The 114,926-nt window shown below is 39.8% G+C and overlaps 2 protein-coding genes across 8 annotated transcripts; one reads left to right on the forward strand and one right to left on the reverse strand.

Moving 5' to 3' along the window:
• Window positions 1–16,938: 16,938 nt before the first annotated feature.
• Window positions 16,939–99,019, forward strand: MEF2A (myocyte enhancer factor 2A). Of its 5 annotated transcripts, none has more exons than XM_030457058.1 (11): window positions 16,939–17,353; window positions 49,582–49,794; window positions 55,156–55,359; window positions 72,794–72,925; window positions 76,315–76,534; window positions 76,723–76,782; window positions 84,474–84,664; window positions 86,297–86,320; window positions 89,964–90,090; window positions 94,289–94,415; window positions 94,917–99,019. In XM_030457058.1, exons 2-11 carry the CDS (start codon window positions 49,741–49,743, stop codon window positions 95,305–95,307), a joined length of 1,530 nt encoding a protein of 509 aa, XP_030312918.1. In that variant the 5' UTR covers window positions 16,939–17,353; window positions 49,582–49,740; the 3' UTR covers window positions 95,308–99,019. The 5 variants fall into 5 exon arrangements, with proteins under 5 accessions (XP_030312918.1, XP_030312917.1, XP_030312920.1 ...); XM_030457057.1 differs by lacking the exon at window positions 72,794–72,925 and adding an exon at window positions 72,991–73,128 and having other exon boundaries at window positions 16,951–17,353; XM_030457060.1 differs by lacking the exon at window positions 86,297–86,320 and adding an exon at window positions 72,991–73,128 and having other exon boundaries at window positions 16,992–17,353.
• Window positions 98,888–109,311, reverse strand: LYSMD4 (LysM domain containing 4). Of its 3 annotated transcripts, none has more exons than XM_030457062.1 (3): window positions 109,243–109,311; window positions 105,236–105,532; window positions 98,888–101,804 (listed from the first exon to the last, which is right to left on the reverse strand). In XM_030457062.1, the coding sequence occupies exons 2-3, from the start codon at window positions 105,515–105,517 to the stop codon at window positions 101,256–101,258; spliced, it is 831 nt and encodes a 276-aa protein (XP_030312922.1). In that variant the 5' UTR covers window positions 105,518–105,532; window positions 109,243–109,311; the 3' UTR covers window positions 98,888–101,255. The 3 variants fall into 3 exon arrangements, with proteins under 3 accessions (XP_030312922.1, XP_030312921.1, XP_030312923.1); XM_030457061.1 differs by lacking the exon at window positions 109,243–109,311 and adding an exon at window positions 106,978–107,035; XM_030457063.1 differs by lacking the exon at window positions 109,243–109,311 and adding an exon at window positions 106,592–106,665.
• Between the last annotated feature and the right edge of the window lie 5,615 nt (window positions 109,312–114,926).

Genomic DNA, 114,926 nt, shown 5'->3' on the forward strand with positions numbered 1-114,926 from the left:
TGCCATCAGCAAACCTGGGGTCTGTAAGCAGTTGTTGTCAGCAGTGTGTGGGGTGAAGCCATCCAGTATGATCGTGTTAGTGCTAGCATGGAGCATGAACTCCTGAGAGGGGACTTGGCACTGGCTTATGCTCAAGGGCAATTGCTGGAGCAGCTTGTGAACAGGCAGCTTGCCAGCTAGATGGGCAGAGCTGTGGACAGCTAATAGACTGTGTGTGTGTGTGCAGGGAAGGCAGGATGCACAGCTGGGAAATGGGAGAGAGATTGCTTTAAACTTCTGCTTTGAGGGGTAAAAGTACGTTCAGGCGATGCCAGTCCATGGAGGAGTAAAGAAATGATTTCTGGCAGCTAAGACAGGTTCTTGGTCTGGCTGAATCTGACAGAATGCTGTGGGGAAGAACTGGAGATGTCATGGTTAATGAGTATGGAAATTATATCAGTAGCTTGACCATCTAGGTTTTAAGTGTTGTCAATCTATAGCATGCAATACTTCAGTCTAACATTTTCTGGCAGCCTAGTTTAAGGCATAAAAGCAAGCAGCCTCTCTGGAATGAGTCAGTATCTATAGACAGCAAGCTGTTGATAACAAGACAGAAGTCTTGGCTTCTCATCTCAGTGAGATTAATAAAAAAAGATGGTGGGCAAAAGAGGAAGAGGGGTTGTTTTCTTTTGTTTTCATATCTTTGGCTCACCTAACAAACTGAATCCCCTATGATTTTTCTGTCTTCCTGCTAGGCTCGTGGGAGAATTGTCTTAATTCTCAGCTGTGTGTACTCCAGCTCAGGAGCAATGCAGTGACCCTCTTACTCATCTCATCTTTGCATCCTGGAGTGTCTTTAGAATCTGTGCCACTAGTGCTGTGATAAGGCAAAACCTATTTACTGTAAAGATACTGCCAGCTGGGACGTTAGTCCACCAAAGGATAATTCCCGGAATTCCAAGGCAAAGGTGTGTATTTTTTAACTGATATATGGAGAGGATCCTCTTCAAGTCTAATGATTCTGTGGCTGTTGCAGACATCCAAGTGGGCCTTGCTGTCTCCAGAAGAGACAGAAAGTGACTCTGGGAAGGCAGAGTGTGGAATCTGACACTGCTGTGTAATTGAGGAAAAAGAGGCCATATGCATTATTTATGAGCAGAAGGCTGGGCTTAATGTTAACAAGTGAGAAGAAAGTGGCTTCAAAGCACTGGCTTTCTGCTCTTCCTCCTCAGAAAGACTTCTGGTTTAAATTGCTTGCATTTTAGGGCAGGAGGGAGACAGAGCTGTTATTTATACCCTGCTTTATTCCGTGTGTGTGGTGGTGCAGGGGATCGAGGGAGAGGCAGGGACTGCCCCAAGGAATGCCCTCTGCTCACTCAGGCTGGGGCAAAGATATGTCATGCAGGATGCCCTGTAAGGAGCTCATCCCAATCAGCTCCAGGCAGAAGAGTTCATTGCAGGAGAAACTGGAGCAGAGTTGCTCCCAGTCTGGCATTTTCATCGGGCAGGGACAGTTTTAAAAAGCTGAGGCATTTTCTCTGAATCACTCTACCCACCAGATGCTTTGGCCGTGCCCTCTCCTTGTAACCACTGCCCATCTTTGGGCTTGGATGAGCTGATCTTGTGGCTTTTCTCCTCTGATGGGTCCCCCACCAACAGGGTCTGTGTTGGGGGTGGCACTGGAACTGCCATGAGCAGCACAGCTCCGGCAGTCACAAAAACCTCACTGCAAACTCACCCAAAACACGCTGTGGTTTTGGTTTTTCGCTGTTTTCTAATGACCTTCTAGAGAAACATGGCCTGGCTGGCTAATGGCTAGTTTTACTCTTGATGGCAGCGTGTGATTTTGCCAGCAAAAGACATTTTGTTCTGAAGAGCACTGGATGCTGAGCTGCCTCTTTTCCTCGGAAAACACAGCGTGGGCTGAGGCAGGGCAAGTCCCTCCCTGTGGGGAGATCACCTTCCTTGCTGAGCAGATGTTGCATTTACTGCCTGCTTGGCAGTCACACCTAGAGACCCAGGCAGAGCTTGAATTCTGGCTGGGTCTCTTTCCAGATAATCACAGCCAGTAAAGACCCCACCATGCAGGGGCTAGGGCTCTTCTGACCACTCCACCCAAACGATGGGAACAGCTCTTGCTGCTGGCCATAGCCCTGGCTTGGGTTTTGGAGTCTGGGATCAGCAAGTTTGTGTTGCAAATCTGGCACCCAGCACTAATTCATGAGCTTGTGTTTCCAAAAATTGTATCCTGTTATTTTCTGCAGGTTCCCAAAGGTAAAAAAAAAAGAGCCCTACTTTCTTCCCTGTGGAAAGGCCACTGTCTTCTCCTGTCACCATTTCTGCATTGCAGTTGATTGTCCTTCCTATGGCATGAAATCCAAGTGCTTTTTTGTTTCCTGACTGCTTCCCTGAGTGATCCCAAGCAGCCAGTTCTTTGTTTTTGTAAAGAAAATTAGCCCAGTGGGGTAAGGTGTGAATAACCAGGCCCCTGTAAAAGTCAGGAAGCAAAAAGTGAGCAGCACTGCACTGGAACTGATGGGGGGGGAAAGTACTCTGTTCCTTGGTTTCTAACACTGGCTCATTGATTCTTCTCCTAGTTCAATCAGCAGTTACTGCTTCTCCTTAATCTGTGTTCATAACAATTTACTGGAGTGGGTTTGTAACAGATATACCCCTGAGAAATGGTAACAGCAGGGTGGGGAGAAGGGGGCTGGAGAACACTGAGATGTTCCCTGTGGCCCAGAGTGAATGTTTTGGAGCAGAGAATTGCTGTTTCTAATTGGTCTCATTGGAAAGTCACTTGGGTTTGTGGCTGCACAGCTTGTGTGTGTGTCCAGGGGGGCTGGAAGACCTATACCTGAGTGATGAAAATGAGTATTTTCTAATAGCAAAATGGGAGTCCTGTGAAGTTTTCCCTGTCTCCGAGCGTATTATAGGAAGGAAGGCAACAGTGGGAAGGACTAAGGAATAAGGATCGATTTTGTAAAGGTGGGATGGGAACAGGAGGGGCTGGAGGAGAGGCAGAGAGGTGGGGGAGGGAGGCAGCCATGAGTCATGCATCCTCCAGCAAGCAGCACTGACTCACAGGGGAGATGATCACTCTGCTGTTCCCTTTCTGCTAAGCCTGAGGAATAGGCAATTGATACTCAGCTTTACTCTGCAAGCTCCCCGGTTTGAGAGAGTGAGATGTCCCAGGGAAGAGGTGCTCTCAGCACTGCTGCTCCCAACTGGGAAACTCCTTGGGGCCAGATTTCATAGCATGCCAGCTTGGACAGGTGCCACCCACCTCTGCTGTGGATTGAAGCAGAGTGCAATCAATGGGGAGTGTGGTTCTGATGCTTGTTATCTCCTGTCCAGCTCTTGACATCTTAATAGATCAGGAAGGCCATCACTTAGTCTGCAGGATCCATAGATTTCTAAAAGAAAATTATTTTTTTTATTACAGAGATGAGTAATACTGCATGGCTGAGGAAAGGGACCAGAGGGCCACGTGGTTTCTTCCTCCTCTGAGAAAGGACGAAAGAAAATGTCTAAAAAGAATCCAAAATTACCCTGAGAGCTGATTTGCACTCAGATTGTTACATCTTGAAAGAGATTTGTTATGAGCCAAGTGTAAAGAGCCCTAATACACAATGTGGTGGTGTAATTATTTTCAAAGCAGGGGATGGCTCTGAGTGTATTTGTGCAGCCAGCGTTGAGGGCAGGGGCTGGAACTGCAGAGTACAGCCAGTCCCTGACTCTGGGATCAGAGAATGTGATAGCTATTGCAAGTCAGAGCTGCAATTTTCTCTAGTTTTTCCAAGTTTTATGTGGGTAACGTGAAGTAATTAATGAACCAGAGCAGTGCTGCAGAGCGGGGATAATTTTAATGCTCTTTTTAAAGATGCTACTAAATCAACGGGGCAGTTTAAAAAGGAATGATAGCCTGGAGATTAGGAAACTTAATAGGAGAAATTAGGCAGGGTTTTGAGAATGACTGAATCTCAAGTAGGCAGGTACATTGTGATCCTCTGCGTGGGCATTTGTGTGTTTGGCATACACTGGCAAAGGCAGAACTTGATGACTTCTGGGCCTAGCAAGTCAGACTCTGCAACCTTGCTCAGAAGTGGAGATCTCCAGGAGCTGGAAAAGGCACCAAGAGATTGTATAGCACAAGCTCTGCTCCTGCTTTCCACTTTGCAGGAGCAGTATTTTTCCACTCCTGTCATAGGTCTTCTGACTACCAGCTACATAAGCAATGTCTACAGGGTCTTTTGAAGGCAGATAGGAGCTTACTCTGGCTGCTCTCCAAGAGAACCAGAAGCCATGTAGCTGCAGCTAATGTGCTACATGCCCACATTGCTGTGGCCTGCTGAGAGGCAGGATATTAGCTTGGGCTCAGGGCTCTGGCCAGCTCAGACCATAAGTAAAGAAAGGTTTCATCTGCATGCAGGAAAGCATGTAGGCAAGGACAGTCAACTTGCAGAGGATTTGCAAAGCCATTTTTATTATTGCTTAGGGCAAGTTAGCTGAGCCCATGGAGATGGGGCAGACACAACTTACTGTGCATCCTGCCCCAAGCACAAAGAGCAACACCACATGGTTGGCCTCAGAGCCAGCCAGCTCCTCAGTGGCCAAAGAAAACTGCTTTTGTGGGCTTGGTCCAAATTCTGGGGGCCTCCAGTTGGCTATCCCTGGTGTAGGCTTACCCAGAGTTTCTCTTCTGTTTTGGATGGCAGAGACTCGTTCTGGGCAGCAAAGGGTTTGGAGTCTTCACTGGTTCTGTGGATTTCTGCAGGAGCTGAATAATGTGACATCTGGTTGTCCTCATTGAATTCTGAGCCATGAATATGAGCGTGCACATGTAGTCTGCTTGTGCAGTCCAACTCTTTAACTAAGAAGAAAGGCTGTCTCCCTTTTGCATGGATATCTTTGTGGGGTTCTTATTCCTAAAATTTTATCTTGTCTTAATTTTGAAGACTGTTTCACCTAAGAAATGTCACCATGTGTTACTGGTTAATGTTAACAAAGGAAGCATGGTCTAAGTACCTCTACATGCCCATGCCCTGGATAATATAAGAAACCAGGTATGTTGATCTCTTAAGTACATACACAAAATTCAGTCTTGCTTATCTTGGAATTGAGGATACTGAGGATCTATAACACCAACTAAGAATGTAGAATACTGTGTACTAGGCAGCATGCACCATGGTGCAGTGAATCAGGGACATCTTTTTTCCTTTCACTCAAAACACATAGCCCTCCTCTCCAGCTCTTATGTTTCCCCATCTGCAACATTTCTGGAACATTTAAAGCATTTTAAAAGCAGGAATTTGAGTATCTGTCTCAGTCACTGAGGATAAAGCCACAATTTGAACAGGAAGAAGCTTTAATTAAAATGGACCCATCAGGTGAAATCCTGGCCCTGTTAGGTCAACAGCACAACTCTCACTGATCCTCCATGTGGTCAGGATTTTGCTCATATCTTCTGACACTTATCTTTTCTGAATCTGAGGCATTAGTCCTATAATGGAATAGATAAGCTAAAAATAGAAGACATTCTGACCTAAAATAGTCTGACATCCATATCATGGTGCTTATTGTCTGAGACTACATCTAAATGATATCTTGATTAATCCTGAATGGAGGAAAATGTGATTCATTGTGAAAAACTGGGATTGTACCAATAATTCAGTACCAGAAACTACACACTCATGGACTTGGTGTCTCTTGTTTCCAGTAAAACTTTATTTGCAATCTGTCAGATTCATCTGCCATTTTCCCAGCTACATCGGTTCACTTCTGAGCAACCTGGATGGAATATTCCAATCCAGTTCATGCAGGCTATCAGCTCCTTTACTAAAGCAACTTTTTTCTCTGCCTTTTACTGAAAACAAAACAGTCACATCAAGTCAGGTTGCTGTGAGCAGGTTTTAAGAGAGATGTTGGTTGCACTTAATGCACAGCTGGGGCCAAAGTGAAGCTGTGTGAGTGCCTGAGCTATTCAGCTGGAAATTACATCTTGTGCAGGAACCTAAATGTCAAGTTCTCCAGTCCCCTTCACAGCCACAATTCCAACTCCCCTTTTCCCATGCCTCCTCTTCACTTTCCTGCAGATGTAACTGTGCTTTCCTTCAGATACAATAAATCATATATGGGAATGTCACAATTTCAAGCAAAGAGAGCTGTCACCCAGGCCTTCAGATGACACTTAACCACATTAACGAGTCAACAGAGCCCAGAGGAAAGATGCCTTTTGAGATGCACTGTTTGTGTCAGCAGTGCTAAAACTAAGGAACCAAAACAGTGAGGGGAAAAAAGGGAATCATCAGTTGAAGCTAAAGCTATGGGCTATAAAGTCAGATTGGTCGAGGAAAGCTCCAATACGAGCAAATCTTTGGGACAGTACATAAATTATATTTTCCATAAGCAGTGAAACTGCCTATAGTCCCAGCTTTGTGATGAGAGGAAAGCACTAAAAGAAAAGCTAAATGTAACCATGTGAAGAGAAAGGAGCAGGAATGAATGTGTTTCTTATTTTGGAACCTTCTCATGGCAAACAAGCAAGACTTGAGCCAAAATTTTCAGGACACAGAAGGAAGTTGGAAGCATTACACCACCGCATGGCTCACGAACAAGCTGGCATGAAGAAAGAGATCAGCTATACATTGTTTAGAAGGAGTCACATAGAGCATGAAGCATAGGATGAATCCCCAGGGCATATAGAGGCAGTGGCTGTCAACAGTCAGTGGAACTGGTCCAGTTTTACAGCAGTGGTACCTGAACAATAATTTCACCTTTCACGATAGAGGAACAAAAACATGCACTAGAGAAAAAGAGAATAACTGGTGGTGCTGGGGTTTACTTGCTATTGCTAGTTCCCTTGGTTTTGGCTCTTGGTCTAGTTCATCTTCCATTGAAGCACTCCTTAAATAATAATTCTCTGAAGGAACCTTTCAGATTACTAACATGATGAGAGGAAAACAGTATTAGCTACAGTTCTTGTGGTCGTGGTTACTTCGTGTTGATACAAACAAAAGTGCTTGGTCTTGAATTAACAATAGCTGTGGTTTAGGTTTTCTTCTTTCAGTGCTCCTCAGATAATGCTTGCATGCATAATTTGGTACTAGAGGCAGAATAAACCTCAACTGTAATAGCTGAATTTTCAAGGTTAATATTAAGGCTAAGTACGTAACATTTATTTTCTTCTGAAGAAAGCACAGATACCCTGGTTGAGGGGAAGATGAAAACCATGTCTGTGGGAGCAGTGGCTGATGGCTTAGTTCTGCATGGTAAAATAAATAACTTCGATTAACTTCAAGCTCCAGTACCTCAGATGTTTGTTGTCACAGAGCAGCAGCTTGGCTGATTGGCAGCTCTGGTTTAGCCGACATGTGCTAACAGGAATTGCTCAATTTACATGGAGTACTTCAATCTGCTGCTTTAGAAGTTTCTGTTCCACATAGACCAGGGATTTAGCTTTTCAATAAATGGAAGACTTGTAAGGGTCTCTATAGAGAAGTTTGAGGACCATTTTAGAGTCTAATGTAAAGATGAACTTGCATCTTTCTTCAAGAAATTGCTAAAGCTTCTGCAAACGCTGTCAGCCAGATTGCTGAGGGAGATGCATAGCATGCACGTGTCACTGCAGATACTTCTCAGATAATGGTACTGATTGAGATTTTAATCTGGACAAAGTGCTGAAGGCAACTTTCTTTCCAACACTCAATTATCCTGATAGTTAATATCCTTTTTATTTTTTTTTTCTTTCTTGTGTTCAGAATGTGTGGTCTGCTGCAACTGTGCAGTGTGCACACAGCGCTGTTTGGAGTGAGGAGGGGTGGAAAAAAAAAAAACAATGAACAAAATGAGTGCTGTGGCAAGGGGCTCTTACAGGACAAGCCCCACATCATGGAGGATGAGATGTCTTTACCTTGGATGGATAAGCAAAGTAACTACCATGAGAAAAGGCTGCATTTCTTCCCACAGGCTGCAGGAAGACTCCTTACTGATTCTCAGCAGCCACGTAGGAATAAATTGGAAGCATGGCTTGCTGCTAGGACTATGTAGTATGTTGTAGGCAGAAAACTGTAATTTTATTGTGTGTATTCATCTTGCCTCCTCCCTAGTGGGATGCTGCTCCATAAGAGTCTTCTAAAAATCTCATACAACACAAAGAATTTGGAGTAGTTTCCCACGGACATTCTCCATGAAAGAATTTCTTAGAAGAGATAACTAAGCCAGGAAATGGGAACTAGGGGGACAAATTCCTTCATTGAAGTCCATCTCCCATTGGTAAAAGATTTAAAAAATTGTCCCTGTATGACTAATCCCAACTATGCTTCCCTAATTTCAGTAACAGTTTCTAGGGATGAAGAGTGAAGCCATCTGAGAAAATCAAGCCTTATTTGTTTTTTATTCATTAGGGATTATTCTGCTAGATTGAATTACAAAAAACTTCATTTATTGAAATTTACAAAACCTAGATTTACTTTTCAGTACTGAGATCATCTTCTGACCCTTAATACTTCTCAGCAAGCTGAAAGCATTAAAACAAACTCAGCTGTTCCACGTTTTTTCACAACTGACTTTTACCAGGATCATGTTAGCATTGTTGCATATTTGTTATTAAATGGTGGCAGAGTGCACCTTTCTGAGACACTGAAGCATACCCATTCTTACCTTCAGCAGTTTACAACTGGAAATCACACCAGGTACCCAGTCTGCTAGGAGAGCCAGAGAAGGCATTGCTGCTTTCACAGTTCCCTCTGTCCCTCTCCCTCTGTTGTCTGCAGAGGTAGCTGTGAATTTGGCTCACTTTCTTTGTTTATGTGTCCAGTTGTATTTGTTGCTTGAACTGAATGTACATGCCCTAGGCGATGCACATAAGATTTTGGGGGTTTTATGTCTAGCTGAAAATCTTTCCATTTCTGTTAGATTAATCTGTATTGGATTTAGTTAAGCTAGTGCTGGCTAGCCACTTTTATTCTGGACTAAAGAGTGATTTGTGTCAATTTACCTTAAATCCATTCCTAATTGACTTGCACTGAACTGAACTAACACCTGATTTATGCTCTCAATTATCCCATTTTAACCAACAGCTCAGGCATGCTGTCCAGTTCCAGCAACTTAGCAAGTTCCCACTCAGCAGGAGCAGGAGCAGGGTGACTGCAGCGTGCCGCTCTTTAGCCTGCAGCCACCATGAGGTTCCATGTGTCAGCCTAACCCCAGGGCCAAGAAAAATCCAAGTCTGAACTGGTTTCTTCCACCCGAGGTGGCCACGGGCTACAAACAAACACACATGGTCAATTACTGCGGCTCAGCTGATGTGTGGTAAGTTGTCAAGCGTGTCAGGACGTGCAGGAGATCACTCATTCATGTATTCAGACCCTGAAAGTATCATTTTTAAACTGGTGTTATATAAACAAGTGTAACTGGGGGTATGGACACGTGGACAAATTAGCTTGGGGATAACAGGTCTTTATGTGTTAGCTTTTTCCCTCTGCATACCTGCATGAAATGTGAGGTGATTGGAGGTAGCTTCCTCCTCTTTTCCCCAGGGGATAGGTGAAGCTAAGGCATGGTGAATTCAGTCTGGCTTCCAATGCAGTAACAGTTTTAACCTAGTTGGGAATGGTTCAGCTTGGCTAAGGTGTAATAAAACCAATTCAAACCACTTCTCCACTAGTTGAACCATTGCTATTGCATATTTACTCTTTGCTTAGGTGGTGCAGTTTTCTTGCTCAACTCTTTGAATTATCTGAAGACTATTTTAGAGGCTAATTTAAAGATGAACTTGTATCTTTCTTAGAAAACAAAAGCAAAACCAAACCAAAACTGGAAACACAAACCCCAAGACCAACAATAAATAAATCCAAGAATCCCAAAGTTTAAGTTTTCCTCCCAAGTAACACTAGTTTTCTGACTCCACCCTGTGGGAGAGCTAAGAAGAAATTTGCTTCCTTTCAACCAGGGATACAACAGGATTTGCTAAATGGAACCAAGAGATACAAAAGTTCCAAACCCAGGATCAATCTGGTCCATTTCAAGCTATGACCGGGGCCAAGTAAACACAGGATCAAACACAACAACTTTGGATGTTTTTCCTATTTATTCAATTCCTTCAACTCAATCTCAGGTAATCTTTCTCTGCTTCCATCTAATGCAAGATATTTGAACTGATTCAACACATGGCTGGAGGAGCAGGCATTATTATCTCGGATAACATGGACACATTTTGAACACTGTTCCTCACTCTGCTATCAGCCACCACCACCTCTGCAGTAATGTGACAGCAAGAGAAAAAAAAAGATGGGAAGGCGATAAAGTTTGCCCACGCAAGTAGAAAAGAACTTTCTGTCCAAAGCCAGCTGGCTTGGCTTGAAAATGAAATGGCATTTTAGCACAAGGTGACCTGTTTACATGTACACCTGAGCTCTATCTCAAAACACTTGTCCTAGATGAAACAGCAAGGCCTGTGATGGAGTTTATAATCAAGTAACCATAGGAAACAGGTGAGCTGTCTCAGTGCCAGTTTGTCTTCTAAACTGTTTGACAGATAAGAAACCATCCTCAGAGACTGCAACAAATGTGCTGCCGCATTTCATGGTTATAACGGAGCATATTTTTAGTAAAGGGTTGAGAAAGTATGCAATAATCTTAAATCACAGCCAAGAAAACCAGAAACCCCTTAGCAAATGCCTGTTCAGATAGAGAACTTGGAAATGTGTACCAGTTCGTCCACACTGCTGCTCTGGTTAATTTTTTAAGGCTTGTTTTCCATGCTGAAACAAACCTCCAACAGAGGATCAGTGGTGTTTTTACCTTTATAGGGTTTGCTGATGCCTGCAATTTATCCTGTGGGACACAACCCAATCATCCTGGGTGTTTCTCTGAAGAAATCGAGGGGAAATACATCAAGGATGTATTTGTTCTGAGAAATCTGGGCACCGTTTTAAAAGACCCAAAATGCACCTTGTAAACCAGCCGAGTGTAAGAAGTAAAAATTCATTCATATTTTCATTCCTTACAAGTGTCTTTGTCATGCCTTGTATGTTATAACAGGTCATGCAGAGGCATTTTGGGCTCTGTCTGTGAAGCTTATATGACCAGGGCAAGAAAATGTGCAGTTTGGTCAGTGGAGTTTACAGTGAAGCAGATAAAATGCAGGGAAAATATATGTAAGCTTAAAGTTACATTTTAAGAGCAGTGCTTGCTGATTACAGTGGGAGCTGAGAGTGCTCTGCACAAATTGGGAGCAACTTACCTGTTTTTTAAGAGGTCCACAAGTCTTTTGTCACTTGAAGAGGCCCCATCAACTTCAAATCTACTTTAAAAAGTAGTTCAAAGACTTTTCAGGTATTAAAGTCTTCTATATCTATTTCTGTCCCTTTTGTTTCCTCCCAGCATGGGATACTGACCACACATGCTGCTGTCAAATATAGAAATTAAACTTAGAGGAAAAAAAGGAGACATTTTCTCTTTAATCTCTTGGAGAATGTTCCAGAATAAAGCATAGTTCTTAAATTGATAATATACCTTTAAGAATTTATTTTCCAGGTAATGGTAAAAGAAAAAAGACTTTTAAGGCCAGTTTGAACATTAAAAAAAAGACCCCCTTTAAAATAAATTTCAGCTCTGTATTAGAGATAATGGCAGGCAGTGTTTGAACAGATCTCCAAATGTATTCAACACCTTAAAAATGCAGATAACTTTAAAATCCTTTTAAGTGATTTCTAGCACATTGGAAAAAGGACAAGAACCATCTTAAGAAGTACTTTCTTGCATAAAACCAGGAAAAATAGTTTAGTGTTGTGAGAGATGACAGTCATAATATGTACAAAGCTACAGAATTATTAACAGATGAAGTTCTGCAGTTTTTGAATAATGTAGGAAATACGATTGGTTTTGTAGAGGAGTGAAATAATACAATACCATGCAGAAGGAGAAGTACATTTTAATAACAAAAATATTGAACATAACTATTTTTCTGCTAAGCAGTCTGTGTGTTCTCTATAAGATGTCAAACTATACCGTGCATATGTACACTTTGCTCTCTCTATAAATATACATGTGCATGACACATTTCTAAAAGCAGTAAATGTTTGCTGGGGAAATACAGAAACAATGAAGTTCCTAAGAGAGGCTTATTTTTTCAAGTTATTAAAAGAAGGTGGCAAGCATTCATGAGGATATGAAAACTTCAAGCCGTCTGCAGGAAACTCTGAAAACCTCTGGTTAAGGCTGCTGCCAAAAAATCTCAGCTATGTTATGTCAGAATATTTAATTGCAAGCTGCATTTTTAATGAATGGAAAGATATGGCAAAAGCAGGAAGTTTTTGAAGCAACATAGAGCAACCATGAAAATAAAATACCAGAGGCTGCAATCTTGAATGTTCTTGGAAGCAGGAATTTCCATCCAGGCTCTGACTTCTTTTCCTACTGTGCAGAATTTGCCAGCTGTCTGGCCAAGGAGAGGTAAGCTCTTCTGGATATCATCTCCTGGGCTCAAGGCAGCACTTGCTATGTCTACGTGAAGAAGTCAACTTCTTTGCCTTTGTCATTATGGGTGTTTACAGAAATGCAGCTTAGGAATAAAGGGAGGAAAGGCAAATGTCAGAGTGCATTAAATAATGGATTTTCTTTACTTTCCAAGAAGCTTGCTCGCAGCATGATGTTACTATTTATATCAGATCTCTTAAACCCAGCTGTTGGTTCATGTTAACATGCAGAATGGTGAGAAAATCCCAGCAGAAGAGCTCGAATCCCAGAGTGACTTGTGTTCTGTCTTTGTGAGGACTTCTAAAATATCACAAGTTTTGCTGAGGAATGGATCAGTTGTGCAGCCAGTGAGGTATGCAGTACAAATATTTCCCGTGTTGATCCTCCAGCATTTGAAGTCCAAGAGCAAAGCAAAACAAAAAGTGCCAAATGCTGCAAGAGACAACTTCAGATAACTTAGTTTGAACCCGTGGCTGGAAAAGTTTGAAAGAGAACTTTTACCTGTAACTCAAAACTAGCAAATACACCGTACACCCACATTACGGCATTCTTAGACAAGCTGTGTCTGATCTAATCTTATGTACCTTGGCCACAGGTTCTGGAAAAACAAATATTCCCAAGGCAATCAGATTACTGAATGTACCATATAACGATGTGGAAATATTAGTGGTTTACAGAGGGCAGTTTATAAAATAGATTGAGTGAATTTAATTCCCTCATTGTCGGGCAATTTGGACTTGACAAAAATACGGAAATCTTTACTTGATTATGTTTGTCTTTAGTGGGACATCAGGGCCAAATAGTAGTGTAACAGCAACCCTTCCAACCCCAGGCAGGGAGGTTGGGGGAGTTTGTTCCAAGCCAGCTTTCTGAGAGCCAAAGTCTGAGTCTGTGCTGAAGTGGTCATGAGGGGGTTAACCTGGTCACCCAAAGTGTTAAGGGAAAGGAACCATTATCTGCTCCTCTCTGGTTTCCTGCTCCCTAGGTGGGAGTCCCCCCTATTCCTATCCTTTGTTTCTCCTACAAGTTCCCATCCTGAAAAGCTGTGAGTACAATTTGGGTTTGTTGCAATAAGTAGTCTTTTACAAATTCTTCATTCACAGAGTATTTCCACCATTGTAAGAGAAACAATGTTAGGAATTAATCTGGCCTGGGATGTTAAGAAACCTTGTTCTTAAAAGCTTGTTCTTAGACTCTCCTTCCCTATGAAGGATAACTTAATTGTTTGGCAACTATGCAAAAGCTTCATAACATCCCCTGCTCCTCTCACCTATAATTTTAAAAGTCCTGCAGTTTGTTTTGATATAAAGTTCATCTTTAGAAGCTTGCAGCTAAGAATTTTTCTCCTGGACACAAGATGAAAAAGCAGATTTCTGGAATATAAGGAACATTTGAAAGAAGGTTTGAGAAACAGCCACGGTACATTAATAGGCTGTTATCTAAGAAAGTCCTAAAATGTAAGTTAAAAGTTAGTGGTGATATGATTTTGGTGAACTCCAAAATACCTAGAATGGGTGGGTGGAAATGCACTGGCACAGAGATTCAAGGGAAAGCTTTATTGCCATAACAACTGCTGGATGATGACTATTGAACTGTGAGGCCATTTCGTGAAAATTAAGAATACTGGTGTCTCTTTTCTATGTAGTTTTCCTTTTATTTGCTATTTCTCTGGTTTTATTTCTCCTTGGTTATCATGAAAACTACATTGTCTTGCTGGTGGGCCAAGGGAAGAGATTTCAGGTGGTTGTGTTCAGTTGTACATAAGATGGGCAGAAATGCATTCAGTGGTTGTTCTCTTATATCTCAAGAGCCATCCTAGCAGATGCTTGTGATAATTTTTCACTTGTCATATTGACACTCAAGTGTGATGTTCTCTGTGGCTTTGTCATGTTGCTGCCTCTGTGCTCTCATAGAGATCATAATTTTTTTTTTTCTCTGCAGTGTGGATTTTTCTTAATCACTTACAGCCTGGCATGCTCGGGATTGTCCAGGTGCCTTTTGCCTTCTCCTGGAAATCAAACCTGGTGCAGAATGTGGTCATCAAGTCATGTAGTGATTGTAGGCATTTTTGATATGCTAATTCTTCTGTGATTTTATTCACATCACCCCAAGGGGTGGTATTTTTCATTTAGGCTATTGTGACATGTGAGAACATCTGTGACCTCCCTGCCACCCATTCTTTCTCATCAGGCAGTCCCAAGAGGGGCCTGCAGAAGCAGATGTCACAGCCCATCATCGTGTATGGAAAACAACATCTGTAATTTCAATTGGATGCCATATTTTGCACTTCCTTTCCTCAATTGTTACACAGGGCAGTGTTTCAATTGAGGGAGGAATGCACTGCAGTGGGAAAGACTCTGCTCTGTGCCCCTTAGCCATTGTTTGCAAAGCATATATAGAAATCCTCGAGCAACACATGCTATGCTTATTCTTGTAGTGCCACTGAAAAGGACAAATTAGAGCCAATTATTAATCTCTCTGGCTTCCTGCTCTATTTTTTTGCCAGCTTTGAATAATATGATTATGTACTGAAAATAACGAGTATATTTGGAAGTCCTTGGTCAGGCCTTGCTTTGGTGTCTTACTGAAGATTCCCACTGACTTTTATAACTTACATAAAAAAGTCAGGATTTTATCTAACATCTTCTCAGCATATTTTTGTCATGAGAGGATTTCATGGAATTAATCATTAGATTCTACTAATAGACCTTACACATATGGATGATATAGTGAAGAAGAGAATAAACCTTACTTGTATAAAAATCAGTGACATTTGGACTGCTCATGTTGAGAATTGTAAGAAAACTTTTATGTATTTAAATCCCTTCCTGATTATTTTAGGTCAGTAACTATCAGCTTAGAAATGTGATACTATTTTTGTTGTTTCTTTGTCTTTCACACCTCTTACTATCTTCTTCCAAGATCTGTAGAAGTGCATGATCTTGCACTTCTGTTTTGAATGGATGTTTCAGATGTTGTTCAACTTATTTACTGCCCATACACTAAACCCTGAATAAACCCTTATGTTACAAATCCTGAATTTCAAATATTTATGTAAGCTGTGAGCTAAATGTTTGGAAAAACACATTTTTGGGGAAGAACCCTGGAGGATCCTTTTTCCTCCCAATGATGTGGTTATCACACTGCGAGCTGGATGTTTCACCATTTCTTGCATCCTGTTTTACAACCATTTGTGGAGCTACTTTTCTGTACTAAGTTATTGATATAATTTTCTAAATACAAAGATCACTCTCTGATTTTTGCTTTCCAGCAAAGTGATCTTTGATTCTTGTCTCCTGAAGAAGAAATGTGCTCTCTGCATCAGTAACTGAGTGCTTTGAAATGGCTCCCATCCTTCCACTCCCAGGCTGTGGGTATCTCACAGGATAAATCTGGAGAAGCTGTAGAGCTCAGATGATTTTTGGCAAGTATCTTTTCATCATAAAAATTTTATTTTTGGGTCATTCTTCAGCTGCTGCCTTCTGTGAAGGATAAAGATGCCAATTTTATGTCTTTTATTATGTATTCTCCAGTAGTCTTTTCTACTTAGAGCAGAATTAATGGGAACTCTGACAAAAGATAATGTGAGGTGGAGACAGATGGAGGAGGAACCAAGGTGGACTGTGACCTTAGGCTGAAAGACAGAGCTCAGCTTTTTGTAGAGTGGTAATTTTGATGGGAAGAGAAAAAAATTGAAAAGTAATAGAGATGGTGGGGAAGTGGTTGGGGGGTCTGTGAGGGTGATGGGGGAAGCTGGGGTTGTAACCAGTGTTGGTCTGCTGTCTCCAGTGATCAGGTCTCGCAAGAGGGGTGAAGGGAGAGACTTGTTTTAATTAATTAATTCAAGGACACAGTTTTGGACGCCAAGCACAAAGCTTTGCCTTGCTGGCGAGATGAGAGCGGGGCAGGCGGTGGGTGAAATGGCAGCACGGTAGAAGCGGGGCTCTTCCCCCACGGTTTCCTCCTTCTGAGGAGGCAGGCGGGGTGTGGTAGGGGATCTGCTGGACCGGAGAGGGAGGGCGGGTACCGGAGGTATCGGGGAGGCAGCCCTGGACCCGCAGGCCCCGGGCCTCCCCGCAGGCCCCGCCGCAGCCGTTGCCCCGGGCAACCGCTCCGCGCAGCCCCGCCCCCTCCCCCCTCGGGGCCGTGACGTTGGCGCAGGCGCAGGGGGGAGGCCTGGGGGCGGGGCTGAGCGCGTGCGTCAGCGGGTGCGGAGCGAGGGGCGGGGCCGCTTTGCGCATGCGCGAGCGCCAAGGTTGGGGAGAAAGGAAGGGGGGGCCAAGGCTGAGGGGTTCCCTTCGCACGCTAGGCTCCGATTGGCTGGCGCTTCCCCCGTCGGCTTTCTGATTGGGCAAGCTTCCCGTCACTCAAGGCTTCCACGTTTCCTGGCGCCCCGCCCACCAACTGCTCTCCGTCAGCGGGCGCTCTGATTGGCGCTGCCGCCCCTTGGCTCCGTCGCGCTGTCCAATCGGCTCGCGGCGCCGCAGGATCGGGTCGGCGGTGAAGAATGTAGACCCGGCCGCTCCCCATGGTAAAACAAAGTAATCCGGAGATGCTGGGTGTTCAAACCGGGCTGTTCCCAGCCCTGCCACCGGACGTAGCTTCACCTCGTGTTTCCCGACCCGTTCCCCCTCATGCCGGCCCCGCCTGGCTCGGCTGAGCTCCCTCAGCGACGCCCGAGTTGCCAGGAGAAAAGAGCGGAAGGATATAGTTGAGGGGAGAGCGCTGCGTTGCTTGAGGAGAGAGTGTGACAGGAGAAGTAGTTCCGGCCCCGATTGGGCCTTGTTTCCCAAAAATAGCGCCCAGCGGGTATCCGTGCGCCGGTGTCAGTGTCTCCTCAGGAGCCTCAGCGGGGAGGAGGCAGGAGCGGCGGCGAGAGAGGGGACGCGGGCGGGTGAGTGAGCGAGCGAGGGGGGTCCCCGGTTTTGGGGGCGAGCGGGAGGGTGGAGGAACGTTCCCTGGTCACGTCGGCTCCGGCGGGTGGCGAGAGTCGGAGGCGAGGAGCGAAGGGAGGCGAACGAGGAGGGTCGGAGGCAGGGGCAGCGGGTGACGGGCGGGGGCAGCCGTTGTGGGGGGGGCGGCTCGAGGTGAGGGAAATGTGGGAGAAGGAAGGTTCCTCCCGCTATCCCCTTCCCGTTCTGCCGTGCCGACGGCGGCGGAGCGGAGCTGGGGGTGCTGGCGGGGAAGTTGGTGCGGGGGGCGGGCGGGGGAGGGGCGCGGGGGCGGCGGGCGCGGGGTCCGGCGGGTGGGCGAGTTCCCCGGGCCCGGGGCCTCTCTCGAACTTCCTGCACCGCTCGCTGGAGGAGAGGATGGACATTTATGGACCAGGCCAGCGCAGTGTGCCCGGGGGCTGGTGCACCAGGGAGAGAGGGTGGGGTACGAGGCCCTGGCGTTCGGGCAACACTGAGGTAAGATCGTCTTCGCCTGGGTGGCCAAGTTCTGTGCTCGGGGTGTGTGTGTGTGTGCGCCTGGAAAGGCGGGGAGGAAAAGTACCTTTTGTCCTGGCTTCTCGGCAGCCACGTTGGGTGAGCAACATTACGTTTAAAAACAAAACAAAACAAAACGCAAAAAAATCCCTCCTCCTAGGAGCCTGCCCGTGGTGTAACGCTAGCGAAAAGGGTCGGGGGTCGGAGAGGGAGGAAGGAGGAGGTTGGAGATAGGAATTGTTGGAGTACTTGTCCACCGCAGAAAGGTGTGTTGCGAATGGGAGGAGAAACTGTTCGCTAATGTGTAAACTAGAGGATGTTTTGGCCAGAGGAGGAATAGATTGAAGGTTCAGCTGTGTTGAGCTGCAAGGAGGATTTTGCGTTCGGCAGCTCAGCTCTATGCAGAAGTCGTGACGATAAGAGAGAAAACTGTTCTATTTCTGACGGGCAAGGCAGTAAATTCTTTTGAATTTTTAGAGATTTGTTTTCCAGTAAATTTTCACCTGCTTTTTGAGATGAAAGGTGATGAAGAGGTAGAATTGCTTACAGAAGCTAAACCATAGCGATTGGCTAAAAAGTGATTAATTTCAGAGTTGAGAAACTGGAGTTCTGTAGGGAAAGCAGACAATTTAAGAAGTGCAATTTTTTAGTGTTTAGTCTAAAACTGTTGTATCCCATAGTCATACAAAGACTAAATTTATTATGAACAGTGGGGGAAAGGGGTTGAGAAGCACGAAGGAGCGACAAAAAGGAATAATTTTTCAACAATAGTAGGGGAAAAGGTGCTTTGGGGAATTGGAAATAATGACAAGTATTTTAAATGTTTTTACACTCTGAATTTTTACATAGCATAAGGAAGGATATAAGATTTCAGAGCTTATTTTGTTAACTGTCTACATATAATTGCTCCTTTTTTCATTTTTAGGAATCGGGTATCTGTATTTTGACAGATATTTCTGTTGTCATGTTATTGCTAGCTAGTGTTTAAATAACCTGCACAAAAGGTGTCAGAGCAACATTCCTATAATCTATTCAGTCTGGTTTTAAAATTATTTGAAATGCTTATCTCCACCTTTTGGATGTAGGAATGTAATCTTTGTTTTTTTCCATCTCTGTAACAACTGACTTGTGTTTGGGGGAGAAGTGTGAAGTTCCTCTTTTAAACTTAATTTTTTCGTGTAGGATATGTGTGAGATGACATCCCTTTCAATTATGTAATTTAGAAGAATTGTAATAAAGGATGTAATGTTAACACTTTTGGTCACTTAAGGGCATAATTATAAAATGATATCTTAAAATTCTGTACTTTTTTAGCTAGCAAAATAAATTCAGAAAATGGATCAATTTGTCATTGTATTAAGCCATTCTAATAGTGCTGGGCAGTTGGAGATTGAGGGTGTTCAGTTTGGAATTTAGAAAGGAAAATAACCCAGTGCCCCTGTTAGTTATTTATCTCCTCCATAATTTTTTCTAAATCTGTGGCTGACGTAGTCCACCAGTAGTAGTAGAGGAGTATTACCAGTAAATGAGAAGACGCCTTCAGTGGGAGACTGTATCTACCTCAGAACCATTTCAGTGTAGATGGCAGTCTTCCTATGCCAGTGAAGTTCATCTTAACCAGTTTTAATATTTTAGTATCTCAAATGATTTATTTGTGAGAAGACATTTACAGATTGTAAACTCTTGTAGAAATATATTGGCCTTTAGCCTGTGTGCTTGCTTGTTCAGCTTCGTTTTTTGAGTGTGTATTTAAACCATTGTGGTTACACCTCACCTCTTAAATGAGTCTGCCCATAAAATGCTTTGCATATGCATAGGTATCTTTATTTGGAATCCTGTAATTTCACATAACATTACTTTCTCTGTGAAACAGGAGGTGAAGAAACAAGTGACAATTGGATTTTATGGAGCTATATAAACTGATCTGCAGAACTGAATCATGTTGGACTAGTAAGAGAAGGACTTGGCCGAATTAAAACTTGAAATAATTCTGGAGAATTAAATGGCTTATTATGGAATAAGACTTCTTCTATTTAGAAGCCTGATTCAAGCTGAATTAGATGTCCTTTACCTGAAACTGGTTAATGTGGGCAGCAAAGCTTTTAAGTTTTAGAATTTTAGCCAAGTTTGTCAAATAACTTGTTGATGTCATTCTGCATTCTCTGTATTCTGAGCCTAAGTGCTGTTTCAGAGTCTAGCAGCACCATGCAAATTTTTGAGCAGTGCCATGCTACTGTGCCTGCTCTCATAGCAAAACACAGCTGATTAATTCTCTAATAGTAGTAAAAGTAGTGTAGTATAATGCTGTGTATTTTGTGAATCTGTTTTTTCCAAATATTTTGTGTAAATAAAACATCCCTTGCATTTGTGATAACTGTAGTTTGTTAGGCCATGCATGAGAGGTGTCTATGTTTCAGCTCAATTGAAAGAATATTTTTTCTTAGGATTTACATTAGCACATATTGTTCACCTCACAGAAGTCTTAATTTTTACTTTTAAAGTCTGCAGGATTAAATACTCTGTGTAGACCTTAGACTTTGCACCTATTCAGAAGGACAGCAGACTGATAATACAGAACACTGGGAAATATTTTTCCTTTTCATGGAAACAAAACAGTTTCAGTTAAATTTGCCCATCATGTTGTGACGTATAAGCTATGTAACTTCTTAATGCTTAAAGTGGCTTTATTTAAGATTGGGATTTTTTTGTTTTTGGAAGGTACTGTTTCACATTTGTAACAACATTGTCCAGTTCTTCAAATGGAAGAAAAGTAAAAATCTTGGTCTGTGATTAGTATGGGTGAATTTTGGAGCATGTTGTTTAGTGTTCAGGTTTCATTCCTACAGATCTAGTAGTGTAAGCAGGGAAAATAAGTGTGCTGTTCCTCTCTTTTAATGCAGTAATTATTTGGAGGGACAAGCCAATGTGGTACTGAATGTGGGTTTAGTTTAACTCTTTATCCTGTCTTGTGAAATGAATAAAGTCTCCGAAGGTGCAGTCAAATCCTGATCCTGAAATAGCTAAATAGAGTTGATGTTTTCCCTGAATGTTTACAAGGTGGTTTTTGTGTCTTATGAAGGTTATAAGACTACAGCAAGACTTTTTTTTTTTCTTCCCCCCAAGTTAATTTTGTTGACCTTACAGTAAGAAGACTGTAGGAACCTTTTAGACAGCTAATGAAAATACATTTTAGGTTATTGAATGAACTAAATAGTATTACTAAGAATTAAAAACATACTTCAGCTGTGTAGTGTGACAGTTACCCAGCATGTGTTCTGTGGTAGAGTACCAGCTAATAAATAATGCCATGGAGGGTTAAGTTTGTAGCCTGCAGTAGTGTAGTTTGCTTTGTTTATTTTAAAGTAATCATCTGATCTAGATTTTTAGTTCTTACCACCCCCCTCATGTGTTGCATTCTCATTTTAACACGAGAACTTTCAAGTTACTGCTTATGGAACTGAAAGGAAGGTTGTTGTTTTTTTTCATCTATATTAAGGGACTCCTTATTTATGTTTATCAATTTTTTAGTTCAGACTTATGTTTAATGGTTCTGATTTCTTTATCCTTAGCTCCAATATGTTTTCCTTTAGGACCATAAACTTGTACTGTGTACTTTTATTTCCGTTTGGCACTAAAAAGGAATTTATACCTTGCAAGGCAATTTTTTGTGAGATTTCAATTCCATCCTGACAAAACAGTCACCAAGTTGGAATATTTTAAATGGAATGTGTGGTAATCTTCCTTACTCCTTTTCTACTTAATCTGAGGCTGCAGTGAAGAATTAGGCAGATATGACTGTCAGCTAAATTTTGTGGCTGGTCGTCTTCCCACATTTTCATGAAGAGAAATATAGAACCTTTTATACAGAAAGTACTATGGTTTTTGTACCCCACATGTTGTACAGCTGTGCCTGTATGAGAAGAAAATACATCCATCTTAATAAGAGTGTGATTAATTGAATTATTTTTCAGGGAATTAACTACTTTATATTCAAAACCTTAGTGATGATTAATTAGGTAGGTCTCCCAGTAATATTTGTCTCTGTCTCTGAAGAGCTGTTGAATTCTGCTGACATCCTTGTGGGCCAGCTTACAGACTTAAAAGTGCATTTTCTATTGCTTTGTGCTTAGCTGGATTTCACTAGTAGTTACTAAGGATTGTTACATACCTGTCTTAAGTATACTAGTATAAAATGTGTTAAGGAATCATCAGCCAAGCATAGCTGTGGAAAGGTGCTTTTGTGTTCCAGGCATTGATGAGAACAAATCTTTCTTTTTTTTCTTTCTCTTTTTTTTTTAATGTTTTTTTTTTTTTTAATACTATTTTTTTTTAAGCAAAGAGCTAAATAACTAGGAGAAATATGTTTGCCTTCACTATGATGGTAATAGATCACCTAAAAGGGTGGGATGTAGAATGGATGTGTTTGTGCTCATCTTACTTTTATGATGATAACAGAGAGAGAAGGATTTTTTCCATTTACTTGACAAATCCCTTCAAGTATTTTTGAAACTCAGCTTCATGCTTCTAACATTGTAATTTAGGATTGGATGGATTCAACTAATGTTATTTTTATTGTTTGAAAGCTAACCGTAGACCTGTGAGGATGCTTAAAGCAGATAGGTCATTTTGATACCTGCACTAGTACTTGGAGGCTGTGGTCAGTGTCAGTATTGAGTGCTGTAGCAGTATACACAGGCCTGATCTTACATTTCTCTGTGATCACTTATAATGTTTTGAAGTTCAAGAGGATAAATTATTAATCTTTTAGAGATATAATTATGTGAGCACTTTTATCACTGAGCTATGCCGTTAAGCATTTCTTTATTGAAAATACTGGTACATAGCTTTGAGAGATCATTTTGGTATCCCTTATGATGCATAAAGTTATTGTGAATGTAAAGAGATGAGATGTTGAAGAATTACAGACAGTTGTAAGAGAGTGAGTAGTTAACATTGAGAGACTCAAAAATACACCACACACATACAAAAAAATGAAGGGTCTTAAACTGCAGAACAGACTTACCTTGGCAGTGTGTATTAAAGAAGTCATTGAAAGGTGACTTTTCCACCCTCTATCAGCTAAGTCTGTAATACTTCAGTCCAGGAGACTGAGGAAGATGTTATAATTTTTATCAGATGTTAAAAAAAACCAAAGTGAGTAATATTAAGGAAGCACCTTTCTCCAGTTGTTTTGAGTTGTATTTAAGTGGCCACCTTACTGTTGTGGAAAACTTGTATAGTATTGCTCAGACACATTGTATGAGGTTATCAACATTAAGGACATCTTGTTTGTGGTATCATTCTTTCACAGCAACTGCCCTCTTCCTGATATGACTGCATGCATCCTGTTTTAAAGTAAGCTGACAAGAATGACTGCTAATAAGTTGGTGGATATAGCTGTTCAAAATTGTGGCTTTTTTCAGTGTGAGCATTTAAAGCACTGTGTCTTCTGAGGATATTTGAGAAACTAAGATGTTCCTTCATCACTGTGCTTGTATTGTGTTGTCATGCAGCAAGGGTAATAAATTTTTCAGTTTCTAAATGTTTTTTTTTTCCTTGAAGCTGTTAAAATTATTGTGTAATGATAGGAGCTTTTATTTGCAATCAATGTCAGAAATTTCTGCTCAGAAGCTTGTTGGTGTCAAGGTAAAAGAGGGCAAAGTAAAAGGTGTGGCAAGAGATACAGTGTTCCCTTTCCTCTAGAATTTTTGTGCTTATAGTTTGGATTTGGTAATAAACATACAAACTTAGCTAGTTGGCTTTTGGGATTTGAAGCTTTTGAGTGCAGAAGGAGGATTTCCTCTGAGAGACTTCCTTAATATCCTCCTGTTTTTCTCTTGGAGTGTTAGGGTGTAGTTCTTTTCTGTTTTGTCATCTTGTACTTGCCTTTGTAATATTAAAAATAATGGTGTCTTACCCTCTTGTCACTGAAATGTATATGAAGATCTTTGCTTTGAGAGGTGTTAGGCTCGATTATGAAAAAAATACCAGCAGTAAAAATATTAATAGCTTCCATTAGGAAACATTCCATCCTCCTTCAAGGGAAGGAGACTAAATCCTTTGTGGCTGAAGAGAGGTGTGATCAGTAGGTGGAGGCAGGTATTCACTGCATTTTATGTTTGTAGAAGTTCTAGAGACTGACACAAATACTCCAAAAATTCACCAGGAGGACATAGAAACTCTATCAAAGAGTAATTCTCAGTTTTGAGTATCTATTGTTTGTTGCAAATATGAAATCTGCTAACTTGAATAGCCACTGAAAAAATAATGGGAAACTTACCAGTTGAATTAACTGAAATTAAAAGAATATTTTGCCAAATCTATATTACAAAATTAGAAGTACAGAGCTCCTGTTCTCAGTGAAGGACACACAGAAATGAAAAATTCCCTCAGACTTTGACATGGGTTTAATATGAACTGAAATTTGAGAGGGGGGGAACAAAAAGAGATAGGAGATAATGTTTTTTTTTCCTTTAAAGAAAACAAGGTATCAATCAATGTTTTCTGTTATCCCTGTTAATTCATTAGCTTCAAGGAATTAGTAAAATGTAGGGTTGAAATGATCAGAGGTTCTGGATTTTGAAACTGAAGCAATCAATATTCCTGGATGCTGGAGTCAGATGATTCCTGCAGAATAGGAGGAAAGTACTTTTAAAGAAAAATTACTTGTTTAGGAGTTGAAATAGAGCTATGGGAGAGCTGAAAATTTCAGAAACTATTACTGTCATAGCATTCTGAAGGGTGCTCATGGTGACTCCTGGTTGAAATTTTTGATTTAACAGGCTTATCTACATAGGCTTGGACTCGAAGCAAGATGAAATGTAATTGGATAACTCACAGTTACTCCCTGCATTTCAGTAAATCTTCTGCAGATACTTTTATAATGCCTTATATATGAGACTTCTCAAGTTCAGTGGTTTGCAGTCTTTTTTTCTCTATTTGTAGACAGACTCCCTATATGTTTTTGCTGAGGAGATGGACTCCTCTACTGTCAAGTTAAGCCAAGTGGTGGCATGCTTGTTTTCATAATTACCTTTTGAGGATGTCCTAGGATTACTTCATGAACTCTGTTGTTGTCAAGGACGTATCAATTTATGAGGAATAGTGTGTTAGCACAAGGTACTTATAAAACTTGCACCAGATTCTATCAGAAAATAATGGAGTCCTTCATTTCAGAAGATGTGATTGCAGAAGGGATTGGAATGCAGTGACTTCAAGGAGACCCAAGTAAATCCCTCTTTTTTTTTTAAAGATAAACTATGGAAAGGACTTGCCCCATGTTAGAAGGTTATGATCTAAGCCCAAATCTACTGTGTGGTCATGTTATGAGCCCCTGTAGCACCCTCTGGTGATCCAGGCATGCTTGTGCAGCAGTCGGGGTCCTGGTTGAGCTTCTGAGTCAGCATAACCCATCAGGTCTGCCTTGCTACAGGACTGAAGAAATAGTTTAGAACAAGCCTAGGCTAACACTGAGTTTGTGTTTCTAATGGGTGCTATTGGGTTTTCTGCCATTTTTATATATTTTTTTTTCTTTTCAGCTTTTAATTTCCGTCTAAGAGCAGACGGAAGTCATTAAAGTCATCTGTAGTCTGTCCTGCTAATATTGGCTCTAGGCAAGCATAACCAGTGGGATTGCATGAGATAAAAGGATTCCAGCTTTATGGCTGTGCTGCTCAGGAGCAAATGGAGCATGGTATGGGGAAGAAGGAAGAACAAAGACAAAGGGTATATGAAAATTTTTACTCTTTGTACTACAGCCCATTTTATGATATTAAAATATGGCTTAGAGAAATGGTGCAAGTAGATTTTAAAATACTCTGAACAGTAATAGTGAAGTAGTGGTTTTGCAAGTCATAAAACTTACAGAACTTCAATTTCCCTTATTTTTTGACTTTTCCGTTAATCCCTTATCTTTGAGATTATCCCCTCTATACTGTGTATTTCTTTTAAGTTCTTTAAATCTGTAAAAGGCCTTCTGGCTGTGGCTGGTCTGAGTGCAAGTGCCTGCTGACTGCCTGAGAGATCCAACAGAACCTGCTGCCTGCAGGCCAAGTGCTTTGCCTGAGAGCTGTGTGCAACCACCAGGTCAAACATTCTGCAGCACTCCTTAAACTCTTAAAAATAATTGGTATTTTCACAGTTGCACTTCGCTGAAACCAGCCAATTAGAACAGAAGCTGTTAATGAGGGAGAATAGAACTGTGATCATGTAAACCTCATTGGAAAAGCAGGTTTAGAAAGCTGTGCATAATAAGTAATAGCAGTTCCATCTTCAGCATTTTAGTTTCATCGTTGGTAATGACCTAATCTTATATTAGTAAACAGTGTTATTTTCTTAAGTGTTTTTCTTTAATTTTATGAAAATAATCTTGTAAAGGTAGGCTGATTTAAAATTTTGCATTTGGTTTCTTTATTTGCTTTCCTTTTAATGTGTTTGATTTGATCTAAATGTCACATTAGGCTGTGATTCATTCATTCAGCAGAATAAAGTTAAATAGCTATCTTCATTTTGATAATGCTTCTTAGTACATGGGAAGCTGGTGCTGTGGAACATCTGGGATTTCTTCTGATCTAGGGAGTCTGGTCAGGGTGCTGTTTGCACAATTCTGGAACGATGCAGGAATTTTGTGCAGGGTTTTGACTATGCAGCATTTGTACTCAAGATCTGATTCCTGTGATCCAGACTAGGTACTTGAGAGGTTGTGATTGCAGTTGCCTGTCCTTTCCTCATCCCTTGCCAGACTTAGGACTGTAACTGGATATAGCTTCAGAAAGCAGTTTGCTTCTCTTATGTATGTGTTCTGGAGGTGGGGAACAGAAGCTTATTTGCATCAAAGAAAGTGAGAAGACCTGTTTGTTTAGAAACCATCTAGATTTTCCTGGTTTAACACCTTGTGTTATATCTTGGTTTTATTGAAGAATTTCTAGATTATATTTTTAAACATGAGAGTTTTAAGGCTGAATTGTTCAGCTATAAACTTAGCACAGTATTCCTGAAGATAATGGCTTACTAGTTCTCAAAAGGGGTTTCAAGCTGCTTTTTTAAAAAATCATGCAATCCTTTAATGAAATGGTAATGAGAAGATGATCTGATTAAACTTTCTGAAAACTTTCTGTGCAAGAAACTAAAATATAATCTGAGGATTTTTCTTCAGATCTATTTCTTTTAAGACATCTATGTTTGTTTTTGTAGTTGTTTGTCATGCATGCATGTAGATAATGCCTGCAAGCAAGCCACAAAGATTTTTGTGTGTTGTTCTTCTAAGACTTGAATGACTGTTTTTTCTGAAGGTGTAAGGAACAACAGCCCTTCATGTGATGCTTCTTTGGTGCTTTTTACAACTGTTGGAAGTATGAGAAAGTGCAGACTAAAATTCAGAGTTGCAGTATGACAAGGGATCCTGCAGGCTTCTTATCTTGAATAGCTGAGATCACAGTTCTTGCTTCTGCCTTATCTCTGCTTCACTGCTTTTAATTCTTCATGGTCTCTTCTGCTTAATCTAAATGGCTTATAAGATACTTCACTGGCATAATTAGCTTATCTTAAAATAGTTTGATCTCTTAGCAATATTGGAAAAGCAAAGGGACAGCTAGCCCAACAGTCTCTGTAGTGATGTCATGTAGTGCTTCCTGAGAGATGGATGATTCTTGTGATACTATTTATTCTGTATGTTCTGGAAGACATCTTTTAATTAGGATTTCTGCAGAAGAGCACCCTCTCTTTCTGAAGTTTGGAAGAAAACAAAATTATGTGCCTGCATGCCATGCTTTTTGTTAAAAAAATATACTCTCAGCATTTAGTGTGATATACTACCTACTTGGTCAAATCCTCAGTAGCTGATGCAAATACTGGCTGCACTTGACTAAGCAGAAGATAAAGTTCCATTACTTCAACATGTAAAATGCTTTTTAGGAAAAGCTTGTTCTGTTATGAATTGATAACTTTTTATTTCGGAGTCAGGACCCTTCTACCTTTTAATTTTTAGGTCTTGTTTTTTGATCTCAAGCTCTGCAAAAAACCTCCTCAAGTTTATAAGAAATGGTTTTATTATGTAGTGTTTGTGCAGACTGAAAGACTAAAGACTAATTTGGACTCTGTTAAGAGTTAAAAGCAGGTAAATCTGATAATATTTGAGTTCTGCTTCCAGGTGAATTATGCATACTACCTCCATGCAGGAAGTGAGAAGAGTAGTTTTAGCTGTATGTTAATGTCTTGCATATGCTGCAAGATTTCTTGAGCTTTTCTTGTAAATGACAGTAACTTGGCAAGGCCTATGTGTAGTTTAATGTTTAAACTAACTCTAGTTTTATTTTGCTGGTATTGCTCGTGCTCTTATGGATACAGATAGAGATGCAATATAACTGAAGATTGGGAGATTGGCTTCTCTCCCTGTTAAAACTGTGAATCCCAAAGCTTGGTATAGGCATCATTATCATATGGCTCAGTCTGTTAAAAAAAAAATGTTCTGGTGAAACTTCCAGACCAGATAAGATGAAGTCAACTTTCTGCTGAATTTGGTATATTTCTTGTAATGCTTGTTTGTTTGTGTTCCTTGTTTCTTTCCTATTAACTTGTTACTCCCACATTCATTAGCTGTGTTTACAATAAGTTTTCAGTGAATTATTTTCAATATTCCAGCTAAATCCTTGGCTATAGTGGTGACAGTATTAGTAGAGAGATTATTAGTAGAGAAAGTCTAGCACAGAAAAGCTTCCTGTGGACTACTTGAAATATTGGTGAATTTTGACAATGTTCCCATGGTAGTGAATGTGTTTTCTTTAATACAGGTTACTCAGGTCTTGCTGTTGTCTTTATAAAGCAGCACATTGGCTGTATTGTAGTCAATATGCAAATTGCCTTAGCAAAACTTTCTAAATCACTATTGTAAAAAAGACATAAAACAATGTTTGGCAAAAAACACTAGCCAGTTGTAATGGCTCCTGAGTGTGTAGGGCACAGTCTTTTACTCTTTTTTGGCATTCTCATAAGCTTTTAAATCCAAGTATTTATCTTTTTTTCCTCTGCTGTATTCTGGTACTAAATGGAATTATATAACTTCTATTTTAGCAATAGGAGATAATTTGGGGCTAATTAAAGTACTATATCTGTCTAAAAGGGTGATACCTAATTGGATTATCATTGTTTAGAGAACACATCTGCAGTCATTCACTGCAGAAGTATACACTTCTGTTTGAGAACTACAGTAAATATCGAAGTCTCACTGTTCAGTCTAGTGAATGTAGCTCTAGATCTGCACTTCAATTGCCACTCGTCATCTTCAAAATGCATCAGTGGGTTGGGATGCTTTTCTGGAATTCCAGGACTTCCTTGAAGGTGAAGAAAGCTGTAGTGGAGTGGCAGAGAAAGGCACATAGAGCTTTCTTGCCCAGCCCAGTCGGGATGTGGCCATCCCTTTTCTCCTGCTGTGTCTACTGTAGGGGTTTTCAGCCCTCTTAGTGCCCAGGGTTCATATTCTGCCCACAGGAAGATACACTGGATCTAGAGGTGCTCAGAGTCATTTGGATAATGAAGCAAGATACTGCCCCTGTTTTTTCCATAATGTCTCTTGAAAAGTTCCCTCTGGGGTATAGTGTTCTTTTGTTAGGCTCAGACAAACAATGTTAGAAATGTCCTAAAACCAGAATATTCTTCTCCCAGACCTTAGACTTGTGCATCTAATAGGTTTGTGCAGTGTGCTTAGATATGTTACAAGCTTACAGGCCTTTCCTGCATTCCCTATGCAGCAACCTTCTTTGTTTATCTTAATGCTTGCATTTGAAAGACTTGCTGAGGTACCATGCTAAGCAACAAATGTTGGGAAAAATATAAGTAATTGGATTTGTCTTCCAGGTTAGAGACCAAATTCAAGATAATAGCCTTTTAGTCTGTGTAGCTAGAATTCCTCAGCCTTTTAGAACAAAGGTAAAACTAGACTGTCATAGGTATGTTTTGATAGATGTGTGCAGGCTACCTTTTCACTGGTCTTATGTAGCTGTTTTAATGGCATGTTGGACTACCCACATGGTGAAATAATTTATTTTTTTATCCCTACAGTTTGAAAATCCCTAGTGTCACAAAATGCCCTTCAGTTGTAGGGTAAACCTGTTTAATGAAGAACACTTCTTAATAGATGACAAATACATCTCTTAAGTCCTTGAGAAAGTGAGTAGTATGTTCAGTTATGACTATTTGCTAGCAAGATGAGGATGGCAATGCACCTGCATTTTGAGGTGGGTATGTCTTAGCACCCTGTCTCGTGTGGTTTGTAGCTGTGAATTCCTGTTTCAGCTTTTATTCATATTTTTAGCAGAAAAGTACTGAAACAATTTGATATGTTCCAGTAAAACAAATGATAGTTAGCACCCACCATGTTTTATTTTTTCCATTTGTTTCTCTATTAAATGTGGTTTAGTCATTTTTATGTCTTGTGGCAACAAATTAATATTTGGTTTAGCAAGCCTTGCTGCTTGAAATGCCTTCAAAAGTAGGCTTGAAATTCCTCATAATTGTTGTGTGACAAATTTAAATGTCTTCCTTTAAAAAGTAGAAACCATGTTATTTTAGCTTACATATTTCATTTAGATGATTAGACTACAATGAATTTGTGGCTTTCAGTAGTTTGTAGTTCCCACATTTTTCTGTGGTCTAGATTGATGCCTGTGTTTTAAGAAGGAAGTTTTGGCTAAGATGGCCTTTGGGGAAAAAAAAAAAAAAAAAAATCAGAGAAACTAGAGAGGTAAAAATTTTGTTGCATTTTGATTGGCTTATATGACAGAAGTTTCTGAAGTGTCCAGCATAGAGATCTTGTGGTGGTGGTAGTTTCTAGTATGTTGTAATTCCACCTCAATGGACCAAATGGATGTCTGACTCTGAGAAGCTTTAACTAAGGACTTGATTCTGCCAAAATACAACTTCCATCATCTCTTTCTGCTTACAAATACAGAAGCTAAAAATTAGGAATTAATTTGTAGTTAGGTTGTTTTGTTTTCATTTTTCCAGATGATATCTGTAGGTTAAATTACAAGTTGTGATCTTGAGGACTTCTGTTCCTCAAAGTTCATCTACTAATCTGTTGCTTTAGCAGCAAAAGTTACTTCTCTTGGCAAACCTTGCCCAATTTTGAGTATTCTGCCATTGAGGAAATTTGAGATGGATGCCTTGCCTCCCCTTTGAAACTGCTTGATTTCATTTTGCCCCTTGTGCAAACACCTTATGTCTCTCTGCTTAGGTGCAATTTAACAATCTTTTGTCCTGTCCTTTGTCAGTGTGACAGGGCAGAGCAGCATTCTGAAGAGGCATGCCATGGGACTTGGCTAAAATGGAGCGATGTAAACAATTGAAGCTATGTTCAATATGATTTTTAGTGTGAGAATCTGATGTTAGACTCCAGCTGTTTGTTCTTTATAATTTTTTTTTGATAGTTGTGACTAAGCCAGAAGTATTTTTGCCCTCCTTCCCCTTTCTGTCTTTATGTTCTATTTTTTTGAAATTTTAGTCATTTTACTTCCATGGGATTGTTGATGACTTCTCTTTCAGATTTATCTATTAAAGTGCTAGGGTTTTTCTCCTGAGAAAAAAGAGACTTGTGAATTATTTTCTCAGTAAGTATCTAGTTCTTACTTCCCTTAACATCCTCCCTTCCATTTCTGGTTTGTCTTCTAGTGCTATCATGAATAAAGTTCCAGATCAGTCATCTGGGTGTGGTACAGGAGCAGATTTTTGTTTCCTTTTTCCACCTGGGGACTTGAAAAGTAGATGATCCAAAACTGACCTATTATGTACCCACACTTCTGGAGAAACAAAACAATTTACTATCTGAACTTAAAATCAGAGCATCTGCATGGCTTTGCATTGTTCAAGCTATGCTTCTATTGGTAATCATGTTAGGTAGGTTTAGTTTTGTTCAGATTTTTGTTTCCTTCTGAGGAAGAGTCACCTATAATGCATCAAAGAGTTGTAGATAATTTAATTCCAACTCAAGGTCAGTGTTTTTTCTAAATGCTTTGTTTAATATTGAGCACTTACTGTTCTTAGTCAAAAGGTGTTTTGTATGATCTGTAAGACTAACTTTTCTCTAGGACCCTTGATATTATTTGCTTGCAGTAGAAAGAGTGGGTTTTTTGGGTTTGGTTTTTTTTTGCTTTTTTTTTTTTAAAGGTTTTACTATATTAATGAAATTTGGAAGCTATATTTTTAGTGGCACTCAAACCGATTAATTAGAAGGATTAAAAGCATGTCTTTTGTAGACAAATTGTATTTGTTGATCCCATTTCCTAGTTTTTTTGTTCATATTTACTGATTCAGTTATTTTATTATCTTACTGTGGTTTTATCAGTGAAGCTGTTGTTTTTAGCTATGTGGTTTTTCTTTGTGAGGGGAGTCTGCTCTAAGTGTTTGGACTGTTGTACCCTTATATGCTGGTAGTTTTAGTTTTGTGTGTGATGTTCTTCTATGCTGTGACTGCTCATAGCAGGGCAGAGTGATATGTAACTCCTAACTAACCAAGATGGAAAATTTTTTTCAAATAAGATGTACTGAAAAAATGGGCTCAAGTCTGATGCAAAAAAGGAAGTGATGGCTTAAATACTTCAAGGAGTAGGAAGTCAAATTCAAAGTTTAGCAGAAGTAAACAATTGGAACATTGTAACTCAGCTAGGTTCAGATTTTTGACAGTTTTGTAGAAGTGAAAAGTGGTTCATAAGGAGGTTTGTTTTGTTTGTGCTGATGTCAGAATGAAACCTGGTCAATGTGTTAGGACCATACTATAGATAGACTTCATATAACTTGGTGCTTAACCTTTGAGTGACTGAAATTGCAGGGGTTATAATGATTTTCTTCTGTAAAAATGTGGTATTCTCTATCTTTCTGTGATTGTACTATTTGATAAATGCTAGCGTGCTCTGCAGACTAATTAAGGAATAGCTCTAAATAATGAGCTATCTTAAAGTATCATTTACTCATAATCCAACCATTTAGGACAGTGTATCTGTACCTTTGCCTGTCTTCCTTCTCTTCATTTGCCCATAGACAGAATATCTTTCTTGTGGGAACTTTGTTACCTGTTCATAGTTCTGTCTGGTTTCAAGGTGTTGCCTGTCCAGTGGATAGGGAAGACTAGTGATGTATGAACAGTCTCATAAAGTTTCTAATTAAGAGGAACAGTGTCAGGGTGTGCTTATAATATATAGCAAACGATCATTTGCAGCTTAATTAGGTATATGAGGTAACTTTAAACTAGCCACTGTGGATATGGTATCACTAGAGCACCAACACTCTGAGATTTTTATGTAGGCTAGCTGCCTAAATATTTACCAAAGGTCTGTATGATTCCTCCTGCCTCCAAGCTTCAGTGCTGAAGCTTACTGTGATTGTACTCTTACTGGTATTTGAGTTAGGCTTTCTTCTATGCTTATGAAAAGGATTAATGTTTATTCTTCCAGCAGAATACAGATACTTTCTAATCTGTCTTGACCCCTGTGATCATCCGTTCCTCTTTTATTTTCTCATTCTCCAAGGCAGCAGTCTCCAGCCATGAAATACATTGTCTGAAATGTCCCCCTGTGTCAGTAAATAAGCAGATTTTAGAAGAGATTGTCTTGGTTTCCCTGTTGGGCTGGCATTCTCTGTAGTGGTAGCCTGTTTTGTAGTATGACATGGGAAAGCATTGTGACAGAGGTTCATAAAATATTTCTAGTGTGTGCTGCTTTAATTTTGACACCTCAGATTTGTTTGTGCTTTTTATATGCCAGTGTGTGTATTTCTGTATATGTCAATATATGTAGAGACAATGTGTGTCTTTTTTTATGTCTGTATTTTTTATAGAGAACATCTGCTATGAAATTGTTAGAACAGTGTGCAGTGATACTTCTTTTGTGTTCTAGTAGCTCCTATATACCCAGTTGGTTTAATAAATCAGGAAAATATTTCAAATGTAGTTAAGTATCCTACGCAGTCAATAATTGTTTTACTTTTCATCAGTCTTACACATTGCATATTGAAGACTATAATTTTTTGACCTTTCCTGTAAATTTTCCCAGCAAGAGACAAACCAATTGGCTTTGGAGTTCTGAATCTTAAAAATTCATAATATAGATAACAGAAATGCTGTGCTTACATATGTGATTCTAAAATAGTAAATGGGTTAAAGTAGCACTGGCATACTTAGTACTCTATCGGCATAGTTTTTCCCTTTAGATGATGGTTTGGAATGTGAAGCCTCTTCCTATATTTGCTGTAGCAGAGCTAAACTCTAATGTCACTTATAGGAGAAATTTAATACAAGCAGCTTGTACAGAACTGACCTGCTGCCATGCTAGCAAGTAATATATTTAGCATCCATGTGTCTGTTAACCATGGGATCTTATGCAAGTGAATAAAATAGTCAAACTCTTACAGTTTCTCTTACTGTGTTCAGATAAAATGTTATCAAGCTATTTGAAGAGACTGACTTTGTAACTGAGATGTAACAAGCTTTGGAATGTTGTCTGTATATCGCTGTTAGGGAGGACTGAGAATTCAAAAGTAGCTATATTTTCTAATTCACTGTAATTTTTGAAGTATTCTCTTTTTTGCTTGTTTTTTGTTTGCTGTTGTGATTTTGTTTTCTGCTGTCATGATGGCTAAATTTTTAAATGAAGTCTAAAAAGGGCAGTCTGATCCTCAGGTACTTAATCTTTAAGAAAAGCTAGGAATGTAAATTCTGGCAGTGCTGTGATATTTGCAGACTTTCTTGGTCTTATCTGTGCTTAAAAGCTAATGTTTCAGTTACATGCCTTCTGCAGATTTAACAAGTCACCATTTGGGAGATGATAACCAGGAAGAGTGACATATGCAAGTACTCTATCGAGACAACTTTATAGGGTGGATAATCTCTTTCATGGAATATAATCTCTCATTAAAATTCCTAATGAAGTTTAATACCATTTTCTCTGGTGGCAAGGTGCTGAAAATGTGATGTAGGTGTTGGTTTACTGTTGAAGGTTTTTGGTATCTTGTGCTGAGCAGAAAGAATGAGATGGCTTGCTCTTGTCTCCTGTTTGTTGCATGATACCATTTAGCATTTGGTAGCAGGATTCTTCTTTCACTGCAGCTATGGACCCAGATGAGTAAAAATATCCTAGGTTGGACCTGCCAGAGTGCAGCTTTAGTACTGAATATAGAACAGTGTATATCTAACGACCCATTGCTAAGGGATTTACTTAGTCTCAGACTGGCATGATTGCATTTCTTAAGCTTGAAGATTCAAGTGGGTTCTGAATGCATTGGGAGTTCCTTTTTTCTGCAGGTCCAGTGGTCACACGTCATGCCATTGAGGCTTGGCTAAAAGCAGAGGAACAAAGTGTTCTACCTTCTGTAGCTGTAATTTAACTGGTACTTCTTCCAACTGGTCACTTTTTCCACCTCTTCCTGTTGAGGAGACTAGGTGGGCACTTTCTTCCAGCTAATGGACAGTTTTTTGATGGTATTTCTATAGACTCACTGTAATTATGGACTAGTAATCTTCTTCAAAGGTTGAAGCTATTTTCTGTTGAATTCTCTAGTTGTGGTAGATACTCCATTTGCCAAGAAATTACAAGAAAATATTTTTTTTTTGAGTACTTTGAGGGAACATGTAGACAAGCAGGATTAAATTGTCTTAAACATAATAGAGAACTGAAATTGTTCCTTAAACAATAAGGATATTGTGTGCTCAGAGTACCTTAGCATACAGTTTCCTAGCCCTGCAGAATATAATTGTGTTGGAAGCTGTGGTTGGTCTTAAGTGTTTCAAAATGTCAGTAATCTCTCCCAAGCTCCTGAATTAATAGCACATGAAAACAACAAAGTCCCTTTAGAGTTCCTATTTTCTTTTTCCATAGCAGCCTGGACCTGGGACTGCAGAACTACCAGTGAGAACTCAGAGCTGTAGCACAAGCTGGCCCTTTAATGTGGTGGATTTGTCAGTGCTGTTGTCAAATACTTATTAATTTCAGTTTCATTATTTAGCTTGCTATTTTCACTGGCTCTTCTAAAGAAATTTTTGTTATGAAGACTGAGTCTTGTGCTTAATTGATTTTCTTTTTCCTTTCAGAAGGCCAAAGAATACTAAATGCATCCTTGAAAGACCTTCCTTAAAGGCCTTAGATTAGAAATTGGTTCTCATTCACTTTTGAGTCCACTAAATTTAAAAAGCCATGTCTGTGTATTTGTTCTATGCTTTGTGGCATCAGATTGGATAAAAAGCCAAAGATAGAGCTCTCCCTACAGATAAACTTACTGATGATATTTTTTGCTGCTGTCCTCCACAATTATTTTTCCTCTTCCTCATTTTGGGGATTTCCCCTTCTCTTCAGTGCCTTTTTTCCAGCTGTGTGGGGTGAGTGTCTTCACTGAAGCAAACCTGGACTCACTCCAGAAAAGGACAGTAAGGCTTGAGAGCTCTCTCGCCTCCATATGGGAAGACTGTAGGGAATACTACCACCCTCTTCAGGAACATTTTGGCTTCATTTCCACCTACTGAAAGAATTAGGCATGGGCACCCATTTGAATAAAATGATTTTGATTTTGAGGATTCTGTAGGTGTACACTAGATAAGTAGTACTTCCTGTCCATGTCCACACTGACACCTTGCAAACAGTGGAAATGGTCTGACTTGACAGCATTAAAACATTAGAGCAGAAATCTTAGTTGCTCTGTTTAAACTGAAGCTCAGTGAATTGCTGCTTTCTCCATGGTGTACATCTGGGCAATAGACTTCTGTGTTACTCATCTGTGCTTCTGTGGTGGTCTGAAGATGATTCACTTGTAGACAAAGAGGAATGAAAATCTGCAAGAAGCTAGAAGGAACAATCTCTGCTCCTCTTGGTTTCTGTAACACGTTAAGAGTAGTGCATGGCAGAAGTACAGGGTAAGCTTGTTTTGATTCATATCTTCCTTTTGAAAGCAGGCAAATGTTTATAGTGTAGAGGATGTCTCCACCCCTCCCCCCTGTGAAGCTGTGTGCGGGAGAGAGTGATGACACACGGTTTGTTGGTGAATTCTTACAAATCTAAACATGGACCATAATCATAGGTGTGTCTGTGTGGGGGTAAAAGTCTATTAGCTCTGCATGAAATCATAAGCTGAAGTTTTGAGGACTAGGTCCAACTTGGTGCTCAAAATTTTGGATAATACCAAGAAGTCTGCACTTCAGATCTTAGTTAAAAAAGATCTTTTTAGCTTGGGAGCAGGATGAAATCTGCTAATAAGCAGCTATCAGCCTGCAGTTTGAACAGAAAAATGAATTTCTGGAAAGATAAATACCAGTTCTTCCAGTGGAAGACAGGTAGAATTTTGTAGTCTTTGTGATTTGTTTTTATTTACTTTAAGCAAGTGTGAATGCATTTCCTTATGGCTTCTGTAGTTCTGCCTCAAAACAGAGATATGAGAATTGAGAGAATAGTAGTAGTAGAACTCAGTCACCAATACTGTTTCTTAATTAAAATCCACTTAACTAATTCTTTCTTCCACTTCTTATGTGCTATCAGGACTATTTCATATTTTAAGATACAGCTTTTCCTGTGTTTGCTCTAGGCTGACTGTTGAGTGTTTAAGTGCTTTGTGGCTTCATATAAAACTTGCATAGCACCAGGTATGGGGGAGAAGGCACTGAGCTAGGGTGGAAGTTTCTTACAGTCCAATTTGTAGCCAGTTAGAAGCTTGTTACTATTTATCTGTATGTTGCAGTGAATTTTTATAGGTAATTGAAGGTTTTTATTTTTCTTTGAGTGGTGTATGAAAATAGGTATGTTCAAAGATACACAACTATTGAGGGGAAAACATTGGTTTCAGTACAGGCAAAAGCAGCAGTAATACAGATGAACATATTAGGGCCTGGTTACACTGTCCCTTCCAGGCTCTGTCTTTGCTGATGCAGGTGAAATTGGAGCCTAAGAGCACTGATATCTCTGCTGTTGGCCAGCTAGCTGTCAATATTTATTGCTTCAGCTGCTGCAAGGCTTCCACTCAGCATGTAAAAGAAAGATGGTTTTAGTGTCCTCAAGGCCCAGAGTACTCAACAATAACTTTTTTCAAGAGGAGTTAAGATTTCTTGCAAGTGCAAGAATGCTTTTAAGCAGATTCTTGAAAGTTGTGTATAAACTGCATGCCACTTCATCATGGTTTGATTTTTTTCTTTATATAACTCCATATGATCACGGCTTACTTACATAAAATGAATAAAATGAGATGCTGTAAAATGCTTGAGCTAGCATCTCAGTCTAGAATGTAGAATCCACTGTCATGAATACATTTAGTATGTGAGGTTGTTCTTTTAGTTTTGCTGAGGTGGTAGGTATATAGTTTGGAAACAAAATGCATTAATGTCATACTGGAAAGGAATGGAAGAGATTGCAAATTCTTGCTCATGTACTCTAGTGATACAAATAGAATAATAATCAAAATTTACATGTCCGAAGAGGTTTATCTCTTGACACGCAGGAATTAAACACTGGCTTTAAGCACCTGCTTCTCCAAGCTCAAAGATTGCCTGAGGAGTCTGAACTTGTACATAGCACACTTTAATTTACCCGGGCTATAGGCAGTATCAGAGTTTTATGGTGGGATCCAACTGTTCCTAGAAATAAGAACAGTTGCTCTAACATTAACTCCAGTTCCTAGAGCCAATACTCTAAAGAAGTCATTCAAGTCCAACTGCTGCCTGTTTGCTTTAGAATTGAAATATACTCCCTAGGTATCTTAGCTAGGTTTTTGCCAGAGATGAACAAGAAAACAGCATGGATGGAAGGGATCCAGCAGTGTGTGTGAAATAGCACTGTTTTCTGTAATTTTCTTAGCAGGTTTTAGTAATTGATGTAATAATTCAATGCTGAGATGTCCAGTTTGACATCTAAGAGTGCAAGAGACTGAAGCTGGTTATGCAGTCTTTGCTTTTGAAGTGGTTTCAGGGCTGCTTCTTGATATTTCTGGTAGTTTCTTTGATAGTGAGGTTAACTTTTTTTTCCATTTCAAGAAGCAGGATAGTAAGATCTGTGTTGCAGATGTTTTCTGGGGGTTGTGGTTTTTTTTTTTTTATTTTGTGGTTTTTTGTTTTGTTTCTTTGGGCTTCTTAAAAATTATTATTTTTAATGCATAATTGCAGGTCTGGATGGCCAGCTATATTTAGGGTTTCTGATTCCTGACCACTGCTGTTTATTGTCAGGTATAGGCAGTCATTGCATCAGGTAGTACTTGGCTAAGTAGTGAAGACAGATGTCTAGCTTAGAGTTTCAAAAAGCTTGCATTTGCAATTTGCATTTAGACTTCATGTCAAAGTTAAATGAATGTACTTGTTTAAATGGAAGAGGTTTTCAGTATGGAAAGTCTACAATAATCTGAACCTGTCTGGCCTTCTGCTTCAGATTCCTGGCTACTTAATGTAATTGCAGATAGGCCAGCTGCCTTTCAAATACATTGTGATCCAGCTTTTGCTGTATCTTGCTTTTCTCAATATTACTTTTGCTTGTTTACCTGTTCAGTGATGTAGCTTATTCCTGTAGTAGTTGATCAGAAGATTCTTGCTTGGGACCTCAGTTAAATTTTTCTAAGTCTTCACTTAAACTTCTCTCAGAAGCTTATGTATCTTCTTGTTCAGACCTTTTCAGTGGCTCCGTTCATGTAAGATGTTTGTCAGGGTTTGTTGACTGAAAGATACATTGATGTATTTTTGAAGTGTTCGAGATTTTTGCTTTTAATACAATAATGGCAACACAAGGGTCAGACTGTGTTCTTTTAGTTACAGTAAGTGAATATTCCAGAAATGACTATTTTAATACATCCTGTGCTACTTGAATCATGTGGCTTTGCTGCGAAGCAGTAATGTTAGTTAGGGTTAAATAACTTTTATTTAACAGCAGCAATCTACAAGAAAGGTGAAATAATTAGATTTTATGATTTGCTCTGCCTTGCAGGTAGAGCAAGTAACAGAGTTCCTGTAGCACCATGACTTTCCACTTAGCAACTAAACCATATTAGCTGACTATATATACTGGTTTGTTACCCTTGCTAAGAGAAAAATACTTTCAAAGTTACTAGTTTTAGAATTAGATTCCTATTCAGAGAAAGTTCCTATCAGTAGATTCAATGTACTGTAATCTGTGTAGCTTAATAACATTTTTGCAAGTGAATCCAAGTGGCTTTTGGTTTTATCTCTCTGAAGTGCAGTCTGTTTTTATAGAAAAAGATTATTATTTAGGAGTTTGAAATTGTAGTGTATGTGAATTTTAAAAGAAGTGACTGAGTTTGTAAAAAGGCTACGGCAGCCACAGAAAAAGAATCTTACCAGTAACCTTTGTTAGAAACATGTTGGTGTCTTCATGATTTACTGAATGCCTTACATGCAGGCTGTTTGAAGCATTATGTTGTCGTGTCTGGTTTGTAATTGTTGCACTTCAACAATATGACTACCTGCTGTCATTTAATCAGACATGGAATAAATTATCAAGAAAGCTTTATAGATAATTATTCAGTGACTTAAAGCTTCTTATAAATTCTTTGAAGTGTGGTATGTATTCTATTGGTTCTCAGTTCTCCAGTCCCATTCCCTTTAAAAGCGGGGGTGCCTGTATTATGTGGCAGCCTCTGGAAGATTGGAAGTGTGTATTGAGTAGGAAAAAGAAGAGTATGCTCAGGAGGGAAATGGCTGTGGAGAGTGTCATAGGTAAAAAGACCAACAACAACAAAACACAAACCAAAACAAACAAAAATCCCCAAAACAAAACAGGAAAAAAGAGGAAGAAAAGAGATGGGAGAAGATGAGAGGTGAGCAAGAAGCTTAGAGCCTGCAGCTCCTCATATGGAGTATGAAGAACAGCTGATATATAGGATCAGGAAGAAGTGGATAGTTAAGAATGAGTTAAATCTTGGGAAGAAGTCTCCCAAGTACAGAGTGGGAGCACACACAAAGCCACTGTTGACTGAAGCCAGGCTTGAAAATGAAGACCCATCTGACAAGGGGCCAATGTCCAAGGAAGAAGCTTGTTTGTAATCTTTCTGTGTTTCCATTCCATTACCTCCTCACACTTTTCCCTTGCTAAGAACTTAATAAAATCTGGCATTTTTTAGTTTGGAGTCTGGTTTAAGGAAACTCTTTGTAGGAGAAGGTATTAGCAGAGCCATGTGGGAAGGTATGGCTGCCTTTGTGGATCCCATTACATTCCTGAAATCAGCTGTAAATGTTTTTGATTGCTGTAATATTTGCTCACTAACATGTTGAAGCTGCTGTCATGTGGCTGTTTGTTGCATTACCTCAGCAGTCTGGAGGCAGAATGAACAGTTTTCCTCCTCTTTGAGAAAGGTAAAAAATAATTACTGGGAGGCAAGTTACTGGTAAGTGAGCAGAACTCCACAGAGTCTTACCAAACTAGTACAGTTTTCTACATCAGGTAAAACTAGTGTTAAATACTTAATCTCATGATTAAAGTACCTCAATTTTTGTTCTCTGCTTTTTCCAATAGCAGAAACTAGAAACCTGAGGCAATCAAATGACTTGTATGTACATCCTTCCTAAGGAAAAATCAGCTATGGTTTTTAGTTTTGCCTTGGGAAACTGCCAGTTACACACCAGTCAGTTTTAATATACTGAGAACAAACACTGTTTTACTTAACAGAAGATTGCTTATTTGGCATTTGCTTCAAGGAGGTGCAGCCTGCAAGATTTAAATACAATTTTTAAGAATATTTGAAGGATAAAAGTAATAAATCTCATAACGTTGCCCTGCAGTATTTGCTGAGTTCTGAATATTTTTGTCTGCTTGCCTTGATTTCTGTAAATTTTACATTTGTATCAGGGTGCTCTTTGAGATAGTTCAGTTGGTACCTTGTTTAATTTCAAACTATTTGTAAAAGCAGTAAGTTGTATTAATCTTTTTGTGATGTTGCTTTGCTATGTGTTTTTGCCATATAATGTGGCTGGGAGAGGTGGTTATGATACATGAGAACTAGTACAGAGGGATGTTTTTTAGTCCTTGGTTTATGAATGTTCAGTTTTTGTATACAGGTTATTTCTTGAGCTTCTAAATGATAGTAAAATTATCAAAAAAACACCCCAAGTACTCCCTAAAAAGTAGTCACTTATCAGAAAAGGTGATCTTTCTTCTCCAGGGCAAAAAGAACAGTGATACTCCATGTGGAGTAACTGGGAAACCATCTTCTGTCCACTTCCAGTCCCCAGTCTGATTCATTGTAATGAATAAGATTTGCTCAGATTTGCTCTACTGATTTGTGTAGAGATAAATATAGATGTGACAGTGGGGGAGAGGCATTGTGAGATCTTGGAGTCAGGGAGCTATACCTTTGCCAAATAAGATTATCAATAAATCAGAAGAGTACTGGTAAACTTCAGTTGAGATGGGAGAAGAAATGAGCCAAGATAGCATTAATTAAAGCTTGAGTATCACTGTGGTAACTGAAATATGAAGAATTCTGGAAAAAGATTTCCCAATGATAATTCTTTTTATTAAAGCTGTGCCTTAGCAGTGTAGCACAGCTAAATGTTACCCAGAGATGCAGCAATGAGGCTGAAGGAGATTGATGAAGTATTAAGATGTTGCAAAACCAGAAGAAATTTCAATTCTGGTTGGTGAATATATTAACTGGAAATTGAACAGTCCTTTGTATTTATTTTATTGTCTGTTATTGTAAGATTAAGAAAAACATTAAAACAATCCTTTTAATTGAGCACATTGTTAAATATTTGTTATTTAGAATTACCAGTGCTTGTGAAGGTGCCTTTTTGGCTGATTTTTACTGAATCATTACGATACCTTTTAAGAAAGGAAATTATTATCCCAGCTGAGAATAGCAGCTTGATTTCAGTTGTCTGGCAACAGGATTCTTGTGATTACTTAATATTTAAAGTTCTGCTTCTATCTAAATTGAATTTTAATCCAGTTTTAAAAGTACCGAAATCCACTGGTAGCTCATCTATGCCCAGAACATATTTTCCAACTGTGTTCTAATGTACTTTTGAGAATGTAAAGATCAATTATGGAAAACAACAAGATGAAATTTATGGATGGGAATATTAAAATAGAAATTAGTGTCTCTTAGCTCTATAATGGCAGTTTTGCTTCTAGACAGTATAAATGCTCAGAATAAGATAAGTATTTTTTGACTTAAACAGCAGGCCAAAGAAAAATGTTGATAGTGATGTACAAGTGTGAAAAATATTAGGGTATTGAGTTAAATTGAAATGTAAACCTATTATAACTAGAGCAGAATTCCTGGCTATCCCTGTTCCTGGACAAGGCCACATTTGTCCTAATATTTAGGAGTGCATGTTACTGTCTCAGTGATGATAGCTCTCAAAATATTTGGTCAATATTTTCCCAGTCAGCTGGGAAAAATAATCTTTTTTTTTTTAAAAAAAGTGCATTCTAGGAATAATAAAACTTGTGAAATCAGGTAATTGAATATCTATTCCGTTTTACATGCAGCTTAGATTTCTGTAGTTTTGTTTGCAAGAAAATACACTAAACTTCATTTTAGACAGAAAATGCCATTTTGATGGTTGTATGCAGGAGTTGCAGTTATTTAGTAAGACCATATTTTTTGAAAGTAGTTTGAAATTTTTTTTGATGGACCTTCAAAGTTTGAAAAGCTGTATAACTTAAAAATTAGAAGCTGAAAAATAGACTTTATTTTAATATTGAAACCGAGAGTCATATTTAGTTATAAAACTCCACAAATCCACTTTAAGTACAGTTTAGTCCACTATCAAAAATGTGTGTTGTTCTTCACTGCTGAAAGAAATGTTTGATGATGCATTAAGAAAAATACCCATAAAGAATAGTTTATGGCTTCCTGTTTTTTATGGTTTTTTTTTTTAAAAAAAAGTTATTTTGGCTAAGGGTTGTATTATTGTTTTATAACAATGCTTGTGTGTCTCTTGCTAGCTTGAGAACTTTGGAGCTCTGGGGCCCATCTCATTTACTGTAAGGCTCTGCTTCGTTGTAGAAGAATGGATTCTAAACTGAGGATGGAAAAAAGATAGATTTCCTAATATTGTGGTACAGGAGAAGTGTGAGATAAATGACAATATGTAGTCTTGTTTTGAAGGAAGAGGCTGTGCTATTGTTCTACACTTTTATTTTACCTTGCTCGCAGCAATGCGTGATGACAGCGCTATAGAAATGTGGCTGTGGGAAACATTTTTGTCACTGTTATTGCACACCTCTGCAGAAACCCCGTGAAGAACCTGAGTGTCATCTCTGCTAAGTGCTAGCAGATGGAGTCCTTTTGCTTCAGATCTTCATTTTGAAATCTAGCTTTGAAATTATAGCAATGAATTTTGGAGCAGGGCTGGTAGAATGCCCAGAGCACAGTAACAACGTCCCGTGGTATAAACATGTTTTACTGCAGATCCAAATCTGAGTAAATGTATTATGTGTAATTAGTTTGGGATTTATTTAAAAAAAAAAGTGTAAAAAGCTGTATACTTCCTGCATATGGAATTGCATTCTCTTTGAGGTTATGAAGAAGAAAATGTCCTTTTACTTCTGGACAGTGAAATGGAGAGAGAGAACCTTTTTATTAATTATTTTGGTAAAGACATGATTTGACTTGGTTTTTTTCCCAAGCTTTTCCCACTTAGAGTTATGGGGCATGGAGGGAGGATTCGTGTTTACCAGTACCATGGAAAAATGAGATATTGTGTTATCTGCCTTGTTAGTGTAGAGCAGTCAATAATACCTGGTGATGGGCCTCGTCTCCATCTGGGGATATATGGGAATATTTATATTCTGGTCACATCCTTGGTAAGCATGCAAAGTGTTAGTTAAAATTACCCTTGAATGTGCAGTTCAGCCACAATTTGATTGTGCAGTCTGTGCCTATCTGTTCATGCTTAGGAGCTAAATCTACACAAATATCTATACAGGCACTAGAAAAAAAACCTATTAACCTTGAATTAGTCAAAATTATTGGCTGCTACTTAGTAATCTTTATCTAGCTTACCTGTTAAGATACATCTCTCCACATCTGTGTTTTCATGCAGCTGTGGCTTTTGAGAGTTATCATATCAAATGATCTGACGTCAGGACGCTCATTTCTTTGTGAGCATTGCAGTAAATGAGCTGTGATGAGATGGGTACTGTCAGGTGTAACCTGTAACCATGATGGGGAAATAGAAGTTCCAAGAAAACAAAGAAAGGCAGAGAGAAGTAAAAGGGAAATAAATGGAAGGAGTGTAATTCTGACACAGTTTTTCCTAACCTGTCCTGCCAGAAGGCTTCAAGACCTTGTGGAGTTCTGCACAAATATAATTTGTTGCCAGTGAACCCTTGAAAGAATCTTAGTAAATAGGTCAAATATAGTTTCTTTGCTTTAAAGTTGTGTATTTTGCTGCTTCTGAAAGCAACCTTGACAACATACCAACTGATCTGAGTTGCTGAGAATACACAGCCATGAGGGTATATTATTATATTATTATTATTATATTATTGCACATGTCTCTGTCTTTCAGTATTTAGTGTGCAGTTTTCCCATGTGTTGGTGAAAGGAATAAATTTAGAAAATTTGGATTCAAGTTCACTTCTGTAAAATAGTGGAGGCTTTTCCTTGGACAGCTATAAATACAATTTTTCTTCGTATTATTGCAAGCTGAGTTTCTGTTTGAAACTCATCATTACTCTTACTGTTTTGTTTAATACATTTCTGAAATACTTGTGGTGTGTTGGTTTTGTTTGTTTGTTTTAAAAAGTACTGTGCTCCTGTGTGCCCATGCAGGTAATGTAAATCAGGCTTTGGTGGATGTAATTTGATTCTGTCACTTAAGGAAGTAGAACTTTTCCTTTGTCAAGGTTACTACACATTAGAGTTGTGCTTACTTTCAGCAATAAATGTGCATTGATCTTCATATCCATCTGCCCGTTTTCCTTTATTTGGGCAAAAGCTTGTGGATAATCTAGATGAAAAGGCTTTGTGACTTCAGAATTTTACCCAAGTATGTTTGCAACGCAATGAGGATTTAGCAAAATTAGAACTTTGTGAATTACTAGCTATATATTGGGCACAGGGTTGTATCTTATATAGTTTTGTTGCTAGATAGAAGGGAAACTATGCAGAAAATTGCAACTCTGATGTGATCAAGGATTAGAAAAAGGCTAAATCATTGCTCCCGTGAGAAATCTAATGTGTGTTTGTCATTGGTGGTAACTTCCCATTTGAATGTTCAGAGCACACATGAAAGGTGTCTTTTTCCTGCGTGATTTACTCAGGTTTTACGCTTAGTGTCAAGATCCTGAGCTCATGGCAAACTTGTGTTTAGCTTTGAAAATCATCTTGTATGTTTCTTGAAATGAAAGGGATGCTGTATTGCAGAGCTGGGTTGCCTCTGGCAAATGCGTTTCAAAGCCTGGTTTCTGGTGTCCATGGCAACCTGTGGAAAGGGAAGAGAGGCTGTCGCTGGGTGGACCTAGCTGGGAACAGACATGCAAACGGGAATTTGGAATTTGTGAAGTGAGAGAAGTGCTTGAGGTTGAAGAAAAGGGGAGACCTGAAACGAGAGGCAAGAGTGGGTTGATTAAAGAGGGTGAAGCAGAGGTCATAAATGGGAAGTGGGTTGATGCATTTATGCCTAATAGAGCATGCTAACTTTAAAATACCTGAAAACAATGCCCAAAACTATAACGATGTTGGTGAAAATTGCTGTATTTTTTCCCAGTTCCCTTTGTGTGATGATGCATGGAGCAGATAATAGTGTTTCTCTGCTGCTGTTTCTTCCATTAGCTCATGGAAAACATTGTGAATTTCTCTCACCTTGTATCCTTATACATATATTGCATAACCCCACATCATGTTCTCATCTATGAGCTCCTTATTCAAGTCACTGCACAGGCTTGCTCTTGAATATCTGTTTCATAAGGTTTAAGAACTGAGTGAATGAGATAGGACTGTAGGAAGTGAGCGTGTTGTCTCATATAGAAGCTTAAAAAATGTGTGCTGGAGCAAAACTGTCTTAGGAAAATTTTGAGAACGTTAAATTTGCCTGGGTGTTTGTCTAATGCAGTAGAATATACTGTGTTGTTATGCTTCTGCATAAATTTATACAAGATTATAATAAAAAATATATTTATCATATTATGTGTACAGTACACACTGGGTGTCCCTGTTTCAGGAAGAACAGTGTGTCACTGGATAGAGTAGAAGAGGACAGGATGGCTGGCCAGGGAATGGCTGAAAGCAGTGGTTGATAGGAATAGGCTTAAGTTTTGATTAACATTATCTGAAAGAAAATAGAATGAAGGCATAACAGTTGGGGCTAACATGAAGGGTAAAGATGACTTTGTCTACTGTCTCACATAATTAAATGTCTGTAGATACTAAGTGTATGTGCAGAGCCTGTTTTAAATAAAAGGATGCATCTTCTACTCTGAGTATGTAACTAAGTTGTGGAACTCCTCAATTCTAGGTGCTAAAGCTTACATAGATTCAGAAGTAATATTCATGGAATATGATTTTATAAACATCTTTAAATCCACATTGGTTCCCAGTGTAAAAATCAGGGAACATGGGGAGAAGATGCTTTACAAATACTGCTTTTAAGTGATGAATGCGTATTCTATTCCTGTGTCTCCTTTACCCATCCCAGTGATACTTGCTGGTAGCTGCAGATAAAATGTTGGACCACATGGATCTTGGGTCTCACATGTGGTGGCTATTTGTATGCACTAGCTAGGATGGTGAGTGCTTTTAAAAAGCAGAGGAAGGAATCTGGTAATTCTAGATGCAGAGAACTATTTCAATAATGTATGGTATATTTTAAATGAAGCCACACATGAAGAAGAAAACAAATTTAAAGTGCTGCTTATAGAGACCCTTTTATTAGGTGTGTTCCAGGAATGCAAGAGAATTTTTGCAGAATGAAATTTAATGTGGTGATAGCATGAGCTGAGGTTTGGAGGGTTTTTTTCTGTTTTGTTTGAGAGTGGTGCAGCTGACTTAAGACTGAATGTTTTATGAACTGAAGCTTAGAAGTCAGTGAATATTATTGGTGGATGGCTTTTTTTTGTTTTTTCAGGTTTTTTGGTTTTTAACAAAAAGGTATAAATTGCTTTCAACATAAAATAGTTGCTCTATGATGTTGGCTGTGTAGAGGCTTTTTCATCTGGCCATAGCTAGCTGTTAATACCTTTTTAGCAGCTCTTTGGAAGATCTTTTTTTTCTTGAAGAAAATCAAAGCAATGCACTACTGAAGGTTTTTAAGTATTTTGATGTGTAAACCACGTCTAGTGCATATCCTTTTGACCACTGTCAAAATATTATGTCTTACATAATCTTATGGTTGATTTGATCTTCAGTTCCATGGCATGGTATTCCTAAATGCTGTTGGACATTTTATGATGTTTTACCAAAGCAGTCTTTTGTTGATATCAGGTAAACAAAAAATGACATTCCTTCATTTTGCAATGTTCTTCCATCCCTTTTTTTAAATTCTTTTCTCCCAAGCTGCATCAGAATGTCATGGTTGTTTCCTCAGTGTAAATTGAATGTATTGTGAAGTGTAGCCTGTGACTAATTGCCTCTTGGTGTCTCTGTGTATTAGCTGCCTGATGGTGATGTGGCTGCACCACTTTCTACATATTGCCTCAAGGATATGGCATTGTGACACCCATCTTAAAATACTCAAGGCTTGATTTCAAAAGACATTTCAGGTTGGAAAGTTTGCAAGGTTGTGAGATAATGTTGTGGGCGGTTTTACCCCTTTTATTTTAACGAATATTAGGTGGTAATAGACTAAGGTGCACTTCCGTTCTGTACAGTCTGTCATCCAGTTGCTGCTCCAGAGGCTATTTGTTTTCAGTTCTGTTCTCCAGTTCTGTTGAATTAATGTCATCCTACAATTCAAGCAGTTTGTTTGGAATATAGCCTAGCATTTTTATTTTTTTTTTTTTAACTAAAAGTGCATTTACAGTGTTTTTTACAAGTCATTTTGGTACATTAAGACCAGATTAGAATATTAGGAAGGCACACTGGCTTTTCAGGTTGCATGCACCCTTTTCTTTCTTAACAATTTACTAAGACAAAACAAGTGCTAGACTGGTAATAGCTCACTGGTTCTTGGTGAGTGTGTAACATGCAGGTTATAGTACAGAGACTGTGAATGTCTTAAGTATTCATTGGTGTCTTGGTAGCTGTGAAATAGTTCTGTTGGAAAAATACTTTCTGTGGTCTTTGCCCCTTTTAATTAAAGATATTCCCTCTTTTCCTTCTCCCTACTGCTTCCCAGTGAAGCTCCAGATACTGTCTTGGAAAATGAGTTGTAATTCATTTTAGGAACAAAGACTTGATAGTCTCATGGCTTTGTTTCATTATGTGATGATAATTTCACACAACTAAGGGGAAACACAATGTTGTTTCTCTATAAGGTTTCCTAAAACAATTAATGGAGTTTACCAAAATTTTGTGGGTAAACTTTTGAAACCTCAGATAACTCAAGGACTAAAGCTTAGGGTGGTAAGCACCACCCACTTTCACAACTGTAAATTCTTAAGGCATCTAGTTTAAAGTATAGAAAATATTGGTCATAGTAGCTACAAACTACAGATTTAGAACTTGGCAAACCGGTTGGAGTTTGTTTAATTAAAACAATATATGTAGTATAATGCTTCACTAATGAAAAGAGGTGGTTCTTCACCAAAATTAATTTGTAAATTAATTTTTTCAAAATTTTATTTTTTAGGGGTTTATACGAAGAAGCAGGAACCTGTTCTCAAGCTGAAGACAAAGTAGACAAAAGAAGACGAAAGAAAACTGTATCATGTGTTAGAATACTGAAGAGTGAAATTTCTTGGATTAGTACATTTCTGGATTGCAAAGCAAAAGAAAGAAGAGGCTGAAAATGGGGAGAAAGAAAATACAGATCACAAGAATAATGGATGAACGGAACAGGCAGGTGAGAAACAAAGAGAAAAGAAACAAGCTGATCAATAATCACAAATGTCAGTGCAACCTTTGAATACATTCATCTTAATTCACTCTTCTAAAGCCAGGCTTTGTGTTCATGTATCTATAGATGCCATTACCAGAATAAAAATAAGGAGCATTTTTCACTGGTTTTACTACTGTTAGAGGGAAAAGTGTTATTTGGTATAATCAATTACTGCTTTTAATCAAATTCACTATAAAACTGCTATTTCTGTTTAAGGAGTACCTTAGTCTGTATTTCTGGAGAATTGTGTTGAAATGGACATCTTACTTGATCTTATAGCCACTAGGAACACTTAGCAATAAAGTATATTCCTTGTTAGAGCTGTTTAATTCACCAGTCTTGAAAACCTGTCAGTCAAAAGGAAAGAGCACTCAAAGTGCACAGCTTTATGGAAAGCTGCTTACGTGGTTGCTTTGGCCCTAGTAAAGAGGTGTCCTGTGAGCTTGAAAGGCACCAAAAGACACTCAGATCAGAAGCAGTGTTTCCTCTTAATATCTAAATTGCTGCAGGAGATAGAAAATAAGATTTTAATTGGATATTGAATTTTCTAATGAGGTATCTTGAAGGAAAAGTTATGTAGGAATGAGTTAGGATCTTAGAGAAAAGTCATAGTAGGTCAAATGAAAGATGCCACTAGCCCAGTGTTCTTTGTCCAATGATGGTCATAAACAAGTAAGTGTAGGCTAGAGATGCAGATGTTACACTGCTCTTCCAGCTTTTGACTATTCTTAGCTCAGGGATTTCCTGAGCTGGATGTGGTTTCCGTAGATTTAGTAACCATTAATGGATTTTTTTATTGTTGTTGTTTTCCCTTCCCCCCACCAGTGAACTTGTTCACTTATCCTTTGAGCTGTTATTAAGTTGCAGCATTTACAACACTTTTTGACTGTGATTTCCTATAGATCTGTTACCTGTTGTTTCAAGAACACCTCTTCATTTATGCTTAGTCATGGTTCTGCTGGTTGTTAAGCTCTTGTATGAAGGAGGCAGCAGCCATTCCCTATCTAAGCTGTCCATCTTGTGAACCTCTGCCTTGTTTTCTTTTCCCCTAAAGTAACTTTTTCAGCCTGAAGCACTCTATCTCACTTAGATTTTAAGCTGTACTAAAACCTTTTATTTATTTATTCCACCCCTTTGTGTCCATTGTCATTGATTTTCCCTAAACTTTGAGTATTGCTACATTGCTTTTAGTGGCAAAGGGACCCAGAATTGCACAAGCTTCAAGATGCACGCAAAACATGGACTTATATAGTGGTGTATTAATGTTTGTTCTCTGTTCCCTTCCTAGTATTTGATTTTCTTTTTTAACTTTTGAGCTGCCAACATGCTGTTGGGGTAGTGTCAGAATTCCATGAGACTGTCTTGCTGCTGACACATCAGCTCAGAGCCCATTGTTCTGTTTGTGAAATCAGGATTGTTTTTCTCCCTGTATCCCTTTAAAGCAGTGTAAACTCTGAGAAGACTATATATAGCAAGAAAAGTATTATTGGAGCTTGGGAGAAAGCCAAGTATTGTGTTTGAACAGCTTTAATCACACACTGACTGTATGTTGGATCTAGATAAATGTCTCAAGTACATGTAGTAAAAGTAGATGAATTAATAACTTCAGTTCTTTCAGATTTTGCTCTGGATCTTCAGGCAGTTTGAAGAGATGGATATTGATCTCCCTCTCCCCTTTTTAAACTTATTTGCAGTAAGATGAACAAGTGTGGGTTTATTCTTCTTGAAATACAAACGTAGTTACACCCTTAACTTTGGCAGGTTTTTACTTGTTTTCAGATGGAGTTGGCATTTTTTGTTTGTTTGTTTGTTTCTGGCTGTTTTTTGGCTAACAGTTTTTTTTGGACTTTCAGTGTCCAGGAAGTGGCTTTAAGCTCCAAGCTCTACTTTAAAAATTGAATTAGGGTTGCCATATCCTCTTCTGTAAACTTGGAGATGGTAACACACAGCATATTGGTTGTAAAAGGCTTTAAAGAGGTAAACCAGCTCTTCTTAGTTAAGCCAAATTTTGTATATTCAGAGGTATAGATGGTCTTTAACTCCACTGGTGCCCTTTGTTTTTGGTAGGTAGTTGTAGCTTTTTAATATACTACAATTCCCTAATAGACATGATGTATGTTAGGTATTTGAGTTTTGAGACTTTTTTTTTCATTGACCCAGATAAGGAAGGCATTTAGGGGTTGTTTTGCTGAACAGAAAGTACAGTTCAGTTTATTCTGTCAGTTTTTCTACAGCATACATGACCTGGTTAGTAGGTCAATCATAAACATGCATGTGATGTCCTGTTTAGATGTTTAGTATGATGTTTACATTTTGTTTTTTATTTATTTATTTTTATTTTGAAAATAAGTGTAGAATGGTGTAGAGGTTTGCATGCAGAGCAAGTTGATACAGCTTCTAGGGGAAGAAATTATTATTATTATTTCTGATGGGACTGTATGTGAGCTCAAAACAGAATATATAGACCATTACTCTGGGGGATTGCAGTTATCATGAGACTGTCATTGTATTATTAATTAAGCAGTCTTATCTGCTTGCATGAGCTGTAGGACATTTATCTTCATTAAGCTGAAGAGAATAAAGTACAGTAAATTAGGTATCACAGGAGCTCAGTATTGCTGCCTTTGCTCTCCTTTTTTGCTAAGAAATATTAGAATAGTGCTAAGGAAATCTTTAGCCTGCAAGAAAGATAGATATTTTTGGTTTTAGTGTGGTCCTAAATGGCAAGCAAAACAGAGAAATTTGGACGGATGATATTGGCTTTCTAATTTATGAAATCATAGGCTGTGTGCTTGGACTCCCATGGGAGTGAGGTTTCTGCTAAGCACTGTCCAAACACAAAGTGAGAAATCTCTGTTAGCAAAGAATCTCGCAAGTCAAACAGCTTGATGAAAGGTCAGAAAGATAACATTTCAGTAGAGAAGTTAAGATCCCTTGCCCAGGATTCTTAGTGGACCTAAACCTGCAGTCTTTTCATTTAATGACTTCTCAAAGTAATGTAGCACACACACATCTTGTTTGTGATGTGTTTTTCCTGAAAAAAAACTGAACAGAAGTATATGTCTGTACCTCCTCATATTTGGGTAATAATCTCTTGAGTGTCATATAATGGGAGTATCTAGAACAAAATCACAATTTTCGGGGTTGGAGAGGACCTTTGAGATCATCTAGTTCCAATAACAACAGCTGCTTAAAAGAAAAAAACAACCCACCATTTCCCCAAATCACCAGAAGGACCCAGACAAAGTAATTCTTAATGTCCTACCCCAGATCTGATAATTACCAAGTGCTCTGAAAGAAGGTATGTGCCAAGTCACAGAATTACTAGGAGACATGCACAAGATCTGTTTTTAAGAAGTGGCAGTATTATATGTGGACAGTGTAATTTCTACTTGCATTTCAGAAAAGTACAGCCCAGTAAAACCAACATTTGTGCTTGGTTTACTTGCTGGATTGATAACTGAAATAAAAATACCAACAGAAGATGCATTAAGGTAGTCTTGTCAGGTTTTTTTGTATCTTATCTCACTAGTGTATTGGAATTGTTAAACAGTAAGTAGATAAAAAGGTCCGCTTACCCTAGTTAAACCTTGAGTATGTTACAGTGCCCTTACATGAAGTGGTTTCAGAGATAGTGCTGTATCTTAATGGAGCTTCTCACCAAATACGTTTTTAAAGGGTTAATACATCTGACATTCCTTATTTTTGTTTTTTCTGGGTCTTCTGTTTGTGACCTCCATTCCTACTTTGACTAAGTATTAGTGACTCATATTTTCCAAAATCATAGGTACACTGCATTTTTAGTTAAAACAGATTTTTTAAAAAATATATTTTTGTATGGATATGGATACTGTTTTGTAGCTGGAGAGCAGTCCCCACTGTCCCTTTGCAAACATTTGTGGTGCTGTGTACATAATTTGTTAGTATATCTGTCTGCATCCCTCTGAGACCATTGTATGTGGTATAAAGGGTAGTATGTATTTTGTATTATGGATGGCATTAAAAAGTAGTATGTGTGAGATGCTTATTTCAGGAAAGATGCTTTAAGGTTTCTATACACAGAATTTTCCCATCCATCTTCCAAAAACTTGATGTACATTTATGCAATTAACACGTTAGACTGTAGAAACTCATAAAAGAGATTTTATTTGTTTCTTGTGCTTTACATCATTCCTAGCTTGCAAAAGACTTCTCACTTGTCTGTTAAACATGTAGGGCATGTAGGTCACCTGCCTGTCAGTGAGCCATGTACTTTGAATTGTAATATGGGGGTGTGAATATGGCCATAGGCAGAGGTGTTCCATTCAACACTGAGGCTCAGATTGAAAGGCTAGCTCCCAAAATAGAATCTTTGTTTAAACGGTCTCAGCACACTGACTTCCTACTAGTAGAATGAGTGCCTTTTTGAGACACTTAAGAGGGTGTAAGTTAAAAATACTGTCTGTTAAGAAAAATTGCCTTTAGCATCAGACAAGTGTTGAATTCAGCTTGAAGTCAGATATGTTGATGCTCTTAGTTTACTCACAGAAATCTGGTAGAATTAATAATTTTTCAAAACTTTTTTGTAATGTGTGGCAATTTTTATTACTGTCTCTTCCCCTTCCCCAGCAGGCAGATGGCACCTTTGTGGTGTTCTGTAATGTATTTCCTGACAGCAGTTCTAATTGGACAACATGATTCTTTGGTGATGCTCCCAAGTGGCTAAAAGCAAAAGTATAAGAGAATCTGATCAGGTGGCTTAATAGCAAAAAAACCCCAACAAACCCCAAACCCCCAAAATAAACCAAAACCTCCCCCCCCCAAAAGAGTATATTTCTTAACTTAGCATAATTAGAAATCATATTGTATAGTAACAGTGTTGCTTCCATTACTGTTGTTGTCTTTGATTTTATTAGAATTAAGGTTGTAAGTAACTTGAGTAAACCAGGTACAGAAAAACTAACCAGCACAGAAGAATATATTGTGATACCCGGTAGGTCAGTGTTAGCTGAACAGAAGGAAAGGCACTTATTAGAGGATTCTGCAAACTTTTAACTCATCTTGGTAGCAGTGCACCCTCCTCTTGGTTGTCATGTTATCAGTGGAACAGCTGAAGGGGATGTACTTGTTTAGTTTAATCTAATACAGAGCACTGGCCCTGAAAGTGGCACCCAGATATTACAAGCAGTTCTTTTCTGAAGCTCATACATGTATTCAGTTATGTCACTTGTTAGTGTTAGGAATAAATAGTGTAGGCTCAATTGGTATATTCTTTGAATGCTTGATTATAGTCCTTCAAACCCTTGGCATATGTTTAAAAAATTATTATTGTTCTTTCTTCTCTAGGTCACCTTTACAAAGAGGAAGTTTGGATTAATGAAGAAGGCATATGAGTTGAGTGTACTCTGTGACTGTGAAATTGCACTCATCATTTTTAACAGCTCTAACAAACTCTTTCAGTATGCCAGCACTGATATGGACAAAGTTCTTCTTAAATACACAGAATACAACGAACCCCATGAAAGCAGAACCAACTCAGATATTGTTGAGGTAACAATTTGAAAAGATACATCAGTTTTCTTATCTCTGTAATATTTCAAATATAGAGTATTTAAAGATATTTTAAACAAATATATTTAATAACTTGAAAAGCATGTCATAAAATATGAAGTACTGCTTTTAGTCTGGTGTACCTAATGCAAGAAGCTGTCTTTATAGCCATGTTGTTTACCCATCTGCCCCCCACCCCCTGCCAGTTTCTGGGAAACATGTTTGAGTTCAACCACATATGGCAATGGACATCAAGGTGTGAAAGATGGTTGTTTGTTTTTCTGTGGGAAGGAGGGGAGAAGCATTCACAGTTTTCATGGAAATAAATCAATTGGATGGAGAATAAGGTCCAAAGAATGTCCTCAGGCTAAAATACAGTTATGTTTGTCCCTTTTCTCTTCTGCTGAGGAAGTAGCTGCTTTACTAGTCAAATGTTGCATACAGCCCAAATCAGCCTGTGCTTGCCCCTTGTTCAGCAAAAAAAAAACACAATTACAAAAAGTTAATCTGTGGAGCAAATGAACGTAATTAAATTTGTTGTCCAGTCACTCTGTATGTCAGTTAAAGCATAGCAGTAGAATGACTGCAATTTCTGCAGTAATAGAATGGCACTGATATATTTACTTGGAGGTATTGGTTTCATCTGCTTTTATTATGCTTGTGCTTTAAATAGAATCTTTTTCCAGTACATAATTTCTAAATTAGGTGCAGTCGAAATCAAGGATTTTCTTGGCAATTGGAGCCTTTCTGTACTGTAACTGCATTTCAGATAAGTCATGTCTCCTGTAGTCCTGTAAATAGACCAAAACAGGTGGCTCACTTAAGTGCTTAATTTAAATTCTGAAGTTGTCTTCTGAACAAATGCCTTGCTTTTTAGGAATGATTTAGGAATAGTGATGAGCCTTGTATAGCTGAAGAGTCTATTGCCAAGGGGATCACAAGGTACAGGGAGGACACTGGCAGATCTTTTAAAGAAGTTTTCAAGCAAAAAACCAGACTGACAAAATTCAGGGACAAATGCCTCTTATTTCCCTCAGAGAAGATTCTGTGCTAATTTGTCAACTGCCTTTTATGACCTGAAAGAAAACCTCCCCAACTTCTGTCTTCAGTGTTGAGTACTAATGAGAGGGATAATACAAGCTTTGAAGAGTTGAAAGAGTATTACTTAGTCACTGGATTACTCTAAATAAAGAAGAGCCACTGTAGAGGAAGGGAAAACTTAATTCTTTCAAGATGAGGTTTTGGTTGTCACATGTGAATCTGAGATAGGGATACAAGCAGGGCAGCCACGCTGAGTTTTCTTTTGCATCTAAGGCCTCTTTGTGTTATGACATGTGGTAATAGTGCATTTTCTCATGTGGAAGAAGAACCTCTTCCAAAATACTGTACAAGGCTTCTGGGTTTTTTTTCTTTATTGGTGGTGTTGGGTTATTTTATCAGTGTCAAGCATTTGACCCCTGGGAACTACATTAAAATAGTGCAGTTAGTATCCAAGTGCATGTGTGGTTTCTATTCTGGGGGAACATGCAAGGACTCATCTGCAGAATCTTTTTAATTTTCTTCTGTAGGTCTATTGTAGTGTGGGATTTGGGACTTCAGCTCTCATTTTTCATACATAGTATAATTTACGACTGTATCTTCCAGTCTCTTCAGATTAGCCCTGTGTGCTCTTTAGTCTGCTTGAAATGGTTTTTTTCTTAATAAAAACTTAGAGAGGGGAGTGAATACCTTTTTACAGGGAATATACATTCTTTACTTTTATGGCTGTCTTCTAAATAGGGAAGTTAAATTGATGGAGGAGATACATACAGTCTCAATATATGTAAGGTAGAGTGATGTTTTCTCTCTGGATTCCAGGAAAAAAAGTGTACAATATTTCAGAGAGACATGGCAGTTTCTTTTTTTTTTTTTCAACTGATGGCATTTAAGACTTGCCCTGCCTTTGTGGTAACTTTGTTGCCTATTAATTATTATTCAGGCAATTAAGAGATCCATTCATGGTTGGGTTTGGATTGTTTGCTTCCCACTGTAAGTAAATAATGTCTTTAATTTAGAAAAGCATTAATTTTCAGTGGAAAAGTCTGTGGAGAATTATGGGCTTCTTTTGCTTTGCAACAGATGTGACTTGATTCAGTGGGGAACAGGATGTGCTATGGAGCAAATGCAGTGTCAGGTAGAGATGGGGGAAGAGTAAGACTCCTGTATTTAAGCAGAAACAAGTTCCCAAAAGCCCACTGCTGATTTCACCAGTGACGGATGCTTGTGGCATGATGGAGGAGAAGTTACAGCACCAGCTTTTTGGAAATGTTCTGAAAGAACAACATAGAATAATTTCTCATTATTTGGCCTCTGTAGAATACAATTTTAACAAGGAAAAACTTATGAAAAAAACCCTAAAAATCTGTCAAATATATGGAGACCGATTTAGAATGAATAAATCAGTTTGATGGAGATAGAGCTGCTGTATATACCTTAGTTAACATTTTAGTAATTCCCTTGACTCCTTGAATATGACAGATGATATTTATTTTGATGTAGGCTCACTGTGAAACTAGTCTTGACCCACTGTGTTCCTGAGCTGCATGACAGGAGGGATTTTTTTGCTGTGCTAGGAGGGAAGCTAATTCTACAGAGCTCAGAAGCTGTACAAGGGAAGAAACAAATCCACTCTAAACTTATTTTCAGTACTGGGTAGATGGCAATGTTGTACATGATTAAGTGAAATTGATGAGCCATCTTCCCCTTATAGTTGCCTCCTGTTCAATTTTGGCATAAGAATTGCTTTCATATGCCCACAGCTTGGTATCTTCTGTTGCTGCTGGAACGTTTGCATGAAAACATAGTAGGAGGGAGAGCACTGTCATCTTAAATGAATACTGGATTATTTTTTATACATGCCCTTATGTCTTTGACTGTACATGTTACTGTAGATGAGGATGCTCTGTTGCTGTCCTGTACCTACTCTTCTCTAATGTTTTAGTTTCTTCTGTATATTTTCATTAGTCCCAGTTTCCTTTTCAATTTCTGTTAATATTTGCTTGTCCCTACCCCCTCTTTTTTAGCTCGAGAGGCTAAGTGTAATTTTTCCTTTAAACTTAATGGAAGAAAAAAATGTATCTTCTGTTGAAATTCCAAAATAACCTTTTCATATTATTTCAGAAATATAAATTAGAATTTTAAAAAATTTGGATGTTTCTTGCTCTTGAAGTATGTGGTCCTTTTGACATCAAATGGGAGAGGTTTTGTTCTGTTGTACAGTAAGCTTTCACTTCTCTTATTTTTTTCATCGTCACTTGAGTGAAGGCTCTTGCACAGGTTAGATCCATCCCATGGGAATACTGAAAAAAGTTGAGTTTCCCTCCATTGTGAGCTTTGAATTCTTGAAATATTAGAATCATGTATTTAGTTTTACAAAGCTGTAATGGCACAGTTATAGATTGTTACACCAAAGCACTGCTTATGATTTGGAGGCCTTGGTCTAGGTGTTGGAGCTTTGATGCATGAATGTTCATGAGCTTTTTTTTCTGTAGCACATTTTGGCAAGTAGTTTTTTCTTGTGAAGAAATAAGCAGAGCAGTTCTGCAGAGTAAAATGGGGAGAATTTCAGTTTGTGTCAGGTTTCTGTGTCCATATGGCCAACAGAATGTTTTAATGTATGAAAGACAATTTGAAACTTTGAGCTTTCAGCCTTTTGTGATCTGAAGGAAAAGGGAAATGAATTAGGCACTCATGTTCAATCTTCTTTGGTGTAGGGGTTGTTAAGATTATTAGAGATTATATACAAGGTCACGCTTCCATATTGGGACCTTCTGTCCCTCAAGAGGGCCTCAGAAAGCAGCAGTTGTTCCTTTTCTTCCAGTCTCACTCTTTCTGGGAGTCAAGGGCTGAAGACAAACTCTCTTTGCCAGTTTAGCTCAGCTCTTGATCTCTTTTCCCCTTTTTGATGTTTCTTGAGTCATACAGCAAAACAGGGCTTATTTTACCCACATGTGGCAATGTGTGGGTTGTGCATGTTCATCATATCACCTCATCACACTGCAGTGATTGGATTTTTAGGAGCTTGTCTAAAATGTGACCTACTTTGCTGGTTGCCATCTTTACCCATGAGAATTTCAGATAGGTGTCAGTTAATGAGCCTCCTCTGTGCTGTTTAATGGTGTTTTCATTTAAGTATAGTGTGCTGTGTAAGGCTTAATTTGTATCCCAAATATTGACACCTGTCTTTGAAATATGCAATAAGTTGTAATAAAAATTTTAACTAACAAGTACTTAAAGATTACCCTGAACTCCAAACATCCTTGTGAAAAGGTTGCTCTGTTGGAATAATCAGAATTGCTTCTTGGTGTAAGGTACAGGAAGTGATTTGGATATTTGTATTTAATTTCTTAACCTGGGAAAATCTGGCTGTATTAAGAAGTAATGTTTGTGTGCCTTGGTGTGGCAGTGACCATGTCACCCTTTTGACAGAAAGAAGACAGAAAGCAGGTAAATGGACCTGCTGGTGCTTACAGCAATCTAAGTAAGCCAGTGTAAGTGACAGAAGCCCTACTCAATGCATCAGCTCGTGTTAACATCCCAAGCAGGCACTGTTTCTTGCCTTTTCACAAAATTTTAATGAAGAGCTGCTAGAAGAGCAATGTGTGTTCTTTAGTCACAGGCGTGTGTCGTATCAAATACGTGGCTGTCAGCTCCTTGCTTTGAGTAAGCTCGTAGAGCTCATCTGCACGTGGAGAGCCAGCAGCATAAAGAAGCAGATGCATCTCCACAGCCAGATGGAGCATATGCCAAGAGACAAGTGTAACAGTGTGAGGAAGATAAACAGAAAAGTTGGTGTTGAAACACTGTGTTTATAAACCAAAAGCATTGTGGTTTTGTTTTTTATCTAGTTTTCTCCTCATCCCCAGCATGGCTTCTTTGCCAGGCTGTGGATTACCAACATGTCTTTTGAACGGCTGTTGATGCGCAGGGGGTTTGGAACTGGATGATCTTTAAGGTCCCTTCCAACCCAAGTCATTCTGTGATGCACTACATACAGTATTTTGTTGACCAGAGGATGTTAGGGTATTTTGGTAGCACTTGAATTGGCTCATAGCTTCCTTTTTAAAAAAAAATAGGGTGAAATTCATATGAAATTAAAGGACTGAAATTGTATCTCAGGATCCATGGATGCACACATAAAATTGCATGTGAAAGATATTAATTTAATTGATTCTGTTTCCTTCTTGGTGAATATCTGGTGTGTCCAATCTAGATGTGCACTACAGAGGGGAAAGAAAGAAAAAATGAAAAAGCTTTGGGCTGACAGAAGAATACATAAGAACAGTGTCATGTTTGGACCTTTTGCTTTTGTTTCCAAACAGCAGGGGCCACACTGGAAATAAGTGATATGCACGTGTGGAAAAAGCTTAACATTTATTTCAGGGAAGTAAGGAAATGACTTTGTAATCTGCTCATGATGCTGGGAAAATGTAGGCATTATTGGACTTGATTTGCTAAATGATTATGTAAATGTAATTATACTGCATATAACATTTCAAATAATTTGAGGCTGCATACAAATGCCTTTGAGACACTTTATGGAGATGATTGAGGAGGATTTATGTATGGTTAAGGACTAAAATCACTTTTAGCCTACCTTAAAAAGAGATAAAATGGATAAAAACTGAAAGTGGTCTAGAATGTGAGTAATCAGAAATTGAGATGTATGAAAAATACACATATATATGTATACATAAAAAATGCATGTATGTGTGTAGCTTGATTTTTTTTTTTCCTAGTATGAGTATTTTCTGCAAAACGGTCTTTCAAACTAGTTACTCTTTGGGATTTTATTTCCCATTGAGGTTTCAGAAAAAAATAACTGCTTGAAAAGTTTAAAATGTGGTCAAGGTAGCAAATATTTATTTAAAATACAGCATCAGAAGACAGCACTCTATTGTACTGACCAGAACAGTTACCACTTATTGTGGTATCTGGATCTGTCTCTTGGTGACTCAAATTAAAAAAAATTATTTTTTTTTACATCTTTGTCTAGAATGCATCTTTATATCTAGTGTTTGAAATGTCTTGCTGCTGCTTAGCTAATATATTACCACAGGTCATTTTATGTAGTTCCAACTTGGATTTCTCTCTGTCCTGTGACAGTTACAGTGGTGAGATAATCTTAAATCTCTGAAACATTTGCTGTGGTGTTCTCCTTATTGCTTTTTAAGAGACTAACAGAAAAAGCTAATTACTTCATTGGTGAATGACAGTTTACTTGGTTGTGTGTCAGTAGAATCTCAAATCAAATCAGGTGGCTCTTCAGAAAGCTGTGCTGCTGGGAGGACACAGTTGTGAATCTGGGTCAGATACTAGGAGAGGATCTTTCTGTGTGACACCCGTGTATTGAAAACTTTGCAGAAGCAGCTCTGCTGATAGGTGATGTGGATGCATTTTGAAACACACTGAGAGCTTGAGTTAGTCATAATAGTAGGCTTTTTCTTTGAGAATGTTTTTTCCCTATTTATGTTTATCTCCACTTTAAAGTGGGATTACTCAGAGAGTTTTGAGAAATTCTTCAAGGCACCATCTTGCATCTGAGATTGCTTGGCCCGTGAGGGTTTGTTGGAGCAGTTCCTGTATCCTGTTCCTCTTATTTGGCATCTGCCTTTAGAAGCAAAGTGTGATTAAGGCTCCATGTTTATTTGTTTGTAGTACAGACTTGGATAACACATTCCAAAACATTAAAACTTATGAAAACAGCTATATTTTTTTAATATTGCATATAGCTTCTGTCTTTGGTAAATAACACACCTTTCATTATCTTTGAAGTCCGTTTGTTAGTATTTATTTAAAGAGGTGCTGCTGATCAGCTACATAAAAACAAAGATTCTCCTTTGTTACAAATGCCTGTATTTATTTCCCAGCTGTGCAAGTGATGTTTCTCCAACTGATTCTGCAGTGTGTTTGGAGAATGTTTTTATTTTTTGACTTTATAGGGCAGACACAGAAACTTCAGTTCTCACACCCACGGCTTGGGAAATGCATAGCAAAGATCTGGTTCTGGATTTAGCTCCTTGGGAGATGTTGTGTTAAGTAGGATGGAAGATTGACTCCAAGAAAATCTGTAGCAGCTCACTTTTAATGCTGGATTTCATGCAGGCAGGCACAGAAAGAACTTGTTGATAAAAGTTCCTCAAGCTGTGCTGGTCTCGTATTCTGCAGTCCTTGTGTTGCTGCAGAATTTGGTGCTTTTCTGTCAGAATTTTGAAATTCTGACAGTTTGAAGAGTGTATTTTTACTTTATAGTTTCAAAGTGAGGACCATGGCATCTGTTAGTCAGGAGTGAGTGACTTTACACAAGCTGTGCATGGAAGGAACAGACCCCTGAAAAATATATTTCCTGGAACTACAGTAAAATAAATAACTTATTTCTGGGGATAGTCCTGATTTTGACTTTCAAGTTCATGGGTTTGGTAGTGTCTTCAGCTGACAACCCTGCCAATCTGCCAGTGTTTAACCACCTTGCAGAAGTGCTGGCTTCCTGATCATTGCTGTTCATCACCCATTATTTTAGCATAAACTGTCAAAAGGAAGGATAGCATCAACTATAGGATGCTTCACTCCTAGGTGCCTTTAGAACCTGAGCACATTTACATGCTGTGTTGTTTGAGAAGTCTCTAATACTTCAATAATTGTTATGTTGGAGCCTTAAATTAATGGTGCTACTGCAGGAGAGGGCTGGGGGAGTCTCTAGCCTCAGAAAAATTAACCTAGATCTTCATGCTGTCATAAAAACCTCCCAGTCATGTAACTGACATTTGGGTGTGATGGGACATAAAATCATTTGCTGGAGGTTGTGATTTGCTCATTGCCAGTGTTGTACTGGAAGTAGTGTGGCCCATCTAGGCTGTAATACTCTCAAGGCTCACCTGAACAAAGGACTTCATGGTGGTCCTTTCACCTGGTGTGTTTTGCATAGTAATTGTTCCTGAATAAAGAAAGTATTTATGGCAGTAGCTCTTGTGGTACAGACCTATAAATCTCCTAACAGCCCTTATTATATCATATAATTCTTCATAATACTTACAATCTGTACACGTGCAGTGTTAATGTCTTTGTGACTTACCAGGGATAGTTATTTCATCTTGTTAATGTCCTATCAGTGATGTAGCAGTTCACGTGGGAGCAGACGTGCCCATGTGCCTGTCATTTATGGCATAGACTGTGATGCTAGTTCAGTTAGTTAAATTGGCAATAGTGTGGATTGTAATACTTAAATAATGTTTTACTGGAATAATTTATCAGTTTTATCAGGCATGCTGGAGTCAATCTTTATCCAGGTCTAGGACGAATCATCTCTGTCTTGCTTTATCCAGTACTGACATGAATTACAAGTGACAGAGTAAATGTCACTCCTGTTTCACTGTCATACCGTCTCTCTATAGGTACCACCTTTGATTGCCTCCCTACCCCAACCTTCCTGGCCCCTCTGCCTTTGATTTCCTGTCCTCATTTCAGGTTAGGTAAGGGCAGTGTTCAAAGAGGAGCTCTGGCTTTTGAGGAATTCACTTTAAGTGAAGGTTATGCAAGGAAAAACTTAAGTATTTTTCTTTGACGCCTAGCTGGGAAGTTCAGTATTCAAAACATGAGTTGTGACATAATTATGTCTTTGTGTCTTGAAGTCCTACATTCTAATTATTTTAATTCAGTAAAAAGAGATGTATCAGCTTGTATCCTACTTCCTCATTTCTGGGGAGAGTTGCTACTTCCTATTGTATGTACTTCTGCCTCAGCTGGCATTTTCATGTACCTGCTTTCAGTTGTCCCGGGAAATTTGCTTATTTTGGCTTTGTTTGGTTTTCAGTTTTGTTTTTTGTGTTGTTTTTTGGGGGTTTTTTGTGGGGTAAATATTATGCAGAAACGTTATGAACTGGAAACATAATTGCACACGCACCACAGCTGTTTGGAGGGCACACTGGGGCCCAGGCATACTTCTAGCTTTTTTTCTACACAGTTAGACACTTTTTCAGGTGAAACAAAATGGCAGTCCCACACCAAAATAAAAGTTAACTGAAGCTTGTTCTGATTAGGCATTTGTATAGCCACTTCCCATTATTTTATACATTAATCATATTTTTTTAATTTTATAGAACCCTAGAATCCACTGAATGTTTTCTTTAGGAGTAGTTGCTATTTGTGTTGTAATTACTGTCTTGATAATACAAAGTTATCTTGAGTACCAAGACTTGGAAATAGTTTCTGTTATCCTTTCCAATTTTCAAACTGTAAGGTGATGTTCAGGATGAGAAATGTTTGAGGTGGCAATACTACATAGGCAGGTAAACCAAAAGAAACCCATTCTTTTTAGATCACTGAATTGTAATCAGAGTTTAGAAAATTGTCCTTGGCCAACTGTGAGTAGGAGATAATATTTTTACCAAAGAACTTCTAAAAGATACTGAAGGATACTGTGCAGATGGGTTGCAACACTTGGAAACTTTTAATGTTCCATATGGCTTATCTGCAATATACTGTTGCTGAGAGGAGACATTCAGTCAGCTGCTGCTGTTGCTGATCTTGTATTTTAACTATTGCAGGTATGTGAAGAGGTGTATGTCAGAGGATGTGAGTGTACATATTTGTTGTCACTTGAGTAAGGATTGAAAAAAAGCATTTATTTACCACAAAATAGCTTTTCAAACATTCCAACATGGAACTGTGTTTTCCTTGGTTTTGCCATTCGTTTTCTCTGTTGCAGATTAGATTCTGTGAAAGGACTGTAAAGTGTATTTAATTTATATGCTAAAGTAACCAGTATAGAATATTTTTTCCTTTTTGGAGATGAACATTGTTCTACTTTGTTGTTAGTTTTTAATAAGAAGTTTGAATAAGATTGACTTAGAATGCCAGTTTAGCCCTTTTTAATGGGAAAATCTAGTTGATGGCACTTTCTATAAAAAAGATAAAATGAAAGTCTGCTCAGTGGTATAAAATTTAATAATTAGTATATTGCATAGAAAGTGAAGCAGAGACATGCATCAAAGATCAGACATGGAGAGCTTGGCTTGGACTTCACTGTGGAAACAGTATTCTAAGTGGTAATGGATTCCTGATCATTCTGAGTCTTCAGAAGTTCATTTAGGAATGAGCATTTTGTCTTGTTTGTAGGTCAACAACTGCATTATAAAGTCCACAGTTTACAGATAGTTTTTTTCAAAAATCACAAATAAAAGTGAGGAGCTTTCCTTCCTACATCTTCTAGTTCATTGTATAATACTGTGAGGGTAAAAAGAGAGGGCTTTATAGCCCATAAAATTGTTGTTCTGTAATAATTGCTTGTGGTTTAGTCAAAATAATGTTTCACAGCAAAGATATTTAAAGCTCAACTTGAAGCTTCATACCATATCACATCTAAAAAACCCCTCGTGTGTGTGGTTTTTATTGTTGTTGTTGGTGGTTTTTTTTTTTAATATAAAGGAGAGTTTGAATCCTGAGTGCCATCTTTATCATATCTTGGAGGAATTTGACAGCTAGCTTTCATGTTTGGCAAGCTAGGGATAAATGTTAAAATTTGCCAGATACTGGAAGTGCTCCAGCATTTGAAACAAGACTGTGCCTTTTCTTGGAGTGGTATGTAGCAGGGACACAGATAAAATTTCAAGCCATGAACATTTTTTATCTGTAAATGACAAAGACCTTTGTCTAAAACTTAACATGGCAGAGCATTGCCTGAGGGGATTTTACTTGTATTTTATGGCCTACTGCTGAGAAGACTTGTAATTGTTTTGTTTGGAAAGCTCTGGTAATTAATCCTAAACCTCCTTATTTTCCTAGTATACTATCAAATTTGGCCAATTGATATAATCATTGTAGAGAACTTTTTTAAAGTAGTGGGTTCAATTTTTGTTGTCTATATATTTTTGTGTAATATAATTTCCATGTTGAAATACTACTACTAATTGAGCACAAGTATGGGAAATATTATTTAAGTAAGCTAAAGGAATAGACTATGCCAGTTTTTCTGATTTGACTTTATGTTCATGGTTTTTGTTAGCCTACCAGAGAGATAAGGCATTGTTTTTAAAGAAGTTAAACTCCCCAGGTTGCTTAGCTCATGGAAATGTCTGCCATAATCTTGTTTGACCTCCTGTGCACAACACTGAAGTTTTGAAAGCTGCTTTACTGTGCTGCTTTGGGATGTTTGTATTTATCACCATAACTAGAATGTGGAATTCCAGCTGACAGCCTAGCAAAATGTAGTTTAAAGTTTATTGGGTGTACTAAGAGGAATAATATTAGGGCTAAACCTAAGTAGCATATAATCAAAAGAATGGAAAACAGCTTCCTAATTAAATCTGCAGATGCTTCAGTGGTTAAAGTAGAAAATAATATGTGGCTGAGAAAATTCTGTAAAAATTGTCAAGTTTACATAAAATAATCTGATGCGTCCAGTACTGAGAACAAAGAAATTCAAGCCTACAGAAGTAGTTTTGTTGAACTCAACACACTGTTACTGAGTTGAATTATGTGGTTTTTCTCTGGCTGTTCACTTTTGACATATACACTGCACTTGAGATTCACTCCCACTTGTAGTGCAGACAGTGATAAAATTTGTATACCCAGCACTGAGGCTGCAAGCTCCAACTTTGCAGAACCATGTTGTTAATGTAGAGAAAAGAAATAGAAATGATGATAGGTCTAAAGCCAGACAGACCTGCAGGAAGTTTAAAAAATATAAATCACTTTCAGTGATGAAGAATATTCCTCAGATACTTGAATATGCTTTATACAAAAAAGGAGAGAAATTGCCATATGTAAAGGATAAGACACTGTAGCATTTTTTTAGGGAAGTGAAATGTTTTGCTATTAAAGAAGAAAAATCTGGTTTTAGCTTCAGCTTCTTGGCAGTAGCATGGAACAGGAAGGAAATAATGGAACAGTTGTCATGCTTTCAGCAGGACTTCTTGCTGTGTGTAAAGTCTGTGGTGGGACGTGTAGTTCTTGCCAGCTGAAATCCCTCTCCATTGTGTGAAGGGAACTGAACTGTATTAAAGGAGTGTGCCCTGCTTTCTCTCACTGAAGTATCACATAGTAAAAATGAAAAGTGGGTGGCAGTCTGGTGCTGTGACTTCTGTTTGTCCTTCATTTTGTGAATATCTCAGAAAAAAGGTGTGGCTTTTTAAGGGGAGTGTGGTAGCTGAGGTGGTGGTGGCCATCAGTGGTGGCCAAGGCAATGGTTTGCTGCTGAGGGAAAGGCCAGGCCATTCCTTCTGCCTGAGATGGTCCTCAGGCTGTTGGAAAACCACCTTATTCCTGCTACAGTTGCAAACAAACCCAGCAAAAAATACCTTAAATATAGAATGGCCAACAAAAATTTTCTGTCATTTTAGTGAGGAAAAATGACATCTTGCAGGCTTGAGCTCACATCAGATTTGGCATAGGGGTGGTCTCTAGGATGCTGCACTTTCTGTGGCAGTAGATGGTTACTGTCAGTCAGGTTGTCAAACTGCTCCCACAGAGATTTCAGCAGTTCCATTAAAGCATGGATCTCTGTAATCATCTGCACAGTGACTGTGAGGCTGATCCTGGAGGCTGTGGGATGGCTAAGTAACTCTTGGTTATCCTTGGGTCTCTATTTTAGGAATTATTCTCCTTTGTTCCTGAACACTGATAGGAAAAGCACTGCTGCAGCCCGGGCTGATGGAACTGGCTTTTGCATTTTATTGGTGTGAGTGCAAGTTCACAATCTTTTGCCTCAATAATCTTGCAGTTATTCCCATCAGAGATGACAGAGTGATGCTCAGTCCTGTCCTTCCTGCACAGAGCTGTGGGGGTGCTTGGTGACTGCATTTGTGGGTGAGGAGCCTTCAAAATCTGGTGCAAGTGGCAGCATTGTCCTCTCTGTCTCCAGGTGCATGGCAGTTCTCTAGAGCATCAGGAAAGTGTGTAATTGGTTATCATTTTGATAACCATGGTGTACGTGCCTACCAGAGCAGCAGTAATATCAGGCAGTACATGTGGAGCCTTTCCATTACTTTTTGCCTGAGGAATACTTACACTTCTTTAAATTACAATTTTTTTCAAGTCTTTTCTCCAAAGTTGTGCTTTTTCACAGCTTTCCTGTCCTCTGACTGCAACAGCAGAAGCAGAAGTAACCACAGTGGAAGATCCACCTTTTCCAGGAGAAATAACATCTCACTTCAACCGTAACCAAATTCTGAAAATGTTTTTTCCTCATCATTTGAGATGAAACACCAACAAAAATCCTGTTTGGCCAGCTCAGGTAGCAAGTTCAAAAATAGAGCTGTTAACATGATACATAGTAGTATTGATAGCAACAACCATTTCCTTTTTGTGTAATATTACAAGAAACCTGACACCGAAAATGTTCTGAATGAACTGAAGGGTTTTTTGCACTTCATAATGCTTTTTACATGGAGGTCATCCTGCTTCTTTGGTTTAAGGCAGAAAAATATTATTTCCTGAGGTGACAGTGAACATAATCAAGTTCTCTACAGTTTTGCCAGGGCTGGTAAGGAGCCCAGATTACTAATATCAGGAGTCTTGGCTTTTTAACCACCCTCACTGAATCAGAGTTCAAAACAATGCTGTTTGTGCTCTTTTTAACTATTAACAACATGTCCTATGTCCTTTCAGAGTCAGATGTAAAAAACAGGATCTTTCACGGGGAGGAGGACAGCTGGGGGTTGTCACTTCATCTCTGGGAGCACTAATGTGTGTTTATTAGTTGAGTTGCTGCTTTCCAGAGCTGCTGTTGATCAGTGTATTGAGCCAGTGTAAGTTTTTGTGAGAAAAGCTGCACGCAGCTGGGCTGGAACAAGCCTTGGAGAAGGTGGTGACTTGATTTCATGCTGTGGAGACTCAGCAGGCTTAAAGCCTCCAGCATTTTGTGTTTCTGGGGTTTAGTGGAAGGAAGCTTATGCTAGGATAATTACACTGATGATTGAATATCATCTTTGCTTCCTTATGGATCATACAATAAATAATCTTACTGTATTTTTGTGCTCTTTGGTGTCTGCACTACTGGTTTCAGTATTACTGGTTTCAATAGAATTCATCTTGAATTGTAGAGAGGAGCTCATTATTTTTTCTTGTTTCTTGGAGAAGGCATTATTGTGTTCCTTAGATGCTTCTTGCCATGCTATGATTCTGTTCTTAAATTAGCAAAATGCATTGCAATTAAAAAGTACTTTGCATATGTGTGGAGAAGTTCAGTAAAATATGGGGCTTTTGTGCCATGTGCTTGAATGTAATCTTTAAACCTGTCATAGCTCGTACACTTGGTCTCATACAAGATTTTCTAAGCTCTGCCATTAAAGAAAAAAAAAAGTACTTTATCTCCTCATTTGGTCAATCCAATCTCGTATTAAGCTTTACAGTCTCAGATACCAAAGGCACAATACAGTATATTGACAAACATATGGGAACAATTTCCAGTAATTTATTGAAATATTAGAGGAAGTAGAAAAACTAAAAATAATTCTAGTCTCTTATTATAGTAAGAAAAATCATCATCTGTATTTATTAGCCTCAACTGCAATGTTCTGATTTTATTCTAAACAAGCTTGTGTGTTGCAGCAGAGGAAAAACCTGCCTTCATGTTAGACAAATATTCTTTAGTCTCACCAGTTGGTGTTTTTTTTCTCTACCCCCCATATCCTCAGAGTTAATAAAATTTCAGTCTCCGTGAAGCAGCTGAGGGAGGGCGAGCTATTTACTGCAAAGGAGAGAAACATCAAATTTTAGGTATGGAGAATCTGGAGGGTGGAGTCAGCACTTGTTTATGGAGTTTGGCTTTCCTGGGTCCCTGCAGAGAGCTTCCCAGTGCCCTTTGTGTTTCCCAGGCAGGGCTCTGTTATCTCTCCCCACTCCACGGGCTGTGAGAAAGCTGAGGCCGCGCTGTCTCGCGTAGGCTTCACCTGACCCTGTCAACAGATGACAACATTCCAGCCGTGAGGACGAGCCACCCAGCAGAAATGTTTTACTATTATGTTACTGGGCAATGATAACGTTGGCAGTCTTTTTATGGTTAGGTCCTCAAAGTGGCAGTTCACTTCAGTGATAAGGAGACAGAGCTTTGGATATCAGACCCAGACTTATTATCTGTAACACTGAACTGTGGCTTAAATCCTTCTACAATGACAGGAACCCCATCTGGAGTGAAGGTTTCCAGAATCTTAAACGGGAGATACTGAGGCATTTTCCTTCCTCATGAGTCAAAGCAGACTTAACCCCATTGTTATCAAAAATAAAAATAACTGGTCACCAAGAGGAAGGATGCATTTTTATATTTAACTAAATTGCTTTGTTTGTATTAGAACAAGTTGGAGTATGATTTTCAGGCAGATCTGGGAGAATGAATTGCCAGCATTATGCTGAAAAGCTTTCACTTGATTGTTTTAGAAAATTGAAAAGAGCAGTAATGGAGGTTCTGTACTGCAGTACCTAAAATTGCTGTAGTGTTTTTCTCAAAGGATGTGAACCAGACAGTGTGTGTACTTCTTGCAAGATGTTTCTTTAAAGCATCTAAATACAGCTGCGGTCACGTCCTGGGCACTGCACATGCACGTTGACTCTGCACACCCTGTAATGACATTTGCATTCTATTTACAGAATTCAGTAGGGTTGCAAGGGTTAAGTGTAATCCAGATTACGCAGTGTTAACATTTTCCCTCCTGATATCAAAGTGTAGAAGACTGGCAGGCTGACTTGTTAGGAAGGGCTGGGAGGGGGATAACAGGCTCCGACCTTGAGAGGCCCAGCAGCCAGTCCTTGTATGGCCAAGTCCATATAAGTGTCCAGCTGATTGGTTAGAGGAGCAGGATCCATGCTGTGACAGGTGTTGGGGAGAGCTACACCTGTTTCCCCATATGCTGATTTAGGGATTACATTTTTGTGGGGGTTCCAGATACTGTGTGGGATACTCAGAGCAAGCCAAGAAACTTGAGAGGGAATTACAGCTTCTGGTCACCAGTGGTATTAAAGAATTTCAGACAGTGTAATTGAATTTTCAAGTACTCTTTAAAGCTGAAGTAGAAATAGTCAATATTTTGCTTCTATATGAACAGTAGAGAAAGTCTTGTGTGCTTTTTATTGTACTAAAAATCAGTTGATAGCACTCTTAAGAAAAAATGCTGATGAATTATATAGTCCAAACTAAAACACAGTGTGGTTTTTTGATGGGTTTTTGTTTGTTTGTTTGTTTGGGGTTTTTTGGTTGCTTTTTTTTTTTTTAATTAGAAATCCAATATGTTGTGGAAACTTCTTAGCATCTATAGGCAAACAAATGCAATTTCTTTGTGGTGCTGAAAATGGCAGCCCACAGGCTTCAGATCTTCTGGGTTTTTAGTGTAAAATTAATAGAATATAAATAATTTCACACAAAAAGAAGCACACAGCCCTCCTTAATGCCTGTGTAGTCCTACTGCTGTCTTATGCACTGCTAATGTGTATCTGTTTAAAAATTTATATTGCTTTCCTTTTGAAACTTTTAAAAATGTTAAAGATTTTTCCATAGCTAGCATTTTAAATCTTGGTTTGTTATAAACGAGAACTTGCAAAGAAAGATTTCTGGCTGTGTAATAGGTGAAAAAGAACAAGGAATACAAATATTTCTTAAAACTACAAGCCCAGTAGTTTCACATCCTTTCTTTTCGTAGCTCATTTGCAATGTGTAGATTGGAGACAAGTTTGTTTTTTTTTCCAGGGGATGTTGATGTGATTTCTCCATCAGAAAACAGGAAGTAGCCCAAGAAAGCAGTTGCATTGAGTTAGTCTAAAGGAAATCTGAAAAAGCTTATATTTAGCAAACTAAGTCATTTTAGAGAGAGATTATGTAATTTCTTTTTATATTTTTTTGCAGTTCTTGTTATCATGCAGGATGACAGAAGTGGAGGAAAATCCTGCCTTTATAATCTGCTGAGACCAAGTGTTACATATGTTTATCAACTGCATATGTTACATATGTTAATCAACTGAAAATTGAAGCCACTGTGTTTGTCAGAGTTTTAACTATATACTCTTTAGAATGTACAATTGGGATGCTAAAATCAGTTTATTAAAGATCCAGTAAACTGGCTTTTAATGATCAGTGATGACATACAGACTTGAATGTTCCTCATATGTCAGGCAACTTCACTCCTTCAGCTCATATCTAAAAACAGTTTTGCCTGGAAGCCTGGAGAGATGAAGTGGGTGTAGGTTCAAGTTCCCCATGAGATGGCACCTGAGAGGGTCTGTGCCTCGGGATGAACCTTTTCTGTCTGTGTACTCTGCCACCATTTTGTAAGACTTAAACCTGTCTGTTAAACAGTGAGTTTTGTCTGTGAAAGTTTCATGTAGTTCCAGTGGCTCTGCTTGATTCAGTAGTATACAAAACTTCTTGGCAAGTTAGTATGATTTGTATGTGAATTTTCCAATTGTATTTCAGACTTTAAGAAAGAAAGGCCTTAATGGTTGTGAGAGCCCTGATGCTGACGATTACTTTGAGCACAGTCCACTATCGGAGGACAGATTCAGCAAACTAAATGAAGATAGTGATTTTATTTTCAAGCGAGGCCCTGTAAGTACTTTTATTTTATCTCTACTTTTTATTTGTTGATCCTTTTTATTAACTTCATTATTTAGGCTCTGAACAAGAAGGAACACAGAGGGTGCGACAGCCCGGACCCTGACACTTCATATGTGCTCACGCCACATACAGAAGAAAAATATAAAAAAATTAATGAAGAGTTTGATAATATGATGAGGAATCATAAAATCGCAGTGAGTACTAAAGTATGGTTTGTGCTTCTATTATGTGCATGAGAGTTTTCAGTGTTTGCTTACCACGGAAAACCCCTGCAAAGACAAGAAGATGTCATGGGTTGAGAAGAGAACGTACATTTTTCAGGGAAGATGAGATGCTGATGCTTTATCTTGTTAAGATACATTTTATTGTAAAGAATAAGGAGATTTATCTCTAGTTTCTCTTCTGCTCTCACAGTTTTTCATACCTTGTGAACACGAACATTTCCAAATTTCAGGAACCCAGCTGCATTTTCTAATTCTACCTACATTTTATTATAAAGATAGATTTTGTTGTGGGATGTAGGGCAGTTTATTTACATCCCGTAGCTCCTTATCTCTTTGATCAATAATTTACAATATATTACACACAGGCAAATAAAATTAATTTTGTCATCAAATCAGTGGAATTTTATTTTGCTGAAAAACTGGATGTAGGCAAGTATTAAGATGTTTAAAAATGAAGACTGGTGCACAAGGGGAACCTCAAAAGATTGGTGTCTTACTGCTTTTGAAAGTCTAACAGATGCCTCAGTGGACACTTTGGAAGGTCTTTGAAAATTTTGTCCCACTTGCAGCTCTTAAGTCTCCTGATCTATCCCCTAGTGTGATCAAAGGACCATTTTTCATTTTAGTGTTATCTAATTGAAAAATGAAATTGTCATGGTCTGAACCCCATATATCTGAACCCAGATATTTACTGGGCAGATAATTCATGTTTTCCCTAGTTTGATATATCCACTTTAATTTGGGGGTATAAGTCAAAAAGGGATTTAGTGGTGAAGGACTCGTGGAAGAGAATTGGGGTTCAAGAACTCCCGAAGTTTGGGGGTAAGAGGACTGTACATTTTGCATGGTTTTTGTGGAGGTGCACACGATGATGTCCAATTTCCATGTACAAACCCAATTAGTGCTGAGTATTGTAAGAGAAGCATTTTCTGACAAAACTAATACAGGGTTCTGCCACAGCCTTTGAATTTTTAACATTGCAAATCTTGTAGCAATTAAAGTAAATGGACTGACTAGGTTAATCAGCACAGACCCTGGGGTAATTGAGTAGTGTGTCCCCAAGTGACTTGCTGATACTTGAAATTATTTCATTGTTCAGAGCAATGAGGCCATCTCTGCAGTCTTAACAGCAAACTGACAGTCATGACACCCAGCATCACTTCTTTTAGCCAGTTCTTTATACTTCAGTGAAGCCAAATGAAGCCAATATCTTTTGTTCCTGCATTTTTTTGAAGCTTTTGATATCCAGCCTTTTTGTGTTGAGACATCTTCAGGCCTCATCTGTAAAGTAATGCAGCTAAATTGCTCTCTCTTGGTGTTCTGTGGTCTTCATGAACAACCTGAATTGTCTGTGTGGGCATGAGTGTAAATAAAAAGGCCAACATTATTTTTTAGCTCTATAGTTTTGTATTTTATAGCTTAAAAATTTGTTTTGGTTCTGTTTCCAGTACTTACAAGTCTGTGTAAGGACATGGCTTCCTTTTGTTCTAATGCACTTGTTAGTGTCAAAGGATAGGAATGAGGCAAAGTGTGAAGAGTTCAGTCATAACCAAATGAGTCCCCTAGATGGGCAGAGGCAGATTTTACTACAAGGTGTGGGGGGGAAGCTGTCATTTATTAATTCTGTATTGAGAAACCTGCAGACAAAAAATGTTCCAATTCCTCCTAGCATTGTTTTAATCATACTTCAGGTATTTCAAGGGTAGTTTGACTTCCTTGGGAGCTTGCTGTTTAAAAACAGCCTTTTTTGTAGATATTAAATAATTTCTTGAAGTAGTTTCTCGTGAAAACAAATGCCAGAACAGCTTGTCATTAGTTAGATACTGTGAATGATTTGCTAGCATTATGTTGCTGTGCTTCATTACTTTTTCCTTCCTCTGTGCCAAAAATTGATAATTATTCTTAGGAATGCTTCAGTAGTGAGAGTGTCTTTGGCTCTCACTAGGAAGAGATTTTGTTTCTTGTGGAACATGTATTATGCTCTTTTAATTGATATAGGTGTTGTATTTCTACTACCATCAAAATTGCCATACAGAAGCATCATTCTAAATAAATTTTAAGCTGCACATGACAAAAATGGGTCCTTGCACATGACAAAAATGAGTCTTTTTAAGCATCCTTGCTCTAGGTCATGAGTGTTTGTCATCTGCATTTCACTTCAAAAGAAAAGCTATTGTCTCTATTCTGTCAAATGATACTGAATTTTTACCCTTAAATTGTACCTGTCATTGTTTTGTTTCCAGTAATTATGAGAGTTGTGAAAGAAAACAGTTGCTTTTGTTCCAGAAATTAATCACTGTCAAAGGACAGGAATGAGACAAAGGCCAAAGAAGTTAGTCATGACCAAATGAGTACCATAGATGGGCAGGCATCTAAGCTTTTGATTCAAAGAGCTGTTGAATAACAAACATACATACATCAGAAAAAGAGTTGCCTTTTAAACAATGCTGTAAAAGATGCAATTAAAAACACCTGAGATTTGCAAAAAAGCAAATGAATTGGTTATTCCAGCAGAGTTTTGTGGGACACAGGGCAGAATAATGGCAATTTAAATGTTTATGTTCAAGCTACTGAATTAAGTGAATTTCCAAATATCTGTTTACTTTTTTTAGTCTATTGACAACTTTGTAGAGATGAGTGGCAATATTTTGGTGAGGTTATTGATAGAAATGTTATCACTAACTTTCTTTTTTTATGTAATTACTGACTATTGATTTTAAAATGTGCATGTTTATGCTTTCATTTTGAAGGTGTAACTGGTTATTGATTTGTAGACATGTTTAGCTTGTCATTGCTTTGTAATAACCCAAATTAACTGACAAATTTGTTGTATTTTTTGAGTTTGCAGATTCTTATGAGTATTTTCAATTTTTTGTATTTGAACTTCCATTATTTTAGAAGTTTATGATTAATTCTTTTGGAACTGTATTTATATGATGTATAAGAGTTTAACACCGTACTCTACAACAAATGGATGTTTTATAATTGTATGCTTAATATTAAAAACTAACAATTAACTTTTTTTTAAAAAAAAACAAAAAACTGCCTGAGTAATTCTTGGCAAACATGAATGTATATTTTTATAACATGCTATTTCTGCAAACACTTCATGCTAACGTTGTTGTCTTGTATGTGTTCTTCTCATCTCCCCTGCAGCCTGGCTTGCCTGCTCAGAACTTCTCCATGTCGGTCACAGTTCCAGTGTCCAATCCCAACACTTTAACCTACAGTAACCCAGGGAGTTCCCTGGTGTCCCCCTCCCTGGCAGCCACCTCCTCCTTGACGGACACCACCATGCTCTCCCCCCCTCAGACCACCCTGCACCGGAACGTCTCACCTGGGGCTCCTCAGAGACCACCGAGTACTGGCAATGCAGGTAAGATTTCACCCTCTTTAAAGTGTTGTTAATAACCTCCCTGCCCCAACAAACGACCCAAAAGAGTAGCAAGTTCTTAAATAGTTTGGGTGCAGTTTCTTTTTTTGAACTTGCTCAAGTTTTGTAGGATGAAATGTGATACTGTGATGACAGGGAGTTAGTTTAATGCTCTGCTTTATCTGTATTAGGTGGAATGCTGGGGACAAGTGACCTCACAGTGCCAAATGGAGCTGGTACCAGTCCAGTTGGTAAGTGTTGTGTCATGGCTTTGAAAAATAGTACTGTGGCTTTTGTTTCACAGTTACTTAAAAGCAATTTTTTATTTTGACTCTGCAGAAAAAGTGGCTGTGGCAAAGCAAAGGTTGTCTTGTCTTTTTACTGGGTTGCACTGGAATTGTCAAGTCATGTGAATTCTTACCAGGAATTTAACATTTTGCTGCCATGCTCTTTCCACTGCAGTAATATTTGCATTTTTAATTTTAAAAATGTTTAAAAATGTGGCTTTCAGTAGTACCATGCTGCTCTTGCTTTTGTGTTGCCCTACAGGTGTAATTACAGCACTCTGAAGATACCTTATGTTCACCAAATCTCTTACTTCACAGAAAATTCACTGTGCTCTCTAAACTACTACACTAAGCACAACTCAGCTGTGTTCTCAGCTTTAGTATTCCAAAGACCTGGATGTTTGATACTGGATGTGTTGCCAATCAAAATGAAGAAAATACAGACTGTTTGTATTGCCATGTGTATCTTGTTAATTATTTTCTAGCAATTAGATGAAGAAAACAGTAAATCTTGGAAGGTGATAGCTACGTTCTGTCCTAATATTGGAAGAGGATAAGAGTTTATTTAAAAAACAATTACAGATCCTGCCAAAAAAAAAAATTCACTGTACTTTCTGCTCTTCAGTAAAAAGAAATAATAGCATTTCTTAATTAAAAAAAAAAAAAAAATTGTCTCCTGTAAGCAAAATTTAGTGCTGTGATTGAGGGTAAGCAGCCACTGAAGTTTATCATGTCACAAAAAGACAAAATAAGTAAGAATTCACCCAGCCCCTTCATATTCCTTCCATTCCTTGAGATTCCTTGGTAGCTGAAGGTCAGTTTGGGAACTATACATAACTCTCCTTGGAATGTCTTCATAGTGAGGAATTAGAGAGGCAACTGTTGACCTTTCAGTATTTGCCCACTGGCTACTTAATGTAGCAACTGGGAAAAAGTCCCTTGAAGATAAATAAGCAGTTGAATTTATGAATAAAAAGATGCTGCATGTACAAGGCTGAAAGCACAGGACAGACACTTTGCATTCTTCATCCATTCTTCAGCTATGTGCAGCAAAGATATGAAATATTGAAGTGGGGATTCTATCAGGTAAGCAAGATTTTAAGAGGAGGAAACTTGGTCACTTGAAAAATGCCATTTTTAGAAACCGTGGAGGTCAGATGTTGATTTCCAGAGAATTCCTCAAGTCAGGCTTAATAAGTTTATTATCAAGCTGTTTCAGGCCTCTTTTCCAAAACAAGACTTGAGTAACAGCAGCCTCAGATGTAAGATTTTCAATAAGCAAGCAAAGCAGTTATTTACAGCACTTGCTACAGAATATTAAACTGTAGAAACACTCAGTTACAGCAGTTTGGTGAATGTATTTAGTGCTGTAAAAAGTTTTCCTTCTTGCATTTAGTAATGGTTTATGTGAAGAGCCAAAATGGCATCACTTCTCTTACTTTCCAGAGCATCCAGAACGTTGTACAGACACCCACTCATTTCTAGAAAGATTTTTTTGTACAAGTAGGAATTGTGGCTGTACAAGAGCAAGGGAAAATGTGGAAGAAGTCCCCCTAGCAAAGCAAGCAATTAACACCAGAATGCTAAACCACAGATGACTCTGGACTGTCAGAACTCCACCTTCTACCAGGAGGAGGTGTGGCTTCTTTTAACTACTGTCAGGTATTTAGGAAACCACACATAACCCGATGGAGTAAATCTGCTCACTTGTCAGTTTGAGCTTGACAGCTGAGTTTGAAGTGTGTGCATCAAGTTAATTATGTCTGCAGGGAACAATGGGTTTAGTTTCTTGCTACGTTTATTGTAGAATTAACTTCTAAAACAACATAGGTTTTCTTCTTTTAGCTTTCAAGGTTTACTTTTAAACTTCTCAGGAACACAGAAATTTTCTATTATTGTAGTTGTGAAAGGTCATGTGTCAAATTTGCAGCTGAATTTATAGGAGAGATGTCAAAGACTGAGTGAGCACTGGTGTACCCGTATTTCCAGACAAAGAAAAAACCCAAACCTTACTTGGCATTATGAAGTTTTGAGCATTTGAGATTTTATTCTCATTTCACTGAAATATGAACTTTTCTCTCTGAGTAAAAAAGCAAGTAAAGGTTATCTTGCATAGGTGGGACCCAGTTCAAACAAAGAAGTTGCATACAAAGTCTCATGAGTCTTTTTCTGAAGTCCTGCTCAGTTCCAACTGAGCAGTTTAGTTCAGTTTAGTTCCAACTCAGATGGAATAGGTGTGAGTTGCTTTAGCAGTCAATTGCCAACTTTACTCTTTGGGTTGGTTTTTTTTTTTTTTGTGGAAAATAACTTCAAGTAGGATAGCTGTGTTTTGTAGCCAAGACTGGTAGGTGGGTTTTCTATGTCTAGAAAAAGAAACTGATAATGTTGTAATACTGAGGGCTTATTTCATCTGCAGTTCTCGTAACTCAAAGAAGCATTTTTATTCTATATTATTCTTAAAATTTTACCCATCACATAAGCAATTGCAGAAAAGGGTCAGTCAAAGGTATTAGTTTTGGGAGGGGGGAAAAATGTCTGGTGGTCCAGCTTTTTTTAAAGCTAATTAATTTTTCCTATTAATAAGATCCAGTGCTTCAGTGATTCAGATTATTTTCATGGTTCTGTTGCCCATGGTCAGTGTTAAACCCTGTTCCATTTGGGCTGCAGCATTGCAGTGTATCTGTTTCTGTGAAGTCTCAGCATTTGTGTCACCTTGCCCAGGATACAGCACCCAATATCCTCAGGTGCTGGAATCATATCCCTTCTATTGTCCATTCTTCTTAGTGGTTTTGTGTAAATACAGGAAAATCAACGAGTTCAGAAAGTAGAACTGATTTCAGTCCCTGTGAACTGTTCAGTTGACAGAAGAGCTGAGAGGTACCCGATTGCCACTGCTGAGGTTTCACACAAAGGTGCAAAAGCACTTGTGCCTCTGCTTTAGGTTTGCTGTTGCATTCTGAGTAATGACTCTGTCTTGAAGGCCCATTTAAACTCTAGATATCTTTCAAAATGGTCTCTTATGTAGCTGAGGGAAAAAAAAAAAAATCCAGCAATATGGAAAATGAGCATTTTTTTGGTTGTTTTATAATATGAGTAATCACTGCCTTGACACTTAGTCATGTGGATTTCTTCTTGCTGCATTTTAAAACCTGAAGTACTGCCTTAAAATATAGATCTTGCATATTAGAAACCTTACATTACTCTCAAAGGTATATTTTAATTCTCATCATAATATTATCTGAAGTATTGCTTTGTAAAGATCACTGGAAACATATTTATTGCAGTTTCCTTGGTGTTATAGTAAAATCTTTCCAAAGCTAGCAGAGAACTTAAGCTTTTTTAAATGATGGTAGAATCAGCAGTGAGTTCTGTGCCAAGCTGAACACACAGTATTAACAGCAAATGCTATTTTGTTTTCTTTTTTTAAAATTTCCATTTAAAACTGTCATACTCAGAAAAAAAAAGGCAAAATTGAATAATTTGTGCAACCAATGCACACAGAAATGCTGTTGTTGTATTTATTTGCATTATCTTTCCCCCTTCTCTCCCCTGAGGATGTACATGTAGATGTTTTTCTTCAGTAGATTTTATCTGATCTTCTCAGTGCTTAGGGAATCAGTGACTTACTGCAAACACAATTTTCTGCTTCTAATTGTGTGACATTTCTTGGGTTGTATGATGTCATTTGAGGCATAAATATTTGTTCACTACCATTCTTATTTTTGCTTCATCTTCTATTGCTTAGCTGCTTGCCCACATTTATTTTCCAAAACTCTGTGTAACTGTTCAGTTTCTCTAAAGGTGAACCACACAAAAAAAAAGATTAATGACATCCATGACTATAATTTATTCCTTTGAGTAGTAATAAGTACATGGAGTACTTTCCAGCCACATGTGTTCATTGTTCCAGCTGATGTGATTTATGTAGTGAAATATGAGTCTGGCTCATGTAATTGAATGCTGGGTCTTGGGCTGCAGGACAATAAATGAGATTAAGCTATATTACATTTCTGAAGGCAGAATATACAGCTGTTAAAAGGGGTGGATTTTACCATTTAGCTTCAGAAAAGAGGTTGGTTTCTGACTAAACAAGAAGTAGGCTAATGTACATGAACAATGTTTGCTATCATCAAACCTAACTAAATTTTAATTTTAACCCTTTTAAAAAATTATTCATGTAATTGAGAGTTTATCATCTTTGCATTGGTGTGTCTGTGTTTGCCAAGTCGTGTTTCAAAAATGCTTTCATAGTCTGTTTTAAGGAATGAGAATGAAATATAACTCTTGCAGTACAAGTAAACACAGCAGTCTTCTTTTACACATACACTGGATTCTGGATTCTGGTTCCATTTTTCAATCTGATGGTATTTTTAAACAGAAAATAATTGTTTCTGGGGAAGATCTATAGTGGGTGGGGTAGGTACAATTTCTGTATTATACAAAAGAGTAAGAATATATGGAGTTATTAAAGCCTCACTTTGGCAAACTGCCCTATGGTTGCATCATCCTGTAATCATTATCTTTTTCTGGCTCCTGACCTTACTCTAAGAAATACCAAGCTTTTAGTGATCCTTTCACTCTTGTAATTTGATTTTCTTATTAGATTATTAACAGGAAAAAAGGCTAAATTTGATATTAAAAATGAATATTCTGCAGTCTTACTGCAGCCCTAACACACAATTCTTCAGAGAATTCATAGATCTGCTTCTCTGTTTGCTAAGTGTCCAGTGCCTGTTATTTATGGCAAAGGGCTGTTACTGGATTAATACCCCTGGCACTGCACACTTTGGACATTATTTATTTCTCCCATTCTTAATGTGCTTTTTCTAAATACTCCCTTTGAGAAATGCTCAGAACCAGTGCTCTGACTCTGCCCTGCAGCTGACTGATACTGCCCAGAGAAGGTAATGGCAAGAACTTTGTTGTTTTTGACAGCACCACCAAAAGCATGAAATGTCTGAAGGACTGGCAGAGCCTTTTTAATAAGGGCTGCAGGAAATGACTGTATTGGGTGTGGAAGAAAGAGACTGTCCAGATTTAACACATGAGCTACTGAAATACTCAAAAACAGAGGAGAGGAAATGGTATCATAGGATAGACTGAAATGCTGTGCAGAACTCATTGTTTGTACACACTGCTATTGTTCTGGAGTTCAGATTCAACTCAGGACACTGCAGCTTTAGCACACAGAAGGTAACCCTGACAGCCTCGTGAGTAATAAATGTTATTTATTACTTCATTAAAGCTCAGGCTTTCCTTTCTTTGCAACAGTAGGTTCTTTAAATATTCTGATATTTTTGATATAAACAGAAGCTACCATAACAATTTTATAGGTGTAATTTGGTGAAAATTATGTTACTTCCTATAACTTTTCCTTCCTCACATCTTTTCCCATAGCTACTTAATTTTTCCCTGTCTACTGGTAAGAGATTTGTCTTGCAGTCTGATGCCATGTAGGCTGTCTGGAACTGATGTTTACCCTCATTTGCAGTGGATAGGTATTGATGCATGACTCTGTGTAACAAAACCATGATTCTATGAAAGCTCTTTCACAATTTCAGGAGCCTTGGGGTAGCACAGAACTTAATTCTTTTTCTTGGTTGGTTGGTTTGGTTGGTGTGACCCAACTGTGGTTAGTTCTCTCCTAGCAGTCAGGAGTATATTTAGCTCTAGTGTGTTTTCTCTACTCCAGTCAAACTTTCCAGCCACTTCTACTAAATTTTATCACTAACCTAGAAGCATCCCAATAAATTCTGCTGCTTTCAGCCCAGGAATGTGGATGCTTGAGTCACAAAATGAGTTTTTACTGTGGTTTTCGTACAGAAGGCAAAATGCTCTCATAAAAAGCTTTTTATTCTTTCTGCTGTCTCTATTCCTTCTTTCCTTCATAACCTCTGATTTCAGTGGTAGAATTCTCAGAAAATGCAATCCCATACCTCCCATACAACTGCTTCAGGAAAGTACTGAATTAGAACAACCCCTCCGTGCTCTGTTAACCTTGACAAACTCAAGGGACGTATCCGCTCATCCATGTGTGGTCAGGCTTTTGGCACAGGAGGAAATCCACAAAGTAAATCCTGATTGGAAACCCTGGCTTTAAATTGGTGAATTTACTGCTCATCCTTCTGTGTCTGAGAATACTGGGGCTGCAAATTCCAGTAAGCTCTACTTACTTATATTTTTTTTTCTTTCTTCAAAAATCTTAGGCAGTAACTTTGTTTCCAAAAGACCTTTATAAAACTCAGTAGAATATCTTTGCTTTTTTCTAACTAACAATGTCTTTCAGCAGTACCAGGCAGCTTCAGGATGTGTGCTGAGATGTGTAACTGTTTCTCATTCCAGTTAAGCTTTTCAAGGCATTAAAAATTTTGCTAAAGAAGGTAGAATGTGACACTGACAACTTTCTTATTTTAATTGCTTTTAGATTAATATGTAATTATGTAATAAAATTGGATTGGGCATAGGGGCCTATTCAAATTAGAATAATAACATAAAATTCATGGCAGTATGGTGCTGTGGGCTATTAGAAGAGAATTTGCCACACAGGGAACTTTGTGTAATAGACTTCTCCTTGAATTTTGACTACAAAGGCTGCTTTCAGCACTGCAATGTGAGCACAAACATAATTTTACTAGGAATTGTATTTATTCATACACAGGTTCTGCAGTGCTGTAGAACTGTAGGGTTCCCTGTTGTGAAATTCCCCCTGCTTAACGACATTTTATTTTATTTCCCAATGAAATAAGGTGTGTGTAGTTTGAGAATTATTGCTATAAATGTGATAAAATCTTTGGAATCTGGCACTAATTTTTTTTTTTGAGAAATATATTTTGGTGAACACAATTGGTGTGTTTTTTCAGTACAGGAAAATAGAATACTTAGGCACTTCACTGTTTTGCTGTCTTTTTACTTTTTTCTGACCTGTTTTGAGTGTAAGCTAAGGCATTCTGAGTGTATTCAGTTTTTGGAGATTTCAGTGCTGGAACCAGGACCTGTAGGCTTTGGCTGATCTAATTCTACTTAGAATGAGTATCAGGAGTAAGGTAAAAAAAGACCTGTGTATAATACATTGTTGGGCATAAATTGTGTATATCTGTGTCCAGAGCTGGACACATGAATATGAAGGGAAAGGATTTGTTCCCCTCAGTATTGCTAAATACAATAATTTGAGAATGAAATGAATTTTACAAGAAAATAGATACTGGAGATATTTGAACAATACCTTTTAGAAATAGAAACTTTAAGAGCCGAGTTTTATTCTCCAGGGCAACAACTCAATGTAGTTCATGTGCTGTGGGGGTGGGGATGAAGTGGGGCTGTGCAAAAGCCCAGTTTTTGCAAGCTCAGCCTGGAGGAACTTGAAAGGGCAAAATGAAAAGCCCACAGCAGATGTTATTAGGAATAGTTGTTTGAGATCTGCTCTTCTCAGCGTTTAAGCTGCCACAGTGTGCCCTTGAGGTGATGTTACCTTTACATATTGATCTTCTGGTGAAAGTGGTTTTTTGTTTGTTCAATTATTCAGTGCTGAGCCTCTTGTGAGAAGTTTTGTTCTTGGAAGTTTTACAAAGGAAATATTCCGTGATTCGTACACGTGCACCAGCGTTTTGTGTTGCTCCTTGGTCTGTCTCACAGCACATTTCTTTTTCCTCTCTCAGGGAATGGGTTTGTGAATTCTCGAGCTTCACCAAGTCTACTTGGAACTACTGGTGGTGGGAATGGCTTAGGCAAGGTCATGCCTACCAAGTCTCCACCTCCACCTGGAGGAGGTAATCTGGGAATGAACAATCGCAAGCCTGACCTCCGTGTTGTCATCCCACCCTCCAGCAAGGGCATGATGCCCCCACTGGTAAGTTAAACCATTTGTTCCTTGCACTGGCTTTGTAAAAATGAAGTGTTCTATCCACATGCACAGGGAGAAGCAGTCTGATCTGCTTACCATAGGCTGCAGTAATAGGAAAGTATTTGTGTTCTGAAATTGCACTCATGAAGATCTAAGTCAAGTCGTTTCCTTGGGAGAAGTTAAAATTGGAAGGAAGTTTTTTCTTTTAAAGTGTAAAATAGCAGCCTGACCTAACTGTGGTTAGAGGGCAGGCCTAGGAACAGATCAGGATTTTTTGATCTGACATCTCAGTGACTCGGTGTGGAGAACTCTGGTTTGGATGATGTGGGTTTGCAGAAGGGTTTTGCATTATTCTGTGGAGGAATGGCTGATTCTGTTGGTGATGTGAGCTGTATTAGTGTGCCCCAAAGCACACTTTGTACCTCTTTTTCCTGGGTCATAATGATTGTGGGATGTGAAATGTAGCTTCAGTGGTAATGATGGTCTGAGAGAAATGCTGGTTTGATGTGGTGTGCTGGAATGCAACCTTGTGTGTCCTGTGGTGGTGTCGTGTCTCCAGTGAAGGCATAAAAGAGCAATGAGATCAGGCTCAGCCCTGATTTGTGTGTTTTCAGTGCTACTGGGCAGTGGGGCATCGTGGTGGTAATGTTTGTTCAGCCTAGATTTGGAATAGCACACAAGTTTCGTGTCAGGAATGAGGCAACCACAGCACTGAGACCAGAACTGGTCTTTCAAGAAGAGTTACTCTATTTTTCCTTTAATATGCTTGGCCGTGTGCTTTGGTCTTTAGTCTTTCACTGTCACACAGAAATTTTAAACACCTAAGTGTACATTTGTGTTTTCTGTGTATGGAATAATGAACCATAACTAAGAGGAGCAGGGTGTAAACAATACCTGCACTCTGTGTAGTTCTTATTTGTTTTTAAGATACAAGTGCTTACATTTCTTTCTGGTATTCATGATGAATAATACAAATTAATGCAAGTACCAAAAGCTATAATTATCCTAAGGGTAATGATTCTTGAAGTTCTACCTTTTTCTAGGAATTGTGAAGTGTAGAAGGCACAGAAAATACACTGGCTGAGAATTAAAGTCAATATTAAACTTTAAAAATAATTACAAATAGATGCAAAGGAATTTTGTTAATGTGCTTTTTTTCATGTTCTCAGTGTGTGGTGCCTACTTATGGTTGTGTTAAGAACACCATACTACTCAATTTAGGTTTTGTCTGTCTTTTTGAGGAAATGGGAAGGAGATTTCAGGGTAGAGGTGCTGGGATGGTGTGGTGGTTGTATGTGATAAATATTTTGTTACTGAGCTGTCTGTTCATTGGATCAGTCCAGCCAGAAGCTCTGTGTCTGTGTGTGTTGTCAATGTGTAGCTGTGTCCTTGGGTTTGCTGAGCTCTTCCTGCACTTAAAATTTTGCCAAAATGTTTGTTCTGTGAGTACAGGTTTTTAAATTGACCCAAATTGCAGAAATTCTCCTTCCTTGTGTTATTTACAGAGTCAGGTGGCCAATTCACACTATTAATTAAAGTAAATAAAAAAGCTGAAGCACGAATGTGACTTTTTCTTTCATTTTTGAAAGCAATGCTATTCTTAGTAACTGTGTTATCCCTCTTGTTTGCTGAGTACAGTCGGAGGAGGATGAATTGGAGTTGGTGAGTTTGGGCTACTGTTTGATGAGAGAGCAAGATGCTAAAAATGTCTTTTACTACAGCTTTTTAACTGTAGCTTCATTACATATTTTAAATAATTCCAGTGTTCCCTTGGTAGCAGACAAAAATACATTGGTTTTATCAAACTGAAAACCCAACCAGTTCCAGTTGAAAACACATCCAAAGTCTAGTGCTTTCTATTTGTAAACTTGTTTGTTTTTTTCCTGAAAATATTTCAGCTTTTCTTGGAGGGAACATTGGAACAGAGCCTTACAGAGTAACTGTCCATGTCTATAGGGTGTTTACTGACTATTATGTAAAATATAAATAACCACTTACCTCGTAAATTATTGGAATATTTTTAGAAAGTGGCTTCACTCACAAAGTTTTTCAGATTGTAACACAAGCCCTGTGTTACTTCTCTTATTTTCAAGGAGATTACATCATTGCTAGTGAGGTCACCTTTTTGGAGTTTAGAATTATTTCATGCTGCATGAGATTATCAAACCACAGGGGTGTTCCCTGTTTACCAAAAGCAATAGAGAATGGCAAAGGAATAATTCTACCTTTTTCCAGTGGAAAGAGATTTTGGTTTTGAAAGCAAACTCTTGGGATTTGTGGCTTTTTATTTTCTATTTTTTCCAAAAGGTTTTAACATTTGGCATTCTGTCTGGAAAATAACGTAAGGCTAAATATTTTTTAACTTATTTTTAGAGCAGTTTGCAAATTGTTAAGCTGCTGTAGCACAAACCATGCAGAAGATGCTGAATCAGAGTGCAGCTGTAAAGATACACAAAGAATTCTGCCTGTTACATACCTTGATTTCCTTGTGAACATGGACCTGTTGCTAATATGAGGCTCTAATTGCATGAAAGCATGGAAAATGTAGTGATTTAGATCTGTTTCTTGATGAATGCATGCTCTTGGTTGATTTATTGATTTTTTCACCTTAAACACGAGCAGTACATTTACAAAAGTAAGGGAAATTCCTTTTTGAGCCAATATTTAAGTTCTTAAGGTTTATTGGAATGACTTGCAGTTCTGAACAGCTGTCCCCCATGTTCTCACCTTCATAGAGGAGCATCTGGTTTCTAGTCAAGCCATGAACCTTAATTCGATGTAAAACCACTTAATCGAAATACTGCAACTGGAATTAATGCAAAAACACTTGGATTCAAGTATTCCTACCTGCTCAAAATCGCTGTGCTCTTCCCAGTGGGAGATAAACAGTGCCACTTGCAGCACGGGTTGGGTGATGACACCGTGTGGAGCGTGGGCCATCTAGTGGTTAGAAAACTGAGCTCATCTGTCAGGGATAGAAAGCACACAAAGAAAATGCAATAGTGGTGAAGAAATCTGAAATACACCTGCAGTTATCTCTGTTCCTCTGCTAATCCCAGTGCTAGGAGGCAGTTCCCAATGCCTGGGAATGTTCATGCTGTGTGGTTGGAACCAAGCATGAAATATGAAAACCAGAGAGCAAGGGTAGAATAGCATGGACTGAAGATACTGAATTCTTCCTGTTACTGCTGTGCTTTGTTACACTTCAGCAAATAATAACAAAAATTCCTGAGAGTTTTAATTAATCTGGCTGAATCTCTGAGTAAAACATCAGACACCACTGAGTATTTCTTTGTGTCTTTATATGGCTGAGTGTTTAGGATTATGTTCAGAAATAAATTACCTCAGAAAACCACCTTTATTAGCCACTTAAAAAAAAAAGAAATCCCATGGGGAAATCCTTTGGTCTGGATTGTTTCCCAGCATACTCCTCTAACTTTTCCATTATACAGTAATCCCAACTTTATAGGCTGCCATCCAAGCAAGCTTTGGAAAAAGGTCAATTCCTGACAGACAGAGAAATCTGCTCTAATAACACATCTATATGCCAGATAAACTTGGTCTAGTAGAGATTTTCAGAAGTACATAAGTGATTTAAAGGGATAAATTGCACCAAATAAAACCAGTGGGACTTTCTCTGGGATTTAGGGCTTTGAAATTTGGTTACTGTGAAGCAGGGTGGGTCCATCTGAACAGCTGCCAGAGAGTCTCCAGATTCTTACCATGCTCAAATGCAACTTTCAACAGCAGCCAGAGAAAACAGAGATCAGAAGCTGGTAGCCAGTGGAAGATTGTAGCTAATTTTAATGTAGTAGCTGTGGTGCACTTTTTTTTCTTGAAACTGGAAAGATAGAAGCTAAGGATTGATAGCACTCAAGTTATCTTCTCCAGTTTGAATGACAAGAGCCCTGTTTCAGTACCTTGTTATAAAAGGAATTGTGGATTTTTATACTGCTCTCTCTCTCTCTCAAGATCTGAGTGGAGAAAAAAATTCAGTGCTGCAGGTACAGGAATATTTGTACTCCTGTCTGCACTGCAGGAAAAGGAGTAGTAATCTTCTAAAGATAGGAGATGGACCTCTACCAAAGAGGTGAAAAACTGCTACTTTTTATAGCAAATATATTTTCCAGAGATAGAGGCTTGCTTTAAAAACACATTTTCAAGAGTTTGAAATCCATCTCCTTTAATTGCTAATCCTTTAAGGATGCTAATTGCATCTCCTTTAATTGGGAATGATTCTGTAACAATGTAGAACCTAGAGAGCATAGAGACTTCTCCTACTTCCAGTCTTACTAAGACTTCTGTAGGTAAAACTAAGTATCTGTTGTTTAAAAATAAAACGTGGCACATCCTGTTCTTGACAGCAACTGGCGTGGCGAAATGGTGTTCAACTGCATATTTTGAAGGCAGATTTGAAGTTGCTCCTGTGAAGAGCAGTAGTTCTGTGACAGAGCAGCTCTGCTGTCTGCTGATTTTCACCACAGTGTTTAATACACAGTTTTCTAAACAGCAAACTTGGTTAAAGAGCTTAATTTGAGTGATATGTTAGCTACAGGTGCTTATCCCAGTTGGTGGGAATGACAGGCTGTTAATAAGAAGCCACATCATGCCTACAGTAGAAGGGATAATCTGAGACAGCCTTCTGAAGCTCCTTTTCCTGTCAAAAAGCACAGTTGCTCTGTGTGAACTCAAATGTCATTTGCTTCGAAACAAATCTGCATTATAACAAGTGCTCTCTCAGTTTCTCAGGAACCAGGGGAACAGCAAGATGATTTTATCGTGAGGTCTTATCAACACCAATTTAGGAGCTCTCTGTCTTCCTTTCAGGACAGGTGCAGTCAGCACAGTGTCAAAACTGGCAGCTAAAATTTTGGAAATTGGATAAACAGCTGGGAAGTGGGAAAGTCTTTTGTGGTGGAATTGCATCTCACCATCTGCACTACAGACTCTTAAAAATAAAACTAAAACCTCTTAGATCACTTAACTTCTGTGAATTGTTGTGTGGATCCCTAAGAAACTGCATTTACTTTTGTCCTACAACTCTAACACTATGGAAATCTGCATGCACAGGAAGCCAACCAGTCTGAATTAATTTTTCATTTCAGTTTTCCAAGGTCATTTTGGTTGTCTTGAAATGTTTTGGCTTGTTAGGAAATCTATCCTGACAAAAAAAAGGATGTATCCATAACTAAAAAAATAAATCAAAGAACCACCTTTTAAATGAATGCTGTTTTGATGTTAGCACTTGATTTGCCATTGTTCTGACTGATATCACAGACGTGTTGTTATTTTTAATCATTTATAGAATACCCAAAGGATAAGTAGTTCTCAGTCTACACAGCCTCTTGCTACCCCTGTGGTGTCAGTGACAACTCCAAGCTTGCCCCCGCAGGGATTGGTGTACTCGGCCATGCCTACTGCCTACAACACTGGTAAGCATTGTTTTTAATCAGTGGGTTGATTTGTCAGAGGTACAGGGCTTGTCTGATTCACAGGCCCCCAAAAATTTGCATTTCTGTGACACTTTGTTTTCCTATTCAGTTCATTTGAAGGCTCTTATTCATCAAAAATGAGCTTTTAGCTTGTAAAATCTGTAAATGTTGAGACATGGGGAAGAAGCTTTCAGTCAGTCAGGTTGCACACAGCTGAAGGCAGACAGACACAACCAAAGTCACTGCTTCCAGCAGCTTTGAGCTTTCCCTGGGAGGACTGCAGGGCCTCCCTGTCAGGCACCACTTGGGAGCACAGTGACCCTGGGGAGGGAGATGGATTCTTCAGGAGAAGCTTGGATGGATGAAACCCAAAGAGGGCCTCCTCCTCCTCAGTGGTTTTATTGAGAGTGAGGTGGGGTCTCACGGGGAGGCACTGCCAGAGTTCCCACTGCAAGTTTCTGGGAAGGACCTCAGAAAGTTCTTTTTATCCAAGATGGTTGTGATGCAAGGAATTTGGTAATAGTAGTTGCAAATGGTTTGCTGGTTTGCGAAGTAGTTGATGATGTGGTGCCTCCTGTTGTGTCTCCATACCACTAGAGAAGGTTCTGTGTTTGTTACAGACTCTGTGTGTAATCAGTGAAGGAATCTGTGCAATTATTTCCCTGAAAGGCTGCAGCCTTGATGGTGTCAGGTTGATTACCATTGATCTGGGGTGCACAGTTTAATTGTCAAATGCACCTGCAGAGAAACTGCAAATGAGTATCAACAAGTATTTTATATAGTAGCTATTTTATCTCTTACAACTGGAAATGAAAAAAAAAGAAATTCCCAAATTTAGTTTTATAATCAGGTGAAGCCTAGTTAAGATATTAAAATATAAGTGCTATAATTTGTTAAAAGAGGAATTTTTGAACTAGGAACCACTGTGTTGCAAGCTTTAAATCTTATTTGGTAGGCTTTCAAGTTCTAAAAACAATAAATCCAATAAAAGTTCTCGTTTCTCTCCTCAGCAATGGTAGCTCTTAAGAACAGTTATACTACAGCATTTCCATTTACAGCTGACCAGCCCTGGCCAGACAGAAGGAGCTGCTCAGGACAAATCCAAAAAACCTTCAAGGTCTGCAGATGAAACCTGAGTGACAGACAGAGGGGGTTTTCTGCAGGGAGGGCACCAGCAGGAAACTCAACAGTTGGAAGGTGGCACAGATAGAGCAACCATCCACTCATAATAATTCCTCCCCCCCAGAGAAGGATGAGATTTGATACACTTTTTTTAGGCTCTGGAAGCCTTCACTACACTTGTAGCCATCTTCCAGCCAAACAACTTCCAACTTTTTGTATCTTTTTGTATTAATGTGCTCAATAACTGACATTTCCTACCCCCCAGCTCCTTTCTGCCTCAGTTTCCCTTAGTGGTGCTGGACATGCAGATCTTGGTTTGATACTTAACATAAAGATTGTGTATATATTGTGTTTAGTGGCAGGTTAAAGTAAACAAACACTTCAGGTTGCTGCTCAGAAGACTTACATTGGGTTTTACCTGCCACAGATCCCTTCATTCTCCCACCCAGTCTAACATTGTTTTGGGAAGCAGTTGTGTGTACCCCTCACCCAGAATAACCTACAACTTAATGGCCACAACAGGCTGAAAGATCAAACAGGATGAGAGGGCTGTAGTCTGCACGTCAGGAAGCCTCAGACTGTTGAAACAGGTGTCACAGGCACTGGACAAATGCTGTTACCACTGGCATACCAGTTTAAAACCCAACCCATTTCTTTTGATAATGCAATAACTGGTGAAAAGCTTTTAGCCTCTAGTGATTTTTTTCAGACAATTTCAGATTGTTTCTATTAGAGCAAATCTTTCAAGGGACTTGCAAAAAGAGATTTGATGTTGAAAACAAATTGTCATCTGTGTTCTCAGGGTGGTCACCACTTCAGGTAGCAATTTGTTTTGCAGTTCAAGGACTAAGATAAAATAAAGATTACTGAAATTATTTTTCTGGATCCATAGGGTTTTTTGCAGGGCTGGAAGAGAGAGATGCAGCTCTTGAGCTGTTTTGCACAAGTAGACTCTTCTGTATAACTTGTTTTGCTGGAGGATGTCTTTCTGCAGGGAAGGAAGGAGGCCAGAAGGAGCCAAGCCACTGTTCTAAAACAATCCAGGCATCCAAACAAGTACACACCAGCTACAGAGATGAGTTAAATAGTAATTTACACTTGACAGAGCATATCTAGCCATAAATTATGTTACTGGTTCAGTTCAGTTATTTTGCAGAGGCACAGACTTCAAAGGTATCTTGTTAGGATACAAGATACAGTAATGATTTCTGTCACATGGAAGGCACTTTTTTGTCTGAATGACTTTTCTGTCTTGCATCAAGGCACTCGGGTATAGAAATCAGTGTCCTGCTCTTACTACTAGCAAATAGGTGATCATTTAGGGAAATGATGCAGCTCATTGTGCATCTCCTCAGACTCCTGTCATGAGGCACGTTCTGTGGAAAGTACCAGAAGTTAATTGTCACCATCACAAAAGCTGTCAGAGATGGGAACTGAATTTCTGTAAGCATTTTCTTCAGGTCAGCTCTTACAGAAATCCCCTTGGCACTGAGCAGCACATCCCTCAGGTGCTTACACTTCACTACACTTGCACTTTGCCATAGGTCTGGCTGCTTTGAAGGGTGAGTGTGTCCCCCAGACACTGGAGGATTGGGTTGTTTGGGGTTTTTATTTAAATCTCCAGTTTAGTTTTGCAAAAGGGCTTTGGATCCATCGGTGTGGGAAAAATCTGAATGTGTGCAGAGTTTTTTTCAGAGTTGCAATAAAAATGTGGACTGAGAAGCAATGACACACAAAGGCAGCTGAAGGAGCTTCAGTTGCTGAGGTGCCTGTGGGCTTGCCAAGGTTGTGGGGAAGATTCTTGCAGTGATGCATTTCTGAAAAATGAAACTCCCTGCTGGCCCTGGGTTCTCCTTCCTTGTGAGGCTGCTAAAAAGGAAACCTAGAATTTGAAAAATGGTGGATGGGAATGGGAAAATTATTCAAGAGAGCTTATCTCAAGAGAGATACATCATGAAGGACAAGACCAAGAAACCTAAAACCAAACCAAATTTTGGTTCATCTCCTGGCAGTGTAAAATACATTTGGCTGGTAGCATTTTGTTGCATCCTCGAGACCATAAATTATTTTAAGGAAGCCATGTTACAAACCAATTAAAAGCAGAATATTGTTTGTTGCTTTGTTTTAAAACCTTGAAAAAGAAGTGTGAGTGATAAAGTGAAAATAACTTCCCCTCTGTGAATGAAGTGAGAACTGTCTGAATATGACAGCCTGGCCAGAACTAACAGCCAGCCACTGGCTGTTGATGAGGAATATATTGTATTTTCCACTGAAGCTGTATTTCTAAGTAATTAATTTTTTTGTCCTAAGAAAAGAAGTTTATTTGATACAAAGATGACAGTTTAATCAGACATAAAGCGGGGAGAGGGAGAATGTGATGCCTTGCAGTAGGACTGCACAGATGGAGTGGGCAGAGGGGCCAGGAGGGCTCCAGCTGCAGGGACCCCAGACCTGCACCCTGCAGGCCCTTTGCCCACCCTGGCAGCCGGGGTGGTGGCAGCCAGAGCTGTTCCTGGTTGGGTTTGTAGGGCTGTGAAATGCTGTGAAACACGAGCCACCAAATGGTGTGTGTGTCTCCTCTGACTCACTGCTGCCTCCCAGCTGGAGCAGTGTCGGGACGTTTTCAGTACTGCAAGAAACACCATTCCGTTCCACTGACTTGTATGGATAGTTTTAGGAACTTTGTTTCACTTTGAAATTTCCATGCAGATGAAAATCTTCGCAAATGCAAATGCTTGTCTTGCTGTAAGATGCACATCTCTCTATATAAATGCATAAATATCTTGTACCTGGGGGGTTAGAGAAGCTCTAGGAGACAAAAATTTGTAGGAATTGGAAGCAGACTGCAAAGATGCTCTCATTTGGAGGGTTATGTCCTCTTCAGCTCCTTCTGAAGTTATGACTGCTCCCAGACTTCAGACTTTTCATATTTGGACTCCTTTGGGTCGCTTGCCTTTGTTTTGGGCAGAAAGCCTTTGTGTGTTTAACACATATATTCTTGATTTTTTTTTTTATATAATGCATGTGTATATATATTTTTAAAATTATAAACTGCTTCCTTATTTTTCCCTTTTAGATTACTCCTTGACTAGTGCAGACCTGTCTGCCTTGCAGGGATTTAACTCCCCAGGAATGTTGTCCCTCGGGCAAGTATCTGCCTGGCAACAGCACCATCTGGGTCCAGCAGCCCTCAGCTCCCTCGTGTAAGTACATCTGATGGTGTTGGGGTACTGTGCCCAGCTGGGAACTCCAAGCTGAATAACCTGCACTGGGGAACACTCAGCACAAGAGCACTGTAATTCCTGCCTGCTGCCCATGGTGCATTTGCCTTTCAGGTTTGCTCCTTGGCTGGAGAACATTCAGTTTTCATGGTGTTTGTCCTTTTGTCAGTTGAGTGCTGGAGCTGACAAAGCTGTGTCCCTGCAGGCCCCTTCTTACAAAGGAGTCACCTACATGATGAACTTAAACGATTGGCAATGTGAAATATTTCTGTTTAGCTCCTATAAATGCATTCAGGCCATTAATTAATTAATGCTATTTTCAACTTTGTTTCTTCTCTTCAGTAAGTTGCATTTATTTACGTGCCCACTCAGAGGGTGCTGAACCACGAGACCACTCCATCACCCATGAATTGTCACTTTCTTTTTTCCTTTTTTTTTCCGTGTTTTCTTATTTCTGCTTTTTTTGGTTTTTCTTTTTCCCAGTACTGGCAGCCAGCTATCTCAGGGTTCAAATTTATCCATTAATACCAACCAAAACATCAACATAAAATCTGAACCAATTTCACCTCCCCGGGACCGTGTAACTCCCTCTGGGTTCCCGCAGCAGCCCCAGCAGCAGCAGCAGCAGCAGCCCCAGCCCCAGCAGCAGCAGCAGCAGCAGCCCCAGCAGCCCCAGCCGCAGCAGCAGAGGCAGGAGCTGGGTCGCTCTCCTGTCGACAGCCTCAGCAGCTCCAGCAGCTCCTACGACGGCAGCGACCGGGAAGACCCCAGAAGTGATTTCCATTCTCCTGTGGTGCTGGGGAGACCACCCAATTCTGAAGATAGAGAGAGCCCCTCAGTAAAACGAATGAGGATGGACACCTGGGTGACATAAACCTGCAGTGTCACCTCCTCAGTTTTGTGTTCTCAAAATGAACTGTCCTGACATATCTAAATTTATAAATAAGGACATAAGTATATTTATATGTATATACATACGTGCATATATATATCTTCACATGCATATATATGTGCTAGTGTGTGTAGCATACACAAAATCATCAGGCACTTACGACAAACTTCTTGTATAGCTGCAGATGTCCCATGGTAAAACGTAACAGAACAATCCTATAGGTATTGATCTAGTCTGGCACTTACCTGGACTTGTTGTTTTAATAATATAACCTGTTTTGCAAAGAAACATTGTACCTGCATTATAATCCTACCACACTAGATTGCAGAAACTGAGAGGGCTCGCCTGTAGTAATGTCCCTGTGTGTTTTATTCAAGCTGTATGGTTACTCGTAGTTAAGAAATAATGCTTTGTAGCAGCAGAGCAGTAGAAAAGCAGGAAGAAGAAAGCAATACTGTACATAAAATGACCTTTATATTACCCAACCTGGCATGGGTCTCTATTGCAGAGGGTGCATGGAGAAGGGCTGATGCTATAAGAAATAAAAAAAACAAAAACCCTGTTTTGCACGTGCAAAAAAAAAAAAAAAAAAATTAAAAAAAAAATAGTGTATTGGGTCAAAGAAGTGATTTTTTTAATGAGTGAAAGAGAGACATAGAGAACTCGCATGAAATATTCAGAAGATATTAGCCTAGAAAATAGAACATTAACAAAGTAAAATTAATATATTAAGTTATAATTGGAATATGTTTGACAAATTTGTTTTTACGTTCATACCTTTGAAAAATATAGAAACGGATTTTAGCTCATGTATATTTTATATTAAAGAAAACAATACCCTAATGAATTGAAGACTATATATAAAGTTATATACAGTACTTTTGAACACATTCTGCTATGAATTATTTATATAAGCCAAAGCTGTATGTTGTAGCTTTTTTGTAGAGTATAGTTTTATCTTATTTTGACTTTCTAGTTTTTGCTTTCGAAGATGAAAAGGAAAAACTTGCAGGCGGAACCTTGGGGGAAAAATAAGCCATGAACACTTATATGTAAATTTAAATTTGAGCCAAACTCTTTGTGTATATAGCATCCTAAATATATTATCACCTTTGGTGTAAGTACCTATGTATTGTACGTTCACCAGATTAAAAAGTATATTTTTGTGGATTGACGCCAACTTGAAAAAAGGCGAGGTCCTTATTAAGTAGAGTATTCACTGTTTAATATTTACTATTTTGTTAAATATACTGTACTTTCTTTGGATTTTAATTATTATTAATATTATTATCCAGATTTTTCAGAGGGTGTATAAAGGGGTTGTCCCCCTCACTGGTGGTGAATGTGTGCCGTTAAATTGTAATCTCTGTGCTGTATGGTTAAGCTTCATTATACATTTTATATATATGTATATAAATAGCAAAGTGGCAAAAAAAAAAAAAAAAAATCTGGTGTTAAGTTCATCCTGCATAAATATAAAAAAAAATCTGTTACAACACATTTTAAGGCATCATTTTAAAGCTGCCTCTCCTGAGGAGGAAAAAAAAAAAACAAAAACAAAAGAGTGGAAAAACTTGACCTAATTTCTCCTGCTAGGGAAATAACACATATCAGATGAGCAGAAAAGGTTTTTTAAGTTGGTAAGTGGTTCAGGATAAAGCCTAAGAAACAAATTTGCTGTTTCCTCTTTCCATTAAATGGGCCCCTGGATTCCTCCCTCTGTTGTTCCCCAAAGGTTGGCTGGGAGAAGGTTTGGTTTGTCCTTGGGTTTGGTGCAGGATCCTTTCAGAGCCAGGACTGTGGTGAGGAGGAGGACAGTGGGGGCAGAGTCCTCAGACCCATCCATCAGAGGGTAGGAGCTGGGTTTGAGCAGCAGAAAGTCCCAGGAGCCAAGAGCTGGGTAGAGAGGGTGACACCGGGGGGGGTGGGGTGGGGTGCACTGGGGAGGGGTCTCCTCCTGCCCAAACCTGGTCCCTGCCCCCTTGCACCTTAGCACCTGCACTGTACTGGGAGCATCTTCCTGCTGGTGGTTCTGGTTAGTTCTGGGGGAGAAGCCACAATGTGGTTCTGTTATCCAAGCCCTGTTAAAGTTATCACTTGTATTTATTAAATTTTTGCTTGGGTGTTACTTTTTTTTTTGTAATTTTAAAAAATTCACTTAACAGAAGTGTGAGAACTGGGAACCCAAGGGGGCTGCTTGCTCTGATGTTGCTGAAGAGCACTCAGTACCTGCAGCTTCCAAACCCACTCTGCTGTTGTCATGGGAACCTTATCCAGGGCCCAGGTTTCGGTTCCCTTTGGAAATGTTCTTCAGTTGGTGAGTTTAGTCACTGGTTTACAGGAGTGTAGCAGAAAATGACACTTTAACTAATGGCAACACCATTTCCAAAGTGACTGAATTCACTTACCACTTCAGAGAACCTTTTAATGCTCTGGAAAATTATGTGATTTTTTTTTCATTATTTATGCACATATATGAACTTTGCTGTACACCTGAGTGGGAGTTCTGCATTCACATTTACTGTCTATTTTCTTGTGTGCCTTATAAGATGGCTTTGCTGACTGTATCTCAATAGTCTTTATTTCTATGCAGGTTTTTAAACAGTATGATTACTGTTTTCTTAAAGAAAAAAAGCTACGTAAGGGTTAGAGTTTGTACTGAAACTGCACCAATGAATTAAAAAAATATATAAAATAGTAACCAGTTCTGAAGAACTGCAACTGGGATGGTTCACATGTTGCCCCCACCCCTCCAACAGACTCAGCAGAACAAGTCTGGGAGACCTCCCCAGTCAGGGGAGGGAAACTCCTAATGCTGAATAAATGGGAATTCTGATTTTTAATAGCAAGTAACTAACTTTGGAACATACTTTTTTTAGCAATTGTAAAAAAAATGTTTTATAAAAATAATAAAAAAAAATCATAGCACAGATATTTCAACAGGTTAAATAAAAAAAAAAAAGACTTTTTTAAAAATTACCTACACTGAATCAACTTGCGAGTGGCTCCAATCCTAGTCCAAACCCATTGAAGTCTGAATGATTTCAGATTTTTATCTGCTGTTGTGACAAATCACCTCTCCATCTGCGAGCTCTCACTATAGTGTTTAAAAATACACATTATCAGGGATTCGTCAGAGCAAAATGCTTTAGCCTTGCCTTTCACTTAAAGGACACTAATGCATCAGAAACTTGTGATTTACTGTGCGCACAAGAAATACATAGTAAATAAGGAACAAAATAACTCCTAGCAATTGAACATGGGAAAGAAGTGAAATTAGAATGTGAACGAAAGACTTAACAAATGTAAACATTTAAATCCTAGTAGAAACTTTCTTCACTTTGCTGTGCAAGAGAACACTGCTTTGCTATATTTAAAATGGCTTTTTTAAAAGAGATTTATGTATTTGGTAAATGTTTGTAGTCAACAGTTCACAAAGAAGCTGTTCACGGTTTAATGCTGATAAGCCGTTTGGCGGCACAAGCTGGACTTTGTTGCCATCCTTGAGACGAATCTTTTAAGAAAAAAAATAAGTTAATCTCAATTTTTTTCCCTGAATGTGTTGTTTTTTCTTCAATATACAATAAATATTCTAGTGAACTTTTTATCAAATGGTTAAGAAAATGCTAGAGGTTGTTGTAAAATATTTGTATCCTGCATTCACTAAAGTAAAGATACTGGCTTTTACTGTGTACTCCTGCCTCTCTCGTGTTTGCAGAGCATGCTCCTGTTGGGTCCTGTCAGAAATACTCTTCAGGTTCAGTCTTGAAATTGTGGTTTTGTTTTGTGGGGTTTTGTTTGTTTTGGTTTTTTTAAACTGCATCAGAGATTCTTTTAACCAACCCCTATTGATTCCTGGGGAATAGATGTACTTGTTATTCCACTGAAATGAAGAACTGATGCTCTGTAAGAACCTTCTGAGTTAGTACAAGTGTCAGGTAGAGGTGCAGCAAGGTCCAGCTCTGGTTGATGACAGTGGCATCAGTATTGGCTTAGTTACAGTGACAAAAATCCCCCACAAGTCATCTGGGGTGGGTGGTGCCCCTTGTGCTTTTATTGCATGTGGCTTTATTTAAAAATGTAATAATATCCCCCCCCAGAACAAAGAGAGACACATTTCCTTCACAGAAGAAAAGTACAAGGTTGTTTTTGCTTTTTTTCAGTATAGGATACTTTGGAGGCCTCAGCTACAAAATGGGGTTCCCTCAGGCTTTACTGAGCATATTTTTTCTGATGGCTGCAGGAAGCACCTTTGTTTAACATCACATGGTTCTGCTTACTTGGTGTGAGGTTCCTCCTGTTGCTGGAGAAGCCTCAGTCACCCCTACCCATGCAGCCACTGTCAGGCTGCTCTTCCTTAGGCCATCTGTGCACCAGGAGTCTGTGGCACAGCTCTCACCCAGCTTTGCCTTCACTCATGGAGCTGTACACAACAAAAAAAGCCCCAGAAACCAACCAGCTCCCCAGCAGCTTGGCTGCAGGAAGAACCCCTCCCTCACACTGCTCTGCAGGCAGTGGGACAGCACCGGGGGCAGGAGGGGCTGGGGACAACCAGTGGCTTTACCCTCTTGCCCACCAGCTCTGTCCCGAGGGGAGAGGAGCCAAGCTCTGTGCCAGCAGCCCAGGAAGGGGCTGTGAGCCACTGCTTACACCATCTGATACCCCACTCCCAGCCAACACACCTGTGCTGCAGAATACCTTAGTGTTTGGTTCTAAGAGTGCATCACCTCTGCCACCAGTCCCTCAATCTGATGAATTAAATTTTCTGCAGCAAAATACTCTAAATCCTAATTTTCTGCTCACCTCTAGCATGTAGTGTTCACTGACTCGTCCTAAGACCTCAGGCTTGCTGACACTTGGGACTCCACCAGCCTCAGGATCTGCTCTTTCCTATGCACTCAGAAGTTTATAATGCCAAGGTCAGCAGGTCACAGAACCGTCCAACATGCAGCAGCTTCACTGTCCCCATCCTGTAAGGGCTTTGCTCTCCTTGACTGCTCAAAGTAATGCAGTGTTTCTTTCCTGGACCTTGCAAATGAGCTGTGACTCAGCAATGTTCTCTCTTGCAAACAAGGGACGGCAACTCCCAGGCTGAAATTGAGTGTTTGCACCATTATAAATTACTATTATTTTCTTAAGAAAAGGTAATACTGGCTACTCCTCCTCCCAAAAACAAGCCTTCAAGAAGAGCATACATGTACACACCATGCTCACATCCTCCTGTAGGACTCTGGCCATGGGCATCAGTCCCTGGAGCAGTCCCCTGGCAGAAGCACAGAGCTCTGCCTGCAGAGACACTGGCTTGCAGAAGTTTCACAAAGATTTCACCAAGAAGAGCTCTTCCCAGGGGTGGGCTTGAAGCAGCCTATTAAACACCACTTAAACACTGTGAGGTGCTGTCAGTGTCCTCGTGCTGTGGCACCCCCAGCTTTACACACCAGGAGTCGTCCTTTGGGGGTTAAGTAAAGTATGCCTTGGTCTGACAGACCTAAAAATGAAAGTCCAGAGAAAGAGTTCCTGCTTCTACTCTAAGCAAAAAGTGTTTTCTTAAAATGCAAACAACTCCCAAACTTTCCAGTCACATCAACACTGCACTCTCCATCGCAGCAGCAAAGGCTTTGCTTCTTAGACAAGGCATCAAGAAATACCTGAAGCAACCAGAATGAGCAAATTGCTACAAAATACTCAACAGAGTTCATGAATGTTAATCTGGCTGATCAATGATCTTTACAAGCAACAACTCATCCTTACTGGTCCATAAAGTCACCTCAGCTCACTTTCAGTCAAGTTTAGGATTACAACATCAGCTACCTAAAAAAAAAAAAAGAAATAATCTGTCATTATCCCCCTGAACTGCACGTGAGTCAGTCTCACTGGCATGTGGGCTTCAGTGCCAGAACTGAGGCTGGGTCTGGTTGCCTCTCCATCCCTTAGGACTTTTTTTGAACAACTGAGCTTTGTGGTAATTTCCCTTCCAATACCTCTGTTGAAATATTTGAGGTTAGTGTTGTATTGGGGGTATGAGCCACCAGGCCTTGAGTTTTAAAATAGATGATATAAAATACTGGCAGCACAATTCCTATCAGGAGCATAATAAAAACTGCATTCCACCACTGGATTCCACAGTCTGCACCATTACTGCTCTTCTGCTTCCTTGACTCGGGCAGCGGCCTCTCTGGTGCTTCCATGCAATATTCTGTGTTCAGCTTGACCTCGACTTGCACGGCATCCTGGATGCTCTTGTCAATCCCTCTGAAGTAGTCACTGAGGTGTGAGGGGTCAGCAGAGCTGCTGGCACCATCCTCAGGCTCTGGCAGCTCCACGAGTGTCAGGGGCTGGGAGGGCGCTGCCAGGAGCGGCCTCAGATCTCTGCTGTTCTCTGTTAACAGCCCGTGGGTCTTCACGGGGATCTTGATGGACTTCAGAGCATACAAGTCCTGCTCCCGGATGAAGTTGTTGACACGTTTGATATCTGCAACCTACAGAACCCAAAAAGGACATCAGTGTTAGTGTAGGACAACCCAGTACTGAAGCAGGAGGTAGCTACAATATGGGAGTGCAAGCAACAGCCAGAGGACAAAAGCAAGTGCTGGCTGCCAAGTGGCTTAGTGTTCTGCAGAGATTGCCCAACTGTTCCAGGGATGCTCCAGGTCCTGCAGGATACAGATGGTTCTCTATTCAAGAGTCTGTAACCTCCTCTACTGCTCTGGCATGTCTCAAGTGCTGTAGTTTGCTTAATACTGGTTTTCTTTCCTTTTCGTTTTCTTTAACCTTCTCTTACTCTCTAATCTAAGTTGAGGCAAGAAGAATCTTCACAACAGACCCTTTAAAAAATACTTTTCATATCCTAAACAATGCATGAGAGTTTAAGATGAGAGGACAACATTGATACAAGCAGGCAAAACCCTGAAAAGCAAGTTCTGAAAGCAAGGTCACAGCCTGAAAGAGAGCAGGAGAGCATCTCCCACACCAACACCAGCACTTTTCCCTTTTGTGCCCAAGCACTGCCCCACTTCTGCATGGCAGCAGCTCCACACAGCTGATTCCTGCTGCTGAAGGTGCAGGTAAGGCAATACTCTCCCTGCTTCTGAGACCATCTGTGGTGGCTGCTGTGTAGGGTCTCCAGCTTGGATCAGTGTTCTCACACAGCTTGGTGATGCAAACAGCAGTAAGAGCAAGAAAGAGCAAACCATACATACTGAGTAAGTCAAAAGGACAGCTGGTAACAAAGAGAAGACAAAGGCAAGGCAGGGTTTCTTTATTTACTGTTAAATAAAGAGAAGACAGCTTAATACTGTCTGCACTCACAACCACCTAATAAGTAAGTACACCAGCTTCTCAGCTGCTTTAAATCCTCTGTCAAAGAAAATGAACAGGACTGTCAATGTGTGCAAGGTGCTCTCCAGAGTAGCCAAGGAGACAGAAAAGAACCTCGAGGGAAAAGCTGAATGATGCGGAACAAATAAATGAGCAGGACCACAAACCAAGAAAAGAAAAAGGCAACATGAAGAGGTTAACCACCTCCAATGTATCTTACAGAAGATCTGCATTCAGAGCCTTGAGCGTACCAACGAAACTGGCAAAGTAACACTCCAGAAAGTACTTAGCTTCCTAAGCACCCCTGTAAGTGCCATCAGAGCCACCATCACTGACAGTTCAGGGCAAAGACCTCCTTTTAAAGACACTGCACACCACACCAGAAGGGAGCCCAAACAACTCCTTTGCCATCACAACAAATGTTGAGGGCTCCTTGCAGGCTGTGGTGCTGCCAGCTGGCTGCCAGGAGCACAGGAGGTGCCAGGGGAAAGGCAGCCCTCCCACCCCTGCAGGGAGTCCCCATGGGTTGGAGGATGCTGCATGAGGAGGTGCTTTGATTTTTGGTGTTGTTCCAATGAAAACAAATTATTTGGACAGTAAATATCCCCTGCAGTGTCTGCAATCAAACACTGCAATGTTATCTTAGGGCTTTAGAAAGGAGCAAGTGGACCAGCACTCATACAGGAACAACAAACAAAGCTGATGGGAAGCAGGCAAGAGCACTCTGCTGCACAAGCCATGTAGGCTTATTTTCTGTACCCATTTTGTTGGCTGCCATGAGCTCCTCTTGCCCCAGCTAAGAACAATGCCAGAAGCAGGCCAAGACTATAAATGGTCAAGAGTAAAAATGAGAATTTTGAAGTTCTTTGCCTCTCTGCCAAGGTATGTGTAGCACACACACACACACAGAGCTATTTGCTGCACTGTCTTAATACCCCCACCACAAGGAGGCCCTGATGACTCTGAAACCAGTAACTGAGTTCCCACTGAATTCAAGGAGAAGATCATCCTGGTTTGTTTTTTTTTTTAAACATAGTTGAACATATTTGTGGCTACAAATTATCCTCACTGATGTCCTGGCAGCCTTTCAAGAGTTGCTTAATTGTGCAAGTAAAACAAAACACACAGAAATTGATCAGTGCCAGCCTGTAATCAGACAAATACACAAATCTTTAGTAATAAGCATTTCTGTACCTCTTCAGTTTAACTGGAGCAAGTCAGAGTTGCCCTTTCTGGAAGGAAGGGAGGGAGGCAGCAGGGCAGTTTTTCTCCCTGTGGCAGCAGGGACTACCTGGTCCCTCCCTATCAGCTTGCTTTCCCCATCAGATAAGCCCAGCAGCCTGCAGCAGGGCAGGCAGAGCAGATCTACCTGACAGTCTACAGGAGCAGGGCAGCAGAGGAGGCAGATGAACTGTGGCAGAGACACAGGACTGAGTCCTCCTGAGCTCTGGTACAGGGGGCAGAGCAGGCTTTTCCCTGCCATAGACCCAAAGAGTTGTTCAGAACCTTCCTCCCTTGACTCCACCCAACTGCTGCAACGATAATGACACAACTGTCCCTGCTCAGGGTTCTCAGGATCTACTGTTGCAAATCAAAGCCTATTCAAGTCCTACCAGACTTGCTTCTTTACATGCATCAGGCTCCTCAGCAGAACGTAGAAGGGTTTCTTTTTGTTTTGTTTTTGTTCCTAAGGGAATGGGAGGGGAGGAATTGTCGAAATTCCTCTAAGCCCTCTTGCTTCAGCTGCATCACACAGCTGTTGTGTTGTTAAGCAAGACAGACTGCAATACTATTGCAGCAGTTGAGCCAGTAGTGTATCATTAGCCCCATCCAGGTCACGGTCCAATTGTTTACAACATGGAACTTTTTAATCACAGTCTAGCTTGGAGATAAAGGAAGTTCTAAAAATACAGCTTTAGCTGCTGAACAACGAGCTACTTCTCATGTTCAGAACAGGTAATTAAACTTTTCAACAGTTTTTTTTTAATAAAGCGTTCTGCTTCGGAATAAAGAAAACCAATTTTGTGGTATGTTCCAACTCAGGAGAAAATTCACCCCGTGCACACACACTCCCCTCTGCCTGCAGATGCCTGAACCACATGCACTCAGAGCAAACAACCAAAACCCACACACACAGCCAGCACCTGGGCTCTGTCACCTGAACTTTGACATCTCTCCCAGTCCACTCCTGCTATTCTTAGACCTTCCTTGCAACTTGTAAGATCATACCTTTAAAAAACAAATAAAAACTAAACCAGACCCCATCTGAGCGGTATTTCTTTGTACTGTCCAGTTTGCCTCAAAAACTCCTTGGGAGAAGAGCTCTCACCCTCATTTCTGTGTCAGCTTCCTACTTTTTACCTTCAAAGAACTAAGTACAAGCTACACTGCACTTAGTCACTCAAATTAAACAGGATTAAATTAAGCAGGTCACACATGGTGTGGGGTTGACAGTATCTTCCCAGGCTGCCAGCTGAAGAACTCTTTTTTTTGTTTTTTGAGGGGTTTTTTTTTGCCTTTCTCCAGCTCAAATTTACCCAGCTACTACACGTAATTACTAAAGTAATTAATACAGAAGAGAGATGGCTCTTACTTTGCAACCATACTGCAGGGCTAGCTTGTTAAGATTATCATCCTCTGTAATCTCTCTTTCCAGCAGCACCACATCTCCAACTCTGTCCCGAGAAGCGCTGCCCCGCTGCTGCTGCTGCTCCCTGCCCCTGGGTCGCAGTTCCATGACATTGAGTTCCTCCTCCTCCTCTGACTCTTCTGAGTCAGACCTGGCACCTGGGAACACATACACCTGCCTGCCCGGATAATTATGGATGGTGACAGGAGCCTGGAAGGTTCTTGTCCGGCTCTCATTCAGCCTCATCTTTTAGACCAGCGCCTGGAACAAAACAGAAAAAAACAAACACTTTAAATTTCCTGGCCACCAGTGTTTATTTTTTAGCATGCAAGATGTGGGAGAATGAACAAAAAACACAGTGATTGCACATGTGCACACACACACAGCCTTCTGTCTACCCAGTCCTCTCAGGGGCAAATCTAAAAGATGCAATGGAGAAACCTTATGTACACAAACTGCAACAATGTGCAATTATTTTCAAACCTTTTTGGGGGGTGTGTGTTCTAATTATGGACAAAACACAACAAATCACTTTGCTACATATAACAAATACAGCTTTCTATAGTTTAATTTAAGAAGCAGCAGTCATGAGATCCAAGTGACTTTAATTATGGTAAAAAATAATCCATGGGACTACATCAGATCTCCTACCAATACACATTAAAAACGGACCAACATTACCCCATATGTCACCTTTCCAGAAGTCCTTAGTTTTCTACTCTATGCAAATCCACATTTTATTTTCATCAAAGTATACTTTTTTTTTTTTTTTTAAGGGCAGCTCAAGTCACACATTCAACCTGAATGACATGGTAGCACATGAACCTGCCTGAGCACTTTGTCACTGGGGCTACAGCAGTAAGTCATCAGGAAGCTACTTCTGTTTGTTGTTTTTTTTTTTCCCTTCAGTCCTCAAGTACCACAAAATCATTTGTCAGAGTCGGGTACAGGTAAGAAAGCCTTCGTGCTCATCGACCTCAATATCCTCCATCTACCCGTAAGGGATTCTCATGGTGAAACCATTACTTTTTAGGGGTTTTGCTAGTACTGAGCATGGCAGCCGCAGGCTGCAGGGATTCACAGCTGTCCCAGAAGAGATGAACCGAAGGCCACGGTCTCCCTGTGGGACACTTCTCATACACTGTAATCCGAGCGCCCTCCTCAGAGGGAGCTTTCCCGATCCACTTCACTCGTTTCTCCCCAGGGAGGGACACAACTCTTCTCCTCAGGCGGCTCTGGCCGCCCCAACTCCCTCCCCGCTGGGTCAGGGATGCGGGTACCGGGCCCGACTCCCATCCCACACCGACCCATGTGGCGAACCAGGTGCCGGCAATCACACGGAGTCCGGAGCTCGCCTCCCCGCCACCCTCTCCCCATTTCCTCAGGACAGAGGGCTCCCCCCCAGCCCGGAATGGCCGCTCCGCTCCCCGCTCCCCGCTCCGCTCCCGGCGCCTCCACAGAGCCCAGGGAGGCGGCACCCGCGCGACAGCCTCGCGCCGCTCCCCTCAGCGCCTCAGGGGCCCCGCTCCCCTCAGGGGGTTGGGGAGGGGGGGGGGGGGCAGGTGAGGGCGATCCCCTCGAAAGCTCCCGATCCCCTCGGAGGCTCCCGCTCCCCGCAACCCCTCGAGGGGCCCGATCCCCGCAGGCTCCGCCCCTCTCCCCCTCAGTGCCCACGGCGGGCCCTGTCCCGAGCCCCCCGCACTGACCCGCCGCTCGCCGGCCATCGGCCACACGCACCAACCTAACCCGGACTCGCCCAGCTCTCCTCCCATTGGCTACCAGCGCCGGAAGGCGGGACCCTCAGCACCGCCTGGCCAATGGGCGGCGGAGTAGGGAGGCGGAGCCGGGGTTGGTTGAGCGGTGAGCGCTGGGTGGTGCAGGCGGGCGGGGGGGGGGCGGTGCTCCCTTAAAGGGCCCGCGTCCCCCTCCCCAGCTCGGGGCTTCTGTGAGCCAAGCGCTCGCCAAGAGCTGCGGGACAGTATCACAGAATCATCATCCGGGTTGGAAAGGAGCCATGAGATCATCAATCCAACCTTTAATCCACTACCACCGTGGTTACTAGCTCATGGCACTGAGTGCCACATCAGTCTCCTCATAAAAACCTCCAGGGATGGAGAATCCACCACCTCCCTGGGCAGCCCATTCCAATCGCCCTCTCTGTTAAGAATTTTTTCCTAATATCCAACCTGACAGAGCTTAAATCCATGCCCTCTTGTCTTACAGATAGCTGCCTGAGAGAAGAGACCAACCCCCCCCTGGCTCCCACCTTCTTTCAGGGAGTTGTAGAGAGTGATGAGGTCTCCCCTGAGCCTCCTCCAGCCTCAACACCCACAGCTCCCTCAGCCTCTCCTCACAGGACTTGTGCTCAAGTCCCTTCACCAGCTGTGTATCTGTACAGCCAAACGTGTGGTGTCACTGCAATAATATGCACCACACTGCCTCTACACACAGTTATAATACAATTTTGGTTACGAGATTGTCAATAGATTGATCATTCACAGATCTATTCCATCCTGAGTAAACTTGGCCCCATCTTGGGCACGGCATGGCCCTGCCAGCAGGCTGGAGATCAAAACCTTGGACTGCAAAACCAGTGCCCTCAGAGCCCTTCCTGGAGCTGAGGAGGAGTATTCCCCACTTGGTATGTTTTCCTTGGCCCATCCTGAGTCGTGGCTGATGTTTAAAAAACACAAGCTCAGGACACATCTTTAACAAGTTCCACATGCAAAGCTTTTCTGGGATGGGGAGGGAGAAATATTTCCTGGTTGCATGAATTAGCCAGGCACCTCTTGCCCCACAAAGGGCTCTGGTGAGGAACAGCAGCTGCTGGCCCTTTGCCTTGTCTTGAGCAATCTGGGTGCAGGGGAGGCAAGAGGGGAGAGCATCTTCTCTTTGTCACGAGGTTAGATGCAATATCAGTTGACAAACTGGAGAGAAAGGAAGGATCCCCAGCCACTGATGTTATTTTTTTTTTTTTAAGCCACAGCCATTGCTTCTCCATAGCTCTATCCTGCCCACACAACTTCGTGGGGCTGAGTGATTTTGGCAGGGCTGGAAGGGTGGTGGGATAGTGGCCAGGCAGGACCATGGCTGAGCCCAGCTCCTCCCAGCAGTGAGATGGGCCCAATCTCCAAGCAGGTATTAGGATTTCCTTCCCTCCATCCCTGGGCCAGTTTGTCTCATGACCAGATGATTTTGGGGCTCAGCCAGCTCACGTATTTTTCTGACCCAACAGACGATGGATTTAGTGTGCTGGAGAGGGCTCTACAGGCATGAAGACTAGATGAGACATGCCAAAATGCCTTCCTGAGCCACTCATAATCTCTCTGTGACTACTGAGGTTCAAAAGTTATGACTAATAATCAGGCTTTGTCAAACAAATCCAGGTTACTCAGGGTAACCTGCTCAAACCTGGAAAATACAACTGCTGAGGTGATCTGGAAATGTGGGGGAAACAACCAGACTCTGCTGACAGGGCTAAGTCTGGGTTGGCTTACTTCTCCTAAACTGTCATTTACTTATTATTTTTCTAATGTTTAAAAGATCAGGAAGAATTATTCATTGATCTCATGGAAAGACACCAGGAAATGTAGATGGGAAATTGCTTCATCCTGCAGCTGAAAGATCCTTACAGAATCCTTATGAATAGGTGCTTTTCTCCCAACTGTTGGGATGAAACATCTGTTAAGGAAATCAAGCAAAAAAGCTTTTAATTGTCAGACCATAAATCACGTCCCTTCTCAGATTTGTCTACACAAATTGTAAACATGGAAACACAGAAGTACTCAACTGGTGTCAACTGATTGCAAACTATTTGAGCTCATTCACGTATTTGCACAGACTGAGCTGGACACTGGGTCATGGTCCCATCTTGGAAGAAATGTTTGCAGACCACCACGTGCAAGTGTGCCCCTAACACAAGGTAGTGGGTAATCTGTAACCAAGATTTAAACATCCCCACCCAGACAAACCTGCAGGTTTCTGTACTGTCTCTGAGCTCTTCTCTGTCTGTCCAGGAACTCTGCCAGCAGTCCTAAAGGAGAAAGAATTAAAGCCTTAGAACAAACCCCACCAGTTAAGAGTCCTTCAAGTCCTTACCAAATGGACAGGAGATAAAAAAGGCCCATTTCAGTCTGTTTTTTTTTTTTTTTTCTGCCTTCATAGGCACTTATACTGCCAATTTGTTTCCTTCCTGTTATGGGAAATTAAAGCAGTTCAGGATTTTGTTTCTGGTTGCCTATGGAAGATTCTGCAGGGACCAACTCTGCTCTAGTTCATGGAAAGGTTCTTCACCTTTCTTACTTCCAGAAACCTGGCATACAACTCCATAGGACCTGGATGTGTCTTGGCAAGTTCACTCCAAACAGGACATGGAGAAATTCCCAGTCCATTTTCTGGTGGTTTCTAGACCCACAGGACTACATGGATACAAACCACCCCAGCACTACAGCAGCATGTAGAGAGACATGGTGGCATGTGAGCAATCAGCAGAGAAATCATTTCAGACCTGGCTGCCAAATGAACTGAGGGTTGTGTCTGCTCAGCAGCTTTGTTTCTGCAAATGTTACTGCTTCCCAGTGGCCTCACCATGCTGAAACTCAATTGATGAGAAGGAAGAATATGGTAATTCTGAGCAAGAAATAACTGTCTGTTTTATGGGAGAGCTGATGTTGGCTCCAGGCCAGTTGTGTGGATGATGTAATCATTCCAAATAATTGGAATATTTTTTTTGTTAGCAGATAGTGAGAGCTGCAAAGCCCCAAACAAGTGAAGGCTGTCTGAGAGCTGAATGGTTCAGTCTTTATGCACATACAAACAACATAAGGGTCATAGATCCCTTGAATTTCAGGAAGAAATCCTCCTACTCCTGACTTAGGCCAATGCAGAGGGCAAGAGAACAGAGAAAGTCTGCTCATTCTCACTTAATCCAAAGTAGAAACGTGGCCACGATGCTGGGGACCAGCCAGCAAGCTCCTTCCCAGGGAATGTCAGAGTTAATCACTGTGTGATAAAGAACCAAAATCTTAATGAAGGTCTTGGGTGGGGCTTTCCAAAGAGAGAATAATCTAGAATACAGCTCTCCTCTTTTGTCCCTGTGATTCCTGCAAGTTCCTGCTCAGATTCAGAACTGCTGTTCTCTTCATCACTTTGGCTTTGTTCCTCATTTTTCAGGCTTACATCAGAAGCATCAGAGCTGTCAGACACATATTCCTTGTGTCTTTCTTTGCTTCCCTTTAAGCAGCCTCCTAAAGTTCTGCAACAAAATCTACTTGTTGGATTACAGCTCACTCAGTGATATTCTGCTTTCCACTCTATGAACAACTTAATGTGCAACCAGCAAAAAGCAGCTCCAGTCTCTCTTGCTCACAGGTGGGCCACTTCATACCTAGTACATTGATGCTAACTGAGGCTCAGGCTACAGCTGCTCAGGCTGCTCAGATGGTTTCCACCTGTCCAGCACTAGTAGGAGTAAAAATTACAATTCATAAATCACCAGGGCCATCATTAATTGTAACTTGATCCATGATTTGGGATTAATAAAACAAGACTGGACTGAAAACATTCACCTGTTCCTTTGCCATATGGGCTATTAACAATAAAAATGTAAAAATGTCAATAAAAGATGAAGGAAGGGACCTGCACAAGTAGCAAACTACCATCCTGACTGCCCAAGTTAAAGAAATACTTCTTGAGCCTCTGCTTCTTAGTATTAACCACTTAACTCCTGTTCAGTTTGGCATATACAGGGGGAGGCTATAGGAGGGAGCCTCAGCACTCTGAGGCAACAAGAATCTGCTGATATTTCTGATATTGCTGAATTATTAAAACAAAGAAAGAAAATTATTAGTATACCTTCTATCTTTATTTCATTGTTTCCCAGTGGGAGACTGGAAAGCAGCTGCAGCAAACCAGGTGCATGGTCAGGACATGGCACCACAGAAATTATGATGCCTTTATAGCAAATAATTTATAAATGCTGGGCTTTTCTCTGGTTTTGGGCTAATGTGGCATAACTGATTTCAGTGAAGTTACTCCCTGTATTAAAGCACAAGTAGGAGCCAAATACAGCAAAAAATGCCCTCCCTGGTGGCTGTGAGTGACTAAGCTGATGTGGGCAGTGTTTGATTGACTTACATACACAGCAATAAGTTTAAGAGGTTGATGCAGCAGGCACACAACACAGGGAAGAAAACCACAGTTAAATTAAATTAATTATAGGCACACACTTAATATAGTTAATTGAGCTATGGAGGTTACTCTGAGTGCATGCTTGGTAGCACTGGGTTGCACCTTGCCTCTTTTAATGGTTTCTCCTGTTGGAAATGCTTGTCTGGCTCAGCAGGTTCCACACCCAGCCATGGGCAGCTCAGCATGGGAGGGCTCCTCCAGTCGTGGGCTGCTCTTGAAGGGACTTGGGCTGAAACTTTACACTCCCAGGAACCAGGTGACAGCTTTAGTAGTTGCATCTGGACTTCTTCCAGGGCAGAAGCACAGCTCTTGCCTCCACCCTCGCAAGCTTTTTCTCCTGTTTGTAACAGAGCAGGTGTTATAATAAAGACCCAGCTTCATCATTCATCTCCAGCCCAGACATCAAATTACTCCCACCTACAAGGAACACATTTGCAACTCTCTCACGTACGTTGTGACTCTCAGGAATGAGACTTTTATCTCAGGAACCAGAACACAGATCTAAGCAGCACTGCTGTCTCCTGAAGGAGATAAGGTGTCTTTGCTCAGAGACCTACTTCTGTGCTTGCCTTCTATCACACAGCACCTTTTGGCAGGGACTGTCTGGTTTATGTGATAGCAGGCACTGAGTTATTTGAGCAAAAAAGACTTATTCTTCCTATAAAAGCAGATGACTAATTAAAAGTGGTTTTAATTTTGAAGGTTGTATTTTCTTGGGACTGTGCCAAATTCTGGAGTCCTTACTCCACACCCTGTCCTTCTGGAAGAATTTGGCTGGGGAAAGCACTGTAAGATTCGTTCCCTTTCCTCTCTCTTACTCTTAAAATCCCTCCTCCCTCTTCTCCCTTCCTGCAACTGGTAAATTGTGAAGAACAGGAATGTTTCTGGGAAGAAACCCAGGCAGAATCACATTCAGAACAAGTCAAAGATTTCTTGCATAGCTGAAGCATGTGTTTGCAATCCCCAATTGCTGGAGCACATAAGCCCTGCCAATGCATCTTGTTCCCTTCAGATGTTCTGGGAGAGCTCTAGGAAGTGTCCAGGCCACTCTGTGGACAATGTTCAGGCAAGGCATTGCTCCTTGGCCCATCTCTTAATGGTGCCAGGACCAAAAAGTCTCTTGGTGAAAGGACAGCAAAAAGCCAACCCTATCTTTCCAAGAAGCTGGGTTCCTGATGGTCAGAACCACTGGTCTGCACAAGCCCCCAGAGCCACAAACAGGTTCAGTGAGAGTCAGCCAGGGAGAGTTTGGCTGCTGCTACCAACCTATCACCCAGGCTTCAGGAAGCTTCTGAGATTGATGAACTCCAGAATAATTAGCACGTGGAACTCCACCTAAGTACTGCTCCACAGAGAAGGACAAAACCATGAGATCCCTAGTGACCCTCCAAAAGGTGAATTGTAACTGTTGGCAAGCAAAAGATTGACAGTCAGTAACTACAGCCTGATCTCTCTTCTGCTTGAGAGGTGCCACTGATCTTCCAAGAGGTGATTTAATGGTTCAGAACTGGAAGCTGACAGGGCCAAAAAGGATGGGAGTTGGGGGCTGAGACACAGGTTGGAAAGAACACAGCTCCAATGTAGTTGTGAGGAAGTTTATGTCCTTGGCACCATGTGGAGCACAGGATAGTACAGGAGCACAGAGTGAGTCCTTGCTCAGGCTGGTGCTGGGGAAAGACAGGTTGATGAAAGCATCACTTGTCTTTCCAATGACCTTATCATGTGAGCTCAGCCTGCCAAGAGCTGTCTCTCACTCTGTGCTCCTCGTGGCCTGAGCCAAGAAGCCTGAACACACTGTCCTGATATCTGATACTGCTCAGCACTGCATGGCAGCCTCTGAGTGCTGCACATGCACCCTTTCACAACGAGAGGATGACACCTCTGGGCTTTGCTGTGTACCACCTGCCTCCATGCTGTCTCCAACTTGTCTCCCTTCTGAACACGTCCCATCTGACTCTGCAATTTTTTGAATATAAGATACCCCAGGGAAGGCCATGAGCTTGTGGAAGGAATAGAAGAAATAGAAGAGTCTTCCACCAAAGCAAGATCTTTGACCTCAGGAGCTGTGCTGCACTTAGCCTGGCTCTCCTTCATGTTTGCCAAGGGGTTTCCCAGCCTTTTACTGGTGAGTAGCAACAATAATGAGCAAATAACACATGGGGGCAGCAGCAGGCTTTGCTTTCTTGTCCATCTGGGAGTCTGTACTTGTAGCATCCCTGCAAGGGTCTTGTAGAACTGAGGTGCTCCAAGGTTGAAGGTTCACTGTGCTGTGCACAAACCCAGAGTGACAGCTACAGCTGAACAAACTGTGGGCAAAGCATGTCATAGGAGAGAGGGGCTTTGTGGCCTCATGGGACAGGATGTCAGCACTAAAACCTGTGCTTTTGTCATTGCATCTGGTCCTCCTCTAGTCCCTGCAGCCCCAGCCTAAGCAGTTCTGTGCTCATGTTACAAAGAACATTAAACCAGCAGACAGTTACAGCACTGTCTGCAATGGCAACTATGGCTGGAGTGAAAATCCCAGGTCTCAGCTCAGATTCCACTGTATCCCACTTGACAAGTCCTGCTGAGCTTGCTGCACTACAGGCAGGATGGATGGAGCCCAGCATGGCCCTTTCAAGGAGGTGAAATGTAAAAAGCTGCTCTTATCTGGCTGCACCATGAAGAAAGATGCAGGATTCATCTGATATCATTTATTGTTGTGAAAGCCTTGATCTTGTCTGTAAAGGTCTTAAAAGCCAGGTTTTCAGACTAGGAACATTTCAGCCAAAGAAATGGCCATAATTTACATAGCAAGGCACTGGGATTTTCTGTCAGGGCTATTTCCAGAACAGAACATCTTTTTTTTGTTGTTTTTCCTGTTCTGGGTGAGCAGAACTTCAGGAGTTGCTCGTGCACCTGATTATTTGCCTGCCTGCTCATATTAGTGCTCCCCATAGTGTGAGTAATATGGTATCTGAGTGGTATTGGCCCCAGCCCATGCTGGAAATGGCAAGAATTTAAAAACCAAACCAAAACAACAACAACAAAAACCAACTAACCAACCAAAAATAAACAAAAAGCCAGCAAAAGGCAGCCCAGTCACCAGAAATGATGACGGATTAATTATTATTAGGGATGGGAAACAAACCAGCCCTGTGCTCCGTAAGTAATTAAAAAAAAAATAAAATCAGATAAATGCCCAGATAGGAAAAGCATTTTCTGTAACTGAGGCTGCTACTTTAATTGGAAAGTGCTGTTAACACAACTGCCTGCCCGAGGCGAGTGCAATAGCACAGCAGGGCTGGTGCAGATCTGCAAGTAAACAGTCAAATTGCATCTCTCAGCTTCAATCTGTGAATTTCTGAAGCCAAAAGAACAGCTTTAAATTTAAAACTTCTGTTGGAGCTCATGCTTCAATTGGGCTGTGTGCCAGGACATGCAAAGACTCAGGGCATTAAGAGCCTCCTGTAGATGAGAAGACAGT

This window comes from Calypte anna, chromosome 10, assembly GCF_003957555.1.
Source record: "Calypte anna isolate BGI_N300 chromosome 10, bCalAnn1_v1.p, whole genome shotgun sequence".
Lineage (NCBI taxonomy): Eukaryota > Metazoa > Chordata > Aves > Apodiformes > Trochilidae > Calypte > Calypte anna.

What these genes read in the sequence shown, in the direction of transcription:
- MEF2A (XM_030457060.1), top strand. Translation starts at nt 49,741, where the DNA reads ATGGGGAGAAAGAAAATACAGATCACAAGAATAATGGATGAACGGAAC. An exon ending in CCAACTCAGATATTGTTGAG is followed by an intron (nt 55,360 to 72,793) that starts GTAACAATTTGA and finishes ATTGTATTTCAG; the next exon opens with ACTTTAAGAAAGAAAGGCCT. An exon ending in GCCTACTGCCTACAACACTG is followed by an intron (nt 90,091 to 94,288) that starts GTAAGCATTGTT and finishes TTTCCCTTTTAG; the next exon opens with ATTACTCCTTGACTAGTGCA.
- LYSMD4 (XM_030457062.1), bottom strand. Translation starts at nt 105,517, where the DNA reads ATGAGGCTGAATGAGAGCCGGACAAGAACCTTCCAGGCTCCTGTCACC. An exon ending in CCCTGCAGTATGGTTGCAAA is followed by an intron (nt 101,805 to 105,235) that starts GTAAGAGCCATC and finishes TGGGTTCTGTAG; the next exon opens with GTTGCAGATATCAAACGTGT.